This window comes from Strongyloides ratti (genome assembly GCF_001040885.1).
Source record: "Strongyloides ratti genome assembly S_ratti_ED321, chromosome : X".
NCBI lineage: Eukaryota > Metazoa > Nematoda > Chromadorea > Rhabditida > Strongyloididae > Strongyloides > Strongyloides ratti.
The window spans coordinates 2,212,143-2,335,653 of NC_037309.1; the positions used below are offsets into that span (position 1 = coordinate 2,212,143).

General features: G+C 19.3%; 26 protein-coding genes across 26 annotated transcripts; 12 read left to right on the forward strand and 14 right to left on the reverse strand.

Annotated features, from left to right (window-relative positions):
• Positions 1-6,656: 6,656 nt before the first annotated feature.
• SRAE_X000046900 (Cation-transporting P-type ATPase family and Cation-transporting P-type ATPase, C-terminal domain and P-type ATPase, A domain and HAD-like domain and P-type ATPase, transmembrane domain and P-type ATPase, cytoplasmic domain N-containing protein) lies at positions 6,657-9,894 on the reverse strand (the record flags this gene model as incomplete). Its single annotated transcript, XM_024644817.1, has 2 exons — positions 6,657-9,803; positions 9,856-9,894. 2 exons carry the CDS (start codon positions 9,892-9,894, stop codon positions 6,657-6,659), a joined length of 3,186 nt encoding a protein of 1,061 aa, XP_024510338.1.
• A 2,955-nt stretch (positions 9,895-12,849) lies between these two features.
• SRAE_X000047000 (Ras-related protein Rab-10) lies at positions 12,850-14,690 on the forward strand (the record flags this gene model as incomplete). The annotated part of the gene is made up of 3 exons (XM_024644819.1): positions 12,850-12,909; positions 14,052-14,447; positions 14,496-14,690. The coding sequence occupies 3 exons, from the start codon at positions 12,850-12,852 to the stop codon at positions 14,688-14,690; spliced, it is 651 nt and encodes a 216-aa protein (XP_024510339.1).
• Positions 14,691-15,092: 402 nt separating this feature from the next.
• SRAE_X000047100 (Autophagy-related protein 3 domain-containing protein) lies at positions 15,093-17,354 on the reverse strand (the record flags this gene model as incomplete). The annotated part of the gene is made up of 3 exons (XM_024644820.1): positions 15,093-15,379; positions 15,431-15,676; positions 17,315-17,354. The coding sequence occupies 3 exons, from the start codon at positions 17,352-17,354 to the stop codon at positions 15,093-15,095; spliced, it is 573 nt and encodes a 190-aa protein (XP_024510340.1).
• An 853-nt stretch (positions 17,355-18,207) lies between these two features.
• Positions 18,208-19,411, forward strand: SRAE_X000047200 (Hypothetical protein; the record flags this gene model as incomplete). Its single annotated transcript, XM_024644821.1, has 2 exons — positions 18,208-18,278; positions 18,334-19,411. 2 exons carry the CDS (start codon positions 18,208-18,210, stop codon positions 19,409-19,411), a joined length of 1,149 nt encoding a protein of 382 aa, XP_024510341.1.
• Positions 19,412-20,501: 1,090 nt separating this feature from the next.
• On the forward strand, positions 20,502-21,181 carry SRAE_X000047300 (Hypothetical protein; the record flags this gene model as incomplete). The annotated part of the gene is made up of 2 exons (XM_024644822.1): positions 20,502-20,667; positions 20,721-21,181. 2 exons carry the CDS (start codon positions 20,502-20,504, stop codon positions 21,179-21,181), a joined length of 627 nt encoding a protein of 208 aa, XP_024510342.1.
• Positions 21,182-23,355: 2,174 nt separating this feature from the next.
• SRAE_X000047400 (Hypothetical protein) lies at positions 23,356-25,597 on the forward strand (the record flags this gene model as incomplete). The annotated part of the gene is made up of 3 exons (XM_024644823.1): positions 23,356-23,360; positions 24,976-25,139; positions 25,191-25,597. 3 exons carry the CDS (start codon positions 23,356-23,358, stop codon positions 25,595-25,597), a joined length of 576 nt encoding a protein of 191 aa, XP_024510343.1.
• A 484-nt stretch (positions 25,598-26,081) lies between these two features.
• SRAE_X000047500 (Hypothetical protein) lies at positions 26,082-27,026 on the reverse strand (the record flags this gene model as incomplete). The annotated part of the gene is made up of 2 exons (XM_024644824.1): positions 26,082-26,818; positions 26,861-27,026. The coding sequence occupies 2 exons, from the start codon at positions 27,024-27,026 to the stop codon at positions 26,082-26,084; spliced, it is 903 nt and encodes a 300-aa protein (XP_024510344.1).
• A 1,025-nt stretch (positions 27,027-28,051) lies between these two features.
• On the forward strand, positions 28,052-28,878 carry SRAE_X000047600 (Clc protein-like family-containing protein; the record flags this gene model as incomplete). The annotated part of the gene is made up of 3 exons (XM_024644825.1): positions 28,052-28,226; positions 28,337-28,450; positions 28,496-28,878. The coding sequence occupies 3 exons, from the start codon at positions 28,052-28,054 to the stop codon at positions 28,876-28,878; spliced, it is 672 nt and encodes a 223-aa protein (XP_024510345.1).
• Positions 28,879-30,969: 2,091 nt separating this feature from the next.
• Positions 30,970-32,265, forward strand: SRAE_X000047700 (GPCR, rhodopsin-like, 7TM domain-containing protein; the record flags this gene model as incomplete). The annotated part of the gene is made up of 3 exons (XM_024644826.1): positions 30,970-31,467; positions 31,528-31,622; positions 31,668-32,265. 3 exons carry the CDS (start codon positions 30,970-30,972, stop codon positions 32,263-32,265), a joined length of 1,191 nt encoding a protein of 396 aa, XP_024510346.1.
• A 318-nt stretch (positions 32,266-32,583) lies between these two features.
• Positions 32,584-33,607, reverse strand: SRAE_X000047800 (Nematode cuticle collagen, N-terminal domain and Collagen triple helix repeat-containing protein; the record flags this gene model as incomplete). Its single annotated transcript, XM_024644827.1, has 2 exons — positions 32,584-33,396; positions 33,437-33,607. 2 exons carry the CDS (start codon positions 33,605-33,607, stop codon positions 32,584-32,586), a joined length of 984 nt encoding a protein of 327 aa, XP_024510347.1.
• Positions 33,608-34,088: 481 nt separating this feature from the next.
• Positions 34,089-36,366, reverse strand: SRAE_X000047900 (Na+ channel, amiloride-sensitive family-containing protein; the record flags this gene model as incomplete). Its single annotated transcript, XM_024644828.1, has 3 exons — positions 34,089-35,363; positions 35,407-36,057; positions 36,115-36,366. The coding sequence occupies 3 exons, from the start codon at positions 36,364-36,366 to the stop codon at positions 34,089-34,091; spliced, it is 2,178 nt and encodes a 725-aa protein (XP_024510348.1).
• Positions 36,367-36,802: 436 nt separating this feature from the next.
• Positions 36,803-41,271, reverse strand: SRAE_X000048000 (Hypothetical protein; the record flags this gene model as incomplete). The annotated part of the gene is made up of 2 exons (XM_024644830.1): positions 36,803-40,854; positions 40,899-41,271. 2 exons carry the CDS (start codon positions 41,269-41,271, stop codon positions 36,803-36,805), a joined length of 4,425 nt encoding a protein of 1,474 aa, XP_024510349.1.
• A 2,930-nt stretch (positions 41,272-44,201) lies between these two features.
• Positions 44,202-45,265, reverse strand: SRAE_X000048100 (Hypothetical protein; the record flags this gene model as incomplete). Its single annotated transcript, XM_024644831.1, has 3 exons — positions 44,202-44,561; positions 44,615-45,194; positions 45,234-45,265. 3 exons carry the CDS (start codon positions 45,263-45,265, stop codon positions 44,202-44,204), a joined length of 972 nt encoding a protein of 323 aa, XP_024510350.1.
• A 454-nt stretch (positions 45,266-45,719) lies between these two features.
• Positions 45,720-48,141, reverse strand: SRAE_X000048200 (LD31742p; the record flags this gene model as incomplete). The annotated part of the gene is made up of 3 exons (XM_024644832.1): positions 45,720-45,791; positions 45,843-47,802; positions 47,852-48,141. The coding sequence occupies 3 exons, from the start codon at positions 48,139-48,141 to the stop codon at positions 45,720-45,722; spliced, it is 2,322 nt and encodes a 773-aa protein (XP_024510351.1).
• Positions 48,142-51,095: 2,954 nt separating this feature from the next.
• Positions 51,096-53,049, forward strand: SRAE_X000048300 (Protein-methionine sulfoxide oxidase MICAL2; the record flags this gene model as incomplete). The annotated part of the gene is made up of 3 exons (XM_024644833.1): positions 51,096-51,108; positions 51,194-51,230; positions 51,288-53,049. The coding sequence occupies 3 exons, from the start codon at positions 51,096-51,098 to the stop codon at positions 53,047-53,049; spliced, it is 1,812 nt and encodes a 603-aa protein (XP_024510352.1).
• A 439-nt stretch (positions 53,050-53,488) lies between these two features.
• Positions 53,489-58,551, reverse strand: SRAE_X000048400 (Mitogen-activated protein kinase kinase kinase 5; the record flags this gene model as incomplete). Its single annotated transcript, XM_024644834.1, has 5 exons — positions 53,489-54,427; positions 54,465-56,910; positions 57,059-57,175; positions 57,240-58,027; positions 58,369-58,551. The coding sequence occupies 5 exons, from the start codon at positions 58,549-58,551 to the stop codon at positions 53,489-53,491; spliced, it is 4,473 nt and encodes a 1,490-aa protein (XP_024510353.1).
• A 4,996-nt stretch (positions 58,552-63,547) lies between these two features.
• Positions 63,548-68,172, reverse strand: SRAE_X000048500 (Protein kinase domain and Adenylyl cyclase class-3/4/guanylyl cyclase domain and Serine-threonine/tyrosine-protein kinase catalytic domain and Extracellular ligand-binding receptor domain and Protein kinase-like domain and Periplasmic binding protein-like I domain-containing protein; the record flags this gene model as incomplete). Its single annotated transcript, XM_024644835.1, has 2 exons — positions 63,548-66,901; positions 66,961-68,172. 2 exons carry the CDS (start codon positions 68,170-68,172, stop codon positions 63,548-63,550), a joined length of 4,566 nt encoding a protein of 1,521 aa, XP_024510354.1.
• Positions 68,173-73,272: 5,100 nt separating this feature from the next.
• Positions 73,273-81,154, reverse strand: SRAE_X000048600 (Sema domain and Plexin repeat and IPT domain and Rho GTPase activation protein domain and Plexin, cytoplasmic RasGAP domain and Immunoglobulin-like fold domain and Immunoglobulin E-set domain and WD40/YVTN repeat-like-containing domain and Plexin-like fold repeat-containing protein; the record flags this gene model as incomplete). The annotated part of the gene is made up of 6 exons (XM_024644836.1): positions 73,273-77,161; positions 77,218-77,735; positions 78,591-78,737; positions 78,933-79,109; positions 79,795-80,050; positions 80,352-81,154. The coding sequence occupies 6 exons, from the start codon at positions 81,152-81,154 to the stop codon at positions 73,273-73,275; spliced, it is 5,790 nt and encodes a 1,929-aa protein (XP_024510355.1).
• An 11,633-nt stretch (positions 81,155-92,787) lies between these two features.
• On the forward strand, positions 92,788-93,945 carry SRAE_X000048700 (Intraflagellar transport protein 22 homolog; the record flags this gene model as incomplete). The annotated part of the gene is made up of 4 exons (XM_024644837.1): positions 92,788-92,856; positions 92,942-93,017; positions 93,351-93,543; positions 93,603-93,945. 4 exons carry the CDS (start codon positions 92,788-92,790, stop codon positions 93,943-93,945), a joined length of 681 nt encoding a protein of 226 aa, XP_024510356.1.
• A 1,342-nt stretch (positions 93,946-95,287) lies between these two features.
• Positions 95,288-95,894, forward strand: SRAE_X000048800 (MSP domain and PapD-like domain-containing protein; the record flags this gene model as incomplete). The annotated part of the gene is made up of 3 exons (XM_024644838.1): positions 95,288-95,409; positions 95,450-95,543; positions 95,583-95,894. 3 exons carry the CDS (start codon positions 95,288-95,290, stop codon positions 95,892-95,894), a joined length of 528 nt encoding a protein of 175 aa, XP_024510357.1.
• Positions 95,895-96,050: 156 nt separating this feature from the next.
• On the reverse strand, positions 96,051-97,364 carry SRAE_X000048900 (Guanine nucleotide-binding protein G(i) subunit alpha-1; the record flags this gene model as incomplete). The annotated part of the gene is made up of 5 exons (XM_024644839.1): positions 96,051-96,238; positions 96,292-96,445; positions 96,502-96,760; positions 96,813-96,979; positions 97,035-97,364. 5 exons carry the CDS (start codon positions 97,362-97,364, stop codon positions 96,051-96,053), a joined length of 1,098 nt encoding a protein of 365 aa, XP_024510358.1.
• A 1,491-nt stretch (positions 97,365-98,855) lies between these two features.
• SRAE_X000049000 (Immunoglobulin subtype 2 domain and Immunoglobulin subtype domain and Fibronectin, type III domain and Immunoglobulin-like domain and Immunoglobulin I-set domain and Immunoglobulin V-set domain and Immunoglobulin-like fold domain-containing protein) lies at positions 98,856-104,907 on the reverse strand (the record flags this gene model as incomplete). The annotated part of the gene is made up of 6 exons (XM_024644841.1): positions 98,856-100,369; positions 100,422-100,691; positions 101,085-101,502; positions 101,674-101,801; positions 101,851-102,000; positions 104,739-104,907. 6 exons carry the CDS (start codon positions 104,905-104,907, stop codon positions 98,856-98,858), a joined length of 2,649 nt encoding a protein of 882 aa, XP_024510359.1.
• SRAE_X000049100 (Domain of unknown function DB domain and Immunoglobulin subtype domain and Fibronectin, type III domain and Immunoglobulin-like domain and Immunoglobulin I-set domain and Immunoglobulin-like fold domain-containing protein) lies at positions 102,624-104,273 on the forward strand (the record flags this gene model as incomplete). Its single annotated transcript, XM_024644842.1, has 1 exon — positions 102,624-104,273. One exon carries the CDS (start codon positions 102,624-102,626, stop codon positions 104,271-104,273), a length of 1,650 nt encoding a protein of 549 aa, XP_024510360.1.
• Positions 104,908-106,234: 1,327 nt separating the features above from the next.
• SRAE_X000049200 (Dehydrogenase/reductase SDR family member 12) lies at positions 106,235-109,668 on the reverse strand (the record flags this gene model as incomplete). Its single annotated transcript, XM_024644843.1, has 5 exons — positions 106,235-108,090; positions 108,131-108,539; positions 108,598-109,024; positions 109,077-109,461; positions 109,554-109,668. The coding sequence occupies 5 exons, from the start codon at positions 109,666-109,668 to the stop codon at positions 106,235-106,237; spliced, it is 3,192 nt and encodes a 1,063-aa protein (XP_024510361.1).
• Positions 109,669-112,299: 2,631 nt separating this feature from the next.
• On the forward strand, positions 112,300-113,735 carry SRAE_X000049300 (Protein kinase domain and Serine/threonine-/dual specificity protein kinase, catalytic domain and Protein kinase-like domain-containing protein; the record flags this gene model as incomplete). Its single annotated transcript, XM_024644844.1, has 3 exons — positions 112,300-112,557; positions 112,611-112,700; positions 112,749-113,735. The coding sequence occupies 3 exons, from the start codon at positions 112,300-112,302 to the stop codon at positions 113,733-113,735; spliced, it is 1,335 nt and encodes a 444-aa protein (XP_024510362.1).
• An 870-nt stretch (positions 113,736-114,605) lies between these two features.
• Positions 114,606-116,060, forward strand: SRAE_X000049400 (O-methyltransferase, family 3-containing protein; the record flags this gene model as incomplete). Its single annotated transcript, XM_024644845.1, has 4 exons — positions 114,606-115,215; positions 115,265-115,359; positions 115,421-115,861; positions 115,905-116,060. The coding sequence occupies 4 exons, from the start codon at positions 114,606-114,608 to the stop codon at positions 116,058-116,060; spliced, it is 1,302 nt and encodes a 433-aa protein (XP_024510363.1).
• Positions 116,061-123,511: the final 7,451 nt, after the last annotated feature.

Below are 123,511 nucleotides of genomic sequence, written 5' to 3' on the forward strand. Positions count from 1 at the left end.
AAAATAAAAATAAATGTTATTTTAAATTATGATCAATTTTAATAAAATATTGATAATATATTTTCTAATCATTGTTAAAAAGCTTTATAAATAATAATAATATGAAAAGTCAAAACAAATATTTAGGAAACAAAAAAACAAATAAAAACTTTTTTCAACTTTACAAATGAAAATATTAATTTGATTTTTTTTTTATTATATTAATAGATATTTTAATATTAATTTAAATGAAAGCCAGAAATTTATTTTAGAAACAAATTTAATACAATATCAATAAAAATTAAAAAAATATATATATAATATATATATTTACATAAAAGCATACATTTTTGATATTAAGTATCTCAACCTTCAAGCCATATTTAAAATTATTTATATACTTTTTTTTCCATAGAAAAAAAAATATAAAAAATAGTGTATCAGAAATATAATTTATTGTATTGATAGTCCAATTTGAAGCTGTGTAAATTTTTTGAAATCAATCAATTATTTTAAAATTATTATCATTTGTTACATTATTGTTGGTTTTTTGTTAGTTTATTCCTAACAATTTTTTTTAATATTGTGTTATAGAAAAAGTAATAAGTTATACCATACTTATCTTAACATACTTTTAAAATAATTAAAGTTACAAAATTTATATCAATTGTTTTTTTTTATAATATTATTATTGTTAATTTTATTCATTTTAAAATATATAATGAATATAGTAATGTTAATTTAAAAATTTGTTTCTTTCAATTTACTTTTATTAAGACATTTGACTTACTTTTTGATATTACCTATTGAAACATTCAACTATTATTATTTAGTTAGATAAAATTAAATTATTGTATGTTGAAAAGATTTACATATTTTATTTTTTATATCATTAAAAATAACTATATAAGAGTTGGTATAAAAATCACAACTGATTCATACATCTTAAATATGAATGAATATGTATACAATTTTTTTTTTCATACAATTATTTGGTTACTTAAAATTTAGCAGAATATTTAAAAATTTGTATTGAATATAATAACTATTAGAATATTAAATTTAATAAAACTTATTGCTATTTGTTAAAAAATCTTTTTTATTTGGTATATTTTTAAAGAAAAAAAATTTTTTAATTGAATAATTGTTATTGTAAAATATAATATTTTAGTCAAATGTATTAAAAGTTATTATAATTAGTTAAGTAGCATATCTCATTGACAAATTAAATTTGCTAAAGTATATAAATTAAAAAAATTTTCTATAATTAAAACATGTTTTATTTAATCATTATTTTTTAAACAAATAATTTGTGAACAGTGTTTTTTTAAAAAAAATCTGCTTCTAGATTTAAATGAACAACATCAGTTTGATTATAGCATTATTAATTTTTTTTTAATTTTAAAATTTAAAAAATTATAATGTGTAAAATTATAATATTATTTTAAATATTATTATTTACATTTTAAAAATAAATAAATTATTATTTTTATTTTATAGTTTTTATTTTTTAATATATCATTATAAAATAATATTTATATTTATGTTGTAATTGGAAAAAAAAAACTTAATATTTTATCAAGAAACTTAAACTTATATCTCAATTTATTTTTAATAGATAAATTAAATTTAATTTTATTAAAATAAAAGAAGAAATATATCTTTTGGATAATAATAATATACTTTTGTTTTTGGTTAAATTATCAATAATAATGAAATGGAAGGTTGTGATATATCAGTATTTTATTATAGATAATTTTAGTTTTACATAAATAAAGTATTTATAATTTATAGCAATTGTGAATCTTTTTCAATTGGTTTTTTAATGATAAATAAATCTTCAAAAAATATATTATGAAATTGTTATCAATGTATAAATTACATAAAGGTTTTTTAATATTATCAATTTAATGTATTTTTATTTAATATATCTTATATACATACATAGATTTCAATTTAATTGTAGTTAAAGAACATTTTTTCTATTCGATTTATAAAAAATATTTTTAATTATAAATACAACGTTTCAGAATCGTTTTTAATATAGAATTGTTTCATTCATTATATATGATGAAAACATAAATGTACTTTCATTTATAAAAGACAAGTGATTTTTTCTATATAAAAAAAAATGTGTAAAGTATAAATTATTAGTAAGAATATTGAAAACTTATCATTCATATTTTTAATTATGTATAACTTCATAAATAATAATAAATTAATATTTCTTAACCAATTTTTTTTTGTTCAATTTTAAATAGTACGAATTCGAATTAGATTATTTTTTTTTATTAATTATGTATATTCAAAAATTAAAAATTAATGCTAAAGAATTTGTAATTTTCAATGCTTAATATATCTAGTTTTTCCTTGTAAAACATTCTTTAAAAATAATTACATTTTTTTTATATATTTTTTTTTTGATATAGATTAAACATTAAAAAATAATAATTTTATGTTATTATAAAAACATATATGGTACTTTACAAAGCATGATAATCAAAATAATAAATTATTAAACAATCTATTTTTTAAAACATCTCATTAACTTTCTTCATCATTTTATTAAATTCATTTCTTTTTATTATTTTTTAAAATTATAGAATAAAATGAAAAAATATTTATTTTTAAGAAGATTTACCATAAAAAGTTGTTTCTTTAGAAGGAAAAAAAAACATTATTTATATTTAGATAATTACAATTTTTTTGTAAATACTTTGCAAATAATAAAAAAAACATAATATTTATAATATAATTTATATTTTTTTTTTATAATTTTTGTTAATTTATACTCCTAAAAATTAATTTACTTATTATATATTAGATATAAGATAGTTATATAAATAAAAACTATTATATTATCATGTTAGAAGATTTATACAATTTAATAAACTAATGGGATTATTTAAAAATTATTTTTTGTGTTATTACAAAATTTTTTGAAGTATTTTTTAATAAATTAATTTAATTTAAAATATAATTTTATACTTTTTATGACAAAAATTTATGCCATCGAATCCAATAAAAAATTTTTCATTATTAAATAATACTTATTAAAATCTTTATATATTGATAAAACTTTAAATATATAGTTAAATTCATTTAAAAAAAAATTTGATTATATGTTGAGATGATGCTTGTTTTTTTTTTACTCATAAATATTTTTACAGGTGAATATATGTATAAGCTTCTTTTTTATTTATATAAATACTTCATTTATATTTAAAAAAAAATTCTTTTGTTTATATTGTTTACCTAAAGTCTTAATAAATAATAATGATATATTCATATTATTATGATAAAAAAAAGTATTAGGTTTAAAGTATCAATCAATATAACAAAAATTTATTTAAAGTAAAAGTAATTAATGTTTATTTTATAAATATATTTTCTTATTTTTAAAAGTTTCTTGACTACTTTTATATTATAAAATTTATCAAATAAATTATAACAACATAAAAAAAAAATTTTTATACAATTATTAAAGTGACAAAATGGTTACATAATAATTTCTTCTTTTATTTTTTTTATAAATTATAGAAATAATATTCATTTTTCTTTATATTTTTTTTATACAAATACATTTTTTTGTTTAAATTTAACCCAAAAAAAGTTATACATAGGGTTAATAACTTAAAGTTAATTATTGTTCTTTTCTTACAAATTAGAAATATAGTATTACTGGTAAATCTTATACTATCTAATTTGTCATTTAAAATGATAAAAAAATTATAACTTTATTTGTATATTATAAAAAAATTTTTCTTTATTATTTCCAAAATATTAACATTTTTATTATTAATTTTATTTGTAAAATTTAAGTTAAACATAATAAGAAATTTTTTATAGAATAGTAAATCTTATCAGAAACACGGTACTTTAATTTATTCATAAAATTTTCTTTTCATTATAGAACTTTTAAATATTTCTAAATTTTTAGTTGATGGATAATTTCTTTTACTGACAGAAGGACTACTAAAATATCACTCACATATCCATTTAATTTTATAAAGTCAAAACACATTTTTATATATTTATTCAGAAAACTCTCTTTAATAGTTGTACTTTATTTAATTTTTCTTTAAAAGACAATATAAAAAATATGTTATTTAAGTTATCATAACTTATAAAAATCAAACTATTTCGATTAAGTATAATAAAAAATTTTATTAATCGCATGAAAAATAAAATTTATTAATAAAAAATTAAAACTTTCTATGTATATTTTTAACTTGTAAATATATTTATGTTTTAGTAAAAATTTTAATATTTAATACAATATATAAAGTTTTGTATCTAATTTTAAATTAACTTTAATATTTGATTTTTATAAATAACATTTTATATACATTGATCATTTAAAATAAATTTACTTTTTTAAATTAAATAAATTTTGTTGTTTTTTTTTGGAAACTTTAAAAATACATGTGAATGTATAAATTAAATTACTAATACAAAAATTTTACACTTTTGTTTAGTTTGACATTTAAAAATAGTAACATCTAATTTATATATATATATCTTTTAAATTTACTTTATCCTCATTTTTAAATGTGATACTTTTTTTTTATACTTTAAGACATAGTATTTATAGTATTTAAAAAAATAAAATAATGGCAAAAATTATCAATTCCTCTATAATATTAAATTATTATTTATTCTATCTAATTAATTTACAAATAATATAATCACTGTTACCAATAATAATCATTATTTTTTTTCTTATAATTATTTTAAAATGTTTGATAAATTATTAAATATAAAACACCATTAATTAAATATATTTATTTATAGTAATTTTCAACTTATTAAATAGAAAAGAAAATTTATGCAATTATAATTTTTTGTCTTATAATTAATATTTTTTGATTAAATTATTAAATTATTACTTTGTGATGTGTAATTATTTGAAAATTATTCATTTCTTGATGATATAATTTGATAGAGTATGATTAATTATAAATAGAGATTTCTTTGACATTTCTATCAATCATATTTGACCGCAATATATAATAAAAAAAATAATAAATATTAATATATCATAATTAAATATTTATCGTTATTTATTATTCAAGAACACAAAATTATACTTAATTGATCAAATACTTAGGAATGAGATTTTTTTTTGTGTCTTTACTTGATATCATTTTAGAATATAAATAATGTAGTTAATATAAAAAGAAATTATTATTAACATACCTACTAATAGAAAAACTTTTAATGTTACATGTTAAATTCCAATTAATATATTTTATTGTTATTAGTAAATGTAAATTATTTATATCACTTAAAAATTTATAGGTTGCTATTAAATAAACATAAAAATGATTAATAATAATTTTTAAAAAGTTTATTTTTTTATTAATTCAATAAAAAATATTAATATATTATTTAATATAAATATTTATAGTAGTTTGTTAAAATATAAATGTATAATTTTTTATTTAATTTTTAAATACTTAACGAAAAATTAAAATTTTTAATAAAAAAAAAAATAATAATTAGAAACTGCATATTGTTTCTTATCGGAAATGAGCTTTTATTTTTATGTTGCATAAAAACTCGCGCTTCTGGAAATGATGTAATTTTTAAAGATAAATTTAAACGCTGCTTCGTTTTTAAAGATTTTGTTATTTATAAACTAATTCAAATGCTTGTAAAAAAGTGTAACACGTGAGCACGAATTTTTGAAAATATGGTGGATAATAAATAGTTTCATAATTTAGTTTGTTAAATTTTTTGAAACTTCTTTCTTTAAACATGAAAGTTCTTATTTTCATGAAATATTTGTTCCTTTTTAATAGACTAAAAATAAGTTTTTTTGAATCAATTTTTTTGATTTTGGTCAATTTAATAGTTAACATTTATATAGCATTTTTGTCTTTATGATTAGCTAAATTTGATCAAAAACGCTAGTTTGTAAAAAAATTAAAAGACTTCTGATAGTTTTCTAACAGGTTGGTTTATATTGAATTCAAAAGCGCTTTTTAATTCTTTTCTATTAACGATCAAACTTAGTCACTTACTGTCTTCGTTTTCAAGACCTTCATTTCTTAACAATCGAAGCATTAAAAAGATTCCTGTCAAAAATATTCTTTATATTTTATTTAATTTTTCCAACGATTGTCTCTCTTTTTACTTAAAAAGGAAAAATATACAAATATTACGTATAGATAGTACTATATAAAAATTAAAAAAAAAGTGATAAACTTTTTTTCTGGTATCTTTTATAAATTATTTTGTAGAGGAGATTCTTAGGAATCCAACAAAATGCTTTACTTCATTAAAACTTATCTAATTTTTAATTAAAGCCAGCTGAAATCGTTACGTATTTATAAACATGTTTTTATAAAAGATAATTTAATATTATATTTGATTTTTTTTTATTTGCTATTAAATTTAATTAAAGAAATTTTTAAGTAATATAATTTTCTTTAAATCATACAAATTTTTAAAGAAAATAATATTATAGTAAAAAATTAAAAATATTTTTAGCATATACTATTTATAATATTTATTATATTATTTAATTATTAGTTAAACAATTTTCTTATTTGTTAAAGAAATAATTAAATTTAAAAAGTAGTTTAATAAAAAAACAAATTTATTTTAAAAAGTTAAAAAAAAAGCATATTGATTTGTACATTTTTTTTTTATCATTTATTGATAATATAATTTTACCAAGTAAATACCTTAACCCATAAATACTTATTGCTACGACGTATTAAAAATTTTCTGACTTCATTGTATAATGTTATAATTATTCCTGTTGCAATTGCAATAATATAAACAAAGTATGGTGGTGGTTTTATAAATAACCAATTATTAATAAATGGAATTGTTAGTATGAGTGTAGTAATAAGTATTTCAAATAAGACAGCCAAAATTAGGACTTTATTAAATTTTGGTTTTCTAAAAATAGAAGTTCTATATGTAGCACAACTAAAAATATGAAAAACTTGTGATATTACAAGTGTTACATGCCATGCACCACTAGCTTCTTGTATAATTTGTTTATCATTTGGTATTATTGATATATTTAATGATGAGATCTGTGATGGATAAATACCATAATGAAGATAAGTTAAAAAATATGATAATAAACATCCAATGCTCATTACAGATCCTATTTGAATATAACAATATGATAATAATTTCCATGGAATTAAATTTGATTTAGTTTTTGCTTTAATTTTTGGATTTTCAAGTTTATCTTCTTTTTGATATATCAATGATATAGAAGGTGGTAATTCAGTAATTAAATCAATTAAAATAAGTTGAATAGAATTTAAAATTAGGGGAAACTTAAATATAAATATCATTAATGTAGGAAGTAATTGTGGTAGCATATGTGAAAGTGTATATGCAATACTTTTATTAAAATTTTTATGTAAAAGTTTTCCTTCATTTATACCTTCTGTTATTGCTTGAAGTGTTGTATCTTTTGCTATAACATCAGCAGCTTCCTGTGCTAATATACTACCAATAGCATTAACAACAATTCCTGTATTAGCTTCTTTTAATGCTGGTGAATCAAGAATACCATGACCAGTCACGGTAACTTTTTCATTATAATATCTACATTTTTTAACAATTTCTAATCTATCTTCTGGTTTTGTTCGAGCAAAAAATACAATACCATTATAATTTAATAATTTTTTCCAATGATAATCATTTAAAAGATGTAAACTACCACAATGAATAACTTCTACTTTTTTTTCTGATCTTTTATCAATATCATCATTACATTCTTTTGATGATAATTTTATTTTTTTTTCATTAATTTTTTTTATCATATATTTACCAACAGCTTTTAATGTTTCTGGATGATCACCTGAAGTAACAAAAAGTGATATACCACTTCTATATAATTCATTAATTGATTTTTCAAAATTTTTTCTTATTAAAGTTTCAATACCTATCATTCCAATAAATGACCATTCTTTATCATTTGAAGTAATAAATGGACAATATATTTGAAGCATCTTTGTATTATTAAAATTTAATTCTAATGGTGCTAAAAATTTTTTATATGCAAAACCTAAGCAACTTTGTTGCTTCTCAGCTAATGATAAAAAAGCTTTTTCAAAATCTTCTTTTATCTCATTTGTAATATTCATTTCTTTATTATTAATATATATTGTAGAACATCGACAAAATAATTCTTCAGCAGCCCCTTTAACCATAAGTGTATATGATACATAAGGAATTTCATCAATGAAAGATAAATTATTTTTATCTTTTTCATTTAAAAATATAATTAAATGTGTACGTGATTGTACTTCAAATGGTTCTTCATATACAATTGTATTTATCTCACGTAATAATAATAATTCTTTAGTTGTTATAAATTTTGTTATAAATTTTAAACAAGAAACATCTGTAGGTTTTCCTTTAAAATATTTACTTTCTAAATTTTGATCTAAATTATTACTACTTTTTTTAATAGTATCCATATTAATTTTATTATTATCTGAAATATACATATTATTTGAAAAATTTTTAATAGAAGATCGTGAATTAGAATGATGTTCAATAACACCTCTATTACATAAACACATTATTTCAATTAATGTTTTTAATTCAAAACTTTCATTTATTATATCATTTTCAATATCATCATCATCATCATCATTATTTTCTTTACTTTCTTTTATTTTTTTTATTAAATCATTTGAATTTATTATTTTATTATTATACCATATATTTCCTATCTTCTGTTCACTAGTATCCATAATTGTATTTTTATCACAAAGTAAAACTGTTGTCTCACCAAATGTAACAGCCATTTCTAATTTTTTTATAAACATATGTTGTTTTCCAAGTCTTCGAGCTACAATTATTAATTGTGTTGTTAAAATAACAGTTAAACCATGTGGAATATTTGAAAGGACAATTACCAAAAAACCATTTATAAAAAGTGTTACAATATCAGAAAAATTATTAATTTCATTTAAACAAACACCCAAAAAAAATGTTAATAATCCATATAAAAATGATATTATAGTAATAGTAATAATAAATACTTTATGTTCTTTTTCTAATGTTGTTTTTTCTTTGTACTTATATGTATGTTCTTTAATTAGTTTTCCAATAATTGTATCATTACCTGTTTTAACAACTAAACCTAATCCACTTCCTTGAATACAATAACTACCTTTATAAATAATATTTCTTGATGCATATACTTCAGTATGTTTATCTTCAACATCTGAAATATATTTAAATGATTGTGATTGTCCTGTTAACCATGATGATTCTATTAATAAATTTGATGATTGTAATAATCTAACATCAGCTACTAATCTATCACCTTCATTAACATATAATAAATCTCCACATACAACATTAATGGCAGAAATTGTTTTAATACAATTGTCACGTATTACTTCACATTCTTTATATATCAATTTTTGAAAACTTTTAACATGTTCAGATATTCTTTTTTTTTGTATTAAACTAGCAATGCATAAAAAAGTAAGGACTGTTGTTAAAAATATACTAATACTTAATTCCATACTTCTTTGAGTGTTAAGAAAGAATATTAAAAGACAAATAATTGCTGAGAATAACATTAATAAACGAAATGTGTGTAAAATTTCTAAGATAAATGATTTAAACCATGTAAATGGATTTTTGACTTTATAATTATTTCCTAAAATAATATTTTTTCCTTCTAATGATAATTTAAAATCAGCTTCTTCAGATGTTAAACCACGACTTAACATGACATTGTCAATATTAATTCTTGATAAAGGATATATATCTGCTAGATCTTTTATGTCTAAAGTATGTTCTGTTAAATAATATTCTTTAAATATTTTCTAAAAATAAAATTTAATAAGTAACTTAAAAAAAAATATATTTTAAACTTACTTTAAATAAATTTCCTTCATCCTTACTATTTTCAGACATAGATTGTAATCCTAAAATTAAATGAAAAATTTTTAAATAATTTTAAAATGTAGAGAACACTAAAGTAACATTTCAACCTTTTTTTTTATGATGATAAAAACAATTACTAATTTAATGCTTAAAAAAAAACAACATTGTAAAATTGTATGATGTATATATATATATATAAATATATATATGTATTTATATATATATATATTTTATTTATTAAGAATTTATAATGAACAATAAAATTAAAAAGTGCACATATTAAAAGTTCACTTTGTCTACTTCATATAGTAGTAAATATAATTGTTAAGACATAAAATCACTATATAAATATGTTTTAATCATTTATTATATCTAATTAAATAACTTTTGTAATAAGTAAAGTATTAAATTTTTAAAATTTTTATTTCCAATACCACCGTTATTAAATTTATTTATTTATTACAACCAAAAATTGATGATCTTCATTAATTTTTAAAGTTAAAGATCATTTTTTAACGAAACACTTAAATTTACTTTCTTTTTTCATATATTTTTATATTTATAATAATAATAGTTATTTTAAATATATTATTTTGTATGTAATAAAATTTTATAATTATTATATACATAAGTTTATACACATATATGTATATATATTTAAAATTAGAAAAAAAAAACATGTAAAAAGTTTATAAATAACTTTTTAAAATACATATTTTTTTTTTAAATAAAGAAAAATATAATAAATATTTAAATATAATATAAATTTAAAACAATACTTTTAAATGATACATAACATTCTCAAAAGTGAGAAAAATAAAATTTTTGATGAAAATGATAAGTAATCTTTTATAAACAGGTTACTTTATTTTGTTGTATATACCATAAATCATTATATTAAATAAAAATTTCAAAGTATTTAAAAAAGAAAAATACTATGTCATGCTAAATATGTATTGTCAAAATAACTTTTAATATATTAGAATTACAACCTTGTATCATGTTTGATTTTTTGACTCATTAATTTTCCATTTTTAAAATTAAAATAATTAACTATGTATATTTAAATGTGATTTATAATTTTTTAAAATAACCTTTATAATGAAAATAATGTTTATATTTAATAGAAAAAGTAAAAAAGTTTATATAATTTATAATAATTAATTAAATTCTATGTATATATATATAATAAAATATGAAACAACTTTGTTATTTTATATTTTAGATAGAGAAAACTTTGAAAAGGGAAATTTTATATAAATACTCGTTAAAGTACTCGTCAATCTCATTAACAACTCTTTTGAATTTTATTTCCAATGTTTTAAGTACAAGTAAAGATGGATATATTATAGTTCTCTTATTAAAATTATTTTTGAAAACTTTCTTATAATAATAAATAAATAAAATAAAAAAAAAGCTTTTTTTTCCTTAGAAAACTATTTTAAAACTTTACTGTTTCAACAATTTAATATATAATCATTCTAAAATTTTTATATTTTTTGTTTTTTAATGTATTAAAATTTGTTATAGAAAAATTTTTAAAATTGAAAATTTGTTTTATTTTAGAAAAATTTACTGATTATACTATTATAATAATAAACCATATAATGTAAAAAACTTTTTTTTTTCTAATCCATCATTAAATTATTAAAGAAAAAAAAAAGTAAAAATATATTTTGTAATTGGAATTTATTCATTTTAAATTTAAATAAATAGATATTTTTTTGTCACTAATAATTACTTTTAAAATATATTCATTTATATTAAACATTAACCATATTTTTTAAACGTTTTTTAACTACATCATTTATCTAAAATTTGATCCTATTCCTTATCAGTAATGGTAAAAATAAAATGACTAAAAAATGTACTTTTATAATGAAGTATTCATTCTAGAGGCTTTTATGTAAAGTGATACTAAATAACCCGTGATTAATATATTACAAAGAGAGAAATACTCACATCATGTATCATATTTAATATTTGTCAAATTATTGATAAAGGATATCTTATTTTTAGTAATATAATTAAGAAATATAAAGCATATCTATTATATTTAGTAATCTTATATCTTTAATCATTTTTTTTATATTATAAAATATATAAAAAAAATTTTTTTTATTTTTATCAGTTTATTAAAAATAAATAAAGGTAAAAATTATTTATACAAAAATTATGTCGTTTTAATTATATATTCTTATATATATCATTAATGAGTTCTCTTCTATTAAAAATAAATTTTACTAATGTTTTAAGTACATTTATACTTCAGGAAATCTGTCTTTTGTTGGTTCTATTTGACAAATGCCTTAAATTGAACAAGAGCTATTATATATGTCTAAAAATGTTACTGACTTTATTTTATTATAAAAGATATATTTTTGGCATTTCTTATTTTATTGTCATATTTTAAGATATAAATACTATTGTTCTTAAACTCATTTTTTTAATATTAAAATATTCTATACATATACATATACATTATATATATGAAAATTTATTTTCCCAAATAAATGTCAAAAATTATTAGTATATAAATATTAAAAATCAAAAAGTATTTAATAATAAGATATATATTTTAATTTTTTTTTTGTTAGTTGTTGTAAAATAAAAAAAAAGAAAGATTTTTTCTTTCCAATATTTTAATGACATTTATTTATTTATATATATATAAAATTAACTCTACGATTTTGTTTCCAGTTGTTCTATACTTTACGGGAATTTCAATTTTGGATATATTTTATTTAACTTAAATTGTTTCTTTAAATAAATAAGAATATATAAAGAGATAATACTTATGTAATTTTATTTATTTTTATTCCTAAATAACATTTTCTGTGAATATTTTATCATTTTTCAAAAGTTGATTCATGAATTTTAAATAATATCATCTTTATTTTAATGGTTTTTTTTTTTAAATCTTTGTATTTTTAGATTTTATTTTATATTATTAATTAAAATAAGTAAAAAAATTTATTTTTAAACATGAATAATCAAATAACAAAAAAAAATTCTGTTATGCAGGATGTTGACTATCAATTTTCGGTAGGTTAAATCATATACATTTGTTACTTTTTTTTTTCTAAAAAATTCAATAATTTAAATAAAAAAATATATTTAAATAACATCTTAAAATGACGTATCTTTGTACGATTTATAAATTTCTTTTACAAATATAAATAGAATAGAGGAAAATTGTAGAAAAACTAATATACATAAATAATTACTCTGAAATTACTTATATTTCCTTTATCAAATATTTCTTTTTTTTTACAATTGTTTGAAATTTTTAATAGTTATAAACTATGATATTTGAAAATATTTAAATAGTTTGAAAGACTTTTATTATATTTTTTTAAAACAATTTAATAGGATATTTATTTAATATTTTTCAATAATTTAATTCTAATTATCTTTTTTATTATTATTTTTTTATAGATAGAATTTTAATTATCATTCTCTTTTGTCAAATAAAAATAAATATAATTTTCCTTTTTTTTTATTATACTTTTTAAAATTATACTTTAATAATTGTGATAATATAAATATTTTAAAATTATTCTTAATTACCATTTATATAATCTTTTAAAAAACAATCATTTTTATATTTATAGTTAAATGGCAAAAGATATATATTTTTGAAATAGTTTTTTTGTTAACATTAAAATGACAAAAGATGAATTATAAGATAATATTTATACCAATGATTAGTAAGATTAATATAATTGTAAACAATATTATAATTCTTCCAAATAAAAAATTGTAATTTCAAAGACTATTAAAGATTATTAGTGTAATCTATTACGTTTATCTTAGAATGTTTATTACCAAATATTTATATAAATTTTATTTTAAATTATAAATAAAAAAAAGATTTAGTTATAGAGATTAAAGAAAAAAAGATTTATTTTAGATATATAATATAATTTTTAACTTGAAAAAAGAATATTTATAATAACAAACCTAATAAAATTTTATTTCCAAAAAAAAAAAAATAAATCATTTTAAAAATGTTATTTTATTTTGACAATATTATAATAAAATATTTATCATAATATGTCTGAATATATATTTTTTTAACAAAGTAATTTATTTATAAAAAAATTTTATATATTTTTACCATCATATTAAAAATGTCTTTAACAATAAATAAGAACCACCAAAAACTTTTTTTCCCTAATTTTTAGATAATGTTACTTGGAGATTCATGCACTGGTAAAACATGCTTACTTATCCGTTATAAAGATGATACTTTTATGAATAGTAATTTTATTTCAACTGTTGGGATTGACTATAGAACTAAATATGTTGAGTTAAATAAATATAAAATTAAATTACAAATTTGGGATACTGCTGGTCAGGAACGATTTAGATCTATAACAAACCAATATTATAGAGATGCTGATGCACTTCTTCTTGTTTATGATATAACTGTTAGATCAACCTTTGAAAATATTCGTAATTGGTTATCTCAAATTGAAGAATTTGCTAAAGATGGTTGTGTTGTTACATTAGTTGGAAATAAAGCTGATTTATCTGGGCAAAGAAATGTTTCTTCAAGTGAAGGAAAAGAATTGGCAAAGGTATAATTATTTTATTTTTAATATTAAAATAAATAATAATATTTTTAGGCTTATAATATTAATTATATTGAGACAAGTGCAAAAACAGGCTTACGTGTCACTGAAACATTTCATGATATTACAAAAAAATTGCTCATAAGAGATTTATCACAAGATAAATCAACTGATATTAATAAAATAAATCTTAACTCTTCATCTTCTTCATGGTATTTATCATCATGCTGTGAATCTTTTTCACAATGAGCTAATAATGGATAAGTATTCCCAAAAAATAATCTCTTTTAATCGTAACCTTATTTTGAATACAAAAAAAAAAAAATTTTTTTCTTAATAGATTAACAAAAATATTATAATTAATACTTTTCTAATTTTTTTAACATTTATTAATCTTTGATAATTTAATCATTATCTTTTACATTATGTTTAAAAAAAAAAAAACTGTTTCAAATTAATTCAATAATGATCATCAAACAAAAAAATTTTTTTGTCCCATATAATTTTTTTTTATAACTGTATTATTTATTTTTATTAACAATTTATATTTTTTTATTTTAATTTGCATAAATTTTTTTTATATAAAGTTTTTTAAAATTGTTCTCATTTTATGTATATTTTATTATTAAAAAAATTTTTTTTTCTTTTCAATTAAATTATATTTTTTGCATATGAATTTATTAATTCTGTTAAAAAAAGTATGTCATAATTCAAACCAATATACATACCAAAAAATGATAACCAACGTAGGAGGAATGTTTCTTTATTTTTCATTATTTTTTCTGTTTTACATGCATGAAAATGATAAAATGGTTCATTTGTTATTGGATTTTCAGCAGATGTTATTATAAATGTTGGAATTGATTTAAGTTGAATTGAAATTGCTTCATTAATAAAACCACTGTTAAAAATTTCATCTGTTGTTAGACGTCTCCAATCTTTAAATAAAAGAAATAAATTATTTATTTTTCTTATAAGTTTAAAATTACCTAATGTATAAAAATTAAACCAAATTTTTGGTAATGAATAAATAATATCATAGTGTATCTCAACTATACGTTTCATTTTCATGTTATTAGTTTTTCCAATGACTACATCTTCAAATTTCCCTATTGGATAGTGATTATTATTAATTAATGTCCAATGTTGATTAGTGTATCCATTTAAAACCTCAACTAATTCTTCTAGTTGACAAGAATATTCATCAAGTGTAATTGTAACCATTCTGAAATATACTCGTTAAATATATTATTATAATTTTATAGCATTTTTGTTTAAATTTTTAAATTTCAAAATATTAAAAATATATTTTTTTTCCCCTAAAATATAATATTTCTTCTTTCCACAAGAAAATATTAAAAATTCATAGTTATTAATTCTTCTAACACAAAACATGTAATATTTCTACATTATTTATATGACATATTTTAAAATTTTATATAATTAAGGTTAAATAATTCATTAACAAAATTATTTTATAAAAATTTTGAAAGTTATTTAAAAGTTTCACATTTTAATAATAAATTAAGATATGTATAATGGAAAAATTTTTATATATTAATTATGCTTGCAATTTTGTATAAATTAATTTTAACCAATGTTATAATAAAGAAAAATTGCCTTTATTTGTTAGATGACAGACTTAGTATTTGACTTTAAAATTATTATACTTTAACTTGTTTATAATTTTTAACCTCAAAAATTGTAGTACTATATTTAGTTAGATTAATTTCTGTTTCTAGTATTTTTATATAAAAATTATAATGAAAAAAGAATTTTTTTTTTTTTGGTAAATTATTTTAAAAAATAAAACACTTTAGTCACCTGATTATAAATATATAAAAAAATTCATAAAAGATGAATAAATAATTTATTATAAAGTAGAAAAAAAAAACTAGAAAATTAGGTTAAATAGAAAAAAAAAATAGAAAGTTTTAAAAATATATAAATTTTGTTTTCACATAATAAAAGTGCAAAATATATAAGATGTTATTAAAAATTCGTTTAGTTTTTTTTTTTGATAAACAAAAGTTGTTTTTTCTATAAATAAATCTTTAAATTAAAAATAAAAAACTTTAATTATAAATTATAATAGATAGATGAATACAATAAAATTCTAACAAAAGATAAATTTTTAATAAAGTATTTAATATTTATGTAGTTAGTTTATATTATTTATAATAATATATTAATAAAAAAAAATCACATTTTATAGTAATAGAAAATGGAATAAAAAAAAATAAACAATATTTATAGTAAATTATAGTTTAAAATTTGTTACAATATGTATAGTTGTATAAAACAATAAAAAGTTTATAAGTATTTCATTTTTTTTTTGGTTATTCTTAATAATAAAATAAACATTAGTGAGTAATTAATAACATACTTTTTAAAAAAAAAAGAAATAATAAAAGAAAATTTTGATGGTTTAATTTTACTACTAACTAATAGTTAAATAATATAGATATATATTTTTTTTATAAGTTACTATTTTAATGCTTTATATGTTTTGATAAATTATTATATCTTAAAATAACTATTCATAGTTTAATCTAAAATAATTTTTAAAAGATAGATATGTAATATTATAATTAATATTAAACTATGTATATTATCTTTCTTTTGTTATGAAACAGACTAAAATTTTAATATATTCATCAAATGTATTAATATATTAAACATTCGTATAAAACAAACTATGAAATATTTTATTATATAGAAAAATGTTTATTTATTATTAAATTTATATATATTTAAAAAGAAAATGAACAAAATCTTTTATTTATTTTATTTATAATAATTAGATAAAAATTTAAATAAATTTTGATAAAATTATTTAAACTTTTATTATTAAAAAAACATTAACTTCTTACCAACAAAGTTTCGTGTTAATAACTTTTGGAGATAAGACATCCTACAATCTAGAGTATTCAAAATACTCTTTATTTATTTATATCTAAAACATGGTATCTTAACATATTTTAAAAAAAAAAAGACTTTGTAATATTTTTTCTTTTTCTTTTATGCTTTTAACTTTTATATAATATTGAAAATTCATTAAAATTTCTTTATGTCTCTCTAAACTTTTCCCACCCTGTGAGGGATATTTTGCTTATTCTATGTTGTAAGTACAAAGCTTTGTATATAATATAAGTAAAGAATTTTTAGTTATGTCACATGGTTATATAATATGATATATTTTAACATATGTTATATATTTTGAAGTTAAAAGAACATTTTAGATGAGGTATTATTATTATTGTATAGTATATTATCATTATTCTCATTAATTGAAAGTGTTACCATGGAGTTACTATAATTATATAAAAATATATAGTTTATTACAAATGATGAACTTTTATTATTATCATCACTTTAAAAATAATTGCTATATCATGTGAATATATGTACACATACATGAGCAGCCTTATTTTACAATCATACTTTTACTTTTCCTCATGTATATTTAGAGTTATATAACATAATATTCACTATTATTATATTGTAATTTTTTTTTATTCTTTAATTTTTATACTATTTTATACGTTAAAATTTTCTATCATCTTTTAACTTTAAACAAAATTAAATACATATTTTTCTAATTTTATTATAATATAAAATAAAAAAAAAATTTTTTTTTATTTTTATACTGCCATTATTTACTCTTTTTATCATACAAATATAAATGTATATTTATTTTAGGACCTATATTATAAAAAAAAATTTAAATAATAAAATTGAATTTACTTACTTTTTCTTTAAAATCATGGGTAATGAAAAAGAACATTATGGTACACCACCATCTAAAAAGAAAAAAACTTGTGAAAGATCTTTTAGGTAAATTAAAAAAATAAATATATATATATATATATGTATATATTCATATTTTTAGGGAAGAATTTTATATTAGAAGATCTACAAGAATTCAACGTATTCCTGAAGAAAATGAGTTTTCATGGCTTTCACCGAAAAGAAATGTCTCAATAAATAATAATAATGGTATTCAAAGACTTAATATTGGACCAGATTATCAGGCATTTATACCAGAAAAAAAACCAAAAGAAAAAGTTCAGAAAACAACTGAAATATTAATTTGGGATTACAAACAGGATAATGCTGATGAATGGTCTTTGGAGAAACAAGCAATGGTTCATGAATTTGCTGATGCTGTTGAAGATTATGGTTATGATTATTTAGAAGCACTAAACATTCTTCGTCAATATAATTGTGATCCAATTGAAAGCAGTCGTCATGTTGAATCTCACATTCCACATCATTCTTTTAAAAGATTTTCAATGGAGGAAGAATCATTACTAGATGACTGTAAAATGAAAGCTAATAAACCTCAAAAAAAACAACAAGTTTTTCAACAAATGGTTCATGAATCAAAAAGAACTCACAAAGAGATTGTTGAACATTATCGTAAAACTAAAAAGCATACTTGCGAAACACGTCGCAAAAAATGTTGGTGCAAAGAAAAATTTTTCATTAAACCAATAAGAAACACTATTGAAAGGAAGGATTGCAAAAATTGTAGAGATCGTTTATACCTGAAAGATGATGTTAATATAGAAATTTTTAGTGATGATAATAATTTATTGTTATGTTCACTTTGCCAATTTCATTTTAATTACACAAATAAAATGAGAACCCCAACTGTTGAATTTGATCCATCAAAAACTAATGATGATGAAAAAATACAACAAATTCGTGGAAAGATTGAACAAATTAATATACCGGAAAGTCATGTACCTTTAATTTTACATGAATTGGAGGCTCATTCACTTGACATTAGAGGAACATTAAAAGGATTGAGAGAAAATCATGGTGTTGGTGGTTATTCACAAAGTCATATAAGATGGTTTATTACTACACAAGCCCATAAATATAACATTCATTTCAATGATTGTTTTCCTGAAGGACAAACATTAGAAAGTGGAAATTTGGAAACGAAGGAAGGAAATGAATAAAATTAATGTTTGGTTTTTTTTTTCTTGACGTACAATATCTTTGGTATTTATAATCAACGTTTTAAAAAATATTTATTAGAAAATATTTTTGTCGTAAAATGCATTTTTTTTTCTTAGTAATTTTTTTTCAAAGACTCTTATCTTTGTATTGATAAAAAAAAAGCCCAGTTCAATTTTGGAATCTCAAATTAAGCATTCATGTTCCTATTATAATAAATTTATCTAATAATACTCAGTTATTATATGTTAAATTGTTTTTTTTTTTACTTTTAAAATTTTATTTATTTCTTCATTACTTTTTACTTTTATAATAAAATTTATTTAAGTTCAACCTTATTATTTTCATAGATTTATAGAACAATACTAGAAAAATTATTTAAATAATAGATTATTTAAAAAATGAAGGAAATTTTAATGAGTTTTTAAATATATAATTATTGTTCAATTTTTAGCATGTTTTTGTAAAATATTATTTATATTATTTAATAATTAAAAAAAAATATGCAGATAATGTATTTTAGTAGTTTTTTCTAAATAAATTTTTTTATTTATTAAAGAATGTTAATAAGATTAACAAAAAAAAAATTATAAAATAAATAGTATATGTTAAGGTTCAATTGGTAAAATAATTTTGTTCGGTATAATATTTTATTGTTTGATTAAACTATTAACAGGCCCAATCAGTTTGTGTGGAAGAAAAATCAAATCTTAAAATATTAGTATGCGAATATTATGTATAAAAATAAGTTAAAATATATTATTTTAAGATGTTCGTTTTTAATAAATTAAAGACATTCGTAAGATTCAACTTCTATGATTGATGTATTTAAAAAAAAAGAAAAAAAAAGATTTTTTTTAGATAACTTTAATAAACAACTGCTTTTTAGACTAATTACTTATATATAATCTATTAGATATTTGAAAAAAAAAATTGGGTGTATGGTAATTATAAAGCGCAAAATGTATCAATTATTTTACTTTCTATTATATAAAGAATATTTATTGTTAAGATTTTTTATATAAATTTATATTTCAGAATATTATCATGAAAATATTACAATTTGGTTTCTTTTTATTTGTTACTATTTTAATGATTACTACGACTAAATGTAATAAAAATCTTGAATCAAAAAAGAAGGTTTTTAAACGTCGTCATTGGATAACAGGAACAGGTAAAGAAGAGTTTATAAATGAAATTAGAAATGCTGTTAAACCTTGTTATATGCCAATCAATTTAAAATCAAAAGTAAACAAAGGTAAAATTATATATATTACTTTTTTTTTATAAGTAAAAAAACATATTTTATAGAATATAAAGATAATTTTGTTTTGGAATATAATGCAATAATTCAACCTTATTTAAATAAACCTATATGTTTTTCTGTTAGTCTTTATCCAAAAATATCAATTGTTCATAAAATAACATACTTAGGTTATGAAGATGAAACTAATATGTTAAATAATAATGTTGCATTTAAACATGAAACTTATCGTGTATCAAATGATGGAATAATTTTAGAACAAGATCAAATAAAGAATATAACATTTTTTTCATCATCAATAGAAGTTAACTTTTCAAATGGTGTCAATGGAATTTTTACACTTCTTGAAAATGAAAAAATAACAAGTGAGGAAGCTGATTTGTTACATGAAAGTACCATATTATTCAATTCAAATATTTCCATAAAATTTATCCCTGATAAAAATGCTCTTCAAAAAAATGAAACAAATAAAAAAGCTTATGTTATATTTTTTAAAAAATTATCGTAAATATATTATTTTGATCTTTCAATGAAAAAACAAATTTATTTTTAATAGTTTTTTTTTAATAAAATCCTAATTTTTTAATTTATTTTTTTTTAATTCATCCCAAAAGCAAAATTTTCTTATTTTTTATTGTTGTTTTTATCTAAAACAACAAAAAGAATTTTTGTCATAAAAATAGAATATTAGTAAAGTTAACATAATTTTATTGTAATATGACAAATTAAAAAATTTACCAAATTTTATTATTTCATGTTTCCTTTTTTTTGTTTTATTGTCTTGATCCTCAAAAGTACATAATGAAATAGTAAATTGTGATAATCATTTGCAATAATTTAATTATTTTTAATCATAAAAGCCATATACTTAAATGAAAGTTATTATATTAAAAAAAATTAATTGAAGAACTTAAATAATAAGAATTGTTTAAAAACAATTATATTATAGTCACGATAAATATGATTTATGTGTATTTATATAATTTTTTTTAGATTAAAAAATATTATTCATTATTTTTAATAAAAGATTAAAAATTACTAAAAACAAAAGAAAATATTTTGAAAATACAATTTTTTTCTAAGTGTTAATTAAGTATTTATAAATGGTACTTGTATTTACATGATAAATTTTTTTTATATGACTAGTATAATAAAATTTTTAAGCCGCATTTCCTTAAAAAATATTTTATTCATTAATATATCTATTTTTAAGGTAATTGAAAGTAATAATTTTAAATATTATTTTTTTTTCTTCAAATAAATTTGTTTTAAAAAATTTTTTATTTCTTTAACATCTAGTAGGATACAGTATAATGTAAAAATTAAGATTTATTTTTGAAAAACAATCTTTAAAAAAAAGTTTTATAAAGAAAAATATTATATATAACTGAAAAATATATATTTAAATATATAAAAATTTGATTTGTTCTTATTAATTGAATTCAATTTTAGATCATTATAAAAATTAAAGCATAAAAATCCATTATTCTCTAAGGAATTTGATACTAAATCTTTTTATTCTAATTCTTTTTTTAACCATTTTTCGTTTATACAGTTATTTACAATTAAAAAAGTATTGTTAAAAAAGTTATGATATAAGGAAGCCAAAAGCTTTTTTTTAGAAATAATAATTTTTTTATATTTATTTAAAATAAAAATTCATAAAAAAAAAATTGTTTTCATTTATATGTTTAAAGTTTTTGAAATATTTTTTTTTTATTAAATGTTTTATAGGTAAGACGTTTGTAAAAAATAATAAAAAAAAACATTTTTAATAGAAGATTCATATCCTATCTCTTATCAGAGCATTTAAATATGTCTCATGTTTTGATTAAAAAAAATAACGAAATTTTAAAACAACAAAAATTATATTACATTTTGCAAAAATGATAATTTAAAAAAAATCCATTAAGATAAAATGGTTTTTATTTTAAATCACTTTGATTTCCTTTTAGAATGAAAATAATAGTGTAAAAAAACTTTTACACTATAAAAAATATATTTAAATGCTGCTATCGTAATTTTTTAAAGATATTTTTTTAGTCAATCACAAATCTTCTAATTTTTTTTTGATAATACTTAAGTTTTTTGCTTAATGTTATATACATATTTTTTTAATTTTATTATATTTATGTTTAATTCAAGTATTATTTCTTAAATCGACACTTTAATTTTTTTTTTTCAAAAATTATGTAAGATATAAAACTTATTAAAAAGTAAGTTAGAAATTTTTATCATCATATTTGAAGAAGTGATGAAATTATTAATACTCTTTCAGCAAAATATCATTTATGCATGTTTTTGTAAAAAAATTTTTTATTTTTTTCAAATTCATTAATATTTTTATATTATAAAAGAATAACTGAAATATAAAATTTAGGAATAAAAATTTTTTCCAATATTTTGGTAACAATTTTTTAATCATATGTATTATTTTATTTTACTTTTTGCCTATAAAAAAAGAACTAATTCTTTTTTTTTTTAAATGTGGTTTCAAACAAAAATAAGTATAATATAACTTTATTATACTTTTTATTTTTCACTTAAAAACTTATTGATATCAAGTATAAAATAATTAAAATGATCATAAAATAAGGTTTTTGTTAATTATAATATAATTAATATTTAAATGTTCAATTGATTTTTTTAATTAACACTTTTTATAAAAACATTCATTTTGATATGACGTATGTTTTTAAACATCCTTTTTCTTCTACTTTTTTTTTAAACTAAATTTATAGACTTTTAAACGTTTATCTATTTGATAGATAAAATTGAAGTATAATTTTATCTTATTTTTTTTTGTTAAAAGTTTGAACATAAAATAAAATTTATTAAAGTATACAAATTTTTTTTCAAAGTATTAACTTTTTGTAAAATAAAAACTTGACATTTATATTGAGTTTTATTACTCAATTTTATTTCAAATCATAAAAATCTAACAAATGTAGTATTTAAAAAAAAAAAAGTTAACTTTTTTTTGTACTACAAAATTTTATTTTTAACAATAAATTTTAGTTTAAAAAAATAAGATTTAAATCAAATAAGTACATTTAACAATAATTAATGTTATCTGAAATTGTGTGCCTTGGGTACTAAATATTGTTTTGATTTTTTTATTGCCAAAATATATCTCTATCATAAAGTACAATTTTTAAAACGAAAAAATTTACATATTTTTATGTGTAAACAATTTTTTTAAATATCTTTTTTTTTTAATTTTAAATAATATGAATAATTTTGTATTAATTAGGAAAAATGAAGTAAAAGAAAAAAAAATTAATGATTTTAACTTAAATGAAAGATAAACTTTTCAGTTAAAAAAGTCATATATTATTATAAATTAAATACAGTATCTTTTTTTTTATTTATATTATTATACTTTTGATATTTACAATTAATTTAATCTATAAAACATATTGTTTTTTAATTATTTTATTTATATTTTAATTAAAAAATTATCCTTATTCCCGCCTACAAATTTATATATAAAAAAGTATAAAATATTGAAGAATCAACTTACGTAAATAGAAGAAATTGCTTAACATATTATTTTATTATATTATATTTTATTATAACCAACAGTGTTAACTTAGAATATTATATTTTCAAATGTAACTGATATTGTTTAATCATTCTGAGTTATGACATTATATCTTTTCCTGTATTCCTATTTTTCTAGACAAAAATGATTGGATTAGTAATATTTTAAACCGGAATCGAATTTAAAGACATATTATAAATAGTATTATTTTCAGATTACGTATTATTATTTTTTAATTTTTAAGACAATATATTATAATGTAATTCTTCCAAAAAAGATTTACAAGATGGCGTGGGCTAATGTAAATAATATATACGCATGATGATACCGCCTTTCTACGATTATATTTAAGGATCATATATTTCAATCTGAAACATTACATTTTTTATTATTTTTATCTTTTTATACATAAAATATTGAGCAAATTTTCAATAAAATATTTTATAAATTTAATTAATTGTATATTTAATTTATTTTTACTATTCATAAATGACTTATGATACTTACAAAATTAATTTTTCAACTTAAAATTAATTTGTTTCTTCATTTATTATTTAGTTTATGCCACGCACATTTATCCTTTAACAATAGAAAAATTTTTATTTTATTTTTACATCTATTTTAGAGATTGTTAAAAATACTATTAAAATATTTTTAATATATTATTTAATAATTAGTATTTTTAAAAGATATTTGTTAAAAACTTATTTTATAAAATATATATTTTAAAATATTATTTACAATATTATAATTTTTAGCAATATGATCAAACAAACTATTAGCTTATTTTTATTGTTGCCTTTAATTGCAACATCTTTTGGTATTGAACCAGCTGAAATAAGATCTCTTGATAACGCAAATGTTCATGGAAAAAGAAATATATTAGATGATGAAAGTATTGCTGTTTTTCCATATGAAATTTGTAAATATTAATTATTAAAAAAGACTAATTAAAATATATATTTATTTTTAGTTTATGAACCTGTTTTATCATATGATAAAAGATCATCAAGTCCATTAGTTAGATTTGGAAAAAGATCTTCTGATTTAAAAGATGGATCTTTAATTACTAGAGAATTAAGAGCAAGTATGATTGATTCTCCACTTGTAAGATTTGGAAAACGTTCCCCATCAGGACCATTAGTACGATTTGGTAGATCACCTGCTGTACCATTAGTAAGATTTGGACGTTCTTTATCAGGACCATTAGTAAGATTTGGTAAAAGAAATTTTGAAAATTTGGATTCACAATATGATAAACGTTCAGGAATGTCACCATTGATAAGATTTGGACGTGCATCAGCAGGACCTTTAGTAAGATTTGGAAAAAGATCTGTCACAGAGGAGGATGAGTTTATGGCTGATACCATGGAAAATTAAAAGATAGAATAATTTTTGAACAAAAAATTTAATGTCAAAAAGAAATAATAACTACCAATCAAAATTAAAATATAACAAATTCAAAAATTATTTTGTACCTCACATATACAAATTTTAAAAAAAAAAATATATAAATTAAGAAAAAATCAATTTATTGTCATTAACCAAGGATAACACATTCTCAGCTTAAAACATAAAAACAATATTTTATTAACCATACACATAATAATAGCTACTTTTAAAATTATATATTATCCTTCCATTAAACAATATTCATCAACTTATTAATATTAAATAAATAAATTTTTATTGTATTTTTAATTTTTTAATTTACCTTAATACATAATATTTTTATTTTTATTTTAAAAAAAATTAATATTATTTTATACTTTTATTTATTATATTTTTGCATTTTATTAATCTATCTGATATATTAAAAATCATTTCAAAAAAGTATTAAAAAAATCAATATTCTTGTTTATTATTATTCATTTAATAATTTTATTATTTTGTTTATGTCATTATTTATCTCATTTATTTGATAGTCTACATCTCTTAATTGCAAATCAATTTCTTTTTCACTTTCGTTTTCAATATTTATAACATTTTTAATAATCCAATTATCTTTCGTTATACTTTTAATATTATTTTTTTCTTTTATTGATGCAAAATGGCACAATTTAAATGTTAATGCTGCAAATTGGTTAGTCATTATATTAAAATTATTTATTAATTCTTCTTCATTAAGATTATTTTCAATATCCAAAAATGTTTTTGTTATAGTTTCATTTTTTTTAATTTTTTTTTGTAATTCTAATAATTGTCTTCTTCTAATAATATTAATATTATAATTATCAAAAAATTGGTCACGCTTATTTTCTATTATTTTATAAATATTATAAAATTCTTGAAATGATGTCATATAGTTTTTAGAATCTATACAATTTTCAGAAGATGACAATTCATTGGTAGATGATTCAATAATACACTCATTAGAAATAAAATTTAATGGAAAAAAAATATTAAAATAATTATTTGAGTTATCTATAATAATATTTGATTCAGGAATATTTTCAAATGATTTTATAAATTTTTTTTGACGTTCTTCATATGCTTGTGTCTCTTCCTCTATTTTATTTCTTTTTTTTCGTTCATTCCAAATTTTAGGAAATGATACAAGTGTTAAGCGTCTCTCAGCTCTACCCCATTGTTTTATAATATCTAAAAAAAAAAAATAATTAATATAATAAAAATTATTATTACCATTATTTTTTGCTTTTTTATTATTTATATCTATTTTTGGTAAAGTAGAAATTGATTTTAATAAATTCTCTGAAGATATTTTTTTATTATTTGATCCATTTTTTATTTTAGCTCTTTTTTCAAAAGTACTAACTTGTGAGGATATCTTTGAGGATGATGATGTCATTGATATTAATATTTATATTAATAAAATATTATAGTAAAGAAAAATTTTTTTTTTAAAAACTAAAACTTTTAAACGTTTAAATATAAGAATAAAATATTATAGCAATAAAATTAAAAGTTTATTCGTGCATATTTTTTTACACATGATTAAATTGAAAATGTTAACTTTATAAATTTTAAATTAATCACTAAAAAGTATAAAATTAAATATTTTTTTTTATATTACTTGTTTTTAAATTAACTATTATTTGTTTCTTTTAAAATTTTTATATATTATTATGATATTTATTATTATTTTAAATAATAAATAAAAAGAATAAGTTTCAAAGTATATTATGTAAGATTAAAATTTATAATAGTATGGAAGAATTAAAATTTGACTATTTTTAGTAATATAATGTTTTCCTTTAATTTGTTATGTTCATTTATTTTACTTATAAATAAACTAATATTTTTAAATTTTAATAATAGTTGGTTTAGTATAATCTTTCTAAAGTAATAAAAATTAAAAGAAGTTTCAATAATCTTTAAACATTTGTTTGTTTATACAAATCAACAGTAAAGTATTCTGGAGTATATTATAATGTATTATCTTTTTTTCTGTTCACATAAAAATATTACAAATGATGTTTTAACATAATAAAAATGTGATATTTAAATTATTTAATTTATATACTTTAAAAATATTTTGAGTAGATTTTTTTGATTTATTACCTCAAGTAAACTTTGTTTTAAAGTGAATATTTGTGTATATTATATCAGTTCATATTTAAGACTATTCATTATTTTTATTAATAGAGACACATTTGCTTTTTTAAAATTTTGTCTAGTATTGTTTTTATTATTACTTTTATATAAGATGATTTTTAATAAACATTTTTTAATTTATAAAAATTTTATTATATAAAAAAATATTGAATAAATATTATATAAGATTTTGATATTTTATAACATTATAATATTAATATATATATGCATATATATTATTAGTTAATTTAAAAACATTATTTTTTAGTTTAGAAAAAAATGTGTAAAATATTTGTTGGAACAATTACATCTATTCTAACGATATTAGGAATTACACTTATGCTGTTAGCTATTATTACACCTGCTTGGCAGGTTGTTACATTAACAGATCTTCATGTAATTCATGAACATGGCTTATGGTTAGATTGTTCTTCAACAAATCCAACTTTTAGTGGTATGTTATATATTGTGCCTTGTTTTCACTTATTTTTTTAATATATATATTTTTTATTTTAAATTGCATGTTATTTTTAATAAAAAACATAAAAAACTTTATTCTTTTAGATATATTTTCATCAGATCATAAATGCACAAATAAATTTATAAATTTTGAATTTACAAAAAATGATAATAATGTTAAATTAGATAATGGTGATGCTAATTCACATAAATTACATAGTATGTTTCTTTAAATAAATTAAATTTTTAAAAATCTATATTTAGAATGGCATCAAGTAATGTTAATTTTGTTTGGTAGCTCAATAATTCTTGCCGTTATTGGTCAAACATTTTTATTTTGTGCTTTCTGTTTTCCAATTTCAGGAGTTGTTGCAAATTTATTTTTATTATTATCATTTTTTACAGCATCTATGGCTATGGTTATATTTCATATATATACAAATAAAACTGAATTTAGATTTATTTCTGTAATGTTAAATGTATATGAACAAAAAACTGGATACTCTAGTATAATTGGATTATTATCAGTACTTATTTTAATGATAGCTTTTTTAATATCTATCATACTATCAGTCCTTTTATTCATTCAAGATCGCAATAAACACAATATCAGTAAAACATTTCCAAATTTTTCTACATCTGTGTAAATTTTGAATGTAATATGATTTTATCTAATCATTTTTTATCATGTCATGTTTATGCATAAAAAATATCTAATCATATGTCACAGTGCCAATTTTGTATAAAATTTTTATATACATTTAATTTTAAAAATAAAATTTTAAATAAAATAACATTTTAATGTATGAAGTTATACATATATATATATATACATATAAGGTGATATAAAAACATTATAATAATCTTAGAGATTAACTACAATATTTTTATAATAGTTAATTTTCAAAAATTTTATATTAACTAAACTACTTTTAATAATGTTAAGATAATAAAAATAATAATAAGACACTACAAATTTTGTTAATTCTAAAGATATGAATTAATTAAAATTTAAATAATGAATCGAAAGAAAATTGTACTTATAAAATTTTTTAATAGTTTTACAATTTTATATACTATATAAAAGACATTTATCTATCAAAAATACTAATTATTTTTTTCTATTTATATACTTTTTGATTAATTTTTTTTTTCTTTTTTTTTTTTTAAATATGTTTAATATTTTAAAATTAAAATATGTTTTCTAACTGAAAATGTCTTCTGTTGCAACAATTAATTTAGAATTATAAAAAGAAAGTAATATTATAATTTTCTTTTTATATTTAAATTTTTTTTATAAACATTAATATATATCTCATTAAACATTGACAATTTTCAAGCTATTTTAAATATATACTTTTTAATTACTAATAAAAAAAGTAAAACATTCAAAAAAAAACATTTTTTTTTGTTTAGAAAAATATTTTTTATTAAACCACTGTCAAATGTTTATTATCTTTTTTATTTTTTAATATTTGCATTTTCTTTTTTTATTATATTTTAAAAATAATTCATTAATTTTGTGTATATTGTATAAATTTATAAGTGTTATTAATTTGTTATTAACTAGCATTTCAAATATACAGTATATTTTAAATTATTTTATAAAAGTGTATTTTTGATATTTATCAACTTGAAGAATATCACAATGTAATACAATTGATATGAGCCAAAAATATATTTATTAAAAAGCAATCTTTGAATTCTATTATTTTTAGAAAAGGACAAAATTTTTACTACTAATTATTATTATATTTATAATAATTAAAGAAGCAGTAATTAGTTACTTCAATAACACTATTTTTAATGATGCGTAACTATATATTCTGTTAAATTAGGATAAAAATAATTCATGACATTCATATTACTATACATAATACATTTATACGTAATATTTAAAAAAATTATAAGTAATATGAGCTTACCTTTTTAATAATTAGTATATTATTATAAATATACAAAACAATTCTCTTATATTATCGTATTTTTTTTTATCAAAGATTAAAATCAAAATGTCAAAAGTTTTGTTAAGTTTAATAGAAGAAAAAAAAAATATTATATAATAAAAAATGATTATATTTTACTTTTTTCACTCTTATCTTTATATATAATTAGATATATTTTAAGTAAAAAATAAAATAAAACATTTATTTTAGTATTTTCCTTTCTCAACATTATTATAAATTTAAAGTAGTCAAAATTTTTTATCTCAAAAGTTACAAGTGCAATGAGTTAAGTAAAATATTATATTTGAGTTAAATAAAAAGTCAAAATTAATATATAAATTATATATAAACTAATGAATTATAGAAAAGGGAATCTTCATTATTGTAATTTTATATGTTCATATCTTAAAATAATATATTCTCAAAACTCTAAAAATTTTATACGGTATTAAAAATTTTTTATTTTTTTCTATTAAAAAAAAATAATTAAGTAAAATATATATGTTATAACTTTTAACATTAGTTTAACACGCAATTATGATAATTTTAAATATTTATTTATTTTAAATATTATTTGTAACTTTATTTAATTTTATTTATAGATATAATATTAATTATTAATTTATTAAGGATTTATTTTATTGCTCTTTTAGTATATTTTTAAAAGATGCGTTTTTTCCCTCACTACATAATATTTTGTATAATAATATAAGTTTGAATTATTTTTATTAAAATAATTATTTGTTTTAAAATATTTTATATTATTTATTTATAAATTTTTTTTTTCCAGATATGAATATTGTTGAAAATCAAAAAAATTCTACAATAAAAATTATTGATACTGGAATTCATGTATATGATGAAGAGTATTTATCAACATGGGTTAAAGTTTCAGAAGTTAGTTGGTATGTACTTGTTTTTTTAAGTATTTTTTCAATAATTACACTTCTTTATACAATTAAAATTTTATATAAACATAAAAAATCACCATATTATTCTTTCTTGATGACAATGATTATAGCACATATAATTATGCTTCTAACATTAACCCTGAAATTAACAAATGTTACATTTAAATATTTTCATGGTTATTTTGAGTGTAAATTAGCTTTGTATATAAGTAATGTAACATCGTGTTTTTGTCATTGGACATGGGTTATGATGTATGCTCAAAGATTGGCAATTATAATTAATCCCTATTCCGGTTCAAAATCGGGGTATTTTTGGAAAACATTACTTCATACGAATCGTATATTACTTATCACAGCAATTTTTTCACTTATTACTCAAGTTTGTTTTTTTTTAATATTATTTTAAAAAATTTATTAAATGTTACTTTTTCTTTTTTAGACATTTTCACCATTTTTAATTACTGATATACCAGTTTTAGATGCTAATGGCAAGAGAACTGGTGGATATTGTGATGCTGATAGTAATTTAGTTAGGTAATAAAATAACTATATATAAAATTATAATATTTTTTTTTAAAGTAAAACACAATTAAAATGGATTGTTTTTTTTGAATTAATGACAACTTTTTTTCTTCCTTCTTCTATTACAATATTGTCGGATGTTGGTTTATTAATTCGTTTAAAACAACTTTCCGGATTTAAAGTTACATCTAGTGCAAGATTAAGAAATAATTATCAAAAAAGAAACACTAGTTTGTCAAATGAAATAAAATCTTCTTCAATATCAGAAATTCAACAACAAAAAAATTTTTTAGAAGATTCAGAAATTGATTGTTTTGAAACAATTAAAATATTATCTGAAAGTGGTTTAAAAAAATGTAAAGAAAGGCGTAATAAAGCAATAAAACGTTGTCTACTTATGGCAAGTATTCAAATATTATTTAATACTCCACACTATTTATGTAATACACTTGATACATTTGAAATTTTAGAAACTTTAACTAGTAATTCTGCATTGTATGTTTATGCTGATGCTATATCATATGTAATATACTTACTTCAATTTCCTATGATGCTTGTCTATGTAAATATGTTATGTCCAAAAGATAAAGAACAAATTAGATTTATGATGGTTCGCAATACCAAAATATTAGAAGAAGATATCTCTAACAGATAATTATACTTTTTAATAATTTTTTATTAAAATAAATTTCGTTTTTTTATTTACATATATTGTTTTATTTATGATAAATTTATTAAATTCAATATTTAAATATTATCTATTAATTATTTTTTAAAAATTCATTAGTTTTATTTTGGGAAAATTGTAATAATATTCATTAAATTTTCAAGTATGAAAAAAATTTCTTTATAAATATAAAATATTCGTCCTCTTTAAGAAATAATAATAATTAAATATTAAAATTAAAAAATGTATTATATATTTGATAATATTTTGTAGTTATTCTGTGTTAATTTTAATTATACCAAACTTTTAATAACCTGGTGGAGTTCTTGGAATTGGACAATGGTCACATGTACCTTCTTCACCAGTTGGTCCACGAGGTCCAGCTAAACCTTCTTGTCCTTGTGGTCCAGCAGGTCCTGGAGGACCATCATCACCAGGTTCACCACGTGGTCCTTCTTTATTACTTCCATCTTCACCTGGTTCTCCAATTGGTCCAGGATTTCCAACTGGTCCTGTTTCACCTGTTGGTCCTGGTGGTCCATTAACTTTTACAATTCTTCCTGGTGCTCCTTTAGGTCCTGGAGGTCCTATTGGTCCAAGTGGTCCTGGTATTCCTGGTGGTCCTTGTAATCCTTTTTCTCCATCACGTCCATTTTCTCCATCTTTACCATTATCACCTTTTGGTCCTTTTGCACCTTTATTTCCTTGTTGACCAACTGGTCCTGGTGGTCCTGTTGGACAAATAACACATGGTGATGAACCAAGTGCAGAAGGAAGAATTTGTCCATCTCTTCCATGATCTCCATCTTTTCCTGGACTTCCATCAGAACCAATTGGTCCATCATCACCAACAGGTCCTGGTGGTCCTGGTGGTCCTTGTTGACATGAACAACATGTTTGTGTATCACGAACAACATTTTGATTTGATCCAGTCATACTACCACCACCGCCACCACCATTGTGACTACCACCTTGTCCTGAATTGTAATTTCCTCCATCAGGACGGAGAGCTCCATCAACATTTGTCTCACCATAAAACCATGGTCCATGTGAAGATCTTTTTTGGCGAACAACACCATTAAGCATATTCATTTCTTGCCACATATCACGGGATCTTGTCTTTAATAATGTAAATAAAAATAATACAAAAATTAATTACCTTACAAAATTCACTTTCAATATTAAGATGGCTTTGAAAATTTTGAACATAACTATAAAGCATAGGTAATGTAACAATTGTTACAATAACTGCTGCTGTAGAAACAACAATAGCAAAAAATGCCACACGTTTGGCTTCTCTTTGCTCCACAGACTCTTTGTACTGTTCCATTTTCAAATAATTTCAAATGAATATATTGCAAATGAAATTAATTATACTTATATATAATAAATAAATTGTTATTAAATTATTATTTATATACAAAAAAACAAAATTATTTTAATGACAACCCTTTCTAGTTCCAGATTAGGCATAACAAGCAATTAATGCCTTCGGCATATAAAAATAACAACAATACTGATAAGGTTTTTTTTAATTTTATAAACGGGGTCATTTTTATAAAAGTAATAGTATTATTAACTAACCAAAATATAAATAATTATTTATTTAAAAAATAAAAAATCAGCATGTACAGTGTATCAAGAATTCAAAATAAATGTTCTAATAACCTAAATTAAAATTTTAAAGTTTTATAGCTTTTTAAGATACTAAATTTTTTTTTTTTTGGGTATGATGTTGTGACGTACACAATAAAGCCTATAAATTTTTTTTAAAAATAATGTTAATTATATAAGAATATTTTTTTTTGTTATTAATATATAAAACTATCTCTATGTCGTGTAGGAAATTGTGTTGAATATCTTCGATTATTATTTTTATTTAATACAATAGTTATTTGTTTATCAGGAGTTTCTTGATTTATATTTGTAGACAAATTATTTGGTATGAAAGCTGAATTTCGTCTGGCATTAAAATTTCTACGATACTGATTTTGATCGTTGTTTAAATTTTGCCTTTGAAAAGCATCAAATATTGATAAACGTCGTGGTTGTGATGAAACTGGTTGATTTATAATAACAGGAATATTTGAATTGTTTGGTATTTGTGAATATAATTTGTTTTCATCAACTTGAAATGAATGTCTTCCCATAAAAGATGGTCTTTGAGATGAAGTAATAAAATTTTGAGATGGTCTTCTTGCAATATTATTAAAAACATTCAAATGATGTGATGGTGGATGAACACTAATAGATGTTGGATTAATACTATTTCTTCTAATTATATCATCAAATGTTTTTTTTTGAAGTGATGTAATATTTGATGTTACCATACTATTTTTTCTTTCAATAGGATCTTTATTAATATTAAATATAGAAAATCTTCTTTCATTATTTTTAATATCTTTTTCTATTTCAGGTATAGGTTTATTATTATCCGATGACATAACTATGATATCATTATTAATTTCATCAGCATATTCTTCAAGCATTGCTTCAGTAAATTGTGTCTGTCTATCTTTATTAACATTTCCCCAAATAGATTTAAATAAATATATAAAAATTTCTAATAGTGTAACAGTACTCATTCCTAAAAATAATCCCATACTTCCTGCAATATTTGAAAGTAAATCTGCTGTTTGCATTTGTTTCTGTTGTTCATGTAATTCATATGTTATTTCTCTAAAGTATATAGCAGTACCAACATAATTATTAATAAAATAATCCTTAGTAACATTATATATATTATTTAAATGTTTTGAAGTATAATGTAATCGTGAATAACTTGTATGTACTGAATACTCAATTCTAAAACATTCTACATTACATTGACAATTTAAATAATTATGATTTCCAGTTATTTTTTTCATACAATTATATAATTCTAAAGGACTACATATTTTTTCATTAATAATATGTCCTAATCTTGATAAAGAAACACAATTACATTGTTCTTTCATTTTTTTAATCATACAATTTCTTTGACACATTCCAGTTGAATATGTATGATTTATTAAATTATCACCATGAATTGAAGGATCCCAATTTTTTTGACAATTTCCCCAATCATCTTTAGGTAATAATGTTATCTTAAATAAGATAAAAATTATTATATTTTAAAAAAAAACTTACATTTTTTACATCTAATCCAGCATATAATTTACTTCCAACTGGTATTCCAATACCATTACTACGTATCATCGATGTCTTATCAACCTCATGAATTAACATTTTAATTCCTACATCCGAAAAATCAGGTGGTAATTCTTGTGGTCTATCATTATACTTTATATCAATAACAAATTCCCATCCAAAATGACTACCACTAAATCTTTGTTTTAATTGTTGATCTTTATTACTAAATTTTAAACATCTTCCATAATCAGTCATAACATATTCTACCTTTGAGCAACAATTTTTAATAATTTCACCACCCCATGAACATGCCTTAATCATACTATTACAATCATGACCAGTATTATAAAAAAAATCAAAAAAACTAAAATTTTTTTTAGTATTATTATAATAAATTTTTAAATAATTTTGAAATTTTTCTTCTTGTTTTGTTAAAATGATTTCAGAAGCTGATGCATCATCATTATATGCTTTTAAAACATAATCTAATACTTCATCAGACATATTCCAATTTTGTGTTTTTTTAAAAGATATAGGATTTATATTACATATTGTTACTTCAGGAAAAATTATACCTTTTTCAGGAACAATAATATTTACTTGTGTTAATGTTGGTTTTTGATGATAAGTCCATAATAATATACCTGACTGTAAATAATATGTATAAACTTTTGTTTTAAATTTTTTATAATAATATAAACTTACATGTATCATAAATAAAGATAAACATGACATTACAACACAACACCAAAATATCCTACTAGGCCATGTTTTTGAATTATAAATTCTAACCAAACCATGATATGTTGTTAAACCACTAAATTCTCTTGTTTCATAATCAAATATATGTAAATATACTCTTTCATTATCCATAATTTGATTAATTAATTCTTGTTTATCATCTACATTTTCATTTCTAAATGTATCCTCTGATCTTTCTTCCATTTGATTATGCATAAAAATTTTTGAAATTTATTAAAATATAATATATAATACGAGTAATTGATCAATATGAATAATTATAAGTAAAATTTTGTCACCTACCTAAATATGTTATCTAAAAATTATTTAAAAATAGATAAATCGAAGAATGAATATTTTAATGATAAAATTTTTATAGTATAAATTATTATTTTAGATAGTATTTTATTTATTTAATCAATTTTCATAGCCGTAAATTTTATATTTTATAATATCTTTTTTATATTACATTTTTTAGGTAAACAAAAGTAATAGGTAAAAATTTTTTATTAAAATAAGTTAAACTTAAATATGTTTTTACCTTAATATGATACGTTATCAAAATGCAATTTTTTATCTACATGAGTGATATGATGATGTCAATAAACTAAAAAAAATTTGCGTAAAAAAATTTTTATTTAAATATGTCATTTCAATTATTACTGTTTTGTAATTTTGTTTTAGAAAAATCGGATGGACTTCTACTTGCAGCTAAAATTGAATTAAATGTTGGCCGACAATATGCTTCCTCATTTTTAATTTTTTTAGATACTGATGAATCATTTAATGAGATTGTTGCTGGATCTACTGGTGTACTACTGTTAGCTTTTCTTTTTGTTGATCCTCTTGGTCTACCAACAGGTCTTTTATTTTTTTTATTATCATCAAATACATTTCCTAAACCTTGAGCAGCTTTTAATGCTTCTATACGCCGTTTTTTTGTCATATATGGTCCTCTTGGTTTACTGATACGTGGTTTTCTTTGTTTTTTTATTGTAGAATTAAGATTTTGAATATATCTATGTTGTAAAGACATTTTATTTTGGTGTTCTTCAATTGATGATTGTTTTAATCTATTTGTTTGACTACAATATACATTACCATCATCTTCTTCTTCCTCTTCTTCTTCATCCTCTTCATCTTCATCTGTTTGTAATGATTCTCCTTCATCTTCATCATATAAATCCATTTGTCCATACATATTATTATATCTATCATATGATCTAATACCAACATCATCATCTAATGAATCATTTTCATAAAGAATACTTTCATCTTTATCAAAATTAAATCGAGGAATATTATTATCATCACCATATAATGGAAATTGTCTTATTCCACCCATTTCATCAAATACATATCTTAAACTACAATCATTCATAAACATTTCTTTATTTTCTTCAATAAATCGTGTATATGCATTTGGACGTGGTCCATATATTGCTTCTTCTGTTTTTCGTACTTTATCATACTCATTTAATTCCATTTCTTTTAATGTATGATATTTTACTCCAAGACCAATTTCTGATGTATTCTTTTGAAGCATTTCATCAACTAAACTTAATGCACTACAACGACCTTTATATAAAGGATAATCTTCTTTTGGAACAGCTGTATAACATTCTTTACCATCAGCTGAATGTCCAATAATTTTTCTTCTTTCTCCATATTCATCATTAGATATGGATGATTCTCTAAATCTAAAAATGTCACCATCATCTTTCGTCATAGGATCTAATGTATAACCATACGAATTATTAATTTTACGTTTTAATATATCATTATTAATTTTATCAGATGGTAATTCATTATCAATTGAAGCTAATGCTAAACTTGTTTCATCATCTTTATTATCTTTAAATAAAAATTGGTCCATATTATATCCATTATTTTCTCTTTCAATTAACATATCCTCTGTACTTAAAAGACATTCTTCATCGATTTCTTTAATATCAGCCATTCCATCATCACTTCTTTTAATAATTTCTTCTTCTAAAACAGTTTTTTCTGTTTCGGATTTTCTTGGTCTACCTCTACCACGTTTAAGAACTTGTCCTTTTATTGTTTGAATTAAATTTGATTGATTATCTCCTGGTACTTTTTCATTTTCAAAATTTTTTTCTGTTCTTTTAATTTCATTTATAACTTCATCAACTATATTCCACAATTCCATATCTTTTATTCTATATAAATATTGATAACTAGCTGTCATTCTCTTTCCAAAATTTCTTATACTCTCTATATTTTCTTCAGTATATATAGTACTTTCTTTTTTTAATTTAAAATAATTTAATATTTTAGAAGCATCATCAGGTATATCTCTATTACTATAAAATCTTTTACTACCTGATGGAATAATTGTTGTTCTAGTTTCTTTTACTATTTTATTTGGATGTGTATAAATTGTTCTAATTGTTTTTTTATTTGTTATTTCTGAATTATCATTATAATGATTTATATTATTTTCAAACTCATTTTTATTATTTGATATTGTCATATCATATTCATTACCACTTTCTTGTTTATCTCTTACAAACTTTGGTTTATAGTTTTGTAATGTTCTATTTTCAGGTAATGTTACATTTAATGTATTATATAATGAAGTATCAGAAAATAAATTTTTTGCATCACTTTTACGTGGTGGTGGTATTTCAACAGTTACAGTGATACCTTTTAATTCACCCTCCAAGTCATCTGAATAATTATCGTCATTTAAATGTTTTGTTTTAGAATCATATACTTTTTGCGATATACGAACTTTCTGTTCAGGAGTATAAAGTGGATTTATTACTCCATTACTATCATTATTTTTTTCATCATTACTTAATATACCATATTTTTTTAAAATTTTTACAGGTATATATACAACAAGGTAATCATTTACAGATGATGTTGGAAATTCACATGATTTTGATCTTTTTCTTCTTTTAGGAACAGTTGCAGTTTCTTCATCAATCTCCTCTTTTGTTGGATAAAAAGGTAGTGCCTCATATGAACGAGGATAATATTCTCTACGTTTAACAATTTTAAACATTTTAACACTATAAAAAGATGTAAAATAGGCACATACAATAACTGTTTGATATAAATCACTTTCAATATCATTTGGATCAGTAGATGCATATTGTTTTAAAAATGGTATTTCTTTCATTTTTGATAATATATCATTTTCAATTGGTCCTTTTGATATAACATTTTTACCTGAAGTACAAACCATTACTAATTTTCCATTTTTATTATTAGTGAAATTATATGAACGTCTAGATCTTTTGTAGATTAACGAATTAGCTGTTATACTTCTAGGTATAAAACATTTCATTGCAATTTCACGAAGTTTATTTAATGGAACTTTTGTTTTTAAACCTTTTAATAATATTGGAGATCGATCTATATTTGTTGTGCGGTCTAAAATAGTTAAATCAGTAGAGGAACTTTGTGAACTATTATTTGATTCACTGGGAATATTTTTTCTTTTAAAAGTTGTTTTATTAGTACTTTGCAATGGTTTACTATTCATTAAACTTAAATTAGGTGGTTGATTTAGTTTAGATTTAATTGACTGAAGACCAGATGGTCCTGGTTCTGATTGAAATGGGACTGTTGAAATGTTAGATTTAGTATTTTTGCATTCATCATTATTTGCCAAATTTATTTGTTTATTCATATTAGATGATTTAATGACAACAACCCTTCCTGATGTTGGTGTTAGATTTTTTATTGTTTTATCATTAATATCACTAGCTTTTGTAAGTATTTGATTTTGAATATTTTTTCCTGTAACTTGTTTTTCAAGTTGAGGTGGTGATTGTTCTTTTGAAGTTTTTTTTAACAATACACGGCAAGACTGATTGGATTCAATGGTGCTTTCCGTATTTTTTACTGAATCTAAAGTAATATTTTTTTGTAAATTAGTATCAATTGTTTTAAGTTTAACTGTTTTAAATTGTGGTTGATTTGTTGAGGTAGTATTTTCATGGCAAGTATTGGAATGTTTTGTTGATTCTGATATTGTTTGTGAATTTTTTTCATTATATAAAGTTGCTGTTGTAAAACTATTATTTCTAAAATTATTTGTGACGTTTAAAAATTTTTTTTGCTCTATTAATTTTGGAGGCCCTGGATTTGAATGCATTGCTCTTGATACAATAACATTTACTTTTGGCAATGGTTTTTTTACACTTTCAAATGATGAAAAAATAGGAGTTTCAGGAGGTAGATCATTTTTAGTATTGTTGTCATCAAATATCTTTGAAATAGACGGTTTCATATTTAATCTTGTTGTTCTATGTTTCATTTTATTAGCATTTGCTTTTTCATTATTTGCAATTAAAGCAAGAGCTTGTTCCGTCAAGTAATTTACGGGTGGTTTTTGTTTTTGTATACAGGGAGTTAAAGTAGATTTTACAGTAGTTTCACCTAAGCTTAAATTAAATTTATATGTATTAGATTGAAAATTAGGTGATGTGTCAAATATACTTTTAAAGTTATTTGGTTTTGGTTCTATTGTTTTAGGAAAAAGTCGGTGAATACTGCCAAAAACTTCATTAAAATTTTTATTCTTTTTATTTATCATTTCTTTGGAAGAATTATTAATGTAACTTCTACTTTTTACTGAATCATCAAAATTGTCGTCATCAAGATTAAATATTTGTTTTCTTCTACTGGAACGATATGATAAATTAATTTCATCATCATATTGTTCATCTAATAAAATAAAATAATATTATTATATTATTAGATACACTTACCATTTATTTCATTATTCGATGATGATTCAACAATATCCATTTTTTCCATTATCATTTCTTCATTATGTGAACTTTTATTTTCACTTGAATTATATTCCATTTCTTCATTGAAAGTTTTGGGCAAAGAAGTGGTTGGAGTTAAATAATCCTTTTTTGTGATAATTATATCGTTTATTTTGTTTGATGTTTTTTCAATCTCCATCGATTGTTCAATTAATCTCGAAGACCTCCTTTTATGAAATAATGTATTTCCATTGTTTGTAATTTCAAAAGAAGAATCAACATCATGTAAATTATAATCAACTCTATCTGTTGTTAATTTTGTATTGTTTAATCTAGGAGGAGGTTTTGTTGCCTCTGAATGCGATATCATCTATAAAAGATATGTCTAGATTATAAATTTAAAGAGAGCATATTATTATATAATTAGTATAACGAAGATATGATTCCAAAAAACATCTCGCAGAAACTTTCTGAATACAAACAGGAGGGTAAATATACATATAAAATGGTTTGTTAAAATTGAACAAAATAATAAAAGATAAAATAAATATTATTATTAAAAAAAAGTAATAAAAATATATATTATTATGTATTTAAAAAGATTATTTAGCCAAAGTTAATAAAAGATAAAACATATGATGACACTCTTCCAACATTGCCCATCATATTACTACCTCCTTTTCGCAAAGCCCGCTTTGCGACGCACCCCACGACACAAACGAAATATATGTATGAAAGATTAATACCTTTTTCTAAATCAATGCTTGGAATAAAGATTATTAAGGAATGTTAACTGTTATAACATAGGTATAATAAATCAGATAACGATAGATTAATATTAATTATATATTTTTTTTATTTATTTTACCTAATTTATAAAAACATTATTTAGTTATATATATTTATATAAATAATATATAAATAAATATGTTTAAGGTTATATTTATGTATAAAAAATAAAGGTATTACTAACATTAAAATAAAAAAAAATTACAGTCATAAAAGTCAAAGTTTATTATATAATATTAATATACCAATAATATTAATTTAAATAGAAAATTAATAGTAATAATAAAAATAATTATAAGACAAAATAGTTGTTTTAATGAAAAAAAGAGTAATAATACATTAATTTGATCTAATTAAAAAAGTTATTATTTGATTTTATATTGACTTAAAATTTAAATGCTAAAAAAAATTTATTAATGTATTTTTACCACACATTTTATTATAATAGTTTATTGTTAATATAATATTATAAAAAAACTTTTATATTAAACTCTTTATTAAATTAAATTAAAAAAAAACTAGTGATTTATGTTATTTCGAAATGTGAACTTTTTTATATAAGAAAATAATACGAGTTTTGTATATGTATTTCAAAATTTATTCAAGATTTATGAATAATATAAAAAAATTTTTTTAAATAATATTATGATACAAATAAGTTGGAGGAAAAAAATATTATTTTGTATATTTTATTTAATAATTTTTTAACATAAAAAAATAAAAAATTATAAGAATTAAAAATAATTTATTAAAAAACTTTTCATTCATGAAGAATACTTTTAAAGTAATGAATTGCTACTTTTTACAGGAAAAAATGATGATGATACAACATTTAAAATAAATTTATACAAACAAAAGAAAGAAAAAGAATATTTAAAATGTTGAGGATGGTAAAATAAAACAAATTTTCAGTCTAAATCAACAATGAATATTAGAATAATTGCCATAAAATACAAATTATGAATATCTCCTAATACAATTAAATTTTACGAAAGTTTGATTTTATCACCATATAAATTAAAAGGCAATATAATTTATTATATAATTTTTATTGAATGTGAATATTTATTTTTATATTAGTATGAATAAAATTATTTATAAACAATTATAATAAATGTATTCTTGTATCAAAAAAAATTTTTTTTTACTTTTTCTTAATTCAAAATGTTTATTGTCCCAAATAAAAAATATATATATATATATTACTTCAAAATATAAATAATAAAACATAATATTAAATAAAATATTATTAATACTTTATTTATACAAAGTGTATTAGTTTTTGAACAAAATGTTACAAATAAAAAAAAATATTTTTATCAAATATACTACATAAAAATAAAACAACATTTTAAATATCCGATAACAATCATGAGTAAAAAAAATTTTATTTTTATTTTTATAAAAAAAAATATAAAGTTGTTATTCATTTTTTTTGTAGTAAATATATCATAAGATTATCTATATAGAATAAAATAAAAGAATTTATGTCGTAAGAATATTTAACTAATTGACTATATATTTTTAAAGAAAAAAACTAAATAACATTTTTTAAAATATACATAGTAAAACATATATTTTATATAAATTTAAATATTAATATATAATTAAAGAAACAATTAATATAAAATCAAAAGAATATATTTTATATTTTAAGTAATTAAATTTATATTTAATTTTAAAATATGTTTTTACATATAAAATTCTTACTAATTTTATAAAGTTTAATAAAATATTTTTAATACTAATTAAATAATTTAAAATTATCAATCAAATATTTAATCATTTTATTTTGACATTTAAAAGAATAACTTTAAAAGGTTAAATAAAAATAATAAACCATTAATTTATATTATTTAAATCATTTTCTTAAAAATATTTTTTCTATTTTTCATCTTTAAATATTTAACCTTTGGTATAAATTTTTTAAACTTTTAAACAACATAATTTATTTCTGTTTATTTAAAGTTTGAATTTTTGTTGGATAATTTATACCAATCACTGTCAATCGTCTAGATTAATTATTATATATTTAAATTTTAAGACATGTGCTTTTATAGTTAATGTGTAGTCAAATAGATAACTAATGAATACTTTATTTTAATTTTAATAAGTTATTATTTATATATAAATTTAATTTATAGATATTGAAATTTATTATATATTTTTAATCATAATTTATTATAATTTAATCTTTTTTTTGTTTAAAATATTTATGAAATAAAATAAAAAATATTGTAGTATTATAATTATAGTTTTACTAAATTATTTATTAATTTACTTTTTAAAGTGATAAAGTACAAGATAGTTTTTTTTCAAAAAATAATTTTATTATATAATAATATATTTTATTTTAATAAAAACTAATTGAAATTATTTTAAATTAAAAATAGAAAATGGTTTTTATCAATTTGAACAATTTTGATAATTTACTGTATTTCAATTTATTAAATAGAATATAATAATTATAGATAAAATATTTTTTTACTTATAAGAAAAAATTGCCATTGTTTAACGTTTATTTGGTGAAACAGTATATTTAAATGTTGTTCTGTTTAAAAATGATATACTTTGACAATGTTTCATAAAATAATAAATTGTACATAAAACACATAACCATATATTTAAAATATTAAAAAAAGTTGGTGTTATGTCATAAAATAAAATTAATGAAAAAAGGTAAGCAAAGAAAAGTTGTAAAGATTGTAGTGTTGTATATGTGACTGTTGTTGTGATGAGTCCTAATTTTTTTATAATATACATTAATAAAATATATGAAAAAATTCCAGTAATTACTTGAAACAAAATTGATACATAAAATGCAAGACTTGCAGATGTTTGATAATAATAATATACATAATTAACCTCATTCTAAAAAAAATTATAAATTATATTAATATAATATTTTAAATATAATAACATACCACAACTAAATCAGCTATCATAAAAAGTGCAAAACAGTTAAAACAATTTACATATATAACATCTTTAATATTTGTTTTTTCAGCTTGTAAATAATATAATCTAAATGAATATGGAAGACATATTGCAACAAAAAGTCCATAAAACCATGACATTGGTTGAAATGAATAAAAAAAGTATACACTCATACTTGAAAATAAAACAATTAATCCAATGATTCCAATTTTTCCTACAGTTAATGTATCTCTATCTTCACTTAAGAAAAAAATTATACCTATTGCTGTGAGAGGTGCTAATTTTGTCATTAATGGAAACATATGTAAACTAACTCCATCTAATGAAGTTAATGTAAAATATGTTGATAATGAATATAATATTGATGGTATCATTAATTCTTTTCCTCTTTCTACAGTATATGGTTGTAATTTAATAATATTTTGCGAATTTGCAATTTCAATAAATAATAATAAAATTCCATATTGAAGTATACTTATAAACAATGGAAAATTAAAAAAAAATTTTGCCATTACAATACGATTAAAAATTGCATTTGTAATATGTATTACAGCAAAAGCAATTAAACTAAAAATATTTTTAAAATAAAAATAAAAATTAACTTACATAAAAAAATTTTTATGTGCACCCTTTTTCATTGATTATAATATAAATGTTAGAATAAAGAAGAAAAAAAAATAACTATTTGAAAATTAGAAATATTTTACCTTTTTTAAGAATGAAAATTTAATTAATACTATTTATTAAATACAAAATGTTCTACAATACTTACAATAAAAACATTTTGATTCTTATCTGCCCTCATTTATTTGATTAGTTTACTTTTATAAAGGAAATCATCTTTATCCTGACATATTTAAAGAATTTGTTAGAAATGTTATCTACTTTTTAATGAACTACAAGTAAATAATATAATACAAACAATTTATCAACTTTCATTTTATTCAAATCATTTTACAATAGTAAATTTAATTTGATATATGTTTATAATTAATATATTTATTTACGGCAATTTAAAAATAACATTAAATTAATAATATTGAAGGTATTATAATTTGATAATATCATAATCATGAAAAATGTAGCAATATTTTATTTCTTTGTAAGTAATAATTTCATGTCATTCAAACTTTTGATAAGATCATCACGAAATTTGTATGAACTCTATAAAATAAATATAAATTATTAAATTAATAATTATTAATAATAACTTACAGTATTATCTGCTGATTTTTTTGATGAAATATGAAAGAATAATTGATCTTCACCATTTATAATATATGATACACCATATCCTCTATCAGTTACAGGTCCAAAACCACCTCCTGCATTAATAAAGCTAGCTCTTTCCTCTACAGATAATCCTATTGATTCATCTTCACATTGATTAAGAGGTGTCTGAGATGTTGATAATAAATAAGTTGGTGGAAATATTTTATCAAAAAATGGTGACTCTTCTTCAAGATAACGTTTAATAACATATAAAGCAAATAGATGTCTATCAACACCTTTACCACACATAGCATCACGATATAATTCTTGATGTTTTTTAGCTGCTATATAAAGTAATTCAAGACGTTCCTCATTATCAGCTTTATCATTAAGCATTGCACGAACAAAATCACATGACTCACTTGTACATGATCTAACAGTTTCAGTACGACCTTCTCTATAAAGTCTTGTCATTGAAGCTTCATATGTTAATGCAAATTTATTTTGATTTCTAAAATATGTTAATTGTAATGTAAGTTGAAGAAATGCATCAGGAGATATACCAAGTTTTTTAATTAATCTTTTACCAAAAGTATTCCATACTAATAATGACATTTCAACATCATCAATTAATTTTTTAGCAACATCTAATGAAACTTTAATATCATCAAGACATGAAGTAGTAAAATCCCAACGAAGACGATGTGGATGAACATTTACTTCATGTAAACCTTTACAATTTCCTTTTTCATCATACTTTTGATGACATAAATCTTTTAATAAACAATATTCAACAAAATGAGCAGTTACAGCAGCATCACCCCATGAATGTTCAGTATTAATACCCATTTTACCATTTTTAAAAATAATAAAATTAAATGATTTATCATACCATCTATCTGTACCTTTTCCATGTAAAAGTAATGAAGCCCATCGATCTAATTTTGTATTATCATTTTCATCATATGTTACCTCTTCATCATCTAATATTACAACAAAAGCAGCTCTTTCAATAGCACGTAAAGATTGTCTATTAATACCTGTATTAAAATATCTTCTTCTAGCAATAGCCCATGGTGTTCTTTCACCAGCTGTAAATGCAGCTAATTCATCTTCACCTTTTTGTGGTATACAACCACTATCAATTATTTCTTGAAATCCATATTGTAATTCTTTAGGTTCAAGTAAACGTTTTCCACTATGAATTGGTAATTTAAACCAACATCCTTTATAATATACAGCAATATGTTTAGCATCATCATATACACGAAATGTATCAGTTTCTTCACCAGGAATACGACAACTATTAAAAAGTCTTTCATATTGCATTGTACAAAATGGAACTTTTGATTTTGGACTTAATGCAAATGGTGTAACTTCTTGTCTTTCAATCATTCTTCTAAATGTTAAAGCAGCCCATGTGATATTAGCAGCACGTGCAGCTTGACTGTTTGTAGGTTGCATATTAAGTGTATCAAAACCATAATAATTACTATTAATCATTATTGGTGATCTTTGACGCATATAAACAAATTCTTCCCACCAATCAGATACATAATTAACAGAAAGCCATGATTTAATAATTAAATATCTTTGAAGACGTCTTCCAAGTCCTTTTCTAAATTTATCTGTTAATATAACCATTTCATCATATTCTTCATCAGTTGTAAATGGACGTATTGATTTTAAATGTCTATCAAGTGTTTCATTAAGTGTTGGAAGTGGTAAATGTGGCAAAGCACCTTGAAATGAATGAAGTGTTGGTCCAAACTTTGAAATAAAATGAAGAATACTAAACCATGCTTTAGTAAATGATGTAACATTTTTTTCAAATGGTGACTGATACATCCATCCTTTATAACTTAACATCATTTTTAATGATAATCTCATTATTTGTATTAATAAAAACCAAAACAAAGAACCACCGATTAACAATGATAAGATGTGACAAAAATAACCAGATCTATAAAAAAAAAAAAGTTACCGTTAGTATAACTATATGTCTATCTTACCCAAATAAAAAGTATAATACCCAATTTCTTAAAAATGTAACAATACCAAATGTTACATCAATTGTTAATAATGAAAAGAGCAGAACTATTCCTAAAGTAGCACCTAATGATGCTATATTAGCTGGAAAAATACCAGCAATAAAATGATTTTTAAATCTTGCAATTCGTTTTCTATATGATCTTGAGAAAGCTGACCAAATATCTCTTAAAAGTTCTTGATCATATGAGACAGCAACTCCATCATGAGTTAATGCAATATTAATACCAGCAACACTACGTGCTTCAGCCATTGCGATTAAGATATTTTACGATTAATTTTGATACTTATTAATTGTAATATTTTAAAATTTTGGTAATTGTAAGGATACCTAATAAAAATGAAACAATAATATAATAAAATATAAAGAGTAATAATTTATAAAAATAAATATTTTTGTACTAATCAGTAGATTAAAAATTTTTTAAAAATATATAATAATGAATTATTTAGTTACAAACAGACTATCTGATGACCAGTTTTTTCTTAGAGATAGATGATTAGACATCAGTATCTAACGTGTTCTATATATACTATATAGTATTATTTAATACAAAGGTCATCACAATAAGTAAATGATATATAAATTAATAAACCGCTATTATAATGTTTTATTTTAAAAAAAAAATGTTGTTTTAAATCTAATAATTTAAATTTAAATTTATTTAATTTAAAATTATCACTAAAAAAAAAACCTATGACAATTTTTATACTGCAACATGAATAGAAAAAAAAATGATGTTTATAAGTTAGTTAATTTAATTGTGATAAAAGTTAAAAATATGACACTAGAATGTTGTTATTATAAATATCTTAAATGAATGAAAGAAAAAATGTATGCAATAATCTTGAAACATTATAACAAAACAGTGACAATAATAAATATAAGATTTTTTAAATAATATAAAAAAGTATAAACATTTTAATTAAAATAATAAATAAAAAAAACAAGCGTTACATTTTATTTATATATGTTTATACATATATAAAAGATTATAAATCTATATTATAAAATATGAATGTTTCTGATACTTGAGAAATACACTAATGTCATTATTTTAAGTAATAAAAAGTAATCAGCTACAAAGTACAAAATAAAACAGGTATAATAGTTGGCATTATGTTGTGATGAAAATTTTTATCAAAAAAGTGCTTTATAAACTTTGATATATATATTTATTAAATTTTTAAATGATAATAATTGTGTAATAATATATCTTGAAATATAAAATTAAATATTTTATTTACTAATTTTCATAGATTATTAGAATGTTGAACAATGATCATTTATTTGACATATTTATTTATAATTTTCAAATTAATGATTATCTTTTATAAAAAATAACATGATTTTATTTTTTAAATTATACAATAATATCTATTAATTAAAAAAACTACCAATTTTATTAATTTTAAAAAGTAATTAAAATTATCATTTATTAAAATATTCTTCATTATCTTGAACTTTGAACAATGTTTCATATGAATGTAGTTTGAAAGATAAACATAAAAATAATTATTAAGATAACCATTAATTAAACCTTCCTTTTAAAATATATCAAATAACATTTTGTTTATATTCCTATATAATATGGTTAATTAAACTTGAAAAGATAAAAAAAAATTTATCAAAATTATTTTTTTTTATAATTTATTAGTTGATTTTGATGAAGATATAAAAAAATGCTTTAAAATATTTATTCATTTGCATTATAATTAAATAAAAATAGTTATCATGATTTGTTTTATATAATTTAAATAATTTTTTAATTTAATCAATTAAAATATTCATTTAAAATTTATTACCAAAATTAAAAATAGTCATAAAATTATTTAAAAAAAATTTTTAAGATAATAAAATAATTTGTTTAATCTGTTTAAATATTTTTATTATTATACAGCTAAATAAAGTTTATTAATATGTTAGTGAGAGTACAATTAATATTACCAAATATATATATGTATCTATAAAACATTAGACAAAAAAAAAAAAATTTTTATTTGTTTTAAATATATAAAAAAAAATATCATATATTAAAGGTATCATTTTATTTTCTAGTTTCAAATATTTTTTTAATATATAATATATAAAGAAATAATATTATACATTTACCAATGTGATTCATTAAATATAAAGAATTATTGCAAATAATAAAACGTAAAAAAAGATAATGAATATATGAAATAAAAGAAAAAAACTGTAAATGAAATTGTAATCTTATTAAATTGTTGTCTACCAAATTTCTAGTTATATAAAGTAAAATTGAATCTTTCTTTTTTTAATGATAAGAAAATTGTAGTTGAATTATTTTTAATGATAACGAGAGTCATTTAAATTTCACTAGAAATTTCTAAAATTACCATAATTATAACTTTGATTTTTATTTTAAATAAAATACAAAATAAAATGTTATCAAATATAATTGTTTATATCATTTTTTTTTATTTAAATACTTTGCACGTAAAGTATTTTTTTTTTATCAATATTAAATAATTTTTTTTTAAAATAATAAATATTATTTTATTTATTTGGTTAAAATTTTTTTCTTATGACTAATTTATTGTTTTTTAAAAATAAAAAAAAAATAAGAGTAGTATTATTATTTGATAGTCTTTTTACAGTACAAAAGATACATATTTTATATTAAACGATTATTTTGTTATTCTTTTTACTTAATAAGATTTTAATATTAAAATGTTTTAATATAAATTTTGTACATAATCATTTCAAATATTGAAAAGTCCTCACGATAATCATGAATATTTAAATTTTATATTTAAAATAAATGATAAATAAATAAAATTTTGCTTTTATTATTTAGTAGTGTCTATTAATGACCATATAGTTATGTTTATCATCTTATTATTGGTTTTTATGTTTACAAATAGGTGTTAACTAAACTATATATATATATATATAAATGATATTACAAATGACCATTCCAACTCACAACATTTAAAAATTTTTCTTTCCATTTTTAATATCACCTCCCTCAATTGTACTCTTTCTTTCAGTCTAACTAAAATCATATGTAATTTTGTTTTACTATTCAACATACATTCATATATATACATATTTTACTTTATATTTTTAACATTTAACAAATAATAAATTGTTGTAAATGTCTATATTAGAATTATATATGTTATACTTTTAATATTTTTCTTTTCTTTAAGCTATTAAATGACACCACTATATGATAATAAATGGCAAACAAATGTTAGTTTTTTATTAACAAAATTTGTTGAATGTGATGATTTAACATCAGTAATTTATAATTTCAATAATCTTTGTCTTGCTTTAGGCAAAGATCCTCGTAAAGAATCAGGATTTTTAAAAGAGTAAGTTATCTTGAATCAAATAATAATAAATTTTTTTTTTTTATTATTATTATATAGATTTAATAATATAAAAGATAGTAATTTATCATGTAGAATCTGGAAATTTGTTGATACATTAAGACAAATAAAATTAAAAAAAGATTATAATCAAAGACCATTAAAAAATAAGAGGATTTTAATAGTTGGAGCTGGTCCATGTGGACTACGAATGGCCATAGAAACTAGACTTTTAGGTGGACATACAATATTAATGGAAGAAAGAAATGAATTTACAAGAAATAATATTGTACATTTATGGGATTTTGTTGTTTCTGATTTAAAAAAACTTGGTGCAAAATATATTTATCCAAAATTTTGTAATGGTGAAATTAATCATATTGCTATTAGAAGATTACAAATAATATTAATAAAAGTATGTCTTATGCTTGGTGTTGATTTTTATGATAGTGTCTGGTTTCGTGATATAGTTGAACCAAAACCAAATATAATTAGAAATCATATAATGGGTTATAGTGCTTTAGTTTTTCCGGAAGATCATCCAATTGGTGGTTATGAGTATGATTTTATTATTGGAGCTGATGGTAAAAGAGGAGCATTAAAAGATTTTACCTATACATCAAATCGTCTTCCACTTGCTATTGGTATAACAGCAAATTTTATTAATTTTAAAACACCATCTGAAGAAGGTGTCAGACAGGTTGGAGGAATTGGAAGACAATATAAAAGACAATATTTCGAAGAATTAGAAACAGAAACTGGATGTTCTTTAGAAAATTGTATATATTATAAAGATGAAACTCATTATTTTATAATGACAGCAACAAAAAAATCATTATTAAATAAAAGAGTTCTTATAAGTGATTATGAAGATAGAAATTCATTATTAAAAAGTGACAATATAAATCGTAGTGAACTTGAACTTTTTGTAATAACTGTTGCAAATTTTATAACAATGGGTGAAATACCATTACTACAATTAGTTGAATTACCTAATAAAAAAAAAGATTGTGCTATATTTGATTTTTCAACACATACATCAGCTGTATCATCAACATTATTATATGAAAGAGATAATTTTACTATGGCATCTATTGTTATTGGTGATTGTTTAAATGAACCATTTTGGCCAACTGGTAGTGGTATTGGTAGAGGATTTATGAGTTGTTTAGATACAGCATATTTTATGAAAGAACTTACAATTGGTGAAAAAAATATTTTAGATATTATAAAAGAAAAAGAATTGTTAACACATACATTATTTCGTGCAACTCCATCTGATATTAAAGGACAATATTTAAATTACGGATTAAATCCAACAACACGATATAAACAAATTTTAGATAGTGAAATGATGAAAGAAGGTAAAATCAAAATGACACAAATATTATTTGAAACAGCAAATGTAACAAAAATGTCTAATTTTTTTAATAATCGCAAATCAACTAGTCAATACCATAAACATTATCTTAGATATTCAATGGTTGAACGTCTTATCAAGCATATTCTTTTTGGTAAAAATAATATAAAATCTACAATTGGTATTAGAAAAAGTATTGACTTATCAATGCTTTATCAACTTTTAAAAATTGTTTTTCCCAATGATAAAAGATTATTCTGTGAATCAACAATATCTATAAAAGAAATAATATTTGATGTTATTGAGGATAAATTAAATATTTTACCACCACAACAACCACTTAAATATGGTCAATTGATTAGTTATGTGGGACAAATTATCAATTTATTCTTACAAAATTCACCAGAATATTTTTTATCGTATCTTGATAATATTATTAATACAAATACTATCAAGTTATAATTTTTTTTTATTAAATTGTTGTATATAAATTTTAAAATAATATATATTATAAAATATTTTTTTATTATTTAAAATAATGATTAATTTTTTTTTTTAATTTACAAAAATTATTCTTCTAAAAAGAAATTATTTTTATAATTTATTACAACAATTATTTTTCAAATATAATATCTATTATATTAGGTATCATTAAAAGAAATCATTTCTACATAAAAAAATATATTTTATAAAATAAATAGTATTATTATATCTTTTTGTAAATGAATTATGTTTTAATACTTAGTATACATTTTTAAATAATAAATTGTATTGTTTTGTTTAACTAACTATCTTTTTTTTTTAAATGCAATATAATAATAGTAATAATAAAATATGTTATTGCGATATAAATATGTCAACCATTTTTTTTAATTTTGTACTTGTTATTATAAGTTTATTCTTACAGAAAAGTTTTACAAGATGGTTCATTACGAAGTCGTACTATTTCGCGCCATATCTTACAAGAACAACCACCTAAAACACCAATTTTAAGTAATTCTTCTCTTGTAACATATTGAATGAGATCAGATTTGGTATAATTTTGCATTAGGATACGATGAATTGAAATTTCATTACATCCGAGATCATGTAACCAATTAATTAATATTTTTGTATCATTATCATAACAAGATTTATTATCAATATTTTCTTCTTTTTTTGTTTGTATTAATAAATGTTCCTCTTGACCATTATCTGTTGGATGAATATCTTTAACTTTTGTTAAAAATGTTTCTCTATTATTTATTAAAACTTTAAAAAAATCTGAAGTTTCCTTTTCAAGTGTAATAAGTTTAGCATATAATCTTCCATTTTCAGCTTCTAATTTTGATACTTCATTAAAACCAAAACGTCTATCAGAATCATCATCACCTGAATTTTTTATATAAACTTCTGGAGAATAACAATGAGATTCTGTTGAATGTCTATGAGAACTATCCAACCTACGTTTCTTTTCTTGTGATGGATAACAATTTTCACTGGTACATTCCATTTGTAAATGTGAATATAATGTTGATAATGTTGTTCTTATAGCATTAGTTATTACCTCATCAAGATTAAATATCCAATGAGGTTTTATATCATAATTTTTTATTGTTTTTTGAAGTGCTCCCTGTAGATTATTAAGAATAGATGAAATTTCTGTTACTGTATCATCATATAATTTATATTTTTCTTTTATTATAGCTATATTTTCATTTAATTCTTGTAAATTTTTTGTTTTAACATAATTACAAATAATTAGAAGTATATTTTTAAAAAATTCATTATTTTCATCGACTGTTGGCGATGTGTCACCTTCTGATAAAACATTTAAATTTGCTCTCCATTTTTTTATAATCTAAAAATTAAAATAAAATATTATTAAATATCCTTACTTCTGTATCATGTTTTTCCATAAAATCAGACAAATATACTCTTCTTTCAGAATCTTTTTGAAGTAAAAAGAATCTATTAGTTGAATTATGTTCATCACTATATGATAATCCTGTTATTGGATAAGGACTAAGAGAATTATCATTGACAGATGGACTTGTTGTAATAGGTGATTTATTTAATGTTATAGAATTTCCTCCACTTTCAATATTACTATTTGGAGATTGACCATTGGTATTTAAATGATTATGGAAAAAAATTCCTTGATGAGTACCACTAGAATTTAATTTTGTACTACTTTGAGATAAAATATTATTATTAGATAAAAAAGTAGGTGACATTGTTTTCGTTTGTATTTGTGTATTTAAAAGAGTAGAATTTGAAGATGTACAATCGTTAGAAGGATTTGTTGATGATAATGAAGGAAAAGAAGTACTTGAATCTGGTTTAATTTTTATTTTTATGGCATGATTTTTTTTGGCGGAATTTAAACGACAACTTGATGTTGATCTACGTTGTTCTTGAAATTTTTCAGTTGTAGCAAGAGGTGATGTATATTCTTCAATACTTGAAGTATTAAGACCATCTAAATGTGAAGTTGAACGATAGAGATCTTTTGGTTTTTGTGTTTGTTGTTGAATTTTTTTATTTGATGTTTTTCTTGAATTTCTTAAATGTTGTTGAATAAATGGATCTTGTAGTAAAGCTTTTGCTGTTGGACGTTCTTGTGGATTTGGATTAAAACATATTTTAATAAATTTTTTTGCTTTTTCACTTAAATTTGGTATTATTGGATGAGTTTTATATTGTCCAACTCTAAATAAAGCAGCTTCTGGTATTCCTAATTCTTGAAATGGTGGTTTACCAGTTGCCATTTCAACCATTGTACATCCAAAACTCCATATATCTGCTGGTGCACCATAACCACGATGACCATGATTAATAACTTCTGGTGCCATATATTGAGAAGTACCTTTAAATGTATCAGTAACTGGATTAATACCTGCTAATCGTTTACAAGTACCAAAATCAGAAATTTTACAAACACCTGAATATGTATTAACAAGAACATTATCACCTTTAATATCACGATGAACAATTTTTTGTTCATGAAGATAATTAATACCTTCTAATATTTGTGAACCATATTTTACTAATAAACATTCTTTATCTAATGGACCCCATTTAACACGAAGTAATGAACTTAAACTTCCACCTGGAACTTGTTCCATAAATATTAAAAATACTTTACTATTTGTTGCTTCATCATGAACAAACTTTGATCCAAGATATCTAACTATATTACGATGTGATAATGTTGAATGTAATTGAATTTCTTCCATTAATGGTTGTACTTCATCATCATTTTTTACTTCAATTTCTTTAACAGCTATACTACATTGTGTTCGAAGATCACGAGCTTGAAATACTTTACCATATGTTCCTTTACCAAGTAATATTCTTTCATTATTATTATTTCTTTCATATTCAAATTCTATATGTGTTGATTCTTCAACATCTGGTAATACTTTATCAACATCACAATCTAAATGACTAATCATAGCAATAATTTTTGTACATATTTCTGCATTTGGAAAAACTAAATTAAAATCATCAGAATTTTCATGAACATATAAATACATTGATCTATCATCTCTTTTTGAGGATGATACAGCTTTTATTTGTGATGATGAAAATTGCCATCGACTAATAGTATTTTTTATTGTTGATGGAGCATTTTCACGAACATGAAATAATATTACAGAACCTTCTTTTAAATTGATTGAAAGATAACTAGGTGTGTATTGTTTATTTACTTCTTGTATCAATACTGGTACTCTTAAACATTCAATATCATTTTCATATGGTTTTGTATTTTCAATAGCTTCCATAAAAAATTCTGTCCAAAATAAAAATGTTTGCTTTTCTTTTTCAATAGGACTTATTGATGCAGCACACCTATTTATTAATTTTATATTTTCCATTGTTGATTTTAAAAACCATATTGGTGGTTTAATCATAGCCATTTTTAAAGCTGCCTGACATGCTTTATCATAATTTTCTGCTAATACTGAAACTTCAAAAAATGTAGCAACATCCCAATAGTCAGTTAATGTTTGAAGTGTCCCTTTTCTTCCTAATAAACTATTTAAAACAACAGCAATTCTTTGCATTTCAGAATTATTATCAAATTGTTCCCCTTTAGCTCTTAAAAGTGTAGCTAAATTAACACCAGAATGCTCCAATGGTGATATTTCAAAAGCTTTTCTATACCATTCAATTGCCTTTTCAAGATTTTCAACATCTTCATAATTACTTGAAATAAATTTATCTTTGTGTATTCTTCCTGCAAGACATATAACATCCGGAAAAACATTATTACTATTATTGTCTACAATTTCTAGGACACATTTTAATGCTTTATCTCGGTCCCCATCTTTATTACGTCTAAAGAAATATAATATTTTTAATAAAATTAATATAAATGTAAACAAAGAAAAATTTTTAAAATAATATTTAAATAATTTTGTTATAAAATATATATAAATAAATATATTTATTTATTTATTTAAAATAAATATAATTAAAAATTTACCTATTTAAAGCAAAAGCATATAAAAATTTGACAGCCTGTGAGTCAACTATTTGATGTTGTCCAATTTTTAATAAATCATCAATTAAACTTATCATACCTATATAATTTTCTGTATCACTAAAATAATAATATTTATTAAAAAAAAATTAAAATATTTTTTTTTATAATTAAATGTACTTACCGATATGATAAAAGATATTGATGAAGTGTATCAACAGATAATACATCTGGATGATCTAGTCTTTGTCTCATACTATCCAAAAATGCTACCTGATCATTAATATTTTCAATATCACGTACTTTTCGAAGATCAATTAAAAATTTTTCTCTTGCATGTGCATTAGCTTCAACCTGAACATTTTTTAATGCTATTGTTAATCTTTCTTTAAATGGTGATCGTTTATTTGTTTTTATTATAGTATTTGAATTTCTTAAATATATTAATTCATTATCTATTTTTGTTGTTATATTTTCATTTTTTGCTGTTTTTTCAATACAATCTAATGTTTCACCATCATTATTAAGTACATAACCTAAATATGTTGTATGCGCAAGATTTTGTTTTAATGCATCTAATACACAACGATCATTAAATGCAATAGAATGATTTGATATTATAATATTATATGTCTGTCCCATAGATTCACGTACACCAATATGATAAGAAAGTGATGGTTGTTGATTTGGTTGTGTAACATCAACAACAGCTATATCCGCATTATAAAAAAGATCAAGAGCACTTGTCTCACGAAAATCAAGTCTATCAAATTCAATAAACTCAAGATTTGTATGTAATAATTCTGTTACTTGTTGTATTTCGGAACATACTATTTGTATAACTTTAGAAAATTTTGGTTCTTTTCTATCAATAACAGCTACAACTTGAAGTTTTCTATTATTATGTCCAGTTTTAGATATTTGTGTCATCGTTTGATTTTGACCAGTTAAATTTGTAGCAGATATATTATTCTAAAAATTCTTAGAACATAATTAAATATAATTACTTAATTATGATATATAAATAAAAGTAACAAACGACAAAAATAAAATACGAAAAATAATATTATATATTATATATATATTTAATATAATAGACATATATAGACATTAACAGTTATACATATATAGAAAGTCATATATGGTTTTCAACATTATTGGAGAAAAGATTTATGCTTATAAGATGGCTTATCACAGAGAAACATCAATACATCATGACAGACAAAATAAAACATCAAAGTATAACATTTTTTTTTTAGTTTTAAAATACTTAAAAAAAAGATAAACGAAATTGATAAACAAGATATGCTTACCGTTATGCCCTGATATAAAGTGGCATTACAACTTAATGTCGTATTAATGCTATTGTTGGAACTGGATAAGGAAGAATTTGTTGTGGACATTATATTATTTCCTCCTATCGTCGTTGGAAATGAATTTGGAGATGTAATAATACTATTACAATCAGAAGATGTTAACATATTTAAATGATCCATAAATTTTAGTTATAACAAAAGTTGAAGTTAAATTGAAAAGCAACAATTTTATGTTTATCCGCGAATTTATTTTATTTTTCTATCTTTCTAAAAATAACAAAAAAAAAAAATTTTTTTTTTAAATGTGAAACAAGTTATTTATCGTTTGATAATTAACTTTTTTGACAAAATTTAAGAAAATATAAATATGACATAAAGAATAATTTATCATTAATTTTGTAAATTTACACAATTTATATTTTTTTAAATATATATATATTATTCTTAATTTAAAAAAAAAAATTTTAATTATTTTTTTTTGACTAATAAGTTTTAAACAGAGAAGATAAAATTATAATCTAATATTGTGTTTAAAATTAGCAATTTAATGTCAGATATTGATACATTGACATTTCTTAAGATAATTCATTTTAGCTAAGATATAATATTAATATATATATATATTTATTCATGAAATATATATTTTAAAAATATATTTCTGAATGATAATAAAAACATTTATTCATTAAATTATAAAATGAACTATTTTGAATAATTTTATAGTAAGAAAAAAATTTTATCAATAAAGGTCAAAAAAAAAAAATAAATACATTATTAAGTAAATAAGATTAATCAACAAAAAAAAAGCTTTAATATAAGGCATTTTTTGATAACATTTTTAATATGCCATTTAGTAAAAAAAAATCATTACTATTAAAATGTTTTGTTATAATTTTTGATCTTAATTACTTAAAAATGTTATTTTAATTTTAAAAGGAAATGTCTTCTTAATATATTTTCTTTTTAAAATATACAAAATAATTAACTTTTTTTACCTCTTTTTAAAATAAAGTGAAAAAAGTTTAATTTGTAGAAAATGAGATGTTAATCTTTCTCTTTTAAATATAATAAGCTTTGTTAAAATATACTAGAGATATATTTTATGGTGTGTTGAAGAAAATTCTGTAAACAAATAACAGTATCATTTGATGAAGTAGTTAATATTATACAGAATAATATTTTAATTATGATCCTATTTTAATTATCTTTTTGAAAGTAAAATAATAATTAAGGAAATAATAAAATATAAAATAAAAGTGTTATGTAATAAAAGAAGTTTTCTTAAAAAGTATGCAATTATATTAAAGAATATTATGTTGGCATTAAAGAATACATATAATTTTATTAGATATAAATTTTATTCTAATATTAATACATTTTTAACATAATATAAATAATATATTTTGATTTTATATTTAATATTTTTCTTTATTTGAATAATTAGTAAAATATTTATTTACAAGATGCAATTGTACTGGTAACATATATGTATGAATATATTCATAACAAAAAAAACGTATATTTATATAAAAACAAAAATAAAAAACACCTTATACATATAATATGAAGTATTTAAAAACAAAATGGTATTTATTTTACTATTTGTTTAATTTATAGAGTATCAAAAAACATTTTTTTAATTAACCAAAATATATAATATATATAAATATATTCAAAGAAAAAATTGCATGGATCCTGAGGAAGCATTAATTGACAGATTATTAAAAGCTTAACAACAAACTATAAATTCAATAAAAATAAAAATAAAAAACAATATATTTTATACTTTTAAATTAAAAAAAAAATAATTCTTAAAAATTTTTAAAAATAAACAAATTTTAGAAGACAAAAAAAAATTATATATCTAATAAGAAAAAAAAAATTTTCTTAAGTATAAATTAGGTATTTTATAAATAATAAAAAATTTTATACCAAAATAATTGAGAATGTTTTTGAAAGTTTTAAAAACTTTTGTCATGTTTTATTAAATACATATTTAAATAATAGAGTATTATATCTAACATATCTTTTGTCTATTTATATTATATATTATTAAATGCACTCATTTTCAATTGTTGCTTAAGGTAAAATATATGGTTTATAAAAATATATTTATATAGTTTGTTAAGATTTGCAAACATTTTATAAGAATAGTATTAGTATAATGCTTAATAAAATATTGAAAAAAAATATCTTGGCATTTTATAGTATCTTATTTTTTTTTATTATTTTTTTTATTTTTTTTTTTCAAAAAAAAAAAAAAAATAAGATGAATCTTTTAAAAGGATGTACTATTTTTATATATACTCTCATAAAGTACAATCATCAAATTTAATAATGAAAATCTGAGAAAGTAGTAAACTATTAAAAAATTAAAATGGTCAAAGATAAATATATGCATGTGTATTATATAAATTTTACAAAAAAACAATCTTAGTAATGTAAATTTTTAATTATAGGAACACTAAAAAGTTAGAATTTTTTTTTTTAAGATTATTAAATAGATTCACACAATTAACATTTAGCTATACACATATAATAAATATATATATTTTTTTTCTTTATATTATTTTAAATAGATTATAAATATATTGATATATAAAAAAAAAAGTAAAAATATGAAGAAATATAATATTTTGTGTATTTCAATTAAGGATTCATAAACTTGTTTATTTAAAACAGTAAAATTAATGTTTTAAATTTTACTAAAAATATTACTTTATTTACATATTTAAATAAAATATTTAAAACATAATATATATCAATATACACTAATAAAATATTTAAATTTAGTTGTTAATAACATTCAATAAATTGATCATCAAACTTTATAAAATATTGGTTTAGAAAAGAATATTATAATGTAACTATTGTGCATGCTACAAATTAAACATGCTTTAAACAAATTTTACTTTCTAATATCTTGATGAGAAGTAAAGAAATGTATTCTTAGTAGAAAAAAAAATAATGAATTTATATAATTACTATAACATTAGACCTTAGTCAAGAATAATTAAATATCTAAGGAATTTAAAAATACAAATATTTTAAAAAATACTGTCATTCTAGATATATCAAATAGATAAATATAGAAATTGGTATAATTAATATTATTTTTAAAAAGTAAAAATAAAATATCTTCTTGTAATTAATTATATAACTACTGCATATATATATATATATATATATATATTTAGTAAACACTGAAATTTGAAGCATCTTTTAGAGATAAATATTATAGAAATTTATTAATTAAAAGTAATTTTATTTTATTTTTACATGAAATGAATGAGTAAGTAAATGTATTTGTATGTAAAATAAAAACATCATTTTTAGATAAAATTTTCAAAAAAACGTTTTTTAAAATTATCTTTTATATTGTAAAAAGAAAAAAAAATGTTAAAAAGTATTCCTTTCATTAGTTTAGTATAATTTTGGCACTTTATTCAAACTATTTTAAACTTTATATGTATTTCCACAAAATTTAAATTCACTCTTTTCTCAAATTATTTCTTTATATATGTATATATTTATACATATATAATATTACTTAACAGTTAACCATATTCACGGTATTTATGAAGAGACTGATAAAAATTAAACCTAATAATATATATTTATCTTTAAATAACATATAAATAACAATATAAAATTATGAAACGTTCTAATAAACCAAATAGAAATAATACATATAGATGTGTGTTTTTTTTTACTAATATTTAAAATATTAAATAATTCATGTACATACACTTATACATAATAAAAAAAAATATTGTAAGAAAATCTTTCTATTATAATATACAAAGAAATTTGAATAAATTTTTAAAATACAAGCTTGTATATTTTATATATTTTTTTTTTTAAAATAATAATTTTTCTTAGCAAAATAAAGCTATAAATAATCTTTTTTTTAATAACTAATAGATGTAATTCCAAATACAATTAATCTTTCATAGATCCATTTCAAAAAAAAAAAATTAACAAAATATATTTAAAAAGTAAATGATAAAAATTTGAATTGTGTACTTTGATTTAAAAGAAGAATATAACTATGGGAGGTGTATAAAATTTTTTCTTTAACTATTTACTGATTTTTTTTTTTACAAAATCACTAAGATTAAAATGCGTAAATATTATGTTGATTTATCCGATTTGAAAGTAGGTGTTTATAAAAATTAACAAAGTAATCTCTACTGGTTAAATTATACAAAATATATATATAATATAACAAATAATTTCTTTTCATGTTTTATAATAAAAAAATATATCAAATAAACTTTTTTTAAATATAAAATGACAAAAAAGGTTAAAATTAATATAAATATATATGTCATGAAATAATAATATATAAAAAAAAATTATAAAAATTTCAATATAATTTTTAATATCAAAATAATATAATATCTCTAAATATAACTGGTATTCTTATAAAAAATATTAAAAATTACATATAAAAATTTATAAAAATTTTTTATTTCTATTACTATCTTTGTTATATTATTGTTTTATCAGTAAAAACAACATGTGCAAAAATGATTAATTTTAAGTAAAGAAACTATTGACATACAATATAAATATATTGGAAAAATTTCTCAATACTTTTTCTAACTATTCTTGACATTTAATTATGTTTAATGAAAATATTTTGAAATGTTTTTTTTTTTTTTTTAATTTTTAAAAATTATTTTTATAATTAAACTATATAAAAAAAGTTTATTTAATATATTCTATTTAAATTATAATAATTAATTTTGTATAGATGGCAAAATATTAAATTATTATTAATTAAATTTTACAACTAAAAATAAACATAAATAAATTTTAATTAAAGTTATATAAAAGTAACATTAAATAATTTTTGTAATCATTACTATAAACAAACATACTTTTAAAACTTTTATTTTATAAAATATAATTATTTTAATCAACTTTTTTTTTATATTTATTTGATAAGACTATTCAATGAACGTTTTCTAACTTTTATTTATATATGATTAAATGTTTAAAGTATTTTTAAAATGTTTATAGTTAGTAATATGTTTCAAAAAATTTGATAAAAATATAATATTAATAATTGTGAATAAAAATAAAAGATAAAATAAGGTGCTTTTATAAAAAGTATGTAATAGAAATTTATTAAAATATATTTAAAAATAAAGTTATTATTATTTATATATTAGTCAGTTAAATCTCCTTCATTAATAAATAAATTTGATTTTTTATTTTTACGAATACCTTTACGTTGATTAAAAATTGATAATGCTTTTGTTATTAAAGATTCTTTAAAACTATTTGTCTCTTGACTATCTTTATTATTTCTTCCATTTCTAACAATACCTGATTTTCTATTTCTATGTACTGGAAAATAGCTATTTTTTGTTGTTGAATTATTCCAACTTTTTGCTGCTTCAAGATCATACTCATTATAATCATTTAGTATGGATTTATTGACTGCATACCTATCCATATACCCTTCATCAAATGAAGAATTTTTTGATAAAGATTTATATTCAACAAATGTTGGATTTCTAAAATATTTTGATATTCCTTTACAACTATCATAATTGATACTTTTTACACGTTTTATAATTTTGTTATCTTTAAAACCATTATTTTTAAGTATATCATTATCATTATATGAAAAGTTTCTATATTCCATTAATGATGACATTGAAGAAGTTTCACTATCACTATTTTCGTATGTATAATCACTATCATCATCATAATCTAATGAGTCATCTTCTATTATTAAGTTTCTTGAATCATCATTATTATAATCTTCATCAGAAAATACTGATTCCAAAATACTCATTGTTGATATTGTAGTACTTTTTTTTGTCAATTTTCTAAATGAATTAATTTTTTTATCATTCCATGGTTTTTTAACTTTTAATATTGGAAAAGATAAAGATTTTTTTAATAAATTTGCTTTTGTTTTTTTAAAAACTTTCTCATAATTATTTCTACATTCATATAATGATAATTCTTCTGATGAATGTGAATTTTTTAATGATTCAACAATATTATATTCTTCATTTAAAAATTCATATTCACAATTACTTTTTGGTTGATTCATAAAATATTTTATTTTATATAATGATATATTAGAAAATATTGAATTATTATCATCATTATACTTTAATGGTAATTTTTCTCTATTCTTATTATAATTTTTAATAAAACATGATTTTGAATTATTTAAATCGTCACTTTTTGAATCAATATAATAATAAACATCTTCTTTCCAATCTAATCTACCTAATAACCAATATGTTAATACTGGTTTTTTACCTTTTATATATTGAAAACCTCGATGTTCAAATAAAAAATTTTCTTTACTTTCAAGTAAACTTCTTGTATCAATACTACAATGAATTTTCATTCCACTACCTGTTGTTTCCATTCGACTTGCTGTATTAACAGTATCACCAAATAAACAATATCTAGGCATTGTTTTACCAACAACACCAGCAGCAACACATCCTGAATGTATACCAATTCTTATAGATAATTTTTCATTTTTTTTATGTTTAATAACAAATGTAGAAGAACATGCTAATATATGTAAAGCCATTGATGCTATTTCTTCAGCTTGTTTAATTGCACTATAATATTTTGGGCAACCAGCAACAACCATATATGCATCACCAATTGTTTCTACTTTATATACTTCATATTTTTTAATTATTGAATCAAACATTGTATATAGATCATTTAAAAATGATACAATTTCAATTGGTGTTGAAAAATTTGCAAGATCTGTAAAACCAACAATATCAGAAAAATATATTGTAACAGATTTATAAAATTCAGGCCTAACTTTACCATCTTTAATAAGTTGATTAGCAACAGATGGTGGAAGCATCCTTTGAAGTAATGCTTCACTTTTTCTTTTTTCATTTTGTAATTGTAATGTTCTTCTTTCAACTAAATCTTCAAGTTGATTTTGATAAACATCCATTAATGCCATCATATTATCCATTAAATTATTTTTCATAACTTGTTCTAACATTGGTAATAATAATTGACGTATACCATTTTGAAATGTTGGTCTTAATTTGGGACATTTTTGCCAACATTCTTTCATACATTTTATAACAAATTTAGGACAATTTAAAAATTTTGTATCTGGTCTAAAATTATCATCTTCAACAATATTCTTAATAATTTCAGCAGCACATATATTATTTTTTGATAATAATCTAAATGGACCATCACCTGTAACTAATTCATGTAATATAATACCAAATGAATATACATCACCTTCTTGTGTTCCAGGTTTAGGTCTAGCAACATCATCAAAATTAATCAATTCAGGTGCTGTCCATAATAAACCTTCCCACATAAGTTCTTCTGTCTTAAAATCTTGTCCATATCTTAATTCATATAAACCAAAATCTGATAATTGTAAAGCAAAACGATTTGTTATTAAACAATTTGTTGATTTTAAATTTCCATGAATTTTAATTTCAGTATTTTGTAAATAAAGCATTCCTTTAACAAGATCATCAATAAATGAACTTATAAATAAATTATCTAATTTAAAATCATTATTTTTATAAACATCCATTAAACTACATCTTCCACAAAATTCTCTAACAGCATATATTGAATATGGACCAACAAGAAGACCTAAAAAATTATTAATATTGTCATTTCTTAATTGTTTCATAACATTGCATTCTTTTTTTAATGAATCTGATATTATTTTTCTATCATGATCGTAGGTAAATTCTTTAACAACAACAAATGATCCTTCATATAAACCAATACCAGATAATTTTGAAAATTTTTGATTTCCACATTCTAATGATTTATTTTTTTTAAATGTTGATTTTGGTATATAACGTGCTAATATTTTTGTAAATTCATCACTAAATATTCCACTATCTTCATCAAAAAATAATAATGATTTAAATGTATCATTATTTTTAGATATTTTTTCTATTTTTTTAATATCTATTTTCCATGTATTTGGTATTTCTTCTAGGCGTAATTTTTTTTCATAATAATGTTTAAAACCTAAGTATGAACCTAATAAACAAAAAAAAAAGAAAAAAAAGAATGCCCATATATATTTTAAAAATATATTAACAGAACATTTATCATCCATAAAACCACATATTGGTTCATCTATTGGTGGTGATGTACGTGGCCATAAAATTTTTTTATGATATCTCATTTTTGGTAATGTTAATAAACCATCATCAACATCAACAAAATCAGCCGTAACATCTAATGCATATTTTATAGGATAATAATTAGGATTATTTTTATCATAAATTGGTTCAACTTTTTGTAATGATATTAATGAATAATTACCAATAGCATTACCATTTTTATTAATTTTCATTTCAAATCCTTGTATACTAAAATATCTTTTTCCTATTATATGACTCATTATCATTCGACCATCTTTTATAGCTAAATCAGTATTAAAACCATTTTTTTTATAATATTTTACAACTTCATGTAATGATTTAGCATATAACATTACAGCATCATATAAATAATATGCATGTCTATTTGGCTAAATTAATAATAAAATATTTATTATATATTTTTTTTTTAAAATAATAAAAAACTTACTTTTATTTCTTTTTCAAATGGATTACCATATATACCAAAATATTTTAAATTTTCATTACATTTTTTCCAAAAAAATTTAACTTGAGGATTATTTAATGAAACTGGTGTTGGTATTATTGCTAAAACATATTGTGCATATGTTAAAAATTTATGATCATCTGAATTATTAACATCCCAACTTTTTGATAACCATTTACTTGTATCTCTAAAAAAATGATTATTCATGGCATGATATGTATTTAACCAATCATAATCTGGACAAACTAGAAGTATTAAATATAAACCACTTGATAAAATATTTTTATCACCCATAACTTTTGTTAATTTTCTACCCATTTTAGGTGTACCAACAACAAGATAAATTCTTGAATAATCTTTTGTTTCACCAACAATTTGATCAAATTTATTATCATTAAATTCACTAAATGGTGATGGAATTGTATTAATACTTAATATTTCATATTTATTATTAACTTTTAAATGCCTATTTTGTTGTTCAATAATTAATTTTATTGAATCAACTAATTTACTATAACTTGTTGCTTCTTCATATATTAAAGCTACTTTTTTCCAATTCATTTCTTTTAATGTTGCAACAACTGTTTTAGCTATAGCACTTTCAGCTGGAACAGTTCTTGCAAATGTTGGATATTTAAGTTTATTACTAACAACTTCATCTTTACATTTATATGCTATAATAGGTAAATTTTGTGCTGCAGCCATTTGAGCTTCTGTTCTACAATTCATTTCTGGTCCAATAAAAGCAGATACACCACTTTTCCAATGATCCATAAAATATTTTGTACTTAATGTTTCATCATCACAAGTATTATTAAATACATATTTTATATAATAATCAGGTAGTAAATTTTCATTTGAATTTATTTCATCAATAGCAAATTTTAATGCACCAGAAATTAATGAACCATCAAAATCAGCTTTAAAACATTTTGATACATAATTATAATTAGAAAATATATCTAATTTATCTGATTTTTTTTTGAATAAATTATTTGAATTTGATGAATTTGTGACTGTTTTTATGTAGTCATATAAATTTCTAGGAAAAACACTTATGGCAGAAAGATAACTAATTGTTATAATTTTTTTACCTTGAGATGAAATAGAACTTTCAGTATTACGTTGTTTTCTATATATAATATTCTTATCTTTTTCATCAATAATACCATATAATTTTTTATTATTTATCATATACTGAAAAGTTTCATAAACCGTTTTATTATTTATCTCATTTTTAAAATTAATATATATATCAGGGACTTCATCAATATAATTATTATTTAATATTATAGAATACAGTATATTTCTATAAATAATTAAAGATAAAAAAAAATAATAAATAATCTTCATCATTTAGATAGATAATTTTAACTTTCATTTGGAATATAAAATAATTTTAAAAAGAATGATGGTGATATTGTTTTTTTTTTGTAAATATCAATAATTTGTTTGTATACCTAAAAGTACAAAATATTAATAAAAATGTTAAGATAATAAATTTGTAATATATTAAAATATTAAAAATATAATTGTTAATAATAAAATTTTATAGTAACATATAAAAATAAAAAAGGAAATATTAATAAAATTGTAAAAGTTTATATAAATGTCATTATATTAATATTTTATATATTTTTTTATTTTAAAAATTTAAAACTTTTTTCTTTTTTTATTGATAAAAGTTGTCAAAAATTATTTGTAATTAAATTGAAGTGAAACAAGTTAAACATTTTTATGTATGCACTATAATAGTTTATATTAAAAAAATTTATATATATATAACAAACATTTGATAAAAAATATATATATATTTGCAAACTAATAATATTCTTGAACAATTTTTTTTCTTGCCTGCTTACATTTTATATTTTTTTTTATCTATTTTTATTTTCAATAAAATTTAACTTAAAGTTAGTGCAAAAATATCACTAATATACATATAAAACATACTTAAATGCTTAAAAAAAAGCTATTGAAAAGTAGTTAAAAAAATTTTTTTTTCATTTATACAATTGTTAAAAAAAATATTTGATTATTGATAGTCAATATATTTAATATGAACTTTTTTTTTTATAAAATATGCTACTAAATTTGAAGTATTTTTAGTTTTAACATAAAAAAATTTACTTTATTAAAATATATTTTAATATTTAATATATATAAATTTAATTTAACATAATATGCTGTCTTTAAAATTGTTATTGCTATTATCAATAAATTTTCTTTTTTTTATTATTAAATATAAATAATTTTATTATGATTATTTATTAATTCTAAAAAAAACATCATATTGTTATTATTTTCAAATAGTTAATTAACAAAGAAAAACAAAAATTATTAAAATAAAATTCTTTATTATATTGGGAAAAAATTTTTTAAAAACTTTTAGTAAACATGTGAAGAAATTTTAGTAATATAAAGATTTAAAAATTGATAAATACTAAAACAGTTTTTTTTTTTTTAAATGTTTTAAAAAGAAAAAAAATATATAAATAATAATATAATGAAAACAAGTATATGTTTTAGAAATTATATTTATAAAAAATAAAATCTATTAATTTATTTGTATGATTAAAAAATGTTTTATCAAAAGTAATTAGTATAATCTACTATTTCTTTAGACATATAAATAAGTAACAAATTAGAGTGTTATTAAGAAACAAAATATTATTGTATAAAAATAGGATTAATATAAAATAAAAAAAGGATAATAGGTTATAATAATATTAATTGAAAAGACATAATGATATTTTTTTATGATACTATAAATTTTATCTTATTAACATATCCAATTTACCAAATTAAATGATATAGTTTTAGATAAATATTAGAAAAATAATTTAATGACAGAGATGTTATGAAAAATAAAAATCTTTGATCACAACAAATTATTCTAAAATAAAATAACAAATTTTTAAAAAATATTTAATTCTTATTATAATGTATTTATATTGTTATGTTACTTCTAATTTTAAAATATAAAATTTAAAATGTAGTAGAATATTTTTTAGATGCTAATAAGGCATCAACTTAATTCTATAGCAACAACAAAAACGTTTTTATTTTAAAATATTATAGAATTATACACTATATAAAATGAAGAATTATTCTTAATCGTTAATATTTCTTCTAAGATTTTTTACCAACTATCTATATTTATAATGTTTTGTAAAAATATAATAAAAATTTTATGCAATAAATAAGTTATAAAAAAAAATCATTTTAAAAATTTAATGTTTGTTAGCAATATTTTATATCAAAAATCTTTGATATTTTTTTATTTCTAAAAATAGTAATATGTATAACATATATTTTTCTTTATGATTGTACCAAAAAATTTATTTAAATAAAGTAAAAAAATAGTTATAAAAAGAATGTTTAAAATAATTTTTTTAATAATAATTTACAAAATAACTGGTAATATTTTTCTTTCATAGTAGTAATAAGTATAATCAAAATTGTTATCTATAATAAGCTTTTTAAACTAATATGATATTATACATGTACAAACAATCATTTAGGTAGATATATGTTAAAAATGTTATTAAGTTTTCCCTTTCACTGTAATGGTCAAGTCAAATAATAATATAAAATATAAATTTAATAATTTTAGTAACATTTTAGTCTTAGAATTATTAATATTAAAAAAGATAAATAATTTAAAAATTCAATAATAAAATTTTTTTTTATATTTAATATCTCTGTTAGAAAAATTTTTATACTTTAAAAATTTAGTTTTTAAAACTAAGATATTATATATTTGCTAGAGTTAAATTGGCTGTTCAAATAAATCTTATACATTAAAAAAAAGTACTTGTATCTTTTTATTTTTGCAATTATTGAATTTATAGTTGAAATATTATTTCGTTGTTGCAATAGTTATAGTCGTAAAATGAAATATTTGTGAAAGACAATATATTATAATTTTTTGCTCTTTAATATAATAATTAACTTTTATAGTTAAAAAAAAATGTTTTAATAAAAATATATGATAAATTTATTATTATTTTGTTTTTCTATGAAAATAAAAGATATTTTTTACAAAAAAAAGGTAATAGATAAAACAAACATTTTTAAAGTAAAATGTAACTATTTAATTTGAACTAATGTATAAATAATTAGACAATGATAGAGCAATATACATATATATAAATGTTTCATTTATAATACATTTATTATATACTTTATCATTAAGTTTTAATTGAAAGGTATAACCAATTTTAGAATGTTAATAATTTTACTTAATAACAAAAATCAGTTTAAAAAATTTTTAAAAATAAAAAACAATGTTTTTTCTTACCTTTATTTAAATTTAAACAATATAATAATATTAAAAATTTTAAATAATCAAATTTTGTTTATAGACAAGTGTGTTCATAAGATTTTATATTTAAAATAATTATTGAATAATTTTTGATATGTTAACTAGAGATTATTATATTTAAAAAAAAAAGTTTTTAAATAATACAACAAGAATCTTCTTTTAATATGTTTTTTTTTTTTAAAATTTTATAAAAAATAATAACATTTTTTTATTACTCTAAAATAATAACTTTTTATTAAATTTTTGATTTAAATTTCTAAAAAGATTTTCTTTTTTCTTTTAAGTAATGTATAACATAAATTTGACATAAAAAGAAAATATTTTGTATGCTCGAAATAAAAAGAATTTTAAATTTGATTTTTTTAATTTATATCACATATGATTTTTTATTAAATTAAATTACTATTAGTTAAAAATAGCATTTTAATTTTTTAAAAGTATTATAAAGTTTTTTAAATAATGTTATTGATTGTATATCTCTTTTTTATTAGTATTAGATTAAAAAAGTTTTTCATGATTATATAAAATTAAAGTAATAGTTAAAGTATTATTAAAATAAAAATCAAAAGAAAAAAACAACTTTATTAATTTGTTTTTTATAAATAAATGACTATAATAAAATAAGTTATACAAAAAAAAAGGTACAAATTAAAATAAAATATCATAAAAGTACAAAAAAAAAAGTTGCTAACTGATGTTTCGAAAAAAAAAGTTCAATTTAAAAAAAAATTAATTACTTCATTTAAAATAATCATACTAATAAATTTAAGAACACTTTATTTGCAAAAAACATACACTTTATTTGTTTAAAAAAAGAAGGAAGTAAATTATTCATTGTTGGTTTTTTCGTTATGCACGTAGTATTTATTTATCTTATTTATTGTTTGTCATTTAATATCAAATTATAAAATTATGAATAAAATCTTTTCTTGTAATTTTACAAAATAATTAATTCATGTTACAACAATTATTATTATATTATAAAATATAGATATTATCTTTAAAAACTTTCTTATTCTACAAATATTATTATTTTAAATTAAAAAGTAAACTTGTTCATAATTTAATAGTGCAAATAATTTTTGCACTATTAGAATTTTAATCGTTAATTTATTTTATAGTAAAAGTGAAGATAAAAAATTGATAAAACTTTAAAACGCATTTATGGTTAATATTTTAACACAAAAAATTACTACAATATTATTTTAAAAAAAATAATACTTTTCTTTAAAATTTTAATACTTTTAGTTTTTATGGTAAAAAAGAATTAATTTTAAAGTTCACTTTTTATCTATTTTTTTTTATGTATTATTAATAAAAAATTTTTTATTTACAATTTTACTGTAGTAATAATGACGTCTATATTTGGAGATGTTATCAATTTAGCAAAAATGATAAATTAAAAGAAAATGGTAATTATGAGAAAATTAAGTAATTTATGTAAAATATTTTTACCATATTTATATATATTGATTTTTATGATGAACATCTCATTTAAAATATAATATTATTATAAAAAATAAATATCAAGTTATATAGAAAAATTAACATTTATGTTTATCTTATATTTTCCAAGGTTATACAACAAATTTTTGCTATATTAAATTTAAAAAATAAATTATTTTTTTACTAAAAAAAAACTTTTAAAAAGCATTATAAATAATTTATGAAAAAGGATGTTTATATATATTAAAAAATAAAAATTATAAAAAAAATGTTTTTTATTATATCGTTCGTAAATGAAACATATTTTATGGTAAATAAACAACTATTTTAAAAATTAATAACATCAGTTTAAATCACATAACATTTATATTTTGATATGTGAAATTTTTTTTTTATTTTGCTATCATTAAAAAATTTTTATATATATATATTGATTTTGTTTAACCGAGATCTAAAATAAAATAGAAAAAAAATAAAACATAATTATTGTTGCATTTTTAAAAAAATGATTAGAAAAAATATTAATTAAGAGTTGCATAGATATGCTCATTTTCTTGTATTGAACACATTACAATTTGTTGTAATTTTTCTCCTAATCTATATTTTATACTTCCTTCATCATTATTTAAAATTTCAACAAGTGGTAGTGCATTTCCTTTAATCCAATTAAGAAGTTCTGTAATTGCATGTGTTTTACTCAAACATTCATTTACTGTTTGCGATACATTATTAATATGATTGTAAAAAGTTTTATCAGTTATTGATGGAAAAGATGATATTTGTGTAAAAAGTTCCATTGCAAAAGGTCGATAACGATTGATTTCTTTTGCAAATAATAATTTAGATGATGGAGATTCTTTACTAAATGGATGAGGATTTGTTGAAAAACAATCCATTAATGTTTGTCCTATAACTGTTAGAGATGAATTTAGATAATTTTGTGACGGTACATCAAATATAAAATCAGGATTATTTATAAAATTCATCAATAATCTAAGAATGATTGAATTTTTTTTCCATGTAAATATTATTTGATCATCTATAATATTTAGGCGTTTTCCTTGATAATCAAAAAAATCACAAACATATTTAATAGTTATTGATATATTTCTACTATCTTTACGCATTAATAAAACATTTTCCAAAAAATCTTCAACAAATTTTTGGACTGAACCTTTACATGTTAGTAATCTTGTTAAAAATACTTCTGGAATATTTGATGAATTTGATGGATAATTAAGTGTATTACTATGTTTTTTATCAATATATTTTCCTTTCTTTTTAGATGATAATATTCTTGTACTATTTATCTCAAATTCTTTACTTTTTTTACCATCTAATGTTGAAAATCCATTTTTAATTGAGGTGCAATTATTAAGATGATAGTATTTTTTATCACTATTAATTGTTAATGGTGGTGGTGATGATGATGAATTAGAACTATTATTAAGAAGATGTGTTGAACTCCATGCAGAGCATGTTGTATCACTAGATCCACTTCTAAATGTAAAAGCATTTGTTGTTAATGGCATTGTTATATTGGCATATTCCATAGTTATTGTTGCATTACTAGGTATATTATAACTACCAATTGTATTTAATTGTTTTTCACATTTATCCATTGGTTTCTCATCATCACACAAAATTATATGTTCTTTTTTATTATTTTGCCATACAAGATCAAATTGTTCTACTGTTAATCTATTATTAAAACCTTGATTTTTATATAATAAATCTAATAATTTTCCTTTTACTTGTGTTATTGTATCACATTGTAAAACACGAAGATGTATAGGAAATTGATCAAATGTTTCAAATGGAATAATTATTAATATAATACTTTTACCATCAACATGTTCTCTTAATAATTTTTGTTCATTTAATGAATATCTTGAATCACCTGTAACAGCATCAATAGGTCCTTTTTCAATTTGATATTTTAATGCTCTATATAATAAATATAATGATTTAGCAATATCATTATGACCATTACATAATTCTGGAAACATTGATATAGATAACCAATGTGAAAATAATTTTTCAACAACACTTTCACTACGTCTAAATAATAAATGTGATGTTTTAGTATTAACAGAATTTTCAATATGTCCTTCTAATAATGTAAAAACTATTTCTGTACAATATTCCATATTTCTTGATATACATGTTATTATAGCTGATGCAACAGCTGTTCTTTCTGTAGTTGTTATAGATGGATTTGATTCTAACATATTAACTAACATAAATATAAATTGTCTATTAAATACTAATGATTCAAATTGTGTAATAATCATTGGTTGTTGTGATGTATAAATACTTCCAATACCACTATTTGTCATATTATAACCAAGATACATAGAATATTCATTATTATAATCATGTGAAAGTAAAACTTTTAAAAAATATTCCATATTTTGATATGGTATACCTATATCTTCAATAGTTAATGTTAAATCACTCATATCAGTTTGTAATTCAGCAAAAGCTTGTTTACATTCATTTCTAACATTACTTTCCATTTGTTCCATTTGTTGTTGTATTCTTTTATAATCTCTTTCTCTTTCACCATTTTTTCTTTTCCATATAGTTACAAGAGAAAATATAATAAGTATAATTGTAAAGATTACAGATATTAATAATAAAATTATTCTAATTACTGGCATTCTCTTAACACCAAAATTTCTACCAATCATTGATTCATATTCAATTGACCCAATCTCAAATCTTAAATTACCAATTTTAACAACAATTAATGGATAATTATTAAATGTTGGTATACCATTCTCATCAGTCCCAGAAGGTTGTCTTTCTGGTACTCGACAAAGTAATTGTGTATAATCTAATAATACTACATTACAACTTTCTGTACCAATAAATACTTCATAATCTTCTAATGTTGCACTTATTGATAGATGATTACCAGTTAATAAAAGAACAGTCTGGTCAATTGGTTGCATTTTAATTTCTGAGAATAAGTCAAATATTGGATCTGGTGTAATAGTTAATTGTATTTGATTACCCAAATTACGAACATTCATAACATTATCCATAAAAAAACCAATAGAATATTTAGATTGAACATTTGAATGATCCATTAATTTTGGACTATGACAATACATTAGTGTTGAATTACTTATTTTACATATACCTAATCCTGAAATTATTTCACCTAACATTGCATCATTTGAATTTAATAAATACATTTGAGATGATAGTACTGAATCGAAATGTGATCCATAAACAGTTATTAAACGTCCACCGCTTTTAAATGATGATGTTGGTTGAATTGATGTAATAATAGGATCTTCACGATATTCAAATTGACTATTAATTATTCTTATAGCATTATCTATTTGTAAACGAATAGCTGATACATAATATTTACGTGTTGATTTAAATGTTTTACATGATATTATTTGCGATGAATTACGATTACCATTAATAGTACATGGAATATTATCAAAATATATTGAAATATTTGATCCTATATTAAGATTATTACCATAAATTGATATTTGTGTACCACCAGATATAGGACCAAATGTTGGATAGATAGATGTTCCTTGAATATCTAAATATTCATAATAATCTTTTGATTCAACAATTCTTTTAGCACTTGAACCAATTGTTATTTTAATAACACTTGATCCAGTACCTTTTTCTGTTATACATATAATTTTTTTAGATATTTCAAATTCAATAACTTTACATAATGAACCACCAATATATACACGATCTTTAACATCATCAATTTTTGTTCCTAAATCTGTTCCTGTTATTGTTATTTTTGTTCCACCTTCTATTGGTCCTGATTTAGGTTCAAAATTTGTTATAATTGGATTTGTACAAATATTATCTGGACGTATGTCAGAAAATCTTGCCCCACGTAATATAGATAATGATGAACATTTTGTTGCTAGTTTACATGATTCTTTACACCATGAACAACCATATTTAGGATCTAATGATAAACATTGACTACAATCATTAGCCATTTCATTACATTTATATATTGATATTTCTGTTTTATCAATTATTTCATTTTTATTTAATAATTCTAAACCAACTTTTTTTATTTTTATTGTATCTTCATAATTATACTCAATTGAATTACATGTAATGCTTTGACCTTTAATTGTTGCTTTACTAATGATAGGGTTTTCAAATAATACTTTACAATAAAGATCATCATTATTTGTATCTAAATTCCAATTAATAACTGGGAATTGAACTGAATGATTATTACCATCAGGAACTAAAATTTCTTGAATATTTGAAATATCTATTTTAATACAAGAGTTAACATCTGTAATTTGACTGTTACATGTTTTATTTGAATTAATAGAAACACATAAATTATTTCCGGAACACCATTTACAATTCCATTTAGAGGATGCACAGGAGGAACACCTATATAAATAAATGTTATTAATAATTAATTAATTTAATGAACATGTGTTACTTACATTCTATTTGATTTACATGTATAAAAAATAAAATCAAATGAAGCAATTGCTTTATTTTTTATTATAATATCTTTATTTTTTTCATCATCAAATGTTGTATGAAGAGTTATTGATGTTTCATAACTATCAGAACCAGTTGGTATACGTGGTAATTTTTCTGGCATTAAACATGCTATACCATCAGATGACCATGTAATACCTTTTGATTTTAAATTACCAAAATAACATTCATAATTAAAATTATGTGGTGGTGGTAATGATTTTATTGGTAAAAATACACTTTCTAAATTTCTTTTTTTAATTTCATCTAATGATATATTCATTGGTATTGGTAATATACCATCAACCATTTTTGGACAAATTTCTAATAAAAATGCATTTGGTAATGTTTGCCTACATTCAGATATTTGACTACATTTACCTTCTAATAAACACCAACCACATAATGGATCTCTTGCTTTTGTACAACTTTCACAAGTATCATAATATGAACATGATGATACACGAATTATTAAAAGCTATAAATAAATATATAAATAAATATATTATTATAAAAAAAAAAATTATTTTTTTTATTTTAATTTTCTTATTTTAACAGTTTATTTATTTTATTCTTTTTTTTTAAAATCGGTATTATAAAAAGGAAACATTTAAGATATTAATACTGATAAGATTATTGTATCACAACAAAAACAAATGAATTAATTTACAGGTCAGCGCATAAAATTATGCCATTAACGGTAAGGTGAAGGAATATTTTTAATCAGTTTTAAGATTAATAAAACACATATAGCGGAATGTTTGTGGTGCAATCTGTTGGCGTCATACATCAAAAGAAGATATCTAAATTTGCCAATGTTAATAAAAGTTTAATTAATTGCCTATTCATCTAAATGATTGAGTTGGTAATAAATTTATCAAAAAAAAAAAATAATATCAATATAATCAGTGATTTAATTTATTATTATAAGAATCTAATAATATATCTTTCACAGTATGTTTTATTATAATTAATTGAAAAAAAAAGAAGATAAATTAAGATTTGATAAATAAATTTAATTATATCCTCTTATCCTATAACTTCTTAGAATAATTTAAACTATTTTTTTTTAAAAAAAGTTATTTTAAGCCGGAAATTAAAAAGGTCATGGTATTGTTAAGTTAAATAGATGTATTTATAAATAATTATTTCAATAGTATTAATACCTTACAAGTTAATGCGCAACTAAAGTAAATAATAAAAGTAAGCATTTCATTGTTAAAGAAATAAATATTATTAACACCGGAATAGTATATCTATATAATAACCTATTCTTTAACTTATTTTATTGTTTTTGTATTCTTTTGACATTTAAATTAAATCAAATATTTACCTGATTTACACTGGATAAAAGATATTCATTGTCGTTTATAAATTCAATATTTGAAATCATATTTGGTGCTGCTGTAAATTCGGCATATTTTTGTAAATTATATCTTGATAAATGTGTTCCACTGGTAGATGATGTTGTTAATGAGTACTGTAATTAAAAAAAAAAATTAAAAATATTAAAATAATATTTATATATCATAAATCATATGATAATTTTTATATGTCAATAGTAGTAATAGTACATAAATAATACTTTAATTATTAAGAAGAATAAAATTATAATAATTTTAACTTCATAAATAAATCATTTTATAAGTTATAGTTTAATAAAAATATCACATACCTGTAAAATATCACCATCTTCTGTTCCAGCAACAACAATAGTTTTTCCACCAATATTTCTTCCTGTTAATGTTGTAATTATACGATCATTATATATAAGAGATGCAATTTGTTCAGTCTCTATACTTCCACCAACACCTAAAAAGCATGTATCCTGATCCAATTGAAGATTCGGTTTCTAAAAGAAAAAAAAATTATATATATACATATACATATATAAATTAAAAAAATAATATATGATCAATTAAAAGTTCAATTGTAGATAATCTTTTACAAGTGATGTAGTGATATCTTTTTGTCATATTAATGTTTTTTTTAATTAATCCTTGTTGACTTTTCTTTTTAAATTACTTCTTTTTAAGGTATCTATTTACCGACAAAAATAATACAACTTAAACAATCATATTTAATTATTTTCTTTTAATCATATACCAATCTTTTTTATTACTTCCTATTGTTAAAAATTTTCTCACAATAATAATTAAAATGTATAATTTTATATGATTAAAAACCCTTGACTTTTTCCATATGGTAAAAGTCTTTTTCTTACATAGAACTTATAAAATTATAAAGAATAGTAGTAAAAATGGTAACCTTCTATTAAAATGAATCCTAAAAGATACATTCACTTATAATTAATCATTTTCCCCCCTTTATATTTTAAATAATAATAATGAATAGAGGAGAAAGCTGTCAAGTACGATGGTATATATTAATATTAACAAATTTTTAAAATTGAACAGTTACATAATAAATGTATATTAATAGTGCCATCTTTAAAATTATTATGAATATAGATATATATATTTTAAAGTGTTACTAAATATTTTACAGATGTCATTAATTTTGTTAAATTAACTTGCCTTTGTACATTTATAATCTCTACCAATATGTGGCATACCATATTTTCCAATACCATCTCGACATCTATCAATATTATACCAAAATGTTGATTGAATTCTAGCCATTGAAAATATACATATAGCTGTATTTTTATTTGATGAATCAGTAAATGCTCCAATAAGAGTATCATTGATAAGATGTATTGTTTTTAATATATTATAATTTGTATTATCTTCATCACGGCATTGAATTTCTAATTCAGAGTATGAAATATATCTAAAAATGAAAAATAAAATTAATGTGTAAATTAATCTTTTAATTAGGTAATCAAACAAGCGTAAAATACGCTTCTAAATTGTTATAGCTAATTGAGTAAGTATAAAATCAATTGATAGATATATATATATAATAATGACTATTAAATTTAATTATTTAATTATGGATAATAATATAAAGAAGATATCAATTAGTTGAGAAAGCCGAGATTATAACTATATATAAGTTAATAAAAATAAGATATATATATCATGTTATATATATATATTATATAATATTACAAATAAAAATAAAAACTAACCTTTCATCATCTTTACAAACACGTAAAAGTTTTGTGATTAATGGATTTGATACCATTGTATTTAATATACCACCTTTTTGATAAATATTTTTATTTTGTACTGATGCCCAAAATATATAATGTTCATATTTAAATGTTGATATATAATTAACTTTAAATCTTGATCTATGTTCTACACGTATTTGAATATCAGCTTCACCTTCAATTGATCCATAATTTATTGGATAATATGATGGTGGTTCTCTTGTAGCAATAGCTGGATGATTATCACGATATGGTGAGTCTATTGAATAACTAGTAGCAATATATAATTTACCCGTTATTGAATCAATCATACCAACTGTAGAGGCATTTTTTGTATTTGAAACAATTGGTACAGTACCATTTTGTATTGGTAATGTAATATCATTGCTATCATATAAATTACATATTCCTTGTCTTGTAGAACCACATACAAATAAATGTCCAGATGGAGTTATTTGTAATAATTTATTATAATTATCTGTTTTTTCTTTAACTATATTTATATCAACACATGATGATAAATCATAATTACATAATGGTGAATCCAAAATTGGACCAGTTTTAGATGTTTGAAGTATAGTTAAATTTGATACTTTTAACTTATACAATTCATTTACAGCACCAACATATATTATATTATTTGTTTTGTCAATAATAAAATTATTAATTGTTGAATTTAGGTGAAGGATTGCTTTTTGACGTGAAGACAAATTAGCAGAAGTCAATGAAATGACAAATATAATAAATAAAATATAACGGTATAACTTTAATTCTACCATTATTTTTTTTTAATTTTTAATTATAATAATAAAAAAAAATTGTATTATGTTGTTTTCCTATATTCTCTTTATTTATATTTTAGTTTTTTAAACAATTATACATTATCTAAAAAAAAAAAAGAATATAATAAAAATGGCAGTTGTTAGAATAATATATTATAAATAAGAACGTTTTATAAATGATAAAAATAATTTTATCACGTAAGGTGTTTAAAATGACAATTAAAATAAATGAGATATTAGCTGATGTTTGTGTAAATGATTACCAACTGTGATAAATGTGATTATTAGAATGGCAGCCGGATCACATTTTGTCCAGGTTATAATATATTATAATTGAATTAACTTAATATATCAATCAACAAAAATGCCATCAAAAGTAAGATAATAATATTATTTAGTAATAAGTAATAAAAAAAAATTTTTTAAATATTATTTGTTATTTTGATTAAATATAAAATTAATATAACTTATATTAACATAATAATTGATATGTATACTTAAAATAATAAATGTGTCATTGAAAAGAAAATTTATTTAAAAATCTTATTTAGGTGAACACGCCTCTTTGTATTAGGGTAATGAGAGTTGCTTGTAAGTTTAAGAAAAATGGTTCTGATATAAAATGTATTGTTGTGGTCAAACGTCAAAGGCGGAACTATAAATAATAATAAAGAATTCCTTATAAAACAAAAAAAAAATATATATATATAGAGATGTATACATAAGAATCATTCTTAAAATAAGATTGTAAAAAGATATTATATTGTTTAAAGGAATTTATTAATTGTTATATATAAGCACATGTTTTATTCTTTAGGTTAAAAAAATGTGAAAAGTTTTGATTAGTTAAGAGATTGTAATAATAGAAAATGTTATTAAAAGTACTTTACATGTTTTAAAAAAGTTATTAAAAAGATATCTTATAAGAAAAATAATATATGTTATAAATTAATATTATAAAAAAAAGTATTTATTATAAATATAAAATATTATATAAGAAAAAAAAGATAATAAAACAGGAAAAATAAAATGTTAAATGATTAATGATAATAAAGGTAATTAAAGTAAAAATATAATATATTTAATCAAGAATATTGTTTTAATCAGATATAATATATAGTTACAACATATAAAACATTCAAGTCACCTGGACTTGTATTTGTGATATGCATAATGATGTGAAGATGATCGTCAGCTGGCACAGTTAATTGAAAAAGCTATATTAATAAATAAATGTTTAGTTTAACTGTTAAATGTTTACTATGAATCACCTTTACTAATAGGTTTATTAACTACCCTTAACAGTAATAAAAACTTCTTTATACCTAATGAGTTAAAGTAAATGAAGAAATTAAAAAAGTTAATATTATATATATAGATAACTCTTTATATTTTTGTATTGTTTTTATTGTTAGCGGAAAGATAAGAGAATGTTTTTAATTGTGAAATGTTTAAATAAGGATAGAAAATGATGAATTATGATTAAATATAAATATAATGACAATTAAAATAAATTGTTAAAAGTATAAAATCATTAAATCTCATCATTTATTTAACAAAACTTACTGATTTATTACATATCAACAGATTGTGTGAAACTTGTAGTGAAAATAGAGGTATCGTAAAATATGAGTTAATTTGAGAAGATAACTTTAAAAAAAATGTCATAATTAAAAATGTTTAAATAATGCTTATTCTAGCAGAAAAGAATATATGGCGCCTATAGTGTTAAAATTATAAGATTTATAAAAATAGATAAAATCTATATCTAACTATATATTTATTTTTTTTTTTTGTCATTTCATATTAATATATATATATATATATATATATATGACAAAAATTTTCTTTCCTTAAAGTATAACTAATCAAAATAATTCTCCACTTGGAGGTAGATGTGTTAATGTGAATAAATTAGCATCCATTATTGGAAAAAGTGAACCAAAAGATCGGACAAAGTAATAAAATTTTTAATAAAAAAGACAATTGATGTAAAAAGAGGATACAAATGTAGGGTGATTAAAAAATTAATCGCTTGTTCTATTAAAGAAAGGTTTATAATCAAATTATTCCTGTATATGGATTTGAATAAATAATATTTTTTTTTTATATCTAACAAATAACAATAAAAAAAAAAGATATATATATATATATATATCTAGTATTAAATTATACATTATTTATAATATATTATAAAAAGTAATTTTTACAAAAAAAAATTTTTTTACTTATATAGTTTTAATATAAATATATTACATTAATGACAGATGTAAATATGCCTAAAGTAATGATTTTATCATTATATTTTTATAAAAATGATTGGCTCCAAACATCTGTTAAATTATGAAAATAGCTTGACAAGAATATGTTATTTTAAATTTTTTTACTTAAAAAGGTGTTAAAGAAAAATGTGAATAATTAATAAAAATTAAATCAGATAAGAAAATGTTACATTTTTAAGGAAATAAAATAGTATTTAACATAATAAAGATGATATTAAAGTAAATAAAAATGTTACTATAACATATGGTTGAACAGTTTGAAAATAAAATAAGGTAACAAATTTATATGTTAATAACAGTTAATTAATTAATGATATAATATAGTTAGTTAAGGACACATAATATAATAATTATGAAATTGATTATATAATTTTTTGATAATTTTTTTTTCTATATGCTATTTATATAAATTAATAGTTATCTAATGAATCTAATCTTTCTTGATACAAGTACAAATCTTATAATACTAATATATAGTAAAAGATATAAAAGTTGACAGTTTTCAATAAAAAGAAATTTACGTTCCAAATGATTACGTATGATTCGTGATAATGAAATGTCTAATTGTCAAATAAATTGAAATATTATGGAGGTTGATGGTAGTAATAAAAGTTCAATATGTATTAAAAAGGCACAAGAAAATTTATTATAATGAAAGTGATAGTGTGTGATCTATTAAATAAATGTTCATTATATTACTTCCTAATACTGTATATATATAAAAAAAAAAGTTATTTATTACTTAAAATAGTATGCTATATAAAATAAATATATCGTGAGGAATATATTGTGATATATTATTTATGAATATATTTTAATTTTAAGGTTAAAAATTATATTAGTAAAATTGTATGGCATAAAATTAATAGTAACATTTTAAAAGTCAAATAATTTTTTGATCTATTGTATTTTAATTGTTAAATAGAAAAGAACATAACATCAGTTATGAGGACATCCATATTAACCAAGAATTTTTCAATTAAATGATAATAGGATAGTTACAAAATGATGATTTGTTAATTGTGATTTTTAGAGTAATTATTTTTATTGTTGATGTTTAAATTAGAGATATACCTATATATTAAAGCTACATTCTATTATATTAGGATTGATTAGATAGTTAGTAATTTAATTTAATTGAAATACATCATGTAAAAAATTTTTATATATTATAATGAATAGAATAAATGACTTTTGATGAGGATATATTAAAGTAATAAAACATATAAATAAAGAATTAAGTATATCCATGAAAATATATTGTTACAATACGATTTGTGTACTTAACAGCTAACATTCAAACATCACTTTACTATTATTAAAAATATTCTTTTTGAAGTATAGTGATATATAAACAATGAAAATGCTAAAAGCGGTACATTTATAAATATATAGTTTACAAAATTTTATAAGAATGTGGAAGATGAAACACTTGAGAACACGGATTTTGATGTTAGTTAATATAAATATTCTAAATAACCTTCCACTTATCTTATATAAGATTACATTAACAAAAATTTTTATTGAAAAATAACATACAAATATTGTATATACAAAATAATTTAATAAAATTATAAGATACAACATTAATTGTCTATTTTTACTTTCTAACATTTAAAAGTTAAATTTTATAAATATTAAAATAAAGTACTACAAAACATTGTTATTGGAGGGAAATTTAAAGTATAAAATAAAAATATTGGATATATTGATGGATGGATAAATGTTAATGAATTTTTAGTTTTGTCTTTTCTTTAACTAATTCAATTGTTTATCTTTCACCATACCAATAATATTTTAATAACTTACCAATGGGAATAATATTACTATTTATGTATATATATATAAAAAGATAAAAATAATGTTATAAAAAAAAAAATTTTTTTTTTATTTTAAAATCTAAGATTATATTCTAAAGAAAAAAAAAAGTACATTAATAGTAATATGTTTAAAGGTAATAAATAATAGTTTTATATAAGTTTTTTTTTTTGTAAACAAATGTTAACTATATAAATTAAACATATAAAAGGGTAAAAGTTGAAATTAAAAGATAGATAGAATATTACTTACTCAACACCATCTAGATATTTAGAAAACCTTTTCAAACAACTGACTATTACTTGGTATATGGAAAGAACCGACATTTTTGTTTCAATAATAAAAAAAAGAAAAACGATTAAAAATTTTTTTTTGAATTAGAATATTATTAATAGTATTAGTTAGTATAAAATTTGTAAATTCTTTATGTTAAAATATTTTGTTATGAAATTGTACAATGTATCATAAAAATAATCTTTTCTTAAATAAACATATTTTATAATAACATCCTTCTTTAGTGATAAGTTTAAAATATAAATAATTATAATAATCTTAATGTCATAATATGAAACATATAATAAAAAAAAGAGATATAATAATTGAATGCCCTTATTTTATTATATCATTAGACATGTGTTTTGTTACGATATATTTCTTTTTTTTAATGCCGTCAAGATGTCTTTAGATGATTAAACTTTTTTTTTTTTGACATTAATCCTGATCAACAGATTCAAATATACGTAATCTTCTTATATATCTATAACAACTTTACTAGCTTTCGGAAGATAAATTATGAAACATGCTATTATATAATGATATAATTGTCCTCATTTAAAAAAATTTATATCATTTTTAAGTATAAAATGGTAAAATTGTTTAAAAGTTAGTTTAAATGATATATATAAATATAAATATAAAATCAGTAACAAAATATTTTTGGCTCATTGAATAAAAGTATTATAAATTAATTTAAATGTTATTGTGTTTATTTAAATTAACTGTTTAAAAGCTTATTTTAATAGAAAATTGAAGTGTGAAATTTAAATTGATAAAAATAAATGGTTTTTAAAAAGATATATTTTTAAGAATATAAAAATATTTTTAGGAAAAAGAATTACTATAAAACAAAATCATATTGTTAGATGTCAGTTTTATCTTTTATCTTTTTTTTTTTCTTGTTATATTGAAAACTAAATGTTTTATATAAGCATTGGATATATTTTAATAAGTAATTTATGGTAGAATTAATTTTAAATAATTTTTTTTAAAATAATAAATATTAACTAAAAAAAAATAAATAAATAAAAATTCATTGAGTCGTATAAATAATATTATTAAGAAATAATGTCATTTTTAGTAAAATTAACATTTTAAAAGATGAAATTAAAGTTAAAGATATAATTTGTTTCACATTACCTAAAATGCGCAAGATTAATTTTTAATTTAATGGCATAACATAAAAAGCAAAATACGTGGAGCTGAATTGATGATTATATTTGGAAATAGAAGAAATTTTAAAGGATTAATAATATAAATAGAAGCTTATAAGAGAATATATTATAGAAGGAAAAGATTAAATTTTTTTTTTTACTATATATAAATATTTTAGGTTTTAGTTAATGATTCTTAAGTTTAAATTGTATTATTTTTACAAAATATGGTATAGATTTTTATAAATTACTATAATATAAAAGATGTCTATGAAGAAACATGAGAACGTACCAATGAAAGGAAATAAGGTTTTATGAGATTGTATATATTTAAAAATGACACTGATAGGAGATGGAACTTAAATTATTATAAAATGTGGTAAAAATAAAAGAAGAAGAAATAGTCATAAGAGTCATGGCCAGGATATTTACTACTTAATATTTCCTTTTGGTACAATCTTAAAATGTGAATCTAAAAATGAAGGCAATTTAAAATATAAAAATAATATTGTTTATTATAAAAGTAGCATCATTTATTTTAAATAAGGAAAATATTAGTTAGTTGAAGAAGTTCATTGGAGTGCTTAACTTATTATTTTCCCACTTCATATAGTAGCTATTAGACTTAAACCTAAAAATACATATATTAATATTTATATGTATATATATGTACAAAATTTGTAAATATAAATTTATCTTCTATCGTTCGGTCTTCTCACGATCTTTATTAAATAAGAGTTAAAATATAAAATTTATAACAGTGTCTAACTTTAAAAGTTTGTTGTTCTTCATCTTATTTTAAGTTACAAACAACCCCTTCCGGTAATCAGTTAGTTGTTAAAAAGTAAATTAATCTGATTGAGTGATGCCGACTAGTGTGAACTTTAACTAGAATGATTAGATTTACAATAATTAGATATGCATGTAAGGTTAAATCAACTATATATTATAATTAATTAAAAACAGTTAAAGGCATATGTTTATAATATCTTAATTAACATTAATAATAAAAATATATCATTGTTAGCTATACTTTTGTAATAAATAACTATGTATGAAATAATTTTTGTTGATTGACATTTTTAAGTAATTCATTTCAATATAATATTATGTAATAATAAATAAATATGATATGGTAACAAAATAAATATAGAATAATAAATGAAGGTGTGATATAATAATGAAATTGGATAATACTAAACTTTTATAACTAATAAAAACAAATTTATAAACATTTGTATGAAAAAAAGAAAAAATTCTTTTTTTTTTTCTTTTGACCATTAAACTTATAAATCATACTAAAATTCTATAAACATTTTAAAATCATTTTAAAATTTTTAAAATTATTATTATTATATAAACATAAGAATTTTAGTAATATAAATAAAAAGGGATGAACCATAAGCATACAATAATTAGTGGATAAATAGAGGTTGTTACTTCTTATTATAAAACATAAGTCTATATGTCGGTTCTTTTAATGTTTATCTTTTACCTACTGGGGATCCACTTAAGTATGAATACTTCAAACCGGCAAACTTTTTTTTTAAAAATTATTTGATGTTTCAAATTGTCATTTTATAATATATATATATATATCAAGACATTCAAGGAAAAGTAATTGAAGTATCTTTGATTTAATAAAATGTAATTACATTTGAAAATTATTTTAAACTTTTATAATTTAACTAGTTTTTTTTTATATAAATCTTTTTTTTTCATTTATCGTTTATGATATAATATGTTTAAATAATAAAATAAAATGTACAAAATAATAAAATAGAAAGAATAGAAAATTTAATATAATTATAAATATTTAATAATAAAGTTAAATTGATAGAGGCAAATTTACATATGTAAATACTTTTCTATAATTTATATTTACCATAATATGTAATAAATTTTTAGTTTGTCTTGAATATAAATTACACTTTAACAATAATCATGTAATATTATTACGTAACTCTTCTTATTTTATAATAAAATAAAGAATATAGATAAACAAAGTAATTAAAAAAAAATGTATAATAAAGTTAATATATATATATTTTTTTGTACAGGTGATACATTAAGAGTGACGGAAATGATTTGGTAAAGTAAAAGAATTATATTAAAACATAATTGTATTTTGTATAAATCTTTTATTAATGTTAATTACCATATCATTAAAATTTAAATGTGTAACGGATATTTCTTGCATTATGAATATATATTTATATATATAATTATATAATTTTTGGTAAACTTTTTTTTTTGTATCATTAAATTTTAAGGAAATGACTTTGACCTTATCTAATACTACATGGGGTTTTTGAGGCTTTAAATAATAGAAATTAAAAAAGAATAATGGGAAATAATTTTTTTTTTCTTGTCTTTCATATTAAAAATGTTAATTATTAAATGGTAACATAAATTTATTTTCTTTCTTTATTTCTATTCATCCATAATTGTAAAAAGATACATTTTATCTTAATTTTCCGCTAATCAAAAAAAAGGATAATGAATAATTGATAGAAAGAAAGAATTGTTTAAAATTTTATATAATTTTGTCGGTTTAGACTAAAAAGAAGGATATTTAAAAATAAATAAAAAAAAATAATAACTTTTTTTTATCATTATTAGGTAGTTAAAAAAAATGAGTAATTTTACAAAGTTTGTACTTTGATATTAAAAATATGTTTAATATCATTCATAAATGTTTAAATAGACATTTATCATAACAATGTATTAACATTCTATCTATATAATATTACTGTATTATAAAAGTTATGTAAGATTGGTTTTTATAATAGTTGACAGGATGAAGGTAACATATCATTTTCTGTTGAATATATTAATAATATACTAATTGTAGGGAGAAATATTAATAATAGTATCAGAAAAATGATTGGTAAAAGTTAGATAAGTGAAAGTGTCATTTTGATTGGCATACATTGACTAAAAAATAGTAAGTTTTTAAACTTGACAAGTAGTGATTAGCATACTAGAAAAAGTTTAAAATGATATTAATCTTTTATTTGATAGGTTATTGAAATTCTTGAAGTAACATTGAAAATGAGGAACACTTATGTTTAATTAATATAACTCAAATACAATTGAAATGATATTATGAGTCTTCAAATACAGTTATCTTCACAGGAGTCTTCTTATACAATATATAGTTATCTATTTGAACATTAATAAGGCACTAATATAAATAAACTTAATACAAGGATAATCACACTTATACTGGTAAGGTTAAGTGGATAGGAATATAAGAAAATGGATTACAAATAAAAATTTATATATCTATATATATATGATAATTTATAAACTGATTATCATAAAAACAATCTTTAATATTCTTAGTTTGGCATTTTAGGGAATTGTTAACACTATATATTGTACAAAAAAATTTTTTTTTATATTCTAATAAAATTGAAGGATTAGAAAATAATTTAATATGAAAGCTATAGATATGGGAATTGAAAATAAATATTTAGGAACGTTATACTTTATAAGTTTAGATATCAAATAACAAACAAAAAATAAAATTTAATACATAAAAAGGGACAATTGATGGACGGTAAAAAGTTTTTGAAATAAAGAAGCTATTAAATTTGATATATCATATGTATGTTATCAAAAGAAATAAATTAAAAAAAAGATTTCTTTGTATTAGATTATCTTATGACAACTACCTATCTATAGTTGTAAATTATGAATCTTTTTTAAATTATATCAATTTGTTATTGACATTGAAATAATAATTATTATAAAATTATAAAATCTTATATTATATCATAAGATAAAAAATAAAATGAAAATCTTTTACAATAAATTAAAAAATGTTCAAAAGGCAAAGTTGTTCAAAAAAGGTTGGACCAATTAAAAAATAATTAGATGTAAGGCGGTATGTGTAAAATGATAAAAAAGTTTTAAAAGAAGTTTTATATCATTTGTTAAAGTTATCAATGTTATAATAAAAAAAAATTAAAAGAAATCTTTTCTTTTTTTTGATATTTTATTTGAAAATTAATGTATATATATAAATTACAATCCTCTTTTACAATATTAATTTAATAGGGTAATATCTTAATTAAATGTTAACAATTAAAAATATTTTATCAAGAAAAGAAATGATTTAGTGAAGTAATATGATTTTTTATGATCATCTGTTGACAGGACTTGTACGGATGTTAATTAAATAAATTGTTAAAAAGATTAAGTAAAACAACTTGTTTATATATGGGTAAATAAAAATAATAAATTATAGTACTATTTATAAAATATAGTTTTAATGAAAATATATATATATATTTATATATATAATGTTAATTATATTATCACAAAAATTTATTGAATTTATTTTAATAAGATTGGTATTGTTAGAAAACATAAATCATATATATCCTTATTTATAAGTTTTATAGTCAATAAATTTTATTTAAAAAGAAAAATAGCTTTTTAAACAATTAGTATTATCAATATAATTAAAATATGGAAGACTAAGTTATTGAAAATAACCAATATATTATATAACGTTAGAAAAGAAAAATAATATAAAATAATATAAAAAATATAAAATTCTTTTTATATATAAAAATAATAATTGGATTGGTGAATAGGTTAAAAGTATAAAAATATTACATTATTTATAAAATAATGTTACCATATTGTAATATTAAAATACTTTTTCCCTCACAAATAAATAAATATATATTTAAATTAATTTAAAATGTAAATAATATAATAAATATAATTTTAAACAAGTATTATATTTTATTTTTAAGAAAAAAAAAAATCAAAGAAGTAATATTGTGAAAAGTTATTTTATACATATATATTTTAAAAAGATACTTTTTATATATTACTTTAATGTAACTCCATTAAATGAAACATTTTAACTTAATTTTACTACTAATAACACCTCTTAGGCATACATTAATATGATAAAAAATGTGGAATCTATTAGAATGATATGATTAGAAAGACAAGTTACATGAAGAAAGTAATTATTTTTATAAAATAAAGAGGGAAGATGGATATGTTAAAATTTGATTAAAATACATTAAACTTGCTATATACAGGATAAAATTAATATTCGGTCCAGTGAAACTTTTATTATGAATAAGAAAAGAGGTATCTTAATCTTCATTTCAAACTCCTTTTTATTATGTATTTATTATATTGATAAAATAAATGATATAAAAATTAATTTTTAAATTTATATATCTATATATATAATTGTTATTTAATAATTTTACCTTTCAAATATATTGTTAAAGTGTAATTTAAAAATTTTTTTAAATAAAAGGATGATTGATAAATTGAGATGTATAATATGTTAAAGTTAAGTATTATCAGTAATTACTTATGACTTGTGAAAAAATATTAAAATGAAATAATTTTAAAATAATAATATTTTTTTTTTATTTATTTTTTAAATTAATTTAATAATATTTTTACGTATTTTTTTAATTAAAATTTTTATCGTTTCTTTTTTAATTGTTAAAATTTTATATCTAAAATATTAAGTTTTTTTTCATTTAAATATTTTATATCTCTTTCTTATTGACATTATATATATATATATATCTCCATCTATTGAGATGCATTTTTTTATATGTATATATATATACCAACCTGAGTCAATATATAACTAAAATAATATAAAATTAACATACATCAATGTAATCTTTCTATAAAATTATACTAATACAACTGATTATCTCACTACAAAATATATTTTAAAATGAATATTCATCATATAATCTGTAGTCAATTTTTTTTTTTTTTTTTTATTATTTAAAAAAATATACACATTTATACTCTTTACTATAGCATGTAATAGAGAAGAAACAATTTTCTATATGATATAAATATAATAAAAAGCATCTTTACTTTATAACCTTAAATTTAGCATGAATGTGTTGCCTGGGAAACAAACATATTTTTCTTAAGATATAAATGAAAAGAAAATTATTTATATTATTATATATTATAAATATTTCCTTATATTAATATAATATAATATTTGTTAAAAATTTATTATTTTTTTTATTATAGTAAAATATTGGAGAAGAAAAATATATACATATATATATATATATATATAATTATGGATCATATGAAAGAAAAAGATGGAAACACAATACGTATTAAAATATTGTGTCTTGGTCCATCAAAGGTTTGTTAACATATAATAAATGATATCTTTTTATTAGTTATAATATTATAATTAAAATATTTATATTAAAAAAAAAAAATTTTAGAGTGGTAAAAGTACTATATCAAATTATTTAGCTGAATCTATAGAATTAAGATCATTAGAATACCATCCAACACAAGGTAAGATATTTTAAATGTTTAGTTATTATTAAAAAATAATTTTAAAATTATATCTCTTTTGATAACAAAAAAGTTTTTACAAATATAATATAATTTTATAAAAATTTATTGGACACAGATGTTTTATTTAGTAATAAAAAAAATTATTATAATATAAAAATTGAAGTATAATAGTAATATGATTAAATTTTATTTGAAAAATATTATAAAATAAAGATACTTTGTTTTTAAAAATATTATATATATATATTAAATATAATAAGTAATTGGTTATAGCTTATAATTATCAATTAAATATATCATAAAATTAATATTATTTTTTTTTTATAATAGGTACTAGAATTGTTGAATTTGAAAGTAGTAATTTAAAATTAAATGACCAATTAATTGAAGCTGAAGTAGAGTTGTGGGATTGTAGTGGAGATCCTCAATTTAAACGTTGTTGGCCTATTATAAAAAAAGGAGCTCATGGTATTATGTTTGTATGTAATCCAGAAAATGACAAAGGATCAGATTTGGTTGATTGGTAATATTAAATATTTATAATTTTATAATTAATATATCTATTACAAACTTAATTTTAAGGTATAATGATTTTGTAAAACCATTGGATATGAATTTAAACAGTATTATTGTATTTCTTCATCATACAAGTGATAATACTAATGATAGTGCAGTTGCAGCATTTCAATTACCAAAACAATTATCTGGAGTTACCGTTATGCCAACTAATATAGATAATGAAGGAGAAAATTTACGTTATGCATTTAATAATTTTCTTTGTAATATTATAACAAGTATTCAAAATAATCCAATACCAATTGATGATGATGATATGGAATACAATGAAGATATATCTGTTGAGGAAAATGAAAGTGATGAATATAATGAAAGTATGCCTGATACCGAAAATAAGACAAATATTTAGGCAAAAATTAATACACGGTAATTATAAAATAATATATATAATTCAAATTTGATTGTCGGAAGAATGTAATATTCATTAGTATATATATTTTTAATGATGATTGTATTTAGTTATTTTGTAATTTAGTATTAAATTTAACCATATATTTCTATCTTTTTTTTTTTTCAAAATAACTTAACTTAATTTTCTTTCAAATGAAACATAAAAAGAAAATTTTGTTAATATTATAAAATAACCGTTAATGTTCATAAATAAATGTATTATCTTTATGAAAAGTTTGTTATATTAATTATTTCTCTTCATAAATAATTATTATTCATTTTTTATTTATCTATTTTCTTTTACATTTAAAAATAATTAAAAATTCATGATAATAATTAAAGTTAGTTAAATATAAAAGTAAATGTAATTGTCCATAAAAAATAAAATAAATTTTTAACAAAATTTCATATATATATAAATTTTAAATATCTCAAGTAAAGTTGTTTATTTTTTGAAATAAAACATTTAAAAATGTTTTTATTATACTTTTTTCTATTTTTCAATGAAAGGTTTCTTAAATTATCAATTAAAACAAACAATAATTATTGAATGAATCAGTAAACATTATTAAAAATAACATTTTAATTAAAACTTGGAATCAATAATTTTTCAATTTTTTCTTTGATAATATTTTTAAAAAAATTTATCTTTTTTATTCTTATAAATAATATGACAATTGGAGAGTGATATTAAAAAAGAAAAGTTTAAAATTGTTTCTTAAATCTCTTGAGATATATATCACTTCCTATATATATTATTTACATTCACATATCTTTGAATTTTTCTTCTCTAATATTTACTATAATCCATAAATTTTAAGAAAATAACTTTATTTTAAAGCACTATTTTTAGTATTTAGCTATTTTTCAAATTTATTGAAAAATGTTATTATGTTAAAAAAAGTTTTTTTTTTTTTTTGTATATATATATAATAATGACTATAAAATATCATTTTTGCTATTTTCATTTATTGGTTTATTTAAATTTTTATTTCTAAATATTTTATAAAATAAAAATTTTTTAAGACAACATTTCATTTTAATGAAACAACATCTGTTTTTATAAATTTTTAAAAAAAATTATCCTTCTAAACTACATTAATTAAAATGAAATATTATTATTTTATTAAAAATTAAGTTATTTTACATTAATATGAAAAAAAAAATATATTTAATTTAATGATATCATTTTTTTGTACTTTTTTGAAAACAATTTTTTTCTTATTAATATGTAATATTATGAAAAAAAAAAAATAATAATTTAAATTCAGCTTAACTTCTACAACTTTTTAATTTTAAAAATGGCAGAAGCTATTTTTGATGAGGAGGAACATGATTTTTATCTTTCTCCAAAACATGCTGAATATCCAGCTAAAGAAGGTGGAGCATCAAGACATTTGATGGTTAATAGTTCAACGATGAGGTATAGTGTTAAAAAATGTAATAAATTATATTTTTTATAGAATTGTCGTAAAGATAAAATGTAGTAATAATAATTTATATAGAATTTCTCCCGTATATACAGCTTTAGAACCAGGTGAAGCACAACGTTTACAAGTAAGATAATAAAATATGTTTTATATTAAATTTTTATAGGTTGTACGTGATCCTGGTGATGCAAAAATTGATAAACTTATTATTCAATACATGAATTCTCCAATTAAATCACCTCATGAAGCTTTTATGAATGCAAAACCATCTTCAATAAAACGTTGTATGATTGTGTTAATAGCCTATAACAAACATCCACAATTTACCGTACAATCACGTATACCACCTTCTGGATCAAATGTAACAAACTTTGGACAACCAAGAGATTCAATTTTAGGTTCCACAACATTAAGAAATGATACTTTAAGAAGAAGTAAAAAAATTTCAATTTATGATAAAAAATTACCGGGAAAGTAAGATTCACAATATAATGTTTACAATTAATATTGTAAAAACATTTTATTTTTAAAAAATTTATTAAATATAAAAACTATTTTATTTTTACACATGTTATTAACCGTTAAATTTTTCAAGCTTAAAAAAAAATAAAAATTTATTAAATAAAAATATATATTATTCTTGTATATCAATAGCTTTTAGATTTTGATTAACTGTTGATGCTACAGAAGATGCAAAAACACTATCAATGTTACTTGTATCAGTTGCTGTTGTTAAATGTGAATAGTACCTACTAGAATCAGGAACACAACTTTGAAATGATGTTTTAATGAATCTGGTACATTCATCTAAACTATTTCCTCCTATAAAATAATAATAATTATTAAAAAAATATACATTTTTTTTATTAAATTACCTTGATATTCTTTCCAACTATCTCTTAATGATGTATATTTAACCTGTTCCTGAAAGATATCGTATTTATTAAAAAATAATACTATTGTAGTTTTGCGAAAAAAATTGCTTTGAACTATTGTTTTAAAAATATTTCTATTTTGAAGTAGGCGATTCTAAAAAAAAATATTTATATATAAAAATATATATATAATATATTTATATAACTTACATACTTATCATCTTCAGGATCTTTTTGATTAAATTCATTTAAAGCAACAACAAATAATACTATATTAACATTCTCAAAACAGTGTATCCATTTCCTTCTTTCACTCCTTTGCCCCCCAACATCAATCATTCTAAAATTTGCTTTTTTATATCTAAAAACTAATTCATTTATCTCTGTTGTTGGATGTCGACAATGAAGAATATCATCAGTTGTTGGTGTGTAATCTTTATCAAAAATTCTATCAATACTGTCAAGAAAACTAAAAGAAAAAATTAAAGATATAAAAAAAAGAAAAAAATTAATAAATATACTATTTAGCATTATCTAATAAAGAAAAATTCCATCGTTTTTGAAAAGTAGTTTGTATTTGTGATGTATTCCATATTTTTTTCATTGTTCTAGCAATATCTGGTGGTACTGTAGTAGAATGTTTATTTAAATATTCATTTCTAAATATAGTAAATAACTCAATATGTCTCTAAAAAGTAAAATATATAATAAAAAAAGAGAGAACAAGAACAATAATGACATACTTCCATTAATGATTCAGGTGGTATTCTAAATTTTTTAGATGCATCTAATAATTGTCCTAAACTTTGAACAGTATTTACTATAATCATTTCCTTATATTGTTCCTTATCAGCATCAGTAAATCCATTTAAATGTAAAACACGCATTTGTTTAAAAATTGTCGTTTTTCCACACTCAGAACCTCCTAATAATAATATTTTTAAATTGCGATCTTTATCTAAGTGTTTTGGTAATACATCATTATTCTTTATAGTATTAATTTTAGCACTTCCAACACCATTTCTTTTTTCTATATTTTTTCTTGCTAATACTAAACTATGACTAGTTCCCATAATAAATATAATCAATTTAATTGTATATATATTATATATTTTAATTTTTTTTTTATTCTTGTTAAAAATTAAATATACTTAAATAACAATATTAAAAAAAAAGAAATAAATTAATAAAACATACCATTTCTTGTGTTAAAAAACTTTAATTATATTAAAAAGTTAACAATAAGTTATATTATGATTATAATTTTATTATTTATAAAAATTGTTATCGTCTACTTTTCTTGTTATAAATCTAAATAAATTGTTAAAAATTAATAATACTTTTAAAGCTACTACCCATATATAGGGCATACCTAAGTGGTAAAAAAAATATATATATATAATGAAAAAAAAAATTTTAAGAAAAATCTCTTTCAGCTGTTTTTTTTTTATTATAATTTTTTTTTTCTTTAATGTTTAAGAAATATGTTTAGAGAGAAAATTACTAGATATTTAGTTACATTAATTGTATAATACCTAATTTTAACAAATAAAAAAATGTTTTACAATACTAAAAATATTTAAATATATTCACATTGTAACATTGTAAAGTCAAAGCAAATTTTCTTTTCACATGAAAGTAAAAAGTAAAGAATTATTATATAAAGAGAACAATAGAGAATAAGAATTTTTATGTTGTAGTAACTTATAAGGAAGACAAATAATAAATAAAGGAGGGGTATTAAAGGTATGTTGAAAATTAAATAAAATAAGATTTATATTATTAATATGTATTTTATATATGTATAAATATATTTTATAAAAAAAAATATTTCATAAGGTGTAAAAAATTTGTATTATATTATGAACAATAAAATGATCATAAAATAATATATACAATAATTTAAAAAAAAAAATAATATTTATATTTATTAAAAATGATAAAAAAAAATATTTATATGTATATATATTTTTTTATACTGATAAATTTATAGCATACATATATCTTTTATAATTAAATTTATCTATTAAAAAAAGTAGATATTTAAATAATATATTAATAAAATATTTTATTCATAAATTATGTTTTAATAAATCTTTTTATTATTTAGAAAAAAAAATGATTATAAATTTAAATAATACTAAAAGTAAAATTAATATTAACATGTAGCAACTCAGAGCATCACCTTTTTTTATAAAAATTTCTTTACAACCAATAAAATATTATTAAAATTAATATATTAGTTAATCAAAATGCCATAAAAGATATTAAACTAACAACTATTTCTTAAGAATATTTATGTTTATTATAAAATAAGCACACTATTTAAAATGATTTTAAAATAATTAATATAATGATATAAAAAAAAAATTAGAGGTTACCTTTTATAGCATACATTTTAAAATAGTAAATAAGAAAAAAAATTTTTTATTTGTGCCAATAGCAGTTTAAGAAAGTTATCATGAAGTTAGTTATAATATTGTAATTATATAAAACTTTATATTAATTACTTAGTTATTTTAAAGCAACCTGTTTTAACTAACTTTTTATATAAAAGTTAAGTACTAAAATTTATTTTCTTCTGTGAAAGTAGTTGTGTTGTTTTGATTATATTCATGTTTAAGTTGTTTAACACGAAGTTCTTGAAGATAATTTAAACTATCAATTGTCCCACCAGAATGTATATATTTATCTTTCATCATTGCTATAACAGGAGTTTCTGTTAAAACTGTTTTTGATGATGAATAATATGGATTATTTGTAAAATTTTTTGTTATATAATTTGTCTCATTATAAAATTCTTTAATAAATCTTTCATTTTTATTTATTTCTTTAGTTGGTATTTGATATGGATGAGATATTGTTTGAAGAGATGAAGATGAGGTACTATGATTAGAAGGGCAATTATTAAAAGTATTAATATGATATAATAACCATTCACGATTTATTTTAGAGGACAATGTATTTTCATTTGAAGGTTGATTAAAATATTTACTTCTAAATGTATTATTTATTATCATTTTTTCATTCTCCATCCCTTCATTATACTCATATGGTTGTTGTTGAAAATTCCATGAACTTTTAGAAGCACAAGAATTTCTTTCTATAACATTACATTTTTTTATATTATTATTTGGTATATCATTTGAATAAAATGTATCAGAGAAATATTTAAAAATTCTATAACATTTTCTCTTATATATAAAAAGAAAAAATATAATAATTAATAATATTATTCCACCAAATAATAATATAAATAATAAAGAACAATTTATGGTTGTTGAATTAATTGTTATTACTGTTGATGGAACTGAATCATGATAATGTGAACGTAATGATTGTATATATATTTGTGTATTATGTTGATTTCTTAAAAATTCTGGCAATGTATAATTTGTTTGTGATATTACAGATAATGTTACAAATGATTTCATTTTTTCTGTACGATAAGATATTTTATATTTCTCAGCATCATTAACTTTATGCCATTTTAATATATTAAAATTATTTATAAAATCTATTTGTGTTGGTGGCATTAATATACCACATGAATATATTTTAAATGGTTGACTAATTACTTTTCCATACATATTTTGTGATTCTATTTTAATTTCATATTCTGTAAATTTATTTAAATCATCAAATGATGCTGTTAAATTTGTTGTTGGTAAATGATTAGTAAACCAATGATCTGATTTTTGAGAACGCCAATAGACTTTAAATGTTTGCGATCTTCCACCATCAAAACCAGGAGTCCAATTAATTGTTGTAATAGTTTTGGGATAAAATTGACAATCTGTTATAATATTACTACATGGTTGTGGTTTAACATTCATTATAAATACTTCTGTTGTTTTTTTAACCATTAAATCTTGACTAGATAATATACATTCATATATTCCATAATCTTCATACTCAACTCTTTCAATAACAATTTTTGATGAATAAGTTTTTTTACCATTTCTTAACCAATATTGTAAAGGTGGTGGTGAGGCAAAACCATCACATTCTAATATTAAATTATCACCTTTATTTATTGAAAATTTTGGTGGTGGTATTTTTGTAAATCTTGGTAAAGCTTAAAAAAAATATATATATTAATAAAATTTTTTTTTTTATTAAAAACATACAAATAATTATTATATGAGTTTCATAAATTTGACTTAAACCTAATTCATTAAAACCTTGACATGAATATATACCAGAATCATTTTCATTTGCTTTATTAATATTAAATATTTCATTTGAGTTATTAGATATAACAATTCCATTTTTTCTCCAAATAACTTGATGTATTGGTGGATTTGAAAGAAAATTACATTCAATTTTATCATCATTCCCTTCAACTATTGTCTTAATATTACTTCCATCATTAATATTATTTGATAAAAATGGTTTATCTAAAATGACATTAAAAATAATAACTTTTTATTAATATAAATAAAAGTGTATATTTTTTTTTAATAAAATTTTAATATATAAATAAATGTAAGACAAAAAAAAACTACCTATATGTTAGTCTTTTTTTTTTGTTAAACTTAAAAAATAAAAAAGATACATAAAAATTATTTGACTAATTATTAAAAAAAAAAGTTGAGAAAATATATATAATAACTTTTTATATCCTTGACCTAATTTATCTTTATTACATAAAAATATCATATTAAATAATATACTTTTTCAAGTATAAGAATGTAACAACTTCATGATTATAAAAATGAAATATTACTTTTTGACAAATTTTTTTTTTTAAATTAAAAAAACATAAAATTTGTATAATATTTTAAACTTACACAAAACATCTAAAAATACATTCATTTTAACAGGTTCTTGAATACCATTATCAACTAAACAAGTAAATATTCCTTTATCTTTTTTTGTAATATTAAAAATTTCAATTTCACCATCATTAATCCATTTTGTTCGAAGACCAATTTCTTTTTTTTTAATATTTATTTTTTCAAATAACCAATTATATGTAATATTTTTAGGTACAGCTTGAGCTTTACAATTCCAATGTACTGATTCTCCCTCAATAACAGTTTTATTTTCTAAAATTGTATCTATTATTGGTATTCTTGATAATGCTAATCTTAAATTTGATTTTTCTGTTCCATCAACGTTTACAGCCACACATGTATATATACCTTGGTGTTCAGGTTTTAAAATTGGAAATGAAAGATTAGCTGTAGAAGCAATGATCCGATCATCCTTAAATAAGTAATGAGTTAAAAAAAAATATATAAAAATTAATGATGTATAATTTAATTACTAAATATATTAATATTATACTTATTTGTATTAAATAAAATGGGAAAAAAAAATTTGATTAAAATAAATATTATACTTATTTGATTATAAGAATGATTTATTTTATCTTACTTTTGTCCAATTTATTTCAGCTGGTGGTAATGATTGAATTTTACATTCATATGAAAAAGGTTGTCCTAGATTCATAAAATGAAATTCATCTTCTATACCTGGTTTTGGAGATAATATAATTGGTTTAACTAAAAAAAAATTATATATTTATTATATTTAAGTATGTTGTTAATTTACAATGAACAATAACATGTATTTTTTCTCCTTCCACTCGTTCATTTAGGCTATTTGAATTATATTTTGTAACTATACATTGATATATGCCCTTGTCCGCTTCATCAACTGAATGAATTGTTAATGATAAATTAGAGGCACGTGCCAGACGTCCTGAAAACAAAATATTTTATTATATAATATATATATCTTTAACTTTTTTTTTAATCTTAGCTATTATTTTATATTTATTATTTTATTTGTTTTAATAATTTTTTCTTAAGTTTTTTTTTTATATTTTTATAATACAATTATTTATTATACTTTATATATATATATTAGTAAAATTTGATCATTTATAATGATAGCATTTGTAATTTTTTCATTTAAATATTTTTAATGAAAAAGTATATCAGATAACAAAAATGAAAAGTATAATAATGTCATAAAACTTATAAAGTACTTTTATGTAAATTAATTTTGTCTAGACATTTTATTTTTATACTATACAAAATTTAAAAATATAATTACATTAATTTTTTAAATAAGCAAAAGTATTGTATTGTATTACCAGTATTTCTTTATATTGACATGACCATCATTGAACAAATCAAGAAAGTAATGCTTTTTTTTTATCTTGATTTAATGTTGGATCAATCACAATGCATCAAATAATACTATCTTTTTTATCTTATTTATTTTGTGCCATATTTATACTTCGTTTTATAAGGTATACTTTATAACTATTATTATATTTTAGAAATCAACTCTCTTTTCTTCTATTTATTGTATTATATATGTTTTCTAAAAAATTTTTAATATATAATTTATTATTAATACTATTATATATTTTATTTGTAACAAAAGTAGAATCACATATAATAGAATGTTGTAAGAATGAAGATATACCTAATCGTTGTATTGATACATTATGTGATCCAAAAAAACCACCAGATGATTTAGAGATTTATGAAATATTTGAAAGTCGTGATGATTGTGCACAACATTTACCAAAAATTGCTAAATGTATTGCTGATGGTAGAAATCATTCATCCTGTTGTCATGAAGAAGCATTTGATTCAGAACAAAAAGATTGTTTTGATATATGTGTAGGATATCATAATACATCAATATCGTGGATAAAATATCAAACATGTTTATCAATTAATTTAAATTCAATGTATAAATGTTTTAAAAAAGGATATATAACACATCCAGGACCACCAATTAATTTAAGAATTAATGATATTGAAAAAAATAATGTTCATTTATGGTGGTCATTATCACCAATTAATAGTCATTTAGTTAAAAAATATTTAGTTAAAATAATTGATTTAAATAAAAATAAGATAGTATTTTTAAAGGAAACAGATAAGTTAAATATTATTGTTACAGGTTTAAAACAAAATACACAATATCAAGGTACTGTTGTTGCAATAGGTAAAAATTACCAATATTTATCATTAGAATCGGAAAAATTAATATTTGAAAGTAAAGGTCATCCACCTAAAGTTAAGGCATACTCAAATAATGTATATGGTTCACTTTATGGTAGTGAAATTGTATTATCATGTAGAATATCAAATATTACTAATAATCCAAAAAAAATTAAAGTTGAATGGAAAAAAGAAATTAAAGAAAAAAATATATTTGAAAATGTTAATAATTCTAGATATAATATATCTATTCAAACATCAAAAGATAGAAAAAAAGAACTTGGTACAATATTAATTATTAAAAATATTGAAGAAATAGATTATGGAAAATATAAATGTATAGCAACAAATGATTATGGTTCAAATAATGATATTATAATATTTTCAAAAAAAGTAATAACACCACCATTTAGACCACCACCATCAATAGAAGAATGTTGTGTAATGGAAGGAATTCCTTCATATTGTATGACAATATGTGGTAAAGAAGAATATGATGATGAAGAAAAAGAATTAATATTATCACCAAGAATGAAAATTAATTGTGAAAATAATATTTATCGTTTGACAAAATGTTTTATGAGAAATGTTGAAGATGGTAGTTGTTGTCTTAAAGAAAATATTCCATTTCGTTGTATGTATATGTGTGATAAAAATAGATCACCAACAAATTTAATGCCAAAAATATGTTTAAATTATATTAATAAAATATCTGAATGCCGTCTAGAGATTGAAAATAATAAACCTAATGGTATTGAAAATATTAAAGTTAATTATTATAATAAAATATCATTACTATTAGAATGGACATCATCAAATAATACAGATTTTTATGTAATATATTGGAAAAATGATAATGGAAATGATTGGGAGCGTAAAATAACATCAAATATTACTAAAATAATATCTTTAGCTAAAGATATAGTATTAATTCCTTATAATAAATATGGTCCTGGATATCCTTATAGGTTAAAGCTAATTGAAAATGAATGGGTATATCAAAGTAATTAAAATTATAATTTTTTTTTATTTTAAGTTATTAAAGGCAATAATTTTAAAAAAATCTCATAAATTATTTAATTTTAATATAATAAAATAATTAGGTTTAATATTTTTTATCATAAAAAATATTTTTTTCAACAAATACTTGAAAGAAATGTTAATATATTATAAATTAAAATTAAATTTTTTTAATATATACATATATAAGAATATGAAAAAACAAATAATAGTAAATGTATTTATTATTTGATATTCCTTTAAGATGTTATTTAGATTTTAATTCCATTAAATAAATATCAAGATTATTAAGCAAATAAACTAAAAGAAAAATTAAATTGACTACTTTCTATCTTTTTTTAAAATACATGTTATATTGTTAATAGTAACAATAAAAGTACAAAATTTATCAACTTTTTTTTTAGAAACATTTTTTTAAATAGTTTTTATATTTTATATATATAAAAAAAAACTAACCTTGCATTGACTCAATAGAATGTCCCGAATCTTCGTTTCCATATGCACTAAATATTAATTTATTATCTTTTCTCCATTCTAATGTATAATTTTCACCATCTTCTTTAGATAAAAAAACATCACAATTTAGTGTTAATAAAGAATTACGTTGAATCCAACTAGTTTTCATATTAATTTTTAAGTAAAATTTTATAATAATAAATAAAAGTTAAAGACTTTTTAAATATAATGCCGTTTTGTTAATTTTACTATCCTATATTCAATCACCTTTTTATCTTGTGACATTAATCTTTCTCAAAATTTATTTTATTTTGAAAATCGCCAGATTTTTTTATTCACTTATTTAAAATCTGTTAACTTTAAACTTATTATAATTAACTATCAGTTTTAACTATTATATATGTATATAATATATATACAATATAATTGCTGAAATAGTTGTATAGATAAAAAAATTTTTTATTACAACTCTTTTTAAATAAAAGTAAGTAAGTTAAATGTATTCCAATTTAACATCAAATAAATTATCTTATTTAAGTTCTTTTAAACACCTAATAAACTCTTGTAATAATTATTTTTATGCATAACTGAAAAATAAAAACATATTTTTAAGTTAAAATATAAAAATAAAAAAAAAGAAATATATGGTAATCTAGATTTAATACATTTTTATAAATATATATACATCTATAAAATTTGGACATTAAATATATATATATATAAATTTTAACATATGATAAATTTGTTATCTATTATTAGATAAAGCAAAATTTAATTTAAAATACACTTTATTTTCCTATAAACATCTTCTTTTTTTTAATTTTATGATTGAGGAAATTTTAAAAAGTTCAACTAATGTTATTTGAAAATGATTTTAATAATAAAAGTTGTATAAAACATATTTTTCTATTTTATTTTTTATTGAAAAAACAATTATAATTTTTTCTACTATTCAAAATATTTGTTAATAAAAGATTTTAACAATGAAACAATTATTTTGAAAATAAAAAGAAAAATTTACAAAATTTTATTTTTTATTATATTCTAAAGGCAAAGGTAGTTTTTCCTATACATATATATATATATTGTATATTATTTTTTTTTATTATAAAGTTTTTTTAATTATAAATAAATTAATAAAGTATTTTATGATAACATTATAATCTTTTTAAAAATATTTTTTTTTTTAAATTTATACATAATATTATTAAAAATTTATTAAAAATAAAAAAAAAAACTTTTCAATCTTGTAGCATTTCTAAGATTATACATTTTTTTTCTTTTATATTACAATCAAACACTTGTTTTATTCATTTTCCATGAAAAACAATTTGTTTTAGTTATACAACTTGTATAAGAAAAGATAAAATTATTTGAGGGTGTATGCAATTTTACTTTTTTTAGAATATTTTATCTTTTTAATTGATTAAATTCTCTCTTGTTTATTAAAAACACCACTTTTTTTATATTTATCTATTTCAAAAGCATAGTATGATTTATATATTTTCAATATATATTTTTCCATTGTCGTTATTCTTTTTATGAAAATTATAAATAGAAGCTATAAAATTAGACTTTTTAAGAATATTATCTTTAAAAGAAATTCTTTTTTTTCTCTTTATATCTTCTTCTTTACCAGCTTCCGTAATGTTATATTTTGTAATACCTATATCTTCTTTTTTATTTTTAATCATCTTTAAAAATTCGTCTTCTTCTTTATCTGTTAAATGTTCATCTTCATCATTAAAAAGATATTTATTTTTATAATCAGCTGTATTCATCCATTCTAATATACCATCTTCAAAATTATTTACTTCATTATTTCTTTCTTGTAACTTTATTTTTTTATCTCCTTCATATTCATTACCATTCTGGGATGTATTCTTTTTTGAATCAAATTTTTTATTTAATGGTATTTTTTTATAAACTTTATATATTAAAAATAATTTCATATCATATTTTGCTTTATAAATACTATCATTTTCATCAGTTTTTCTTACATAACAGTTACCAGAACTAATATCTTCATATTCATATTCTATTCCATTAGGTGAAAATGAATCACAATACCCTAGATTTAAACCTTCATCATCATCTAAATTTAAATAGACAATTAATTCTGGTTCCGATGGTAACGTATTTAATGCTTTATCTTCTTCAATATCTTTTAAATTATTAACAGTACTAGGAAATTTATTATCATAAATATGTTTATTTGAAATATTTTTTATTTTTTCATGATAATTTTTAAATATCATGGATAATAAAATATTTCCTGATCTTTCATTAACGCCACAAATATTTTCATTTAATGAGGTAACATTATACCTAAAACCATTTTTTCTTAATATTCTTTCCATAGTTACAAAATCATTAATATTTTCTACTGTAATTGTTTCTATTGCACTCTTAATAAAATCAAATATTTTATTTTTAAAGTTAATTATAAAAAATTTGTTAAAATTATCCTCTGTATATATTCCATCTCTACATAATTTTTTGTAAAATTTTATTTCTTTTTTATTGTTAGTATTAATATTGTAGAAATTTTTTAAAGAATATTCAAATGAACCATTACTAATTTTACAATCATCTATTTCATTTAAATTAGTTAATATATTATTGTTAATTAAATTTTTCTTTTTATCACTGACCATTTTATGAGATGATGAGTATCTTTTTAAACTATTTAATAGAACACGGTCTTCATTTTTTTTATTTAATATTACATTATCAGTAGTAATTTTACTATTATCATAATTACTTATTACTTCCTCATTAAGATGTTCTCTTTTAGAATGTTCTTGTTCATTAAAATTGGCATTTTCAATAAAAGAAGAAGAATCGATATTTAAAACATTGCCATTTAAACTTTCAGACCAAGATAATCCATCATTATCATTGAGTATGATATCATTAATATGATCATCAGACGATTTAATAACATCACATTCAATGTTATCAATACACCTATCCGTTTCTTTCATTAATTCTTTTTTATTTCCTATTAGTCGTTTGATGAATGAACCTCTTTTTTTAAAAGATTTTTTAAAACCATTATTTTGCCTTTTATTTATTAATTCTTCATAAGTATCGTCTTTTGTGTTATTTAAAAAATATTTTTTGTTATTAAATTCTTTTATTTCATCTCTTGTTACATCATTGTTTGCATCAAATTCAGTAGAACTGGTACTATCAAAACTTTTAATATTATTATTTGATTGTTGTGAATTTAATTTAATTTCATTTTCCATTAGGCAAGCATTTTTATTTCCATTTTTAGATAACGTATCATTATTTTTAGTTTGTTCAATTATAGCATTAGAAGTATTCTCAATAAAGTGATTTTTATCTTTAAATATATTATTATTTTTATGATAAATATAACTTACTTTCTTCATTAAATTTACTATTACTATTTATTTCACTACAGTCTTTTAAATAATATTCTATATTCATAGGATAGTTATATAAATTTAATGAATCATATATATTTTCATAATTATTATCCCATTCTGATTCAAGTGAACTATAGTTAGAATTAGTATCATTAAATTCATCATTACTTTCAGTATATTCAAATTCTTTTAAATATTGTTCATCTGTTGATTCATTTAACCAAATAAAAAGATCTTCTTCATTTGGTAAAATAACAGTTTTTTCCCAAAAATTTAAATCATCTACTTCTAAGTATGCAAGATATATTTCAGGATGTCTTTTAATAAATAAAATTGATTCATCATTTGTCATAGGACCTCTTAAAAGTCTTCTTGATTCTATTTGTGTATTCATAAGTAATTCCTAAAAATAAATTTATTTTAATTTAAAAAATATTAAAATAATAATTTTCTTTACGTACACGAAAAGTTTCTATCCAAATTTTATTTTCTAATTTTTTTTTAAAATTTGTTTGAATAATACGCCTCTGTGAAACATATGCACCATGAAAAATTTTTTTTGGAGCAAAAAATGCTAAAGACATAATTTGATCACATGCTTTTTCAGGACTAAGTAAAAATGTTTTGCAAAAAAAGTTTTTTATAGGAGCTAATACAAAATTAATTGACTTTCCCATCAAATTATTTGAAAATGTTTCACTAATTGGTGTATTAACAATTCCTGGTGAAACAGCAATAAATGAACATTCTGTGAAATGAATTAATTGTGACAATTTATTTGTCATTATAATTTGACAAGCTTTTGAATTTGAATATGCTTTCCATCCATTATATTTTTTTTTACGTTGACAAAAATCATCATCTAAGTCATACATATCATATGCAAAACTATAATTATATTTTTATTTATTATTATATAAAAACAATATTATTTTTTTACCTTGTTATTGAGATAACTTTTCCTTTACTATATCGTAAAAGCGGTAGTAAATTAATAGTTAAAAGAAAATGTCCAAAATAATTTGATGCCATTACTAATTCTGTTCCTTCTTTTATTGTTACACTTTTTTCTTTTAATGCTCCTATTCCAGCATTATTAACAAGTAAGTCAATTTTTTTACATCCTTTTAATATTTGAAATACAACTCTAATAATACTACTATAAGATGATAAATCACCTTCAAATATTAATAAATCTCCCTCAGAATTTTTAAATTTTTTTTTAATATTTTCTACACATTTTTTAGCTTTTTTAACATTTCTCACAATCATAATTACAGTTGCATTTCGTGAATATAACATTTCACTAAAAGCTAATCCTATTCCTATAAATAAGTTGTTTTTTTTTATTTTATTTTATTATATATAAATAATATAAGACATTTTTTTTAAAATTAATAAAAAATTTTTTTATTACCTGATGATGCTCCTGTAATAACAACAACTTTCCCACCTAAATCAAACTTCATATCTAAAGGTAATTGTGGTATTTCTGTTTTAAAATAATTATAAGCATTTCTATCAATAGTCATAGATTTTTTCATACGCCATATAACATCAAAAAAATCACTTACAAAAAAGACAACAATTGGTTTTATAAGATTGAATATAACAATTTTTAGAATTAATAAAAATAATATACAAAAAAAAATATTTATTAATATTTCTACACTCATTATTGATAATGAAATAAGTAAAATATCACAAATAATAATTATTATATTTTTAAATTTAAATTTTTCTTATATATATACATTTTTTTTTAATCTCAATGTCATATTTATTAGCAAAATGTTATTGTTTCTATAATTTTTTTTTTATCTTTTAATTAACAGTATAATATTTTTTTTGGAAAAGTTTCACGATTATTTATATATTAAATGAATAATTTTATATTCCAGATTTTATTTTATTGTATAATTTTGAAATTCTCATATAAATTATTTTTTAAGTATATTTTTTCACATAAACATAAACTAATTAATATTTTATTTTTTCTTTAATTTTATTAGAAATTACTAGAAATTTATATAAACTTTATTACTTCACATATGTATTATTACTGTGTAAATGAATTATAAAAATTTATACTTTTTAAACATTTGTCAAAAATAGCATAATAATTTTAATACACATGATAAAACTAAATACATTTTTTACTGTATAATATTTCTTTGCAAATTTGAAATATATTATATATTTATGGTGAATTTAATGGTAAAATAACTTTCACTTTATGTACTATTTTTTTTTTTTAATTCTAATAATAAATTTAGTTCTTTTATAAATTTAACTGAATTATAAAAAAAAAAATATTAAACATTTTTTATATATTTATTGATATACAATATTTTAGTTACATTTAAAAGGGTAAATAATTATGAATAAAAATTGTAATATTTCTATGGTGAATAAAATAAATTTTTTAATGAACAATAATTTAAATATTAACTTTATTTATTGTTAAAAATTGTATAGTATAATTATCTTCATAATGAGGTTCCATCAAAATATTAAAGTATCTCAATTAAAGGATTTTATAGTCATTGCTTGATAAATGTAATTTCTTTAGTTATCAATTTCCTTTGAGATTTAAACATTATATTGGTTTAGTTACTAAATCCGAAAATTATTATCACTAGGATATTTATGTAATTTATCTTAAAAAAAATTTTTTTTTTTTTTATTTTTCTTTAAAGTTATAGAATTAAGTTATTGGCTTACTATTTTATTTTATAGTAAATTTATTTTTATAAAATAAAAATGATTAATTATTTTTCTTATTTAATTTTATTTACTTTTAAAATAAATATTAAGTTTTTTTTTTTTTTAAAAAATAGTTATGATAATCGAATAAAAATTATTATATCATTTTATTGATATGATGTATAAAAATTAAAGAAGTAAATAATATATATCTATTGGAAAAATGTTTTCCATTTAGAATAGTGTTTAAATAGCATTATACTTTTTATTCTCCTTATACTATAAACCACGAATATAAACATACCATTTAAATGTCATAATTGTGTTAGTAATTATTTTGTTTATCATGTATCTCAACAGTCTCATTTATCACGTTTCCCCTATATTATATATGTTAAATGAGAAAATATCAATTTATATATTTTAATTTATAACATTCTTAAAATTTCCATTTTAAAACATATATACTTGTTATAAATACATTCTATTATTTAATTTATATTGTTTAATTTAAAATGTGTAATAATTCATACAAATTATTTTTTTATAATATAAAAGTCTAATGAATATTTACTTTAAAAGGAAAAATTGTTTGAAAATTTTTAAGCGTGTTTGAAATAAATCAATATTGCCACTGAAATGTAAAATTTTTTTTTTTTTATCATCATTTACTTAAAGTTATTTTATATTAAAAGGCTTCAATATTTTAACATTTTAGTTTGATATTGGAGATAATGATTAAAAATTATAAAGTTATCGGCTTTGTAATGTGTGTATAATAGATGCACTTAGTTATCTTATTGATAAGATAAATCTTTTTAAATACAACAAATTTTCTTTAGTTAGAATAATGTATACTTTAAGAATTAAAATTTCTGTTAAAATAGCATTATTAAGATAGTTTCTAAAATTATTTAGTATAAAAGTTTTTGATGTTTAATAAAATTTTGTATATTATATATATTTATGTATCTTGAAATATAATCATTTTATTGTATAATAAATTGCACAAATTCATATTTATTTTTCCTGGTTATTTAAAAAAAAAAAATTTTTTTTTATAAAAAGTAAAAATCATATTGTACAAGTAATTAATTATGAAAAATTTATAAATAATAAAATATTAACTTTAATTATAATATTAAAAATAATTTATAAAATATTATTAAATGAAAGAATGTACTTTTTATAGAAGGGTTATAACGTACACATATATAGAATAAGACTATCAACCTTCTTTGTTACTATAACTAAAACACATGGCACATTATAGTACTGGTTTATAATAATACACATCTCGTCTAAAACTTTCTTCTCAATACACTTTTCATTCACTCATCAACTCAATTTATTTAGTCTTCATTCCAAATTTATCTTTTTACATTTAAGATAGTTTCAATATTTATCTAACTGTTTGCATTTAAACTAAATATATTTATATTATTTTAGATAAAATTATGACTAGTGTACGTCAGACAGATTTACTTGGAACCGGAGTTGAAGTAAAAACAAAAGCTCTAAAAATTATTAAAAAAGAGTCAAGAGAAGAAAAATTAGAAAAAGAATTAGAAGATGTTGAATTATTTTGCTCTGAAACACGAATTATCGGAAAGGGTTCATTTGGTGTTGTATTTCAAGCTAAATGCAAAAATGGTGTTAACGGTAATGTTGAATCAGTCGCAATTAAAAGAGTTTTACAGGATAGAAGATATAAAGTAAATTTATTTTTAAAAAAATATCTAACTTTTTTTTAAATTTATAATTTTAGAATCGTGAATTACAAATGATGGTACATTTAAATCATCCAAATGTTGTTGAATTAAAATATTATTTCTATTCTAATGGAGTCGGAGCAAAGGTATGTATATATATGTATATTTAAATATAGTAAAAATATTATTTATAGTCAGATGACATTTATCTTAATCTTGTATTAGAATACATTCCGGACACTGTTAGTCGTATTGCCAAATCTTACAGTGGTAGAAGAGCTGTTATACCAGCTCCTTATGTTAAAGTATATATTTATCAATTATTGCGTGCCCTTGGATATTGTCATTTGCTAGGAATATGTCATCGTGATGTTAAGCCACAAAATCTTCTACTTAGTGCTGAAACAAATGTTTTAAAACTTTGTGATTTTGGTTCTGCAAAACATTTAATACCAGGAGAAACTAATGTTGCTTATATATGTTCAAGATATTATCGTGCACCAGAATTAATTTTTGGTTCAACTGATTACACAACACAAATAGATGTATGGAGTGCTGGAGCAGTTTTAGCAGAATTACTACTGGGAACACCAATTTTCCCTGGAGAGTCAGCAGTTGATCAATTGGTTGAAATAATAAAAGTTCTTGGAACTCCTACAAAAGAACAAATAAGAAAAATGAATCCAAATTATACTGAATATAAATTTCCAAATATAGGACCACATCCATGGAATAAAGTATTTAGACCAAGAACTGATCCATTAGCAATACAATTAGTCCATGATCTTGTACAATATGATCCTAATAAACGCCCAACAGCTTATGAAGCATTAAAAAGTCCATTTTTTGATGAATTAAAAAGACACGGATATAGATTACCATCTGGTGCTAGATTACCACCATTAACAAATTGGACAATTGATGAAAGAGAATATTTTATTAAAGATGAATCTGGTTTACAATCTCTTTTACAATTTGATAGTGTTTCTGAATCAGCTGATGTAAGTTATGAAAGTGGTTCAACTCATCCAATGACAACAAGAAGTAATAATAATAGACTTTCAAGATCAACTACAGAAAATGTCAGTGTCTCTAATGATGTAACTTGTAATCAGAATCAAAAAGATTTATCTGGAAATGATAGTTATTCTGGTGACTCTTTTTCCAAGGATAACATTTAAAATACTTTATTAAAAACAAAAATAAAAAAAAAATTACTAATAAGAATAACATCTTATCTTTTTACTTTATCTTCTTAATTCTTTGTACTAATCAATAATATACATTTTGATTAATGATTACAATATTTTTAACAAAATATAAAATACCATCACTTTTTGTAAAATTATTTTTTACATTAAGTTATAATAACATCAAAGGATTGTATTAAAATTATATTTTTTTTTAATTTACATTATATAGTTGTGTGATATTTATCCTCTATATAATATAATTATTGAAATAAACCATTACCTATTAATTATAGTACATTTTTTTGAATAAAAAAAAAATTGTTATATTTACAAATAATTAAAAAGGTAAAAAAAAAAATTTTGCTTGCTGTAGTAGATAATAATAATATAAATTTACAATAAATAAATATTTAAAGTACTCTTAATTTTAAGAATTAAAAAATATTGTTAGGTTTATTTATATTAGTTTATTCATTGATAAATAATAACTCTTATATTAATAATAAAAATTTTATAATAATGAATTGTTTTAACAGGTTTATTAGTAATATTTGTCAATTTTTTTTAACATCTTTAATAAGAATAAAGATATTCTTTTCCACGTTCTTTATCTTATTATAAGAATAAAACAAAAAAATTCTTTTTAACATATGTCAATGTATACCGTTTTTAATTTAAATAAATTTTTTTTATTTTTATTTTTAATAAGTGTCATCTAAGTCTATTAATTTGACAAAAGGTAATAAATTGTCACATCTTATGTCAAAGTAATAGCTACTAAAATATCCGGTTAAAATATTATAAAATTGTCCAATTTAATATAAAAATTTATTATATTACAAAATTTACTAAATAATAATGCAACTATCTTGTTATATTTTTATTTTTATCATATCATTTTCATCCATCTTTGGATTTGATAATCATTATACATTAAATGATTTATTACAAGGAAAATTACCAAGAACCAAACGTGATATATTAAATTATCTTAATATTATGGATTTTGAATGGGTACAAAAATTTTTAGAAAAACTTTTAGGTGATTTGTATGTTGATTTATCAGAGAATGATAAATTTATGGAAACATATATTTTACCAGAAGAAGAAAATCAGAATAGTGATGAAAAAGAATTTTTACCAACAACTTTAAAAATGGAAAAGACTAATGTTATAACAACAACAGAGAAACCAATAAAATTGAAAAATACAATAAAATCCACAAAAACAAAAAATGTTAAAAATATGATGACTAAAATAATAACAAGCACTGGTATGCCCTTTTTAGGAACAACAACAACTAGAAAAGTGCAAGTACTAGAGAAAAATAATCCCTATAAAATAATAACACCAACATTTAAAAATAGCCATTCATTACTTAGAACAGGGGCTATAAAAGAAGATAACAAAACTATTAATACAACACCAATACCAATAGATTTAGCTGAATTTTGTGTTACAAAATGTGGTAATATTAAATTTTTATTATTATAAAAATAATTTTATTTTAAATTTAGAAATTTCACATGATTATAATGATAATGAAAAATTGATAAAATATGCAAATATTTATAATTCAGAACCTGAAGAAATATTAAAAGGATTATTAAAAGTTAGTTTGGAAAATGAAAAAAAATAAAAATGATAATATTTTTAAAATTTTATTATTATAGGAAAGTCAAATTATTGAAAAACAAATGTTACCAGTAAAACATAAAAATGTTGATAGTGAAGTTGTTCATTTTACCATGAATATTTTGAGATCATTTAAACCATTAAGAAGTTTAGTTATAGGTGTTTTTACAGGTTACTCAACAATAGCTATCTCATTAATGTCACATTTTGATGGTATTGTTATTGGTCTTGAAGATCCTGAATTAATTGATTACTGGGAGGCTGTTGGAAAAAAAGCATCACATAATTTAAGATTAACTGAAAGAATACAAATTCGTGCAACAGATTCTGTTGAAAGAGAATTACATAAATTAGTACAATATGAACCAACAACATTTGATTTTATATTACTAGATGATTTTAAGTACGGAAATTATTTAGTAGATTATGAGATGGCTGTAAATATTTTAAGAAGTGATGGTATTTTAATAATAACAAGTGTAAGTATCTAATTTTTTAAATAACATTTTGATCTATTTTTAGTCTTTTGCAAATAAAATATTAAGTAAAAACATAAATGAAATGACTGATGATGATAAAATTATTCGTGCTTTAAATCATAGAATTAAAAATGATAATAGAATTGTATCAACATTACTTCCAATATCCGATGGAACATGGTTTATTGTTAAAAAATAAATATTAAGTATTTTTAAAATATAACATAATCCTTTTTTAGTTGCAAGTAATTTAATTTATATTAATAACATTTATTTTTAAATTAATAATAATTTTTAATAAATAACTTTTATACAATAATCAAATATCTAAAGACAAAAACTAAAAATGTTTAATAATAATGAATAATAAAAGTTGAAATTTTTAGAAAAAATATCATCGTTATGAGTAAGGTGAATTTTTCATTAAATTCCATGGTGAATCACATTAAATAATTTATTTATTTCATGATTTGCCATATTTTTATAAAAATATTTTGGTGGGAACTTTAAACAAAAGACATTAGATACGATATATATAAAGAAGACAAATTTCTGTTTTCCGCATTCTTATTGTTGATTGATGTGTAAAATGTTTCTATTAAAATTAAATTATTTTTCTTTTCCTATAAATGTTTAATTTTTATTTATATTGATTAATTATTTAATGTATTTATAATTAATATCATTATATTTTTTACCTTTATTATCTAATAATATTAAGAAAAAAAAAATTTTTTTAATTAAAATTTTTTTTTTATTTATTATATAATAAATAATTAAAATATTTTTCTTATCAATCTAATCTAAATTATATATACTTGATTCATAAAATTAATGTCATTATTATTTTTTACTTAAAAAAAAAGTATGAACATTTTAATTATTATTTAAAAAGAGATAAAATTTTGTTACATTTATTAAATTCTTCTTACTATTTATGAAACATGTAAAATATTTAAGTTATCTACTATAATTTTAACAGTACCTTTTATTAAAATAGATTCTTTTTCTTTCATTTAATTTATCATATTATTTATTATGATATTACAAATTTAAAGAATAAAAATTTGTAAAATGTACCAACAATAAAATAAGAAATGACATTTTCTCATTAGAATATTTTAATATTTATTTTGAACAAAGTACAATATAGATGTATATATTTATATCTTTAAAATTTGACATATTATTTACGTGAAATATTTTTTTTTTATCTATCAAGATAAAGTAAAAAAAAATATAAGCTATATTTTTTATATTCGGTTTATAAAACATTAAAATTGTAAATATTAAAGATTGAAGAAGAAATATTGCTTATATTATTGGTAATACTTATGATCTTTATCATATTGTATCTCATAAAATAAGCATCAATTAGTTTTCTATATATAATCTTATATATTGATGAGATAACATCTTACAATAATAAAAAAAAATATTTGGTATTTATTTACTTTTGATATTGTAGTATTGGCAAACCATTTCACTTGATGTGTACCAATGTATACAATATTATTATTTTTACTGTCATTTCTAAGAGACATTTTATAAGTATATTATTAAAATTAATCTATAGCAATACATCAAACAACACTTTACATAATCACTAATATTATTATTAATTTATGTATTTAAATATTATATGGAAAAAACAAATTACTATTTCATTTAGTAATGAAAATAAAATTTTATGTAGTAATACAATATTAAGAATAATGAATATTATATTACATTAAATCTTTTGTTAATTTAACAATATCTTTCTTTTTTTTTTAAATATACTTTAAAATCATTAATACACATAAATATACATTGTCATTGTTGATAAATTTTATTTGATTTAATCTTTTTTTTTGTATAACTAAAATTAATTGACTATACCGTTTCAAATATTTTAAATTTTTAAGATTTTCTTTTTTACTTTTTTACACTTTTGATTTATTTCTTTTGGTGATGATTTCATAAATATATTTTTTATTCATTCTACTATAACATTTTTTTAATGTATAAGTATAAGTAGATATTATTATATACTATCACATAAAAAAATATTGGACAAATAGCCAACAAACATATTTATACCCACCTGTTAGTTTTAGAAAGAAACACCAACTTTAAACTAAAAAATTATTATCTAAACATTTCTTTTTATATTAAAAAATGATACTTAAATTATTATAGATTATACCATAATATTTTCATAAGCAGAAAAAATTTTATCAGTTCTTTTTATGATAACTTTATAGCTTTTTACTTTTTTTTTACAATATTTTTTTTTTGCTTTAAAAAATAAAACTAACTTTTATAGTATATTAAAACTTAATTATTAACTAATTTAACAAGATTTTTAAATTTAATATAATAAGTTAAAAATTATTTAACTATTTAAATTGTTATAATAAAGTTGTCTAAAAATTTCCAAATTATAATTTTAATATTGTATACCTTAAGACTAAAAATTTTTTACTATTACTTATTTTTATTTCCAGTACAAAAATTATCTCTTTTGTACACTATAAGTCACATTAAATATTATAGTTAAAAGTTAAAGAATTATTTTTTTTTTACTTAAATACATATATTATATGTAAAACATTAAGAATCTCTATTATTTTACTGTAAAATTAATAATTTTGTTTTGAAGAAAAAATAACATTTCCTAATGAAGTACAATATAGGTACAAATTTTTAACAGTCTTTACACTTTTAGTTTAAAAAAAAACAACATTATTACTTTATTGAAGATATCATATTTTTCTACATTTTAAACAATATGATTGGAGATTTTTTTTTTTAGATTAATACATATGACATTCAAATGTTTTGATATTATTTTTTTTTATTTTGTATTTTAAAATAAAATATGATACATTTTGTATTGTTTTATTTGAAAAACTATGAATAATAATTTCATTTTTAACAAAAGTTTTACTTTTTGATTAAAAAAAATTGTTCTGTGTAATGATATATAATTAAATTTAAATGTTTTGCTTAATTTTCAATTTTATGATAAAAAATAGACATGTTGTAAGATGGTTTTATGTTATTTAGCCTCATATATTTTGGGTAACAATTTTTTTGATTTGATTAATTTCTATAAAGTCAATATCATTTAATTCATACTAAAATAGGAAAAATTAATAAAATATTTAATTAAAAAAAATTTTTTTTTTTTATCTTTAACAAATTTATATACATACTTTTGGTAACAAATAATTTAACGAGTACAAAGGTTAAAAATAGTTGACCCTATTTGTCCGCTATAGTACTAGCATTCTTTACTAATAATATATATATATAAATGAAGTGTCTTTAGAGATAACATAAGGCGTCAAATGTAACGTTTAGTCTGAATAATGTTATGTTTACATATGGATTACAAGAAATCTACTACAATGGAAAGATGAAAAAGTAGAAGATGGGTTCGTAATTGATTTAACTATTTGACAATTCTTAACAAACAATGTCTAAATGTAGATAAAATGTTTTAAAAGATGTTTAAATATAAATGTCTACTATTAATATAAAATTTTACCCTATATTTTATTTATTTATTTTTTTTTAATTATAAAATTTTTTTTTCTTTATGTCATATAGATGATCTTTTATTACAATTCCATTTTATTATATTAATTTTCGTTTATACATATATTTAAAAAAAAAAAAACAATATATGTAAATCATAAAGATTTTTCTTTGTACTACACATTATTAAAAAAGCTTAGCCATACTTATTTTTATAATTTTTTTCCAAATATTTAAAATACTTCACTAACTATTAAACAATACATATTTTATATACCATTATTATCTTTATTCGTTTTGTAATAACTTGCTTTCTGTAAAAATTTATATAATTTTTCAACAACTAAAAATTTTATATATAAAACATTAACAATGTTGTTCTTGTTAGTTTACACCTTTGAATACCTTTAATGTTTACCTTTAAAACTGTATATATATATTTTTTTTTAAAAAATATTTTCTTATCTGAATATGATTACTAGACAAAATTTTCTTTAACTATAAATAGTAACTATAATATGATATTTGATTAATTAAATATACATATTTACAATGATTATAATAGTGATGACAAAGCTATTAAATAATTTTTTTTTTGTTATTGTTTTGTTTTGACTAAAGTATTATTAAATAATTTTAATAAACATAAAAAAAAATATTTCAACTTATTATAATTATTATTCTTTTTTTTTACAATAAAAGAATTTAGTTATTATTATTTATATTTGTATTTTAACAAAAAATTTAATGATTACCTTTTTATAATAAAAATTATAGATTGAAATTATTTTTTTATATGTTAAGAATAATTTTTATATATAATAATAATTATAAATGAATCATTATTCATTCTTTCTTGGAAATATTTTACACATAATCATATTTTGTCATTTTAAAATTTATCAATATTTATTACATCATATTTTTTTTATATTATATTTAGATATAAAAATTTGTTTTTATATCCTCTTAATTTTTATTTATTTGTTAAGTAGTTGATAATAATATATGGTCAAAGATTATTAATATAAAATAAAATAATACATTATAAATTAAATATTAAAAATTTTTTTTTTTTATATCAATTTATTTTGATAATAACAAGAGAAAAAAAATTATTATATATATTTTTAAAATGTACAAATTAATGACCTACCAATTGTTGTTAAACATATTTAGTTTTAAATCATAATGATTTGTCTCTTTAATGAAAATATCCAATAAATGATTGATAAGAGTTATGTTGTAAAGGCAATTGAATTATTTTAGAAAAGCTTTTTACATTATAAAAACCATCCTTTTTCAAACTTTTGTTCTTTTCTATATATATAAATATATAAATCTTTTAAATATTACCTAGAAAAACATATTTCACTCCATCTATTAACAAATAACTCCTCCTTTGTTGATTTCTCTTTTTTATATATATATAACATTTTCTTTCAAATAAATAAAAGTGAAACTAAAAGCAAAAGTAATAGTCTATGGTTTTGAAGTTTGTATGTCCACACTATTTAAAAATTTCTCAATATAGATATATTATAAAAAAACTAGCTGAACCCCTTATCATTATTTTTACTTATTTAACATTATTTGAATTTCTAGCGTGTACACTTACTTTTTTACAAAAGATTATTCCAATCTTCTACACGATATATAAAAGAAAAATAAAATAAAAAAAAAAGATAATTTTTATATTTCCAAACTAGACTTTATTTTTGTATACATATAGAATCTTGATCCTCTATAATAAAGATATACTTACATACATAAATTATAAATAAATATTATACAATAGAAAAATTTATGTTAAATTTCTATATAAATTTAATCTTTTGAAAATATAAATTATTAATAATAATAAATTTATTATAAATTTGCATATTATTTTAAATCATTTTTAAATATTTTATTAATACCTTATTATATATAAGATTTATATGTTTATTTATTTATTTATTTATTTTATAAAGATAACAATATTATATAATTAATAAAAAAAAATATAACTAAGAGAAATGATTTTTAATTAAATAAAAGAAAAAAATTATTTAAAGAATAAGCACTTTTCCATATTTTATAGTTTTATGATAGACATTTTACATATATCGTTATGATTATTTATTATAATAAGTAATGTAAATAATGAAACAGTTACTATGATATTGTTTTATTAACCGTGAACTCATTCAATATTATTTTGTTTACTTTTGCATATTTTAAGATTTATTATCATTTAAAAAGGAAGTATATTCTTTAATGCCAATAACATGTATCCTTTTTATTTACCAGATGTTTATAAAATGACTCATTCATACATTTATAACAATTGTGTTCTCTAAATATATCACAAAATCGTATTTATTATTTGTGGCGCGTTACTATTATTATTTTAAATTTAAACTCAATCTTTTTTCACTAATATAATTGAAGTCATTTATCTATTTTACATATTTTAAATATATATTTAGAAATATTTAGAAAATTTTATTAATATAATTTATAAAATTATCCATGTATTGTCATTACCAATTATCTATTACATTCTTTTATTATTAATCTCCTTTTCAATCATCATTATACTATATAATTTTATCACTCATTGTTTGAAGATCATTTTATCAGCGTTTATTTAACTAAATTTATAAAACCAGCATGATAATAAAGAAGTCTTGTTTATTTTATTATTGATAGAAAAAAGTTTTTTTTTTTTTTTTTTATTCTAATATAAAAATATTTTATTGATATTTTATTATTTTTATAAAAATTAATAAATATAATAAGAAATAGTTATAGGTGGTCAATAACTATTGTACATTTAAAACACTATTTATCTAACTAATTTAAATATGTAGGATATTTTTTATTTATATATTGTAGTAAAATATATACAATTATAAAATTAAATTATAGTAATAGTATTGATACATATACACATATATATATCTTATATATTATATTGTTAATAACATTTAAAATTTTTATAAAAATAATAAATGAAAAAAAATTTTTTTTTAAGATATATAATTGATTATTGGTAATATAATTATAGGAAAATTTGTCAACTACCAGAAACATTGTTAAATATAATCATTATGATCTATTTAAATCCCATCAAAACATGCGCCTTTTAAATATGACCTTTCCTGATAATGTACTCAACTCAAACATTTCTAAAATTATTTCAATTTTTATTATTTTCTTTTATATATTTATAAAAAATATAAAAAACTAATTTTTAAATTGACAATAAAACTAACATTTTTAAGTTAAATAATTTAATATTAAATATTTTTTTTTTTTTAATTTTTCTTTAAAGGTAACTTTTTTTTTAGTTATCTTTTTTTTAACTATAAAATAAGTACATCTTTTTTAAAATGAGTTAAATAATGAGTAAATGAGTACAAGTTAACAGAAATATATACTTGTTTCTTATAAATTAAACTCTTAAAAAATATACTAGCATTTGGAATAAGTATATATATTGTGATTCTTATATAATTTAGAATAAATAGATAAGGAGATTATAAACTTTACTTTGTATTAACTTTGTAAAATTATTTATTATGTTAAAATTTTCTCCATTAAATCATTTAAATTTTATGTTTATATATATCATTTTACATTTTTTTTTATATTATTATTGTACTTTAAATGTTTTATATTTATTTTTTTTTAGAATAATTTTTTATATACATATATGTTATTTAATCATGCTTTGTTTATTTAATATTGTTATTTTTAAAACTAAGAAATTAAGTAATGTTTGATTTTTTTATTACACATTTTTTACTTTAAAATATATCAATTGTGACTCAATATTACTTATATGTTTCACCTTATATAGAATTATTTATAAATCATATTATTCAATATTAGTTCATCTTTATTCAACGTATCGTGATCCTTGATTTTTTATTTAAAGTATTTTGGAGCTTATCTTTAATTCAAATTTTTATTCAAAATCTTTTTTTTTTTTTTGTTAAAATTAATATCCTTTATATACAGTATATATTTAACATTTTTCTTTTCACTTATTCATTTTATATTTTTAAATATACAATTTATTATTTTTATTTAAAAAAAAATTTTTTTTTTTGTATATTTCATAAGAAACAAAAGTGA